The 129,568-nt window shown below is 40.8% G+C and overlaps 2 protein-coding genes and 2 long non-coding RNA genes across 5 annotated transcripts; 2 read left to right on the forward strand and 2 right to left on the reverse strand.

Annotated features, from left to right (window-relative positions):
- The first annotated feature begins 3,349 nt into the window (after positions 1–3,349).
- On the forward strand, positions 3,350–5,220 carry LOC101481879 (uncharacterized). Its single transcript, XM_004563777.3, has one exon. The coding sequence runs from the start codon at positions 3,401–3,403 to the stop codon at positions 4,400–4,402; it is 1,002 nt and encodes a 333-aa protein (XP_004563834.2). The 5' UTR covers positions 3,350–3,400; the 3' UTR covers positions 4,403–5,220.
- A 16,706-nt stretch (positions 5,221–21,926) lies between these two features.
- LOC101482360 (A disintegrin and metalloproteinase with thrombospondin motifs 20) lies at positions 21,927–100,213 on the reverse strand. The gene is made up of 39 exons (XM_004563778.5): positions 99,800–100,213; positions 99,231–99,592; positions 93,793–93,961; positions 84,389–84,642; positions 79,367–79,450; positions 78,695–78,819; positions 78,544–78,584; positions 78,103–78,208; positions 74,872–75,018; positions 70,826–70,967; positions 69,560–69,664; positions 59,868–60,013; positions 59,526–59,707; positions 58,537–58,673; positions 58,263–58,380; positions 55,680–55,775; positions 53,831–53,997; positions 53,414–53,543; positions 52,593–52,719; positions 52,300–52,510; positions 52,041–52,205; positions 51,492–51,662; positions 50,541–50,660; positions 49,115–49,222; positions 47,539–47,703; positions 45,757–46,026; positions 44,518–44,679; positions 44,134–44,310; positions 33,673–33,840; positions 29,572–29,745; positions 28,569–28,739; positions 27,821–28,021; positions 27,520–27,649; positions 26,794–26,888; positions 26,594–26,688; positions 26,358–26,491; positions 25,030–25,121; positions 24,808–24,912; positions 21,927–24,540 (listed from the first exon to the last, which is right to left on the reverse strand). The coding sequence occupies exons 1-39, from the start codon at positions 99,888–99,890 to the stop codon at positions 24,451–24,453; spliced, it is 5,733 nt and encodes a 1,910-aa protein (XP_004563835.2). The 5' UTR covers positions 99,891–100,213; the 3' UTR covers positions 21,927–24,450.
- Positions 35,041–39,893, forward strand: LOC105941205 (uncharacterized). 2 transcript variants are annotated; one of them, XR_013099363.1, is made up of 5 exons: positions 35,041–35,488; positions 36,351–36,404; positions 37,370–37,425; positions 37,741–37,818; positions 38,448–39,893. It is a non-coding gene; the product is annotated as an uncharacterized LOC105941205 (long non-coding RNA). The 2 variants fall into 2 exon arrangements; XR_001167829.2 differs by having other exon boundaries at positions 35,043–35,488; positions 37,741–39,893.
- A 16,279-nt stretch (positions 100,214–116,492) lies between the features above and the next one.
- LOC143419653 (uncharacterized) lies at positions 116,493–118,303 on the reverse strand. Its single transcript, XR_013099665.1, has 3 exons — positions 117,484–118,303; positions 117,063–117,188; positions 116,493–116,752 (listed from the first exon to the last, which is right to left on the reverse strand). It is a non-coding gene; the product is annotated as an uncharacterized LOC143419653 (long non-coding RNA).
- Between the last annotated feature and the right edge of the window lie 11,265 nt (positions 118,304–129,568).

The raw sequence follows: 129,568 nt of genomic DNA on the forward strand, positions 1-129,568 counted from the left end.
ATGTCACAACGTCATCAAATACTACTTTGTCTTCTTTTCTACATACTATGAAGAAATACTTCTGCAGATGACACAAGGACATGAAACACAACAAAGAGAAGGGCAGAAGTGAAAAGAAATCAGGAAGTCTTTTTTGCCTTTGCAACAGATGGAAATGATCACAGTTGTGGCCCAGTGTAACCTAGCTTATTAGACTGTGACATGGAAAATCATTTGCAATGTAACAGGATGCAGGCAAAGTTTGATTTAGCTTTCACTTCACTGAGTGGTGCCGTTAAACATTTCGAATAATATGTCCAGGATTTATCATTACACAGAGCAGTGTCTAAGTATAAGAACTAATATGTTTTTCATTGTTTGGCTCTACTCCAGCACACTGAAATAGAAATGAAACACATGCTATGTGGTCAAGGTGCTGACATTCAGCTTTGAGTGTGTTTGGGAGTGTTCATAATGATATGGACCATATGACCAGTGTAGTAGGGGCCTATAAAACTTAAATTTCCACCCCAGACACTGAAAAGGGACAGCTTGTGTGGGGGTCCTGATGACCTTTTCTTAGAAAAGCAATTGCTGTCTTCCTCTTTGAATCCATCCATCCATCCATCCATCCATCCATCTTCTTAAATGATTAACGTCTCCTTAACAAATTTCAAAGCCTAAAAACACAAGTGTATACATAATACTAAAATTACAATCAGATAAAGTTCTAATTGAATCATATCTGTTATTAACCTCTGTCTCTCTTCCACAGCATGTCTTTTATCCTGTCTTCCTTCTCTCACCCCAACCGGTCGCAGCAGATGGCCCCGCCCCTCCCTGAGCCTGGTTCTGCCGGAGGTTTCTTCCTGTTAAAAGGGAGTTTTTCCTTCCCACTGTCGCCAAAGTGCTTGCTCATAGGGGGTCATATGATTGTTGGGTTTTTCTCTGTATCTATGAAGCGCCTTGAGGCGACTTTTGTTGTGATTTGGCGCTATATAAATAAAATTGAATTGAATTGAATTGAATTAATATATCACTAAATCTCCTCCCTCTCAAATACTTCACTAAGGTTTGGTGACTCCTTTACTTTAAACAAGGAAAGGATATGTTCATTGTTCATTTCTTTTACCACTCAATAGAAAAAAAATGTTCTTAAAGATTTTGTTAGCACCATTACCTCTGGGTTGAATGCTGTGCTTCAGAGCAACTGCCGAAATGTTACAGAGCAACCTCATCTTGAATTTGGTGACGTTTCAGCCAGTTCTCAGTTGATTTGCTATTTATTGCTGAGCATCCTGTTTTAAAAGAAAATCCTGAAAACACCCTTGCAGTGGGGCTTACCTTCTGGGAAAGGGAAGAAAAAGGAGTTATAGTTTTTATTTGGGAAAGCCTAAAAAACCTTTATGGTCAGAAACACAAGAAGTCTCAGCTGAAACATTTTCACAACTGGATTTTGATGATCTTACTGACACAATTGCTGCCACGCCTGTCAATGCAGCGAAGCTGGGCTATGAAACTCCTCCAGCCGACAGCTTTATTAAATACATCTCTGCGTAAGTGTTTGTTGCCAGGTACTGTATTAAAGACACTAATCAAAAAAGTGGAAAATTTGAAATAAGCACGTTCTTTGCTTCATGTCAGCTATGATATAAAACACAAGGACACCATATGTTTCTTTGACTGTTTTCCCCCGTGTCTGTGAACCTGCTGCTTTCAATTCATTGCACAAACAAGCACGTGTAATCTTTACAACATTTGTAACTAGGAATTTATTGCACTCAGCCCCCTGCACACACTCAGTTGAATAGCTAATATTTTACATCAATCTGTTCCCTCAGGGTAGGAAAAAGTGTAATGACGGTGAAACTAGAAGAAACAGGTGTTCTTCTCGCCAAGCGTTTCTTTGAAGGTGCTGAGAGTTACAGAAAGATTGTGAATCACCGCTAATGGCATGAAATTATAGTTGTGGGGTGCAAAATGAACTCATGCCAGTGCAGCATAAGCCACGGCAGTAATTGCAGTACCTTGAAGGGTTATAGATGGCACGAATTGTGGAATGACAGAGGTGTGTTGTGCGTTAAATGAACAATGAACAGTGTTTACCGGGAATGCTGTGGGGAGGATTTACAGAGCGCTCCCTCGAATGTGATGACTGAAGTGCATTTCAAAGGCAAATAGTATATTTAATGGCATAAAGAAAAAAAAAGCCAGCTCGTTTTCACATCTACCAAATTAAAAAACCTAAAGACCGTGAAAGTAGCTGAAGCTGTGTGCCACCTGGACACTTGTTGAACTAAAACTAATCAGGCTAATAAGGTCAGACTGTTACTGTTCAAAGGAAAATACTGTTGTGTGACTTTCTGCAGAAGAGGTCTACTCTCAAAGGAAAGTGTCTGGAAAAGATTTATAGTTTCAAGGGGCACCATTTATAATTACAAAATACACAAGCTGAGCAGTTTAACTGAAGCCACTGAAACAAAGGCATTTGTAACAAATATTAACATGAGGCAGTGGTCTCATTACTCATTTGCTTTATCAGAAAAGGCGGCCATGACTAAACCAATTTAGACTCCACAAATAAAAGTCATTTGTATTCTTCGACAGGCAAAAACCAATAACCAGAATATATAAAGCAAAGGCCAGCAGGGAAATATCTTACTGGTGATTTTTCATGTTATTTTCAGTAATCTAATATAGCATGCATATTACATTTTTGAAATATTATACTATTGCTGGATGTGTTCTTTTTACAGAGCACAGATCAAGTCATTTATTATGATGTTGTTGCTCTTTGAATGTCTTCTAATCTCTTCCAGTATGGTGACGTTTCTGCATCTACAAATTAAAAAAAGCTTTCAAATAAGCACAGATGATAAGTTTAACATGTTGAGCATTGATTTTTGGCATCTTCATTGTGATTACTGGTACTACTACTCGGTACTTGTTTGTATCTATTTTTTGTATTTTCGTCTTAAAGAGAGATCCTCAGTTGCTTTATCTTGGGGTTTTGGTGTGGATCTGTTCCTCATTGGAGAGCTATGGTTAGAGGGAGTTATGTGATGCCAACTGTGAATCCCCTGTGGCTTTTATAAATAACATTTAAAAGGTATTACTTTTTGTAATGGTTTATTAAGTGATATTTTGACGAAAAATTCTTTCTCCACCACGTCACATCACGTCATGTCACATGAAGGAAAACGGGTAAATGCCAGTTACCACATGACTCTGACAGCGCTTTTAGTCAGCTTTACAGAACTGAAAGTAGACTTTTATGAAGTGGTTTCCACACTACTGAAGATTCACTTCCCAAATAAAGTCAGATAAATTCTGAGCTGCGAATGTATCACTCCCATTTTGGTAGAACGGGTCCTGGAGCGAGGCTTGGAAATCATCTTGACTTCTAAAACTTCTGGATCTCATGGCATATTTTACAGCCATGTTTGGTGCTGCAATTCTTTTGGGATTCATCAACCTTTTAATGGCAAAAGAAGATACGTGTGATCTCTATGCCACTCCTGGGCAGAGTCTGACTCTGCCGCTTGCATATGAACGACTGACAAACTCTCATATCCTGAGATGGGTTCATAACAATACAGTCATTTTCTACAGGCAAGGGAAAGTGTCAACTGGAAAACCAGAGGACATTACTTCAAATGGATCACTCGTGCTTAAGAAAATTCTGTTTTCAAGTCAAGGGATTTACAAAGGACATGTACTGCATCCCAATAATGCATCTGCTAAAACATGGACTGGGCGCCTCTGCGTGCTGGACAAAGTATCAAAACCTCAGCTCAGTTATTCTTGTGACTTCAGCTCTATGGCTGTTAATCTTAATTGCCATGTTACTAAACCTGAGGGTTTGGTGTTTTCATGGACGCTTGATAAGGAGACATTAAAAAGTGAAACAAAACAAACACTGAGCATATCTTTTATCGATCTGAAAGCTGAGAGAAGTTTCACGTGTGATGTGGCAAACAAAATCAGCAAGGCGAGTAGCGACAAGGTTCGGCCGACTTGTCCACCTTTACTTTCTTTTAAACGTCAAACTGTAATGGCAGTGCTAGCAGGAGGAGGAGGTCTGATTCTTTTTCTGCTCTTCGTTATCGTTGGATTGTGCTGTTTACTCAGACGCAACAAAAGCCAAACGAGTCCCAGGGATAAAGGCGAACTGAGGATGCTTTCTCTACAGAAGCAGGAGACTCACTCTGTAAGCCCAGAACACAAGAATAACCACCCAACAGAGGTTGTCACTCCACCGCTGATACCTCAGCCTTCACCAAGAACATATTACCAGAATGTTCCTCAGCTTGAAGTTCAGACTGAAAACAGCCCTTCACTCATGTATGACGTTCCTGACAGACCACAGCCTTCACCTGTACCGAAACCAAGGACCAGGAACCTCCAACAAGTAAACACCTGACATCACAATGAGTTTTTGGAGTGGTGACCAAAAATAGTGTTTGTGGAAAATGTCCTTATTATCTTTGCCCACCCTCGTTCTTACTATTTGGTTTTGCAGGTCTTTAAGCTAAAACTTAAAATAACAAAATATTTATTTCCTTTTCAATTCAATGTTATGTGATTAAATCAACGTGTCATTACTGACAGTCTTAGCTGTTATATCACGAATGATCTAATTCCAGAGGTAATTCAGTCTGACGATGTAAGCAACTAGTCATAATTGATATCATAGAAATGATGCATAATGCTTGTAATATTCTGTAATTCTCCTGCTGTTAGGCACTCTCACGAAAAGGTACTTCAAGCTTACTAAATCATTTTAGAATTTTTTTTTTTAGATTTATCAAACAGAAGTGAACTGTTGGGACTTACACGGTATTTATGTATGTATTTTTCTTTAGCAACGCAGGAATAGCAACTGTTCTATTAATAGATCTAGGACAAAAGTGGTTTATATCAGCATTAGGCTACACAGACAGTAACTACTAGCATAAATTCATCCACTGGTTTTATCTTTGAAATGAGGAGAACATTGCCAAAAGCTGTGGCATGAGATTTATTATTATTAGGCTTTCAACAAGAGGAATGACCTCTTCTGTCAAAGAAATGACCAGTCACCATTTGACCTACTTCTGAAATCGTTTAAAAAAATAAAAAGGATACCCCACTTGCACAACACTATTACATGAAAGCAGATGGATTTTCTGTTACATGTAAACATAATGTGCGCTTACAAACTGTATGTGTTGTTTGAAATAAATAAAGTTGTCAAAATGATCTTTGCATGGAAAACTACACTAAACAGCTTATCTGTGTCAAACACAGCCCTTTGTCCCAGCTTCTTACATGTCAGCATTCTTGCACTTATTAAAATTTGCTTGCTTGCAAGAAGTTATTAAAGGGAGAAAAAAATCAATAGAGAAATGGATTAGCTAAGGCAAATATCTATTATCTCCAACGGGTAAATGGTAATCCACACATGAAAGTGTTTGCTGTCTCGCCTAATGCTGTGTGACAGCCACATAATGGAATCCCCCTGAGCGTCACTGCCTAAAACTTACAAACCAATGTCATCTTTTGTCAGGTCCCGCTCCACTCCTGCTTTCTATACATGGCAAAAAAATTTCAGTCCAGCTGAATTTGCTCGTAAAGCTGGTATCTGCTCCTAGAACAATGCCCCTTTTTTCTCCATTTCCCAAGAAACACTGAGTCTTGGCTGGCAACTCGCCACATTCAGTCACCAGCTTAAACCGTGCACAACATACATAGATGGAGATGAACATCTCATACAGTGGGGCAAAAAAGTATTTAGTCAGCCACCGATTGTGCAAGTTCCCCCACCTAAAATGATGACAGAGGTCAGTAATTTGCACCAGAGGTACACTTCAACTGTGAGAGACAGAATGTGAAAAAAAAATCCATGAATCCACATGGTAGGATTTGTAAAGAATTTATTCGTAAATCAGGGTGGAAAATAAGTATTTGGTCAATAACAAAAATACAACTCAATACTTTGTAACATAACCTTTGTTGGCAATAACAGAGGTCAAACATTTACTATAGGTCTTTACCAGGTTTGCACACACAGTAGCTGGTATTTTGGCCCATTCCTCCATGCAGATCTTCTCGAGAGCAGTGATGTTTTGGGGCTGTCGCCGAGCAACACGGACTTTCAACTCCCGCCACAGATTTTCTATGGGGTTGAGGTCTGGAGACTGGCTAGGCCACTCCAGGACTTTCAAATGCTTCTTACGGAGCCACTCCTTTGTTGCCCGGGCGGTGTGTTTTGGATCATTGTCATGTTGGAAGACCCAGCCTCGTTTCATCTTCAAAGTTCTCACTGATGGAAGGAGGTTTTGGCTCAAAATCTCACGATACATGGCCCCATTCATTCTGTCCTTAACACGGATCAGTCGTCCTGTCCCCTTGGCAGAAAAACAGCCCCATAGCATGATGTTTCCACCCCCATGCTTCACAGTAGGTATGGTGTTCTTGGGATGCAACTCAGTATTCTTCTTCCTCCAAACACGACGAGTTGAGTTTATACCAAAAAGTTCTACTTTGGTTTCATCTGACCACATGACATTCTCCCAACCCTCTGCTGTATCATCCATGTGCTCTCTGGCAAACTTCAGACGGGCCTGGACATGCACTGGCTTCAGCAGCGGAACACGTCTGGCACTGCGGGATTTGATTCCCTGCCGTTGTAGTGTGTTACTGATGGTGACCTTTGTTACTTTGGTCCCAGCTCTCTGCAGGTCATTCACCAGGTCCCCCCGTGTGGTTCTGGGATCTTTGCTCACCGTTCTCATGATCATTTTGACCCCACGGGATGAGATCTTGCGTGGAGCCCCAGATCGAGGGAGATTATCAGTGGTCTTGTATGTCTTCCATTTTCTGATGATTGCTCCCACAGTTGATTTTTTCACACCAAGCTGCTTGCCTATTGTAGATTCACTCTTCCCAGTCTGGTGCAGGTCTACAATACTTTTCCTGGTGTCCTTCGAAAGCTCTTTGGTCTTGGCCATGGCGGAGTTTGGAGTCTGACTGTTTGAGGCTGTGGACAGGTGTCTTTTATACAGATGATGAGTTCAAACAGGTGCCGTTCATACAGGTAACGAGTGGGGGACAGAAAAGCTTCTCACAGAAGACGTTACAGGTCTGTGAGAGCCAGAGATTTTCCTTGTTTGAGGTGACCAAATACTTATTTTCCACCCTAATTTACGAATAAATTCTTTACAAATCCTACCATGTGAATTCATGGATTTTTTTTTCACATTCTGTCTCTCACAGTTGAAGTGTACCTCTGGTGCAAATTACTGACCTCTGTCATCATTTTAAGTGGGGGAACTTGCACAATCGGTGGCTGACTAAATACTTTTTCGCCCCACTGTATGTCTATTCCAGGTCTACCCTAGAAGTGGAAGGGAAATACGTCTACTGTAAATTATGCTTAATCAGTGGTTCTTGGAGTCTAGAGGATACACTGTTTTGATCTTGGTGTGTGTGTGTCCAGGAAAAGGGTCAATTACCCTTGGAAAGTATCGTGTCAAATCATTTCTCTTGTTATCGGGGGCTGCCAAGTCTAAGGAAATCAGAACATCAAAAGTCAGCCAGTGCAATGGCGTTTTTCATCAGATTTTTCTGAAAACACAAACATTAGCCTTCTGTTACCATTTTCTCTCACTTTGACCTCCGTCCATTACTGACACGTAAAGTATACAACACATCGAGCGAGCTGAAATCACAGTCTTTCAAATCAAGCTCCAATTTATTGAAAAGGAAACATGGCCAATTACTCTTAGAAAAAAAACCCTCAAAGTTGCTCACTGCCTTTAAAAATCATTCATCGTGTAAAGTAAGTAGAAACTGTAGTTCGTGGTCTTGCTGTATACATAAGAGAAAAGTGCTGTTAAATTCTTTATTCGAATGTCTCATTAAAAATCAGATTTACAGAATCTGTCAGCGCACCAGTCCTATTGATGTTATTCTTCTCCATCTGTGCACCTCACACTTTCGCTCCCCCACGCAGCACATGCAGTCTGCTGGCTGTCTCTGCACAGTCTGTGGGTGAGTGCAACACAATCTTACAAACTTGCTGAGAGATCTGGCAGAACTGATTTTATTTTTCTATGAAAGTAGAATACTTTCCAGACTTCAGCAAGCTCAAATACACTGCATGTCAAAGAACTACTCAGTGTGCACTGTGTTTCTAACCAGCTCTGACATTTCTCGCTAAAAGATTATGTCTTTAAAGGGAAATTAACCTTTTCATCTGAATATGATGTTGGCTGCATTAAGCAATAATCCTTCACTGGTTTGCACCAGGTGGTGTGTGGCTCCTTGCAACATTCTTGTAAAAACTAGTTAGAAAAACGTGTCTTAATCATTTTGGTTACCTGAAAACTAAAGAATGTTTTAAGAAGAAAGACTTCTGCAAGTTTCAGGAGGCTGTCTAATCAAAGGCAATTCACAAATCACTGTAGCATGACAAAATTCCAAAAACAACTTGTCATTGGACGCAAAATAGTTCACAGACACGCATAAAGGTCTAGTTTTTTTTTCTTTTTGGTGAATTTGGGCTATAGGTTAGATAAAACAAAATAAAACACTGGCACTAGCACTGCATAGCATCCCCTTGTCTTTTAACAACAGTCCTTAACACCTGAGTTTGGAGTTCAGGTGTTTGATTTCGTTGGAGAGGAATGTTGTCCCATTCTTGTCTGCAGTGTTGGTCAAGTTACTTGAAAAAAGTAATCAGTAACTAATTACTGATTACTTCCCCCCAAAAGTAATCCTGTTACTTTACTGATTACTTATTTTCAAAAGTAATTAATTACTTAGTTACTTTTTAAAAACACGATTTACAACCTGAATAGGTGATAAAGCGATAGATCTTTCAGCCCAATTCTACTTTTTCTGCATAATCCATCATACAAAATGTAATCAAATGGAAAAGTCTCTTTTTAAAACTTGTTTTATCAGTTTTAATCTTTTAACTTTATGCATCAAGCAAAAATTAAATTATATGCAACATTCTCTGACTGGAAGAAATTTGTTTAACATTTAAACCTATTTTCTGCACATTCCAGCACATAAAATAAAAACATTTTTGTGTTTACACTCACTCTTTCAAATAAATGCAAGTGAAACACAGCAGAAAATAAATAAAATCAAAGACTCAGCGGTCCTGTTGCTCTATTTTCACCTGTATAGCAGGCGGAGGTTTGCCCTGGTGCAGGTGTGCCGCAGCGGTCAGTTGAAGAATCCGCGAGTTTGTCTGTGAATTTCCCATTACGTGGTAGCGCACTCTGCAGTCTGCGTACTCGGTGCTTGCTCGGAAGTTAAGGGTTTTTTCGCTGCAAAAAGAAGTTTTCTTCCCACGCAGTGAACAGCAGACGCTAATCAGTACTTCCACGCTTTAACGCTGCACGCTCATACTCTCTGCCGCACTCGATATATTATCCGTTGTTGATCTGCACACAGCTGTTGCCACGAACGTCGCACTCGCTTACGTCATTGTCATGAAAAAAAAATCACGGTTTTAGTAACGCAGTAATGCATCGTGCTTACAGGAAAGTAACAGTAATCTAATTACCTTTTTTGCAATAGTAATCCCTTACTTTACTCGTTGCTTTAAAAAAGTAATCGGATTACGTGTTACTGCCCATCTCTGCTTGTCTGATATAGGATTCTCACTGTTTTGGGTCTTCTTTGTTGTAATTTTCACTTCATGCAGCCGTGCTGTTGTAATAGTTGCAGTATGGTGTTTAGCATTGTCTTGCTGAAATAAGCAAGGTCATCACCGAAAAAGATCTGGATGAGAACATTTTGGTCTAAAATTTGCACAAACCTTTCAGCGTTGATAATTTCATAGTCACTAATGCACCACCATACTGTACAATCAGAGATGCAGGCTTTTGAGATGAGCGCTGACAACATGGCAAATGGTCCTTGTCCTTTTTAATGATTTCTGGAAGATTTCCTGAGCCTGAGGATCATTATTCTAAAACTGTCACACAATTTTTGTAGACTGGTGAATCATGTTTACTTCTGAGAAACTCTGCCTCTCTAAGATGTTCTTGTTATTCCCGGTCATGTTACTGACCTGTTGCCAGTTAATCTAATTAGTTGCAGAATGTTCCTCCAGCTGTTTCCTTTTAGTACCACTTATTTTTTGTTACCCCATCTGAATTTTTTGAGACATGTTGCTGCATTCCAACTTTTTTGGGTACAGGGTTGTACTTGTAACATATTAGTCATTGTGCAATATCTATAATCGTTATACCTTCACAGGTTAGTGTTTCTGTCACAAATAGGAGTCCCAGACCTCTTGCGCCTTAACAAGAAACTAAGGTTAATACGTAGGTAACGTTTGATTGTTATCAGACTTTCCCAACAGATGTCTACTGAGTCATTACTAGATAAGTCAAAAATATTAATTTGCTGTGGTTAGGAATGCATGTATAAATTACTTGATACCGTAAGAGTCCAGGAAATGAGGAACAGAGGTCACACAGGAGGAAGGAAAGAAGAACAGAATCAATGTTACAACCACATCAGCAGTGAGCAGAAAACAAAATATTCCCTTAATTTTATTCTAATGCCTCAGCAGCTGTTCTGAGCCAGAGAAGCTGGCGTGTGAAAAGAGAAAAAGCTGGGAAAACAACAGCCCTTTGTCAGACACAGACCTAGAAAGGATCTCTACAAGCATTAGTACTCAGGAAGGAATGTGAAAGAAAACATGTTCATTGCATCCTGTCCGCAGGAAAAAGTTTACAAGTAGTTCAGTAAAGCAAAGAAATTTCAGAATTTAAAAAATGATTAAGAATTCTATATTTAATATTTCCAAGTACAAATATTGTTTTCTTTTCATCTGCCTCATATCTGAATGCATATCAACATGTGAATCTTCACAGGTGAAAAGCTTAGGACATAATATTTTTATTTTGGAGGGGAGTGCGTGCAAAGCTAGCTAAATCAATCAATCAGTCACTGAATACTCTGAAGCTACATGTGCAAATGAATTAATACCCTGAGGCTACAGTATGTGTGAAAGGAACTAGTCTGTTAAATTACATTTGTTTTGATACCTACCTAAACCCTGGTTGTGCTTTTTACAATTGTTCCTCATTATGAGTAACAATTTTAAATGCTTTACAGTACAAAACCCTGTTTTGGCTTCTCTGATCATGTTTATTTTAGTCCAAGAATCATGCACTGACTGGAAATTGTCTTTAATCATTAAGTGAGTGTTGTTTTGTACAAATTTAAAATGGGTTTAAATGAACAGTGATCCACGAATCAAACAGTAAATACAAATGGCAGTTGAAAAAGAACTTTAAATGCTGACTTCAGACCTTGTTTTAAAATGACAACCTTTATTTTTTTGACTTTTACTTTATGAGTTTTCTCTATTTGGCATCTTTATTGCTTACTTTACTTTCAGTTCGACTGCGATTGGATCATGCGAGAGATGTCATCCGTGGTTAAAAGATGCCTTACAGGATGGTTAATCTCATCTCTTTGTTGTCCCTCACCAGGTGTATCTCAGAGCTCGTCTTCATCTAGGGCACTACTACAAACTCCAGGTGACGTTCCCATACAGGGGATGATTCTAAACAAACATTCCAGGATAATCAGTCCTAGACAAAAGAATAAGGGGGGTAAGCTGGAGTCTGCAAATGCTGTAAAGTAGACCTATCATTTCCACTACAACTAGAACTCTATAATAAAAATATTTCTATCAGCGAAAATTACCCTTCCATGGTCTTGCACCTGATGTAAATCAGATGGAGGAAAAATTCCGCTTTCTGCTCTAATAAGCATCTTGTGCACACAGATTCAGCGTTCATGCAAAGATCAAACATTTCTCTAACATTCTTGGAGATACAGTGTTATGTATTTGCCAACATGAAATTACAAGAATAAGGACATCAACACATGTACTTATGATGTACATTTTGTACAGTAAGACGTTCTGCTTTGACATGCAGGGCATGAACATCTAAGATGAGTCTGCCAAATAGCTATACCTACTGAGGAACACCCAGAAGAGAGGATTTTGGGTAGTTTGTAGCCCTTGTCTTGGTCTATGAGCCTAGCTCCTCTCAAGAAAAGGATCCCTTTAGCCTTATTGTCAGTGTTCTTTCATGCGGGAATAATAGCATGTCAGTGATGGCCCGTGCAACAATAGTTCAAGATGAGAAAGGTGTAAGGGTCCAAAAGAGAACTAACAACACAAGGTTTTGCTTTGGCTGTGGCGCGACTATCTAACAAAGCATCAGCAAAACACCCCAATGGCCTCGCTGTGTGGCCTCAGTTTCTTCAAACACTTTCGAAAGGCGGCATTACTGGAAAATTTTCTTGAAAAGTATTTTATCACCACAACAGATAAGCGCTTTAAAAAAAGGTACGTTTTGCAGCGTGTGTGTGGGTTATTAATTGCTGCTATGGAAACCATCTGGTTGAGAGAAATGTACAGAAAAATAAACACAAGAGCAGGATCAAATATATATCTACAACACATCTGTCATTCAGTCATCTCTACATGTGATTGTCTTTAAGAAAAACAGCAATAATAAGCCCTATTTTTGTGTCCTTTTTATCTATCGGGGAGGTCACAGAGGACAAAGAAGCAGATAATATCTAGGTTTATGATCTACTGTACTGTGATAAATGCTTTTTATGAGGAAAGAACTGCAAATTAGTATGTAAAATCTTACAATGAAGCATGACTGTCTAATTAGAAGACATCTAATTATGTGTCTAACAAGTCTTTTTGGCCTTCTTCTCAGTCAAGCCTTGTCCTTATGGCAGCTGACAGACAGTCTGATCAAAGTGGCCTCTGATGCTGCACTCTGTGCCAGCAAAATGTGTCACAAGCAGCTGGGTGGGGTATGCCGTTGAGCTACAATAGCCAACCATATGGAGTGTTAAAACTGAATAAATCCTGCTGCTACCAAGACATGTGAAACACTGTTAATTCTTTCTTATACTGCATGACACGTTATAGCTCACTCAACACTGCCCATGTGCATAATGCCAACATGAGGTTCTTTTAAAATGAATACAATAAAGCTTTGGAATTGTAGGTAGGTAACAATCATTAATTTTAGAGTGGTAGCAGTAAGGTTCACCTGAAGCATCAGAGAGAAATGACTGGTGGGTAGTTTGCTTGGTTCAGAAGGGCCATAAATTTCATGTACTCCACCTTTACAAAACATACCAAAACCTAGTCTTTTCGTTAGCTGAAAATTTTTAAGGTAAAAAATATGGCAAATATCTCAATAAAAGCAGTTTTAACAAAAGCTGAATGAGAGCTGATCCATGTTTGCTGTGTCATTTTACATCCATGCATCAATACTGAGATATTCAAAGTCCTTTTTGTACCCCCTTTTCCTATGAAGACAATTGCTGTTCTCCTCTTTGCATCACTGTAGATATATCATCCATCCATGCATCCATCCATCCACCAAAACTGCAAATAAAAAAAATTCTTTCTCTCACAGCTACTAAATTTGAAATTTGCTTCTCATCTTCCTTCTCTCGCATTCCCTTCTGCTCTCACTCTTTCCTCTCTGCCTCTCATATTATTTCCATCCACTGCTGGTTTCAACCCTCAAATCACCCCTGCTGCCTCCGCACTCAACCAAATCTTTAACGAGCAGTGTGAACAACTTTGCGTTGTTGTGTGCAAACAATTGCATCTGCGCTGTAATTTTGTTTCAGTGAGTAAATGAAAGTAATGACGAATGTGTTTCTTAATAAACACGTAAGCTTTTCCCAAACAGTACATGAAAAGTGCAAACTGTGTCTCAGTGAGCTATTTACTGTCTTACAAAAGACTCATTTAATGAACAGGTTTAGCATTTAGTTCAGAATTTTAATGTTCTTGCAGTTTTGAAAAAAAAAAAAGCCAAAAAAAAGCCATCTGTTACACATCTCACACCCAAAACAGGAGTTTAATTACTTGAAAAACACATCCCTACTTAAAATTATGGGTTTTGGTGCCGTGGGTTTTGTTTTTTTAAGCCAACCGATTTGTTCACAAAAAAAAGAAAGAAAGAAAGAAACTTGGATCTGTTTAAGTGATGCTTTCCCCTGTTTTTCAGACAATAAAATAGCTGCTGATTTGCAGCCTTTTGGATTGTAAGTACAAGCAGTGACACTGAGTGCACTCCCCAGAAGGATCTTTTCCATGGCTAATATATATTGCCAAGCAATCATTTACAGTCATACAATTCACGCTCGTAATTTGGGATTTTAGAGTCCCAAAACAGGCAATTTGTCTGCATGTTTTGGACTGTGAAAGTAAAGCAGAAATTCCAGAGGAAACCCTAACAGACAAAATACTTATAATGCACCGTTCTTCAAAACCCAGTTTAATAGAGACAATTTTGGAGGCCAGCTTTCCCATTAAACAATCATTTTTCCTGCTTCCCAAAGCAAAGTGTCATGAGCACTGTGTATACTACTGCAGACATACTTTAAAATAATATCAATGGGCTACAACTGAAGGTACTTATTTATTATTGTAAAAAATAAAGATTTTCACATGGCAAAATGAGGCTGGAGAGCTTAAAAGCTTGTCATTGGCTATTATGCCGGTGTACTGAAGTGGTTTTCTGTGTTTGAGCAGCTCGAGAGAGAGAGAGCATCGAGTAAAACTGGAATAAGTGCCCCTCTTACTAAGCTAATAGATTAGATGTGTGTGTGTGTGTGTGTGTGTGTCCGAGAAAGAGACTGTGGTCGTATTTAAATGTGTGTGAAGCACATGCACATTATCAAACACAAAGACTTCCCCAGACACGTACAGTCTGTGGTCTGTAGTCCAGACAGAACAACATGTTCAGAACAAGACAGCATCACTTGGAGTGACTCTCAATTAGAGCAGGTACACAAAAGGGATGGAGATGTTTTGGGGGGAGGGACATGGCTGAGGTTTTGAGGGCCTTTTAAAGGATGAATAGTGCAGTGATAGTGGTGCTTTTTTTGTGGGTTAAACATGGTCACACTCTTTTCCAAAGACAGAATGAATAATAATTACAACAGAAGTGATTTCTTTATTTACATTTCTTTTATTCTTTTCCCCCTCATTTCCTCCTGTCCACAGATTGTATCTTACTTAGTTTATGGGTTAGTTTATGTCTCTCAGGTACAAGAAAGTAGAACATATTACTTAGTTGAGCACAAAAAAAAGAAGTTCTGGTTCCAAATTCAGAATGAACTGATTTGAGTTTACTTGTCAGATGCAAGGTTATGGATCAATCCACCAACAGCGATAGATCCGTTCCAAATGGTCTTACCTACCACTGTTAGAGCAGAGTGATACACTCTTTGCTTTCCCTTTATAGTAGCAAGGAGCTACAGTTCAGTGCATGTTTGCTGAAGGCAACAGTGCCATCATTAGCTCATACTATGCCTTGACACAGTATCGATTTTTCTAAGAATATCCTAATAAAAAAAAAAACGAATCAAACATGCTGCTGACGATATAACCAAGAAATGTTTTAGGTATGAAACTTACTGTGCACAAGTCTTGAGTCGCCCCTCGTGTTTTTAATATTCTTTCCTTCTAAGGAGCCTGACTTTCCTCTAAAAGTTTTGTAAAACTTATTTTTAAAGTTTGAACAGTATTTTTCAAATGCTTTCAAATGCTGTCCTTGACTTATATACTGTAATTCCATGCATGTTTGCATGTAAATCTGTCATGAATCGCTGTGCGGCAGGCAGGAGAAGGACCCAGGATGCAGACTCACAGACACGGGGATAAACTTAAAGAACACAGCTTTAATGCTGGCACGGCAGAATACAGGAAATACAGAACTAACTGGGAAAAAGTAAACTAACATTCGCAGGAAGGCACAGGAAGATCCACACAACATGAGGGACGACGTCACGCTGAACAGAGGGAGACGCAGACAGAAATACACAGAGGGTTAACGAGGAAAGTGGGAACACACGGGGAACACAGGTGACACTGATAATCATAACGAGACAGGGCGGGGTGAACTGAACATGACATGTACGGGCGTGAGAGTCACAAAGTAAACAGGAAGTGCACAGAGGTTCAGACAGGAGGAGAGAGAGCACGGGGAAAACACAGACATAATGGGCAGGGGAAACATGGAATAAAACATAAGGAGAGACGAGGGCTCACAGATACACAGAGGGGCACACAGGGGGTAAAAGCCATGAAGGGAAAACACTTAGGGAACAACACAACAGGGCAACTCAGAAAACATGGCCTAAGCAAGGAACAAAATACAAACATACAAGAAAACTAAGAACACTGGGCCAACATGGCCCAGGACCATGACAAAATCACCTTTTCCCCATTTTTCTTTCTGTCTTTTTTTTGTTAACAAAAACAGGTGATTACTCTGTAACAAAAAGTTACTTTAACTGAGTAAAGTAGCTTACTCTGCTACTGATTTGTGAAGAAAGCGCTGGTCCTCTATAGAATACAGAGGAAAACAGCTGGAATTGGAAAAATGCCCCTCATCTATTCTGATCTACCTGGAAAGTAATTCCCCCATGACCTCCAAAATCGTTTTTCATTACCTTTGCAAACATTTCCATTGAAGACACATAAATTTCACCCTTCTCCCCTTCATATAGCATTAAACCCATAAGATGCTGAAGTCACAATAATCTGAAAGCATTTCAGCTGCTTGAACTGTGCGCTCTCTGTGTCATCACATGACACGGTATATGTGGGTTGTACTGTATATGCAGTTCTCACTGACTTTTGTGAAATGCATAAACAAAGGAGACATTCTGTTTAGAGGTCTGATATTCCCTGGTGACATGAGCCACAACAGTGTGTAAAAAGTCTCCGGATTAATTGGAGTGTAAAGCTGTTAAAAATAATTGGCTTCCCCCCCTCCCACCTCTTATCGTGAGTAGTTTCAATCACAAAAGACTGCCCACAGCTCACAGCTATAGTCGTGTCTGGCCTTTGCCTCAAGTCATTGTAAGTATGCTGACATGGGGCAACATTTTCCAGGCTTCTTAACAGCCCAAGTTTTACAATGGGAAAGTATTTTCTATAATAAAAACACTACCACTGGCCATAATGTGCGCATTTATTAAATGACTTTCAGCAGGTTTTTATAATTCCTTCACTGTGAGAACTTTGAGCTTCAAATGAGGGGTAAAAAAACAAACAACAACAATATGAGCTACAAAATAAAAGCTGTCAAAGAAAGCCTTGCTGTATTGTATGCCACGAAGATCCCTAAGCCGAAGTGGAAATCCTTCAGGGAGTGTGTTCTGTTCACTGCTAGCCCTAATGTGTGAGTCACGCTGGGGTCTCACATTCATGGATCAAACAATGCAAGTCCATTTTTCACCACACCACATGTGCACATAGGCTATTGGCACATACTTGCAGGACCCCAGGGCCCCAACGCTAAGCAACCACCCCCTCCATACCCCCCTCCCCTCGCTTGCACTATGCCTGTTTCTGACAACATACCACCCAGCATACCAGTGAATAGGTGGTCAATGCTGGACGAAGGATGCAATCCCCCACACATCGCATGCAGCTGTTACAAAGTGGACACTTTAGACATGTAACACAATACCTAAAAATGACCTCATTCAGCTTTAACCTGTTAAAGTCAAAGCTGGCACAATTTCTTTAAAAAAGAGCTGACAGAGAGCCTGACAGTAGTGTCTATAATGCCCAGACGGCAACGTGCCAACAGCTTCTACCCCTCAACAACCAATGGCCCAGTTGGCAGTGTAGAGTACTTCAAAATTGTGCATGGGTTTGTTAGATTTTGACACAGACATGGTGCATCAAAAGATGAAACTGATACTGTTCAAGGCCAACTGTTCCACTGCAGGATGTGTGTGAGGAGTGGAAAAGGGGTTTATGTGTGAGGTTTACGGGATTTGAGCTTGCTTAAACAACCTCGTACTCCTCCTGCAAAAGCTTTTACTGGAAACAACTGCTGGGCTTGAAGATTGGATGTTTGTGCTCACGACTCTTTATCCAGTATATGTGCATACTTGCATTTGCCCAGATATTTAAAACAAAATAAATAAATGCTGGAGTACATGAACATTTGAAACCTCGCACAACAAAGACTTTGCATAATCAAAAACAAGACTTCACAAATATGTGACTTATATTTTTTCTTTGTATTATTGTAGGGTCTTTACCTTACAGTGCAAGGCACCTTGAGAAAACTCCTGTTGTGATGTTGTTGTGTAAGTAAACTGAAATTGAACGTATACGATACACTGAACTGTGCACTGTATGTCTAGAATACACTGTTCTTGCTTCTTTACTTACAGTTAATCTTTCACATGTTAGCCATAATGAGGTAAGCCAGTGGCTTTTCTAATGCTTTAGCACCATCTACTGGCCGGCAGTAAAGGTGCAGTATAGGCTTTGCACCAACCCAGTCCATCTCAGGTGAAAGTCTTAATACCACAGTTTAAACCTACAATAAATATGAAAAGCCGCAATAATATTTAACATCAAAGCACTTGATTAAAAGATTTCTCTGCCCATTTTCAATCATTTAATATTTGTCATATATTTATATTCAAGCCTCATTTATGTTCTTCATGAAGATCCCCCTTTTACTGATAAGGAAACCCGTGTTCGCCTTATTGAAGAAGACCACTGAAGCAAAGCTGTAAATAATAAAATCACTGATGTCGTTAGTAATACTTGTCTTTTCCTACAATGATGAGTCTTAACGGATGAAACCTGAACTCCAAGGCATTTTAATCAAAAGTTTAGCAAAACATTTTGTATACATAAAGAAACAATAACAACAACAACAACAACAATAATAGGAAAGGGGTTTCGCATTGTTTTTACTGTTTTTGTCCAGCACTTTCTCGTAGGCTACATTAATAAACTGACGACAAGCAGAAATGTTCCAGTTGTGCAATGTAGTTGGGCCTATTTTATGCTCAGTAACTTAAACCCACTTTGCATAAAAAAGCAAAAAAAAAAAGCAATCGAATATGACAGTAATCGATTATTCATAGTCCTCGTAATTATGGACATAATGATTCATGTATGTAGTTCTATGTTGCGGACGGTAGGGGTCACTGTTCTCTCAGTTTGGGAAATGTTTGTTTCTCAGGCCAGAAAATGATCCCTTCTTAGATTTCAGTGCAGATTCTCATAGCTGAAACGTAATTTTAAGTGGCAAAAATGCAGTAGCTCTTCCACTGCTAAATTTAAAGTTTTTTCTTTGCCTCAGTAGTAAACTTGTAAACTAACTTTTTTAATGTTTCACACACTCATCAACCACTTGGTTAAGTTGGTAAGTTACATCTTCCTAGTACTGGGTTGTAACTTCTTTGGCTTTCATGATAGCATCACAAAGTTGGTAACACATCCATAATGCACATTTTGAGTTCCACCGCATCCCAGAGGTGCTCTATTGGATTGAGTTCAGGTGACTGTAGAGACCATTTGAGCACAATTCAGTTCAATTCAGTTTTATTTATACAACAGTTGCTTCAATACACTTTGCATTGCAAAGTAGACCCTACAATAAAACATTGAGAGATAAACCCAACAATCATATGACCCCCTATGAGCAAGCACTTTGGCAACAGTGGGAAGGAAAAACTCCCTTTTAACAGGAAGAAACCTCCAGCAGAACCAGGCTCAGGGAGGGGCGGCGATCTGCCACGACTGGTTGGGGTGAGAGGAGGAAGACAGGATAAAGACATGCTGTGGAAGAGAGACAGAGATTAATAACAAGTATGAATCAGTGCAGAAAAGGTCTTTTAACACATATTGAGTGAGAAAGGTGACTGAAGAAGAAACACTCAATGCATCATGGGATCCCCCAGCAGCCTACACTTATTGGAGCATAACTAAGGCCCTAATTATATGCTTTAGCAAAAAGGAAAATTTTAAGCCTAATCTTAAAAGTAAAAATAATCTCTGTCTCCTGAATCCAAACTGGAAGCTGGTTCAGTGTACAGTGAACTCATGTTCAAGAAACCAGTTTGAGATTTTTTCTCCTTTGTAACATAATGCCATCAGAAGATGGGTGAAATGTTGTGGTCATAAAGCGGTGGATGTGATCAACAGCAGCAGCACTCAAGTACACTGTGACATTTAAACAACCATGCTGCAGCAGAAACCAACACTCATGAGACCAGGCATTGATTTTCTATTAAACTGTTCAATTTTGGTGAACCCGTTTGAATTGCAGCATCAGTTTCCTGTTCTTAGCTGGCAGGACTGTCACTCCTTATAATAATAACAAGTATTATAAGGACCATATAAGTTATATTATGATTTATTCAACAATGGGGTTATTGTACCAATAACTATTTCATCTTTAATGTTTACTTAATCAGTATGAGAGTAATGCAAAAGTACTCACTTTTATGAGCAAAATGTACTATGAGACATACAGTACACATAAAACAAACATTTGACATTAAGTTTTTATTACAGATTTATTCTTATTTTTCATAGTTACTTCTGCCCCTTAGAGCAGGTTGCAGCTGTAGATTGTACCAGAATGTCTGTGCCGTTACCTCAAAGCAGACTGTGCGCCGTGGTCAACATCAATCATTAGCACTTTTATGAGGATTCTCTGCACAGGTTTGTGTTTTTCAGCTCCATCATTAGCAATATCTGGTTTATGAAAACATTAAGGCAAGAGGAGTTTTTTCCCAACGTCCACAGCCTGGGAAGTCTGAAAGGACCTCATCACAGCTTGATTTCACTGGAAAACTGCTCTTGAAGGGAGTTGTTGTTGTGCTTCAGGACTATTCCAAATCCTTAGATTAGATTTTAGGAACCAAAGCAGGCTTTTGGCAAGTAATCAAAGCAGCTCTTGAGGCACTACAGTATCTGTTTTCATTTAATGTACAAAGCTATCTTGGTGCAATGAGCCCTAGAAAAGTGGCTTATATATAAGCACTCCACTTTTTCCTGAAGTACCTGCACCTTTATTACCAAGGGAATTTGGTGACATAATTCCCTGAAAAGGAACTTTTCCACTTCTTTCTGGGGTTTACATGAAACTTACCTCATTCCTGGATTTTGACACAACTTTGATGATTCGCTCTGTAGTTGACAGCTTAAGGTGTTTCTAGATCTCAAGAATACATATATATATTAGTGAGGACTGGTTTTAAAAGGTATTTGCTCTGTTTATATGTCTCTTAAGTGGAACTGAACTCTTGAAAGTCATGTTGTGGAAAAGCAGTCTGCATCACTAAGTGAATCCACATGGAGCCACAATGTGGTGAGCAAAGCACCCAGCCAGAGCTGACCTGCTGCCCTTCTTTAGAATCCAGCTGACTCTGTGGCCGACAGAAACTGCTGTAGTGATAAGAAGGACCCGTGCTTTAAGTGACTTCATACAGCCATGTAATATTTCATTTAATATATTTACTTTGCTGCATACAGAATGTATATGGAGTTTGACCTTAGATTTTGAGTTTAAATCTATGTGCACATGATTATATTAGAAAACAGGGCAATGACTTGATCTGTTTGAAGGATTATTTATATAAATTATGTTGCATATTGTTTTAGTTCACTAAAATAAAAATTAAAAGTAGACTTTGCAAAAATGAAGACCAATTGAAATGATTTTGTCAACTTAGTTTGGTTAAAAATTGTTTTGCAACTTGCATGATTAGAAATTCATGGATAAAAAGTCCCAAAGAAATAGATAAACAAAACACAAAACTAGTATTTAGTATTTTAGTTTTAACTAGTAATAGTGTTAGAGTATAGATATTTATAGATTGTGATTTGGGATTTTATACTTTTTAAAATCAATATTTTTAAACTGCATTGAGCCTTGATGTGAGAGACCCAGATCCGACCCTCCTAGCAGTTTAACGTCACGTGTCTTAACGTAAAGGGAGTTGGTATCCAACTTTTCTAAAAACAGCAAGAAAATAGCAAAGTATAAAAACTGAAAATTGCAAATATAAAGAACCACACCATCACTTTGTTCATCAACGAGTCTGTTGGAAAGCAAGTTTTATTCTTACTTATTCTTTAACATTAGTGTAGTAGCAAGACATACAAGTAATAGTACAATTAGTATAGCACCAAAATCATTTGTTTCTTTTATACAGGCTGCGTACATACTGTAGGTACATAGGATTCTTTTAAACATCTTTGGATAAAGCATGGCAAACAAGCACACCGTTTCTCTACTCAGTACCAATGCCCATTCAATATTTTAGCACACAGTTTGCAATTCAAGTATGAATATTACAAATACACATATATCATAAGTTACAAATCTTAATGGTTATTACAAAAAAACAAAAACAGGATTACATTTCTACAAAACTGACAGCACACAGTGCATCAAGTATTCTTTAAATTTCTGATACAGACCTCATAGCACAATTGACCATCATAAAATGAACGACAGCCAAAGGTTTTCTAGCTGCTCACTGACTTTTATTATTTTCAGCCATTCTTTAAATCAAAAGAAGCGGCATTGTCTGAGAGGGAAAAAAAAACAGTCTGCATCTACTGCCTAACTTTGGTTAAAGCTTAACATTAGCGAATCCGCGTGTTCAGTTGGTTGATAGTGGTATTTGCGGTCATGGCAAAAGCTGGATATGATGCGTTACAGTAAGTATTGCTCAATGGGAGAGTCCTTCGCACAGTCGCTGGTCTGTTTTATCGGGCAATCTTGCATCTAAAACATTAGCTCTGTTCATAAAAGGACCACAACAGGCTATAAGGAGATCCTAGGGAGTCTGCTAGAAAGAGTTGAATCTCTGCCCTATCGAGTGTTATTCCCAAAGCCAGTTTTCCTTCTCAACATTAGAGGTAATTCCAGTTCAAAAGCACCTTTTAAAAGATCCTCATTCAAGATTAGTGGTTATATGCTACAAATAGTAGGATAATACCTATTTTAGCAGACAACGGACAAAACATATCAGACAATGGCTTCTCTGTTGGTAGTAGTCATTGTACCGTCATACAGAACATATCTACAAGTCAATGCAGAATAAATATGTTCAAACATAAATATATTACAACACATATCTCAACCGAGTATGGATGTCTATGAGAGGTAGGGTTTTGCAGGCACCTACAGTAGGCCCAACGGAGGGTGTGAGGTGAGACGCGCACGCATACACACACCTGATACTGTGTCAAGGTGTAACAGATGAGAACTCGTGTGACAAAGAGAAACACCAATAACAATCTAACTATGAAACACACATGCACGCACACGCACAAAACAGACAAAATTGTACTTCAACACCAGGAAATATGGAAATAGTTCAGCTATTTCCTCACAGCACTAGTGTTTACTCTGACAGTCGTGCCTCAGTGTCAGTCGGTGGACTGTCTATGTGGGTTTCAGTAGTTTTGTTAAAAATACCTGACAACAGATGACAGCAGACAGACTCACAAAGTACACGACAACTAAAACAAAACGTTATCTGTAGTTATTCTAAAGGCTCCTGATGTTCTCCTAACGTTTGACCTCTGACATGAGACAGGTGTGGAAGGACATCAGTACTTAGTTGCATGCTGATACGTTTCAGAGTCTTGAGCCGCAAAAACAAAAAAAGCATAAGAATTTCTCATTCCACCGACCGTAAATGTTTGTACGTCTCAAACTATGTCATTACTCATGCAAGTGGCCCCTTTCACATTTTTCAGGTTAAAAAATAATGGTTATTTGATTTATACGTTATTCTCATTATTGTGTTGCAAGTGAAAACGCAAATGGGAAAAGGGGTCACCTCCTGAGTAAATCCCAGGATGAGACATACGTTTAAACAGGAACCTGAACTACTTTTGTTCCATTTCTTTTCCATATGGGAATCATTCCTGCTCATCTGTTGCTGAGAACAAGATTTGTAATGCCCTCATATATATACCAAAGCAGCTAGTTCCTGTAGCCATCATTTTTCTTAATCTGTCACAATGTAGAAAAATAACACAACTATCCCTTATATACTCTTCCATAGTCTGCGTATAGACCTTTTTTTTGAACCACAGTAGGATTGCAAGGACAGCATGTCTCCTTTTATACTATCTTGCTGACCACCATATCAGTTGGATCAGAGCCCAAGTGTTTTGTGTCTTTCTAAGTTTGGAAAAGTTCCTTATCAGCCGGGAGGATATTTCTTTTCCTCCTGTCTTTGTATTTGTTTTCCCAGTGTTTTCAGTCCTGTATCCTGTGTTATGATACAAAAAAATCAATTTGCGTCATGCAAAATAATTTAGTCTCCAAAGCACATGAGTGCATGACAACGTCTGCACAACTGCTGACTCCTCTTAAGTGTTAGTAGTTTGGGTGAAGTACCTGATGGTGGCTCTGTAGCACTGCACTATATATAGCGTCCTGTCTGTTCAAGCTGCTGTTTGGGGATTGAGGATATTACTGTGGGATAATAATTGTTAAATGGTCCCCCTCTGACACTCACGGATGACTGCAGGATCAAATCTCTCTTATTGCCAGTATCTTATTCCAGACAGATTTAGGTGGTTTGGTCTCTGCACAGCTCTCAGTGGACTTGAAGAAGTAGGCCGTTGTGAGCCTGGGGAATGCACTTCCCACAGAAACCACCACAGCGGCCGTAGATTCTTGTCCCATCCTACAGACAGAGACAAATGAGAGAGGAAAAGTGGGCAAAGGGCAGAGAATGAAATCTTCATAAATGTCATGAAGGGATTCCTGCTCAGTGAATCACATTGATGACATTTCAGCACTACAGGCTCACACCACAACTGGAGTGATCCAGCATGAGGCTCAGTCCACCCCAGCAAAATGAAAACAGTGATCCATTACTTGAAATCTGCCCGGCATGACCCACACTAAAGGCAAGCATTATAGGAGTTCACTTGGAACGTTTTGTTTTTACCTCCGATCTGTGGACTTTGACTGAAACATAGTTGCCCTGAGATGTCCACTTGGTGGCCTGAGCCACTTTGAAGCCAGTGCCAATTAGATTGATGCTGAACTGGCCCTGAAAACACAAAAGAGACGGATTTATTTCATAGAAGTTCTCTAACAGGTAAGGTAAAAGAATATAAAACACACAACCAAAAAAAGCAAAACTGTCTTTCTTTTTTTTTTCACAAACCTGTGGACATTTGGCTGCACTATAACAATCCCCCGCTGTAGCAAAGGGCACTGGCTGACCAAGAGGTGTCTGGGAAAACCGGAGGTCTGTGACTGGTAAACAGATACCAAAGACACTGATTTAAAGTCACAGTGACCACAAGCAGAAAAAATTGACTGAAACCACATGGCTGTAGAGTATCAACAACTAAGATTTTACTTTCTGGAAGAAGATATTTTTCAACATCTTTTCTCCTATAGTGAATTTGCTTAAATCTAAAGCAAAATTAGCAAAATCCTACTTTTTAAAACATATTTACCTATAGGAAATCTTTATGTTACACTTTCTAATTGTTTACTGAAATTCAAATACTGTTTGACTGCATGCAAGTAACATTTGCAATATTGCAAAAGGCACACCACATTAGCACCTCTTCATATTCTGCCCCTCATCTTTAACTCATTATTTCTCCTCGGCTCTCTTTAAGCCACCTGAAAACTAAATGAGTGTTGCGCAGACTGGGTGTGGGAACATGTGCTGTAAGGACCCAGATCAGATGAAGGAGACGGGAGGATGATAGCGTAGGTACTAATCCAGCATGCAAACTCATGCAGACACATCTTGTGTTTACCTATTTTTATGGCCATAACGCCTTTCCTTAGATATTCCTAAAGCTACTTAAAAGCGGAACATCTAATCCTACCCATTACCTTTATTCTCACCATAACCTAATTTTAAACTTAACCTGGTAGCTAAGGTTTAGCGATGAAAAAGCCTCTCAAACTTGCACAGTCCTGCAATTTGGTTCCAACAAATCTGCCTGAAGCCACAAGTATAATTGTGTCTCAGCTTTTGGGCCCTGAGAATATAATAAACACACACTAACACACACCCACACACATCAAAGACAAAAGAATAACAAAAAAAACAGCACAGTAATCTACATTGTTTTATGTAATCAAAAGCATACTTGGACAAAATAGGGCAGGTGGAGCTGAGTGGAATAATGAGCAGAGGAATATGGCCTGAAGATGTGCATGTGTGCACATTGTAATTGTATGATTGCTTGCATGCAAGCGTGAGGACATGTTTTATTTCTGATGCAAAAGGATGGATGAGTGCTGACGGGCACGGTTTCAAGTCCTCTCCAGGGACACGAACACACAGCGCTGAAATCTCATTATTTTGATTTGGGAGGAGAGAGCGTGGAGTAAGGCTTACTTTCATTTGGACTGGGCTCTGGATGTGGCATTAGCGCTTTGGAGCGAGGCGTGTGAGGGTTAAAAAAACACCCATGTGTGGTCTCGATACAGTGCACGGCGTAAGGCAATCATGAAGTAATTACTCACTCGTTATCCTCAGGGAGTTTAGGTCCAGACGAACTTTGTGGAAGAGTGTGTATCCCGCTGCTGAGTAGTCGTTCCTACACTCACAGTCCTGTTTTCGGCTGCCGTTATACGGGCATTGAAATGGGTTCAGCAACCTGTGCGTTTAAAGAAATATGGGAACTGAGTGCAAACAGCACAATAACCATATTTCACACATTGCATAACCATACAGCGAGTCATCTCCACATCATACGCACCTGTGGCCATACACCTCGGAGTAGTTATCGGTCTGACCGCTGCGCAATGTCACATACTCCTTGGGGAAATCAGTCTGCATCTCAGCACAGTAAATCTAAGAGCAAACATATTGAGGTAAAGGATGAGATCCCACAAGTTTGCTGCTGCTGCTGCTTGAATCATGACGTGTGCCGGAGTAATTCTGGCAGAACATACAAACCTGTAGGATCCGGGATTTGACTTTGAGATAGTATTCGCCATCTATCCTCACGCCCTGTCTCATCTGGACCTCTCGGCACGTACTGAACAACTGGCCTGGGAGAGGGAGTGAGGAAGAAGAGCTTTCAGTGCAACAGTGGGAGCTGTCGACAGCTTTTAAAAGCTGGAGTATTTAGCCATCTCATTTTAAAAGTTAGTACATAAATCTTTTGTCAGCAAATAGCATAAAAATGTTGAAAGCTAAAAAAACTAAGCACTTCTCCCTAAAGCGGATAGTGACTTGGATCTAATCTTCCCAAGCTTGAGGTGTTGTAATTGTCTTGTTTGTGTTGCAGAGCTCATATTGAGCTGATTAGCTAGTCAAGATTAATACTTGACCAGAGAACTGACTGTCCAGTATATCCTTTCAATTTCATTAGTGCCTGACTTGGCAGAATCTAAGTCAGGAATGATTAACCCTGCGAACTTTGGCTTGCTGTTTTACAGCACTTTCCAAATCCACAATAATGCCTGGCTCAGCTGAAGCCCTTGAGGCATTCTGACAGACTGCACAATTTGCAGAAAACTGCTGACTGTCTGTTTATTGTTCCACTAAGTGATCACTCCAAGAGCCTTTAAGTAGTTTATTGTGTAAAAACAAAGCAAAACACAGAGTTTTTAGAATCAGATATGGTTGTTTCCACAGAAAGCACCGACAGTGACCATTACATTACATTTTACCACTCACATTCTCTTTCCTGACATGCAGCCTGAGACTCAGGTCTCTCTGACAGACGACAGTGTTTGGACGTTTGGCCTTTTGAGGTCACGCACTCCACTCTGCGCTCCATCACTCCTGCTCCACAGGTCTGCGAGCACTGGTAAAAACACGCACATACACAAACTCATTCCCTCTAAAAGTGAAAAAGGCTCCAGTCCAAATCCACAAATGAGATTTATTAAAATCCACAAGTCATCAAAATGTATTGTTAAAACTGTGATTAGCTGAGGAGGATTTCTTGCTGTCTAGCAAGCCTTTTCTAACTCACCTTGCTCCACGGGCCAACTTTCCAGTAGGACATGTGAGGGCATTCCGTGAGGAGGCACGGCCGGCTGCCAGGAGGGCGAGGCTCAGGACAATTCGTGCTGGCAAAGGAGGACTGAGTGTACACACCCTGAGCGGGAGAGGTGGGCATCAGGGAGCAGGAGACAATACGCTGCTGGTAGCCAACACCACAGCTGGCAGAGCACTAAGCCACACGAAAATACACACAGTGGGTTAAAAGCTTTGGCTTTAGAAGAAGCTGTTGTGCAGTAGAACGGGGCCTCATTGGTACTGCTGATGAGAATTGATGACCTTGCTCATTTTAAAGCCTTCTCCATTTGAATGAGCCTGATTCTACTGAAATGCAGATGTTTTGAAGTAATTAGTTGATTACGATGACAATTAAATTAGCAGAAGATGTCAAACGTTTTTGTGTTTTATTTAATGAACATTTTGAAATAAATGCCACATTTTCATCTTGTCAGCTGTTTTAGTACATACACAGCAGATCTCCCTATGACTATTCGAATATTTGTATGTGAGAAACAAGAAGACAGCTCTAAATAGACACAGTTTCTCCTTTTTATCTCATTTTTAAGTTAACACCTTTTGGGTTCAGACAGTTGTTTGAAAAAAGAAAAAGATGAAACAAAGTTCCTTCAGTCTTAAATTATTTCTTTCCATTTTAGAGAAATTATGAATTATTTGATACCAATACTGAAACTTATTACTTATATTTCTCATGTTCTTACCATTGACCAGTCTCCTGTTATCCACATGTAGTGACAAGGAGCTTCTTTGCAGGGCTGGAGCAATGGAGGTCGGGCTAATGGATCACAGTAATCACCCTGAGCAGGTGTCATTCCTGGATCCATGCACACCACTTTCCTGCTTCTCACGCCTTCTCCGCATGTTGCATTACACTGATAAAAAAAAAATCACACACAGGGTTGTGAGATGGATTGTGGTTTCAGCAACTAAATCAACTTCTAAGACTCCTGGACATCCCTTTAGCACAATAAATGCACATCCCTATTAAACCTTTACACAAATGGAGGAAAGTGAGTGTTGTGTAACAACTGGAACAGTAACACAATGCCAAACATGTGCTCTTGACAATGTCAGTGTTAAAGATAAAAGTTAAAACAGATTTCCCTTCAGTAATGGCTTAAAAGTCATAAAATGGATCAGGATTTGAAAATTTGTGTGTTTTTCTTTTCACTTTCTTTATATTTCATAAGAACAGAGAGGATTTCAGCGGCAAACTGTGAGAGAAAGAAGGTTCAAAGTTTTTGCGGCAGCACAGACAGAGATCTAAACACTGCAAAGATTCAAGCAGTGCTATGTCCCTACAGGATGTCCCTTTTTTTAATGCCTCGCTTTGAGGACAAAGCACATCGCATTAAAGAAAGATGAGCCAGGAAGAAAACAGTCTGCTAGTGTGACACAGAGCAGTGCCGTTCAGTAGCACAGAAGGGGCGATGGCCATCAGTACTCTCAAGTTTGGATATCATTGATTTGTATCATATTTAGTTGCGATGGTTAACACTAAAGCCCTCACGACAGATAAAGGGTGTATGCAGGACGCCCATCTAATGGTGCAGAGAGAGAGAGTTAGCGACAAAGTGGAGATTGCAGCCAATAAAAGCTTTAATAAGATGCTTAAACATCTGAACATCTGTTTCACACTTGGAGAGTGAGCAAAGGAAATACGTCGTCACAGATAGGAAGAAAGAGAATAAACAAGTTACTTACTTCTTTCCATTCATCAGCGACCCAAGTGTAGTGTGTGCACTCTGCAGTTTGGCACGGCCGCGCAGTAGGAGGACGCGCGCGAGCGTCACACAGGTCCTCGAGGACTCGTCCCGTACCTTTTAGCCTGCAGTAGACATCGCGGTTCTGAACTCCGACCCCACAGGTGACAGAACACTAGTAAAACACACACAAAACACACATCTCATTTCGAAAACATGGCAAGAAGTGGGAAATGACTCTAAAGGAAGCTTATTTTTCTCCAGCAGCAATAAGGCTATAAATACAAAGTATTCGTTTTTGTGGCTTTTTAAACTCATTTCTGTTGTAGAGCTGACCTTAAAGGGGCACTAAGCTGATGACACAGTCTTAAAAGCTTAAAAAAGAAGGCGACTGAACTTCTTTAAGTCCGTAAAGATGTTTCGCCTCTCATCCAAGAGGCTTCTTTGGTTCTTAAAACAAATGGTGGAGAGTTCCAAGCATTTAACCTCTAGTGGGAGCTGACCACTTCGGAGGTGGTGCTGAGGGTCGCTGACCCACTATTGATCCTGTGTATCATCAGATGAGCCAAAGTCTGATAAAAGGGGTCATTACCATCACAGGGGGTTACGGATGAATCCACTGTGTGACCTTGCCCCACCCTCACGCGATCTGTTGAGGTCATCTGAGGCAAGATGTGAGTGGAGGGTAAAGATTTCAAAGATTTCTCTGATTTGATGAAAGTCCAGTTGGGTCAACCGTATGTTCTAAGAGATTTCTTTACATGTGTGTGCTCCTTTTCTTGATTTTTCAAACTCTTAAGACTACCATGGCCTGGATGAGGGCCTACACAGACACACTGATTTTACACATTAAATCCAATTTCCTTGACATGAGAAAAATGCTGTACAACATATTTTGTTATTAACCTTGACTTTGTCATTGGAGGTATGTTGCCCTGGAGTTTAGACTTAAAATTGTGCATGAGTACGGTTTAGAACAAGTCACTATTTAGGAGTAGTGGGGGTCAGTAGTAAGAACTGACAGCTGAGTTGCATTTTAGGACCATGTGCTTATGATGCTTCATAAATCTCTAAATCACAGACTCACCAATTTAAACTAAGACTATATAATGTCTGCTCAGCAGCAGCCACTACAAGGGGCAGTTACAAGATAATGGTTTATTGAATTTGCCCTTATTTTCTGAGATGCTTACGTATTGCATACTACCATTCTAACAAATATGCTAAGAAAATATGTGTTAACAGAGTAATTTAAGTGAGACAGCAAAATCCATCTTATAATTCTGTTGGTTTTCCTCTCCTAAGTTTCACAGGCGATATTTTTATAACGTTTGTTTGGTCTGCCGAGTTAAGATATGCTGCTTTGATGCTCCGGTTCAATGCACTTCATGAATCCAGAAATGGGTTTGTTCCTATTCTGTGAGCTGTATATCTGGGATCACACAAAGATCTATCTCAGACATCTCTTTGATGTTCTTTGAGAAGCATGCCTGCATACTAAGGTAGCGCTCTGTAAGATTTCTGTCAGTGCGCCCCACGGCAGCTGTGGCTACAATGTAGCTTGCCATCGCCAGTGTGTGAATGTGTGTGTGAATGGGTGAATGACTGAATGTAGTGTAAAGCGCTTTGGGGTCCTTAGGGACTAGAAAAAGCGCTATACAAATGCAGGCCATTTACCACGATTTCAGCTGACCACGCTGATTTCTCAGCTTGCCCGCCACACATTACACATTCATAAAAATCAGTGTACGACCCAGAAGTTGCTGCAACTTCTGTTATCGTTGCAGAGTTTATCCTTAGATGTGAAGGTTCAACTCTTTGAGTTTGGAGAAAGAACAAAAAGCACTGCAGGAAATCTGACCTTCAGATCAAAATATGCCTTTAAAAAGCAAAAACAACAGCAAAAAAAACTTGCGTCAAGCATGAAAATAGAACCTGCTGTTCAAGTGATTCTAGAAGTGATACAGCATAACCCAGCTTTAAAAAGTGTGCGCTCTTTAATCACAGTGTTTAGTAAGCAGTTTAAAGGGTCAGCTCATTTCATTTAAAAGGGCATTTTTTCCTGTACTTTCAAGCTTCGTATAGTGGAATTAAACAAAACTTGTTCTTTATCATTTTTTAAAGCAAACATAGATTTGACCATATAAACAAAATCATTCACCTTCATTTTATTAAAACAAAATAATTCAATAATTTGTGAGAAACATGCAACTAAAATCCAAACTCAAAATAAGATAACCAAATCAATAAGACACTGAATCGTCCTTTCAACTTCACTTTACAATAAACATGTGTAACATGGTATTTCGAATAGCAAGTGGAGAGAATTTTGTCCTTGAAAACCAAACTGATTCCCAATGGGAAGCACCCCCTCCTCCCCCCCAGCTCCTCTAATATATTGTCTATTACATTCGCAGTCAGAGGTGACTGAGAGTGCTGGGTAGCTTCGGAATAACTCAGGCACTGGGTGCTGAGGTTTCAAAGTTGTCACATGCACGGACATTAAGATATAAAACATGTCTTTATGCTCTAGTTGAGGATTTCATGGTTGCTGGTGGTATGTGGAGGAAGATGATTGCTTCCAGACACCAGCGAGAGAAAAAGTGAGAGGGGAGGAGGAAAGGCTCAAAGAGTGGGGAGTGGCAGGAGTCTTGTGAAGGGGGAGCAAATGTAAGCCTTGCAGGACCTTTGGGGATTTTACATTTACATTTTATACTTTCCAAGCAGGCATGAGAGGCTTTTCATGAACTGCTATGAAAGTATTCAGTGTCCAAGTCACCAATTAGTACAGAAACCTCCTGTAATTCAGATATTTATCCCCTTCCCACCCTGTTTGCATGTGCATGCATCACAAACTTGGCTGCATCAGCTGCCACGTTTATCACTTTTCATTTTGACAGATTCACATTCACATGGTCAGTGTGTGGTCTGACAAAAAGCTTTCATAGAAGAACTGTACTCTAAGATAGGATTTTAAAAAGTTCCCTGAATATTTGAAACCACAAACACAAATGTTACACTAAGTGTGCTATAGTAGTGCACAAAAGTCTCGTGTCACTCCTCATTTCTTTACATTTTGCTTCCAAGAAGCCAGACTTTCTTGTCATTTTTAAAGTGGTCTTGAGCAAGAGTTCTTCAGGCTCTCTGAATGTCGTTCAAAGGTTTTCTATTGACATTAACCGCTTTTTGCACTTTAGTCCAGTCCTTGTACCTGACCATTTATAGAGTATTTCTTTTTTTGTTTATTGAACCATTTAACACTGACCTATGAAAAGATCAAGAATAAAAAGGCACCTAACTCAAGGGATGAACCACTTTTGTGTCTACACATAGCAGAAACTTAACCTAAGAACCAATTTGAAATTGCATCTTTAGAGCTATTAACTCAAACTTTGACATATCTTGGTATGCTGTCCAATGTGTCTTAAAGAAAACTGAGGAAAGTTGACAAGTGGAGGGCAAAAGATGACATATCGGGCATAAATAAAAACAACGCCATGTGCAAAGCATCCAGTAGTACTGCACTGGCTTCATTTCTCAGTATCACAATGATCCCAATCACATTGCCAGCGCAGTACAAGCACACTTGGAATGCTATCGGTTATAGATTGGCCTCCCCACATTCTGGACCTCAACATTATTCAAGCAGTGTGGGATAATCTTGACAGAAAATGGAACCAAATCCAGCCAACATCCAAAAAAGAGCTTTGAATGTCATTAAAGAAGCCTGAGAACTATTCCTGAAGATTTCTTTAACAAATTACAAGAAAGCTGCCTAAGAGAGTTCAGGCTGTGTTGAGGAATGAAGGTGGTCATCACACAATTATTGACTCTGAAGCTTGTTAGAATTTTGCACAGTACTGTACATAAACAGTCTTGGCCTTTAGAGTTTAGTTTACACTTTTGGGAATGACACATAAATCTTCAAAAAGAGCAAACTGAGCGGTGATTGGACAGGTGCTCTGTGTGTACATGTCCTACATCTGCAATCTCTAGAAAGAGTTTGTGTTTGTGCCTCAGCTGCAGTTACTCACAGCATGGCCTCTCTGAGACTTTTGGTTATTATCTAATCCCCAGAAGATAGCAAGAAGAACAAACATACCTCCCTCCATCTGTTAGCTTTCCAACTGGGGCATACTCGAGCCCGACAGGCCTTCTGTGTCCGAGGCCGGGGCAGATGACTGCAGTGCTTCTCTTCTATTTTGGTTTGGTTCTGATATACACAGACTACATCCCGCTGTTTGGTCCCTCTGCCACAGCTTACTGAACACTGGGGAGGAAATTGCAGGGAAGGGGGATGGGTGTTGGATAGAGAACAACACAAAGTTTAGTGAAACACAGTAAAGTCCAACTCATAGCTCGATTAGCGCTCACGCTTATGATTGCTCGAAAAGTAAGTCAACTGAAAATAAAGTTGTTAAGCACAAGTTACCACACTGAAAACCAGAAGAGATTGATTTTTTTAAGGCAACCACATTCTGTTAACCAGAAATCTCATTCATAGGCTCTCTTGTAAAGCCTCAGATCAATATGCATAAACAATCGCATTTAATGCAGAACTTAAGGCCTCAACAGAAGAACACCCCTTTGACCCAACACCTAAAGGCCGACTGAACACACACTCCAAAGCAAATTTAAATAAAAAACCCAAAATAGTGACGAAAAACCTTTATGTTAAACAGCCATGCTGATGGAATACAGTGAAACAACTGAACCTGTAAACACAGGGATTGCTTTTAGAGCAGCAGAGGCACAGGAAGCGGGGACAAGGGATGCAATGCAAAACACACCGTAGATGCACACGCAAGACATTCATCTGGCACCAATAAGGAACTTAGATACACTTCAGGAAATCTAGACAATGAGGCAAGAGGACACAAAAAAAGGCATGAAGAATAAAAACCAGACACACCAATAAAAAGATCTGAAACGGCCTTTGCCTGAGATGTTACAGACAGCAATTAAGGTGCCTATTTCTGCTTGCTGAGTGAGTGCCTGTATACAAGGCCACTCTGAATAAATGAGATGCTAGAATCGAACACACCAGATGAGATTTTGCCTGAGCATTTTTTCCAGTCCAGATAATGAACATTATATTCTACTGTCCTCTAATTATGATCTCAGATTATTGCATAACTCAGAGGTGGTGACCTATGGGCTTTGCAGATGTGGAGTTTGTGTTTTTCTTCACATTCTGGGAGGTAGAGGAATGGTTTCCTGTTTAAACAATCTAATAATCATATGCTCCATTCAAAGCCTTTCAACAAAGCCACCTCATCCTGCCTTTTCTTGGTAAGTATGGTGCGGGTAGCGGTTGACACTGCACACACACGCATCATACACATTGTAATTATCAAGGCATTTTAAACACAGGGCCCGCTCAGCTGACAGATGACATCAAAGCCAAGGGCCAGAGCCTGAGTGACTAGTCCCCAAGCACGGCAGATTCACATACCTGCTGCACGCTCACTCAAAAAGCAAAACAGGACTCTCCTTTACCTCAGACAAGAGCAGAGAGAGGCAAACAAGTTGGAGGGGGGGGGAGATGAGGAGTGGGGATGGCCCCTCCTCATTCTTGTAAAAGAAGCAGGAAGAAAGAGAAAGGCAAAAAAAAAAAGGGGTAGGGAAAAAAAGGAAATCACAGCCATACGAGCTACGCTCCCCCAGCTGAACTGTATCTGCGTTTTAACAGTGGAAGAAAAGACATTATATGGCATCGCGCTCCTCCCGCAACCCTGCCAGCCTCATCTGTCAGCCATTACTTAATCATGGCCGATAACACAGAGCACAGAGAGCTGGCACAGCGCGTGGGACCAGAAGACAGTTTCACCTCTGAGAGCAAGAGGAGGGCAAGGACTCAGGGACCTCTGATTCAGCGATCTACAGCTGGGTTGCTTCACTCACCAGCACCCACTCAGGTAAGACCATTTTCCCTATCAATCAGCCTGCTGCTTGTCTTTTTTGTCCTGCATTTGTACAGTGTCAAACTTAAAATATGTCTGTTTTTTTATTTTCTTGGTGGAAAATTGATCAACACACATACTTATGTTAGTTTTTAGTGTATTTTACTAATGAAAAATTGCTTCATCTGAACCTCCACGTATGTACTGTATGTTTTATTAGTTGTGTTGAACTTCTAGTACTATTCAGGTGTGCTAAGGTGTAGCAGTTTTGAATACAGGTTCACAGTTCCTTGGGAGAAACGTATAAATCAACAGGTCACACGGGAGGGAAATTAAACCCTCTTGAGACAGATTTGCCCTCCCACGTTGTCCCAGCAATTAATTTCAGATGATTTGGCGGGCTAAGCCCACTGTAATCCAGTGAGGTTCATTTAGGCACGATGTGGATTACTCTAAAATGGAACGACTCAACAGCTTTAGATTTGGCAGCTGGAAATCAGCCAAATAAAACAGCTTTTGTCAAACAAGTTTTCTTTTTTTTTTCCCCATGCAGAACAAAACTTCTCCAGAGGAAGACATAATTAATATTTACAGCCACATGTAACAAAGAGGCAGCTTTTCATTATTTTGCTTAGTGGCTCTAAAGCAGCCTTTTTGAGTTGATCAAGATTCACAGTTCTACCACAAATCGCACAATTGAGTGCTAAACCAAACCCAGCTAATTCATGCCATTTTTCTCCTTTTTTGCATGCTACAAAACTACAAAATACAGACCTCTGATTTTGATTAAGTGAACACTATGATCTCATATGGATGCTCCAACTGGATAATCAAACTGATATCAGATACCTTTTTGTGCATCAATGCCTTTGTCTAGGACTGGCAGGCAGAAACCTCGAGATGACCCAACCCACTGCTTTAATCTAAACAGGTAAGCCAACAGAACACATGGAAATTGTTAAAACGCCCCAGGGAACCTTGACTGTAGTTTAAAAATGTGTCACACTGCTAATAAATGGATATGACCTTGCAGTACCTTGTGGAGAGGAAAGAATATTCCACAAAACCAAGTAACCACCTCGTTCAGACAGACTAGTTTGTCATCATGGCCTTAAGCAGCAAACATTTACTGCTGCTTGAACTATAATTATGGGATGAAGAGGTTTTGTTTGGCAATAAAAGCAGAATTCAGGTTTGTTTTATGTTGGAACTGAAAAATATTATGTACCTCCTCCTAAATCCATCTGCATGCTGGTTTATCCCAGAATTTCATCTTTTTTCTTAGTGTAATATATCATCATAGTAGCTTTTTTTTTTAATTAAAACAAACTGGATCATAGGACAAAAAAGTATATCTTTCGCGTTTAAAATAGCTTTGTAGATATAAATCCTAATAGAGGGACAGGGACAATTATGGTGTTGTATATTGACTACAGTAAGTGGTTCTAACTGAGTACACATCTTAAAATGTGAGGACCATGGTTGCATTCCAATCACATTGCAGCATGCTCGCAATGCAAGGGGATGGTAATACCAAGCATATGGCAAACTGTAGTTGCATACAGTCTTCAAAGGAGCTCAGTGCTGACCTGGAGGAAGAACAGCGTGTGGAATCATACTCTCAAGCACATGTTGTCAAGGCTGAGTGATAAAATATCACTCAGTTGAGCAAAGTTGACTTGTCCTCATTAACCATGCTAACCCAGCAGAGTCTTAATCTGGTAGGAGTTTAATAGGTGGGAACTAACCAAACGCTGACATAGTTGACATAGCGACATGTCTTGAGTAACTATGTTCTTGGCATGCAGCTGAACACATCAAGTTCAGATAAGGAGAAGAGGAAGACGTGGTGTCACAGAACATTCAGGCTTTTCTGTCCATGGTCTTGTTTTGCAGGGAGGTTTCAGAGACAGAAGCCAAAACAACACATGTTATCAACATGGGAACAGCTGGTAAGAGTGGCGTCATGGGGCAAAGGAATGTCAAGAGTCATAGATCTTTTCTATCCAACAGGCTAAAACACCCAATCAGACTTCTTCATCCTAGTTTCATTGATTTATACTGAATATCCAACTCCAACCAAGTTTATAAGATTCTTTGAAATAAGAACAATGACAATGCACATACAGTATATGAAGATCAGGATGCAGTTCAATATATTGACCTAACAAGTGATGAATTTGAAATGATGGAAGTTGATTTTGTCATATTATTCATTTATGGATGTAGTTGACTTTATAATGTGGAAATAATTTCTGTCTATCCAGTTTTTCACAGACGTTTTAACACAAGATCCACATTGAACTTCCAAATGGCTAAAACTAAGCACATTCTGACCTAAACGTGTAAGTATGAACTTGCCATAAAGTGTTAAATAAACAGCAGGTTGAGCGGCATGTACAACAGTCTCCAACACAGTTTGCTTTTCAAGTCAACACCACTCAGAAAGAATATAACAAGTGACATAAGGAAAAAAATGGACTATCCAGTCAATTTTTCCAACTCTAAAGATTCCACCGAGACATTTCTCAATGAGCTTGTTAAACATCCTGCAATGAGCGCTATAATGAACACAGCCAAAAATGAAGAGTAGTCATATAAACATAAGAATAAAGCAAATTCTTGATGGCACAACTTGGAAAAACACAAACAGCAGATCAGTTAGTCATAAAGTAGTGACCTGTGACACGGGGCAGCCAAGTCAAACTTCCTCTTCCTGCTAAATGTTACGCAGCTGCTTTTCTTTTTACAAACAGCAACGTATGGAAAAGCTCAGAGAAGAGAAAGATCTGAACCTTTCAATTTTTTCTAGGAAAAAGAAATGTACAAGGAACTGATGCAAAGGAATCTTACACTTAATGCATATTTTCAAAGTGGTATTCAGTTTTGTTTTTAGCCTTTGTGTGGAGATTGCCTTGTTTACCTTATAAATTGTTTTCCTCTCTTTCACCATCATTTTCTTTTTGTTTTGTAGCTCTCCAACACTGTACCTCATTTTAGTCCAAGTCCAAGGACGGTATCAATTCTTAGCAAAGGAAAATTTTTCCACCAGAGGAAAAATACAATAGGAATCAAGGCAGAAAGTAAATAACAACAATGACGGAGAACAGATAATAGTCAGGTCTCAGAGTTCCTCCGTCAATCCAAATGCATCATGCAGGGGTCATGTGGTGAGGTGGAATTAACATCCTTTATAACTTCAAAAAGAAACAGAACTACCAGGTGGTGATATATTAAGGTTTTTATTTTAGCTAAAAGTTGAAACAAAGCGCTATTTGCTCTGTTACTGAAACTGACCTAGAAGACAGTGTCAATCATTATCGCACCCACAAGAGGGGAAACAGTCCATTTCACTTCATCACTTGATAGCATCGACATGCCCAAACATGAACAGGCCCCATTAAGTCTGTGGTGGTAGCCTCATGTGAGAGGACTTTTCATGTAAGTGGAGTCTATGAAGTAACTCCTGTGGGTTTAAAAACACTTCACAGTGCTTCACTTAAAGGAATGCGAAAAAGCAGATGTTTTGTACCTGTGTGAAAACACGATCATGTTCTCTGCCATTCAGCCAGCCCGGAGAAGACCAAATCAAATGCTTCCAGAGACCTTCAATCCCTGTCTCCTCTCTGTTCATCTCACTGCATCAGCTCCCAAGCTGGATCACCCACAACAGCTACGCTCACTAAATGGGCACTTTATTTTCTTTCAGTAGCTTTCACACACTCACTGTGCTTCAGCAGGAGCAGGAACGGCATTAATAGACTTCTCCTAACTATCATTAAACTAAACTAGATCATGACGATACTTGTGCAGCAACCTGCAAAGATAGCTTCTGATATCATCTCACGGCATCAGTGCCACCTAAATCTTAGCGGTTTGCCAAAATGTGTAAGCCCCAGGGATTGATCCTTTATGTTAAAGTCTTTTACCAATTTAGCACACACAGCAATGATTGTTCTAGTGAGAAGCACCAGGAAGCCGCTGCTCTAATAACCTAAACTCAACTAGCACACGGGCAGCATAAGGAATCACAAGGCTGATGATGTCACAAACAACTGCCCCCAAAGTGACAGGTTTGATGTTTCCCCCCCTGTTGCCCTCAAACTGGAGTCAAGTATGTCAAAGCTCTACATGTGGATTTCATTTGAAGCAGCATGATTAGCGTGCAGACGCTTTACTGTGATCCCCCCTCCATGGGAAACCCACACTCGACGGGAAGTGGTATGTTTTTGTTAACAACAAACAGGCATAAATCACATAAGTGGTGCAACACAGCCGTATCACTGGTCCTTACACCCAGCTGACATCAAGATTGCTTTTAAGGTAATTACCATTAGCTAATGATATTTATGTTCCTAAAAGTTTATGTTGAACTGTGTGCCTATAATCCGGAACCTGTGCAATAAATGTGGTAATTGTTTTGTGTCTTTTTCTCTTTTTAAAATACTCTCTGATGGCGTGTATTGGGAAAATGAATATGACTTTAACAGTAACTGATCAGTCAGACCTTTCTGGTTACTTACAACAGATTGATGGAAAGACACTTAAGTCAGTCAATCAGTCAGTGAAGAAGCAAGTAAACAGTTGAATTTATCAAGATATGTTTTTTAATATGTAGAAGGTGCCAAAAAGGAAAACAAAAATGAAATCAAGGGCACAACAAGCAAGATTAGTGTCTAAGATTAAGTCTCAATCTGAAAAGGTGAGTTTTGAAAAGTCAGTTTAAGGGTGTAAACATTTTATAAATCGAGAGGCAGAGAGCGAGAGAGGCAGAGCTCATTTATGAATATTTCCAAGATGGTAGTATGTACTCAGGTTTATTTCCAGGATTGTTGTTGTTGGTTTAAATATATTGAGAGGGCTTGATTAGAATGGATGGCATTTAAGGGTGTCTCTGCAAGATTACAAGGATTTTAATAATACAGTCTCTTATGAAATGTTTTGACAGAAAAAAAGGCGGGATACGTTTGAATATATTTGATTTATGTAACATATAACAACTAACATATACACTACTGCTGATGGTTCAAAATTATAAAAAAAAAAGAAGATTTGGTATATACTACAAAGGTAAGATGCTTTTACATAAGGTAAGATAAATCCAAAGCCATGAGCAATATTGGAAATGTTAATTAAAACAACTGCCTGCCCCCCACCTCCCCACCATGCTGCTTGATCTCTATCTGGCCTCTAAGCATCTCCTATTTCACCTGAACAAAAAAGGTTTGTTTGTATGAACAATAAGTGCGTTTTGAGCCTCTCAAATCATTGTGAATTCCTAAATTATATGAGAGTTTATGCATTACAGAAGATGAATAGGTAATTGTAATTTTGAATAGAAAAAGACTCAATGATTATTGTGTTGTGTACATTGGTGCTTTGTAGGTCAATAGTTAAAATAATCGTTTACTTTTAAAGAAAGAAGTAAATAAGTAATTCTGGCATATTGTGGGTTATTTGAAGCATTTGTTGAAATACTAATTTAAATATAGAGTTTGACAGTACTTCAAAGATTATAATTGCCTGCATTTTGCAAACAGTGTTTGGTTTTTTTTTTCAGAATTTCTACTCCTTTCTCCAAAAACTAAACAAGACTTGCCAGAAAAAATTAATACCAATTATTGTTGCGGTTTAAAAAAAGAAAAAAGATAACATTACACTGTCTCCAGCCAAATGCATTACAGAGAGCACTATTAATACAATGGTAAACAGATGTGCCACCCAGCGCTAAGGTTTAATTTGGACTCTGCATGTTTTTCTCCAAAGAGATTAGAGAAGAAAATGTTAAAACACATAAAAGGAAAAGGGCCTGGAGTGTTATTACACTGCAATGTGCCATGGTATGTGAAACACTATAGATACTATAGAATCAGAGTTTAAGTTTTCCCCCCAAAGATTAAATTATTTAAAGTATTACTGAAAAACAAAACAGTAAAGTCAAATTGAGGGTCAAATACCAAAATACCCCTAATGGCCCACAGATCACATCTTTTCTATGGGGTGCTGTACGTTAACTTTGTACATAAACTGTATGTGTATTGCATGTACACAGTATGTAGAGCATATAAATGTACTGTATATAAAAAGTCAGTGCACATGAAAACAAACTCTTTTTAAAGTCAGTTGTTATTTACCTTACCCCTTGCAAAGCAACGTGTTTTTTTCTGTCTTGCTGTTCCTCGTGCAACATTTTGGCTTTATGACATTCACTAAAGTCCAGTGTTATTTTTTTGTTGTTGTTTGTTTGTCAATAAAACATTACAGTGAGAAACAACACAAATTTCACAGTTATGTTTCTTTAATGTTCTTTACAGTTGGAAACAGCTAATTTAACATATTTATATATTTCGCATGTGAATGAAATAAATAGCAACAAGCACAACAACGTACCAAAATATGCAAAATAAAGCAGAGTTGGCCCTTTGGGTTTGTGCAACTTTGCACCACAGACTTTAATAAAACGACTGGGAGTGAAACTGCCATGGGTGAGGAGTCTCGGTTGTAGTGGAAAGTCGTCACACAAATACGCAGGGAGAGAAGCAAAAAAATAAAAGAACCCACAAAAAGAGGCAGACTGCGATCCTCCTCCACTGGGAAGGATACCAACATAAACAGAGACCAAGCTGCAACACTTCACCTGAAATATTTGTCATGATAATTTTTTGGCTTAATCCAAATGTAACTCGGAGGATTTACACATGTCACAGTGTATAACTGGTAATTAAGCATTAGTGGAAGCCTGACTCTGCAAATATAGATTCAATCCCTGCACGGTGTGTAAGTCCAACGCATACTCAGACTGTATATGGCAAATGCTCTGTGTTTACCTGGATAAGTTACAAAGTGTTCACAGTTTACGTTACTAATACTTGACTGAAGAGCTGTCTTTTACTGAGTTAAACATTTCAAGTCTTTCATCCATATTAAGGTTGAATGTGTGCCTAGTTGCACCTGTAATGACACAAACACGCCTTCACTTCAACATTACTAACGAAAGATGAAATGTTAAAGAAAAAATGGCTTCAAGGTTCGGGTGTTTAGTTGCTCTTTAAAGATTAGAACAATAAGAGCAGCAAACATATTTCTGAAATAATATTTAGTCTTCATGCTAATATAGAACATACTTTTCACCTGACAGCCGAATTTGGAAATGATGTGGCTCTTTGAACATGTTGCCTCTCAGTGTAGCAGAGTGAATGCAAAGACCAAAGCAGAATTTGGTCTTTGCATACTTCGCTTACTTTTTTTGTACGTAAAAAAAAAGACATTAATAACCCTCCAAATGCAGAATTATTTGGCGGACGTGTGAAAAATGTCAAATAATTCAAGTGAAGCATTACACAAGTCTAAACTGCAACAAAATATTAAAGCTGCAACAATTAATAATACACTGTAAACAAATAAATATGATTCATTTGAACGAAATCCTTCAGAAATAAAACTGGCCAAAGGATGAAAGAGAAACAACAATCGACTGTAATTTTACACAAAGGAGGTATCTGCGTGCTTTCTTTGATCAACAATAATAATGAACTTCTCAATGGTTTTGATTTACTGCACACTGACTAAGCTGAACTGATGCTATCAACCAGAAACAGAATAAATAAATTATTTCTAAGCCTGGAAATATGATAAAAATTCAATCTTCACAATACCGCTAAGTCATCAATATTTAAAATTAAGTTATTAGCACCTTATTATGATGACGTATCCCCTTCTAACTGGAAGATGAAGTATACACAGTGAGAACTGGGACACGTCTTTGAAAGCTGTTGGAAAGTATGGAATTCTCCCGTGTGACATACATTACATCATATATTAAACAACCTTTACTATAATGCCTCTTGTTGAAAAACTTTGCATTTTTTTTTTTAGGTTTTAAATATAATTTCAAAACGACTTTTTACGTCTTTTGTGAAATTCTCTCTTTTCCCTTAAACGTTACTGCATATATTTTCAGTTTAACCCAACAGAGATGCATTAAAATGTAAGTCAAAACAAATGATGGAAAATATTTTCCTCTGTACAAAATGTCATTATTCATTGAGAGACAAGAGAAGTTTGACCAAGAGCACCAGCGAAATATTAAATATAACCAGCTCCTTGCAAAATATCATCATACTGTACAAAAAAACATCTACAAAATGCACTGAAAGTCGTTGTTGTTGCTGTTCAATAAAGGTCATAATATTAACTCTTATACACAAATATACACTTGTGTACTTTGGGCACAGGGTGAAGACAGCAATAACAACATCATTTACTTCACGCCTCATGTATAAAATAAATATTTTCTGGAGTTAGAAATATATGGCATTGTTAGACAGCACTGTCCTGATTTATATGTTTTAATTTGGAGCCTTGGCTCATAAATGGGATCCATGTGTTTTTAATGATTCCCTAAGTGGAGCAGCATTGTTTTGGGTATGTTTTTCCTCTTTTTTTTAACTTGTAATCAGCCCCATGCCACTGCAGGGCCCATCTGGGTGGGCTCGAGCTGGGTAGGCAACAGTGGTGCGAGATAACCCAGCTCTTGCTTCAGAACCTTTGATAGTTTCAGGCTGAAAACACACTAAGAATGCAGATCTGAAGTAAATGCAGCACACACCTTTCTTGAGGAAGAATAACCACTGAAGTTAAATTAGTTAGTACTATCATACCGGCTTCCATGGGTCACGGTGCCAGGAGGCAGAGCCTGGGCAGGACTGCAAGTTGCACTGCTCCATGTCAGGTGGCTTGTCTAGGATGTCACAATTGTAGTCATTGAGCCTCTGTCCATTGGGCCTTTGACATACCACCAGGCGAGTTCTCCTCCCTCCACCACAAGTTTGGGTGCACTGAGGGGAACAGCAAACAAAATGTTCTGTTTTTCCGATTCCAGATCAGTTTGCTTTGACTTACAGAGACATGACTACCAGATTTTTAGACCAAGTCCCTGTTTGTGTGATAAAAAATACACAAACAAAAATGGGGATCGCATAAATGGTCGATGGAAAACAAAAGAGATGAGCGAACTGCACTTCTAACTATAAATATGGTCTCACCTCTCCCCAAACACCGTAGTTCCACAGAGGACAGGGCCCAGAATCACAGTTCTTGGACTCAGCAGGTTTAACCCTCTCATCACAGTAGTTGTTGCTGCGTCCATCAGCATCCTGACAAACAACCACCCGCCTCTGGAAGCCTCCTGCGCAGGTGCTGGAACACTGGAGAGCACACAAAATATGCAATTATATTCAGACAATGATTATGATTAATTCAAAATGATTGGACTACCAAGCTCTTGAATTGACATCTAACATAAAACAAATGTAAAATCTCTTTATAGAATCTATTTGCAGCAGTATCATGTTTACATGAGTCTAAAGAAGAACTTTCAGTCTCCACCGCACCCATTATTTATGAAGTGTAAGAGTACATACATAATGCCACTAGGGACAATCTGAGTAAAAGTGACCCATATGTAACACTGCATTTGGTTTCACACTGATAACTGGTTGGAAACACATGAGCAATTTCATGCCAAATGCATGTAAAAAGCTCTTTTTATATAACATTAACAATAACACTACTACCAACAGGGACAACCACACCTACACTGACCTTCCTCCACACATGCAAACACTATGCAGACGTAAAACTACCAAACAAGGTTAAAAGGATTAAAAGAAGAAATGAAACATGGCATTCTATCTGAATTTGGGCCAACGCGATTCAAAGCCAAGTATATTAAGAGCCTCAACTGCCTCAAACTATTTGGATTTGTTAATGCTGAACTAATTTCAGCCAAGGAATCAAGGCACTACCTTTTGAATCTGTTAATAGGACCATCAAAAACAACACTTTTGATACCATATTGTTTTTTTGGTATTGCTAAATACCAGTCACTGACACTGACATGAAATATAACATTTGCTATGTATACACTGCAGCCTTCAGTATTCCTTTTAAGCTGTCCATAAAGTCCTTTACCATGTATGGCCTTCTGCCCTGGGAAATGAAAACATCTGCTACCTCACTCCTACTAGATGTGTTCGCAAGAATGTGTTTACACACACACACACACACACACACACACACACACACACACACACAGGTCTCTCAACAACATGTTATATAGGCATGGCCTGTATATACACTGCTGGTTCTACATTAATATGAAAGCTTACTTTTGCTGTATGTAAAAAAAAAGACATTAATAACCCTCCAAGTGCATTAAAAGGAACCTTGACAAAATATATTTGAACCCTGCTATTTCTTCAACTATCTCATGCTGAACATACTGCGCCCCAAGGTCCGGTCCTCCATTGGTTGTCTGCTGAAGGCACATTCCAGCTGCTGTGCCCTGGGTGACGTCCTGGATCCTGAGGATATTCGTAGGGCTGGTCATTAATGCGTTGGCGGTGGTAAACAGAAGGACAGGGTGCAGCAGTACACTCCTGTTCTGTCACGGGCCTCTCATCCGGGTCACAGAAAGACTGGTCCACTGGCTGGGGGTAGTTGGAGCAAACCACTTGTCTGGTGGCTCTTCCTACACCACAAGTCACTGAACACTGTGGGAAGGTGTGGGAAGAGAGCCAAAGAGTTTTAAAAACAAAGGTGAAATAGAAGAGCTGTGATTTTTAATGAGAAAAAAATGCTTGGAAAAAAGAAAATCTACTGCATGTTCTGCAAAGCTCTGAGAACTATATTATGTTTTTATAAGACAGAAAAATGTGGGCTTTTGGATACCTTAAGTAAGAATCAATGTTTCAAACCTCGCTACGTGTTGCACCATGAGAAGCGCCGTCTTGTGTGACCAATTGCGGAAGCTCCACTACCACCACCACTACTAGTCTGACCAAGACAGACCAATCACCAATCACACAGGTTCCCAGAACCCCCTTTATAATAGCCCCCAGCCCCAAACCAAGCATACCTGCTTTCTTCCCTACAAAGATCACTAGAACTCCTCAGCGGTCCTGAGCCAAAATGATCCATCTTATGCTGATGCAACCATCAAGGTTAGACCATCAATGTGGGTATTTCTAGTTTAAGGATTAACTACTAAGTTATATTTGATGTACATATTTACATCAAGAGATATTCTTCTAGTAGTGGTTGTTGCATAACTGTAACACATCAAGTAGCTTGAGTTTTATGTTTGTTTAGCTATTGCTAGCTGAGCATTAGTGATTACTGCTACCACTGAATATTGTCAGGTAACCATTGGTGGCGTCTTGCCCTTGCCCAGCTGCTTGTGAGTTGACCCATCCCCTCAGGCATCACCTGGGTATCAACCACACAGAGGAATCTCTGGGATGCCTGCACTTCCACGAGCACTGTGGAATATTGCTTAGCAGAGAACCGTGGTTACACTAGTAACCAAACATTTTCTATATACTCCTAAAGTCTGGATAGTGAATGACTGCTTACCCTTTTTTTAAATTTTGCTTTTGATCAATTTCAAGATTTTTTTTTTTAAATTTATCTCTCTCATGACATTTTTGTTGGATGTTTTCCATTTTCTGAATTACATTTGAGCAATGTTATTTTCACTGATGTTCCCATGAACAGATTTGCAGTATTTCGTGGTGAGTTCTTTTGATGGGAAGCCCCCATGAGACTAAAAACATGAATACAACAAGAGTAGAAATCAACATTATGTGACATTAAAATGTAATCTAATTAGGGGGGGGGACAATGGGAAACTCCCTTTTAACAAGAAAAGTCCTCCCACAAAACTATGCACAGAGAAGGCAGCCGTCTGCCTCGACCAGCTGTGGTACGTAGAGAGCAAAGAGGAAAAACACGATGAGTGAGAAATCAACAGACAATATAGAGTTGGCAGGTTGGTCCCACCATAAACTGTAAATCAAAGAAATCTCACTTGGGTTCAAATAGTATAAGGAATTTGTTTTTCACTCAAGCAAATTCATGCAAAAACTACAGCTCATCACTGACTCCATGCAAATGCTGGTTTAGTGACGTCACGAACAGTGTTTACAGCTCATTGTGTTTCAACACGATTTGAAAATTGTTGGAAACATCTGTTTCTATTCGACACAGCTGGATGTTTTACTTACAGGTGACCATTCTCCGGCATGCCATTGCCCACAGGGGCTGAAGCAGGTGGCAAACTCAGCGGGGCGGGGCAGGTGGGCGCAGTAGGATTCGTCTGCCACTCCTCCGTGGACATCTCGGCAGCTGACATAACGAGCCCGCTTTCCCTTGCCACAGGACACGGAGCACTGGAGGACATGCACATACAAGCAGAGCTCTCTCACGTGTTCTCCATTCTTTAACTTCTTTGCTTCTATTTAGTACATGGGGATCTGCCAGGCCCGGGAGCCATCGACAGTCCCCTTTGAGGCCTTCCCCAAACCGCAGCTCAATTTATGCCAAAGCATTCACTTTTACCTACTAAAACGCTGTCAAACCTAAAATGAGGACGTGGGCCCAGCTAGTGAAATGGTTTTGTAAAGAAGGAAGGGCAAGCTTTATTGTGATATTTGGTAGCACGAAGCATTCAAAAGGTACTGCTGTCTGAACACAGGCAGAAAAATCAGCTCTAGATTTGTGTGCTTCACTTTACTGTAACCCCTCGACCATTTTGGGCTAGAGAGAAAATTCTAATGGTTCCCAAGAGATGAGAATTACAATATAAAATACATCCAGGAGTGCTGTATGACATGATGCTTATGATAAAGGGTTCAACTTTACCTCATCTAATTCAAGTCACTGATCTGGATCTTTTGGCCATGTTCAAAGTATTGGTGCCTAATTTCATTACAGTAATAACCTGGCTTTTTTATGCAGGAAAGGAGCAACTTCATTATGTTTTTTAAACGTATATACTGTGACTTCTTCACCTTACAAATGAATTCATTGTCACTGGTATCCTAACATAACTCCCTCAGCGCTCATAATTATGCTCTGAAGGTTTACTCCTGCCATCTCAGCGCGACACCATGGAAACATTTCTGAAGAGATGAATATCTAATGCAATCAAGCAGCTCTAGCTCAAACAGAAACATTAATATCGCTTTCATATCAATGTCACACTGAGGATGGCAATGCTGCTCCTTGGGGAATGCATGCATGTATATATGTGCATGTGGAGCATGTGTGTCTGAAAGACCGTACTGGCGCTGGCCTCTGACATGTGAGCTCACACCGGTTTTTCAGATTGACAGATGGGGTTCAATCTCAGAAACCGAAGACTCGTGTTTAGATGAAATCTGGTTTCCATTTGCTCCGAATAACAATGCAAAGTATTAGAAAGGCGGAGGGACCTCTTTGCCAAGACACTGGAGCCTGCACGTGTCTGCATATTGTATGTCTGTGTGAGTGTGTAGTTACAGCAGGGGGTAAAACAGAGGATTGTAGTTATGTGCAGTATGTACTTTCTAGAGGAATGTTGGGATATACAGTGATGTTGAATATGTCAACCTAATATTCGTAAACACATAACATGACTTGAGTGTGGTTGAGACACACACGCACAAACCGCACACAAATTGCTCCATCAATATTCTTATTTTTCATTCTTTGTCAGAGGCCTACAGTCCTACTTTCACTCGATCTACACACACAGTGATGAACAAAACAGTACAAAGATTATGCTCTAACAGATCCACCAACCTCAAGTTATTTCCTTACCGCAGTCCAAGAGCCATATCTCCACTGAGTCAGGAACTGCGCAGAGTTGTCTGGACGAGGAGTGCTTTGTGCTGGAGAGGCTCGTGAGCATGATGGCATCTCACAGTCCTTCAATGACAAACATTGTAACAAACTGCCCTGTGATGAGCTAATAAGCAAATATGCAAGGATCTTAAGTTGTCTTAAAGGAATAGGGTAAATTAAACAAATTGGGGCAAAATATGGTTATTAATATACCCCAAAAATATATCATTGCACCTTTCTAAGCCCTAGAACCCTAAAACGTAGTACTGTTGAAGACAACCTGAAATCAAACACCTAGAAACGATCACTTATCTATAAACTTTAAGATCAGTCAAATGCCTTGAGTGTCCATCATTGTCAATGGACATCAAAAAGATTTTTTAAGTCAGTGTTACCTGTATGTTTCCCCTTCATTCTGCAGAACTATGCATGTTCCAAGATTGACACTAAAAGGCTCTACCTAAATTCTAGTTTCTTTATATGCATCTAAAATCTGAGTAAAGGGAGGGTACCTTTGAGCAGAATTTATGACCTCAGCTTGTTTGGAAGCCAAACAAAACACCATTAGATTAGTTTTCAAGCTAAATCCAGTAAGATTTAAAGCAGCACTTGTCCATGTCTATATCTTAAAAAAATAATCTGCCATATCGAGCCTTACCACAACTTTTAGCTCACTGTTGACCCACAGCTGCAGTGTTTAGATCAGTTCCATCACTCTTGCCAACCTTCTTTCCAGCCACAGCAGGCAGCTGTTTTCACTCAAAAGGCTCTGATAAACCCACTTTACACTTGTGTTACCTGACCAGCACCAAACCACAATCAGCTGGCAAGTAGATGGGGAACATAATAAAGCGTTTAGCAATTTAAAGTGCTAGTCTCCCCATTGGGAGCTGGTAAAGCCAAAACAGGAAGGTTAATGTTGGACTTAATGCTGATATATTAACATTCATTTGTAGCTCTGACAAGAGTGTTGCTGGCACTGCTTCATTTCTGGTGGTTGTTCAGATAGAAGAAGTGTTTTAAAGGTGATAAAATACAGATGCTTTTAGTGCTTTTTCCACTTCCTCTGAAGTAATCAGAAATTACTTAATGCTGTTTTAAAGTGACTTAGGAACATAAACTCATCAGTAATCTAAATTGTGCGTGCCACTTGCCGGATTTACAGTAGTAATGAGCGTTGTGTGTGTGTGTGTGTGGGCGGGCGGGGGGATGCATTTTGGATTCATATATTTGAAGGTCACATTACAATATATTTTCAGGGAGTAGTCCCATAAAAAACTTAACTGTTTGTGAAATATTTCGCATTATGGTGAAATTACGGTAAAATCCACTTAAAACCTATTAATTAAGACTCTGTATGGTTGACTCTTGACTCGATGCACGATCTTAGGTTTCTTATTACCTGACTGTCTCTGGGCATCGCTGCAGCATTGCACTCTCTGTCATCTACTGTGTCGCCGTAATCCCCCGACACACACCTTACAGCTCTCATCTGGTAGCCATGGTCACAGGTCACTGAACACTAAAAGAAAAAAAACAAGTTACACACATGCGCACCTATGCCAACTCTGCTGAAGTTGGAGGTTGAAGGTTGATATCTTAGACAGGGCCTCAGTCAAGGTCCTGCTCAGCAGAGGCCCTGACACGTACACACAGACATCCATTCACATACACACCCGGAGCCTCAACTCGACCCTTTACCCAGTTCTTAATTCACATACAAGGCTCTCCCATCATGTTTAGGTACCACACGAGAGCACAGAAAATGCCACAAGATAGATTTATTTGATCTGCAAATTATAATTACCCAGGCAGTAATGAGTCAATATATTCCAGCTCTGTAAATACTACTATCTGACTTAATACAAACATGTCTGGGAGCGTATTATTAGTTACAAAACTACACTATGAATGGTGAAAAACGCCCATTCATGCCTGTTTTATTTAGTTTGTTCTTTACTAAAATGTAGTTAAATCTACCCAGAGACAGTGGGAAATTTGTATATTTGAATGTGTATGTGTGTCTCTAATAGTGTGGGTCAGGTTTAGTCTTACAGGATATGAGGGCAAAGTGAAAGTAGCATAAAGGAAATGGGAGCTGGTGTCACAGTAAGCACACTTTGCTGTAACTTGCAGGTATATCAGGTTACACACACGCACTACAAATCTACACTGAGTCTCCTACTGCCACATTCTCTCTCTTTGACCACACACATATCCACAACCACATACACAGAGTAAATCCTAGGCACTCACACATGCAACCCATTTCCTCAGTCAAACACTGAATGGAGTCACCTCGCCCCGCTGTGTCAGTGTGTGTGTCTTACTCGTGTGTGTGCGCAGAACTCACCGCTCCCCAGACGCCAACTTGCCAAGATGCACACTCGGGCAGCTCGCAGCTTCCCACGGCAGGGGGTTTACTTGTCATGTCGCAGAGGTGCTCGCTCAGCTTCTCCTCCCTGGCTCCCATGCTGCAGGACACTTGTCTGTGCCTCATCCCTTTCCCACAAGTCACCAGGCACTGATGGTAGAAGAGTTGTAGGTTGAGGTTTGTTTGTTTTTTATGAAGTTACTGAAAATCTACGAAACAGTCGATGGTGAGTACACATTTTTATGCTAATTGTCCTGTCCTATTTATGCCATTGGTGTGAACACTATAAGAGAAAGCAGTTATACTTCAAGCTGCAGGTTCAGGGTATCCCCTGTATTACATCACATATACACTATATATAGTACGCCAGTAATTTGATTGTTTATTATTTGCATGTGGCTTTGCAGAAGCTTACTTTTATGAGGTGTGTTGAACTCATCCTCTCATTCTGAGGAATAAATCATTTCTATTCTGGGATATCTGTTTCTGTGTGGTCATATCTGCATGTCTAAGAGCATCCAGGCTCACCTCACTCCACTCACTGATGATCCACTTCGGACACGGGTGGTCGTTGCAGGTTTCAGTTACCACCCTCTGGTATTCATTGCATTCTCTGTCCACGAGCCGGCGGCCCAAATTGTTCATGCAGTAAGACTCCCTGCTACGGCTGCCACGTCCACATGTCTTAGAACACTGCATATGGAAAAGTCATGCAGGTTGGATGGCTTTAAAGTCCTTAACCGGGCTAGGCCCTCACAATGTACAATGTAATTTCCTCCGACTGTACCTGTGACCAGGCGCTGTACTGCCAGCTCTTCAGCAGACAGTCACCGTGGCAGGGCTCTCTGGTCGTTGGTTTGGGGATGTCGGCACAGGCACTGGTCTCCATTCTCTCGCTCTGTCTTTTCATCCGGTTGTACTTCATACACTGAACATCCAGGTTGCGATAGCCTGGGCCACATTTAGCTGAACATTCACTTTTTCCAGCAACGTGCCACCTGCGAGACAGAGAAGGGTTGTCATGAAGTGTCTGACTGTGGGCGTGCACGGGAAGTGGGACCGTGGGACATTAATACACACCTGACTTCACAGTCTATGTTGCATGGCTCGTTGACGGCTTCGGGATGAGGTAAATGTTCACAGCGTTGGTCCGACACCTCAAGGTGATCGCTCCTACGCACACACACTCTCTTCCGTCTTCGCTCACCTACACACACACACACACACACGCACAAACAGTGAAATAAAGCAACGTTCAGATCGTTCAACATCTGGTAGTCACTTTACTTAAAAATATCACATTTCATCGCCTTTAACAAGTCTTGCTAGCTTTCTAACATTCAATCCTCCAGCCTTAGGGGTGTGCAGGTCTCACACCCCTCAAACACACGCTGTGCACTCTGATCCACTGGGAAACCGAGTAGCTTGCTACTAAAACGGAAATTTGTGGGGTGTAGTAAAACCAGGCGAAGGTGAAGGTGTCAGGTAATGCGATTACCTGGGATCAGAATGGGGTTGCAAAGAAGGGGCTCTTTAGAAACCAGAGGCCGATTGAGTAAGTTTTTAAAATCTAGAGGTGTGAGTAACATGATGGAGAAGAAATCAAAATATTAATAATATTAATTAATAATAATATTTGCACTGAAGCTCACACTATACATTTTGATCCTGTATACTTCACACTTTTGGAGTGTTTGGCCATTGACTCTTCACAAAGACAAATGCTGCACATTTTGAACAACAGTGAGCTTAAAAAATATTCATTTCTGTATTTATGAAGGCATCCCAGCAGCTCAAAAGGTCCCTTCCCCCCATTTCTGAAGTGATTTTAAATTCACAGAAGCCAATGAAAAATGATCGTGTTCTTCATGTGTGGAGATTTGGAAGCCAAGAGATCTTACCCTGGCAGATGCGGTTGCACTCAAGCCAGGAGCCTGAGGGATCCCAGACAAACTGCTCCCTGTGTTCCTCAATGGGTATGTTAAAGGAGTAACGAACATCTGGGTTGTAGAGGTTTCCCACACACAGGACCTGTGGGAATAACGTTGGAAAAGGCGAGGTCAAAGGTCTGACATGCTTATTATTTTGTCCACACAGAGTTCTCACCTCTTTAACAGAGGGATTAAGATCAGTGTGTCACTAGGTGAGAACGAAAGCAAACTTTTGCAGAAAAGAGACGCAGAGGTGAAAACTGAAGCGGTGTGGGGAGAAACATTAACAGAAGAACACACAGTATGCAAATAATCAAAGCAGAACTGATACAGTAATAACATAAAGTTGACTTAAGCATTAAAAGAAAACAAACTTCCTATTAATACCTGCAGAATGAGCTCCTCCTCAATACGGTCAGTGCAGTTAATGCGCTCAACTTTTGTGTCTGAGCCGCTGTAATCAATGACGGTTCCCTTGAAGTCGATTTCCCTTTTGAACATGGCCACCACAAAGTTTCCATTCAGGAGGAAATTGGAATGGCTATCGGATAATGCTGGAATGACATTCGAATAAGAACGACACATTTCACCACAAGAGACAGAAGAAGGAAAGCTTTGCCCTCGCAATTTGAAGTTTGGGGAATGCGCGAGACGGCATTTGTCACTTTCAGCCTACATTTAAAGTAAACAGTCTGGCAGACAGCTGCCAACCTATTGTTCTGCCGTCCGAGGAGGTACCGTATGTTGAAACAGCGGTGACACCAAATTGCATTTATTTGGAGTCAGACTCCGGGACTCTCTTCGGTGATTGACACTGGAGTGGAAACAAAGGATCTTCACTGACTGCAAATACACACAAATACCTAAACAACCACCTCTGAATTACAGTCTGTGAGTACATGCCAAAACAATGCATCTAATCAAGCCTAGTAAAAACTTTTGTTGTTTTGCATTTAAATCTGCAAGTTGTGCAATGCCAAATAATCAGAGAGAATTGACAATGATGCACGCAGATAACTTATGGCAACATATCACATATTTCTTATGCCTGCAGAAGAATTTGTGCACTGTCCAGAATCGTGTACGCATAAATGAAGAACAATGAAGAAAAGACATTAATGTGCAATTTTCATTACACAAGGAAAAAGAAAAGAGCGAAGAAAAAGGGAGAAAGATTGATAGCACCCATGGGAGTAGCCAAATGAGAAAGCAATTATGTTTATTTACTGAATTCAAAGTAGCACTCATTCAGAGCATACTCGGAGTACTGGCGACAGAGACGTCTGATGTTTCACCAGCTCTGAAAGGCTGTTCTTGACTCACGGCACAGCGCAAACGCTGTATTTACATGATTTTTGTTTTTCAACCTGTTTCGTTGGAGTATTTTGAAATATTGTCACAATATACACGTAATAAATGGAGAAAAATGGCGCCTGAACTTCTAAGCCACTGACACCCATTTATGTCACCCTGATCTTCTCTAAACAAATTCCTCCATATTGCACCAGCTGAAGTGGCAAAACTGAAAGGGTGTTGCAAACATTGACCATATTTAATGCAGACAGCACTCCCAGAATTGGCGGGGCAAAAGGGGTCCACCAGAAATTTCTTCTGACAATTGGAATTAAAACATCTTGAACACAACTTGATCCATCTGAAACATGGATGCCTGTACACTTTACAAAGGGGGCAAAAGAGCTTCTCTCTTCTCTTTTGCTTGTCTTTTTTCTTTTCCTGTGTCCTCCTCTTGCTCACATGCAAGCACAGAATAGGTCCATCTGACCCTAAAACCCTTATTTCTACTTCCATGCAGCTCAAGCTCCACATGCATCTAATTAGCACTTATTGCTGCCTCATTTATCTTTCCGAGTGGTTGACACTCCATTTGCTTACCCTCAACCAACGCTCCTCACATTTCCTCGATATACGTGCTCAGTAAAAAAAGAGAAAAAAAAGTCCTTTTCCTTTCATTTTTGAAAACAGTTTGACAGTAACTTGGCTCGTTTCTCGAGTTCAACCCCTTTTTCATTAACATCTGCCTTTACTGCTCTGGGTCACCGAGTCAGCGCGGTTTATGGTCATGTTCGGGGTAATGGCATTGACCTATGAGATGAGAACCGAAGAAATGTAATGTATACATCTGACTGGTTTGGACTGCCACCGCATTCAGACTGAATGCTTTTAAATTTGACCTGGTGTTGCTTTAAAAACCACACCTTCTTACTGGTACACTCACCGAGGTAGTTGTCATCTTCTGGTTTTCCAGAGTAGCTGACCTGTTTGATATCAATGTTCATGGCTCCAGCTGGAATCCGAACCACTGTGTTGTAACCTAAAGAAGAAGAAAGAAACAAAACCAGGCAAACAAGAGACTGAGACCGTTTTTAAGAACTTTCAAGAGGGAAAAACGTAGCTACGATAACACCAATGCACTGAACACTCCCCACTGTGATTTCCATAATAGCTTCACTATGCTACACCAAATTCCTCTTAGGGAAGTTCCAACCACTAGGGATTTAAATGTCACACTTGGAAAAATACAAAAAAAAAAAGTCTAGTCATCTCAAATAACCTGCAGGAGGCCCTGTTATAGTCTCAGAGGCCTGACCGTTAAATTATATGTAATTATTCCCTGGACTTACCTTTGGCCTGTAATTACTACACCAGGCCTGTTGTCCCATGATAAACTAACAGAGAAGGCGACTGAGCATGAGCAAGAGAAAGAGCCTGTGAAGACCAAAATATGATAACCGAGATGCAGGTATGAAGGTTTAACAACAAATTAAGCAAAACACAGAACCAGCGAGACCAAACTGGGACCAGAATTTGCATGAACTGCATTCATAATGAGCAGCTGTTTGGTGCAACCATTGTCTTGCACTTTTGGTCTCTCTAATAGACTGCCTTTAGTCTAATGTTTGCAACAGGTGGTGGAAAGGTAAACTAGGAGTCGATTTATTATTTACTCATTTCCTTTTTCATATAGGCTCAGCTTGAGAGTCACAAGTGAGAAGTGAAAGGAATAAAATACAAGAGGTGGGTTTGAAGCGATCTGACAATTAGCCTGACACCTTAAGCCACTCGGGGGCAGCACTTGTTTTACATATCTTCTTCTCATCAGCCTTGTAGATCTCACACATGTAGGTCTTTCTCTTTCTGTCTGTTAGTCTTGATTTGAAATGAGCTGCACCAAACAGAGATGACAGACAGTAAGGTTTTTTTTTCGTCTTGACACTTTTCACTCATAAAGATTTGCGTGAAACAAAACAAAAACCTTGCCAAAGTTGCCTTTTGAGTTCACTGTTACTGCTTTTAAGTGCTATGTCACATTCACTACCTAGAGCCACTTGGGTAACGATAAGCTCACAGGCCCACAGAAATACATCAGGAACAGCCAACACTAGACCCTCCCTGAGGCTACGTGGTATCTCCTAGCTTAGCGACTGACCGCACACACAATCAGCCCTCACCACAGAGTGACCCAGAAAAGAATAGTAAATACAACACCCCGAGGTTAAAACAAACAAACAAAAAAAAACTTGCACTTGTGGAATGATTTGGTTTACCTTGTACAGACTACTTTCTGACACTAGCGAGAAGGAATACTATATAGTATTTGCTTTGCTAAAGAAAATTAGCTTGTGTTTTTAATCCCTTAAGTATTTTGTGTACAGATTATTTTCATTTTAAGTGAAGAACATTGAGGAAACTTCAGTAAAAGGCGGATGGTGTGGGAGTTCTTGATTCACAATAACTATCAACAGTTAATGTAAGTGAGTCACCAATTCCTGTGTTTTAACACAGTTTTTTAAAGAATAATAATGTATTTGTGCTATTTGAAGTATTATCGGGCCTTGGTGTTAGCTACAAAAGCATGTTTAATACAAATTGTATTGCGAACATAAAGATATTTGTTTACAAGTAAAAGGAACCAGACTTATGGTTGACAGTTCATCATTTTGTGTCGGCTGGTGAAGAAGGATTAAGGGGAAAACTAAGTAAACACAATGAATGAAACGCGGACAAAAAAAGGAATAAATCAAGAGACATGAAAAGAAAAAGAATAAAAGGTTCAATGGCAAGAAGACAGGCTCAGACTCAAGACAGGAGCAGAGGGATATCCTGCCTGGGCTACACTCCCACTCCTTCTTTTTTCTTTTTGTCGTTCTTATGGTTAAGCCAGATTTCCAGGGCTGAGGTCAGTGCCTGATTTGGTTGAATACAGTCCTCAAACACTTTGCCACCCCTGAGCCAAAGGAGCGCAGAAAAAGGAAGATGGATAGAGATGCTAAAGTTGAGTGCCAAACTAGCACAGTACAAATGACAGAGGCCACACCCATAGCTTTTTATGCTAATGCTGGTCCTGTTTTACTGCCCAGACTTAAAAAGGATTGGATGCAATCAGCAGTTGGCCCACAGTGAGGCACTGCTTTAAGCACCACAGCTGAAAGGGGATGATGTCAGGTTTGTGTTTGCTATCAAAAGACCAGACTGAGTGACATGAACAAAGTTTGTAAAGCTTTAGAGCAAACTGCTTTCATGTATTTTTTCCCCCAAAATTTGTCCAAAGCATACATTGTTCTTCACATCAAGCTTAACATGTTAACCATAACCATACATGACATCAGTGCCTAATATGAACATATTGAATGTCAGTGTTGTAGCCTCATATAACTAAAAGTCTTTCTAAGCTCGTCTATGTTTGCTGCATATACAATTTATAACAGCCTGTTTATTTGCAGAATGTGCTGACATATGTTTTGTGGAACAGTCAGTTATTAATGGACAGAGCGTGCAATCTGAGCTGAGAGGGACTTACCATACTGAGCATCATTGAAGGTTCCTTCCAGAGTTTTGCACGATGAGTTGTCGCCGCCACACACGCCGCACTTGTCGTTCCTGGCCTTTGAGTTCAGCACGTGATCGCAGCCCGCTTGCTGCAGAAGTGCAGAAGATAGAAAAGACAGAAATGTGTGCTTTAGAGTGAAGCTCCTGACAGCGCGCAACTAAGCTGAAGCTGACGGCGTCGGAGGGTATGTGAGCAAGTATTGCTTTGAGTGTAATCGGGAAAAACAAGGAGCACGCAGACATACCCTGCAGAGGCCCTGCACACAGATGTCGTAAGTGTCTGGCCCGCACGGTGTGCCGTCGATGACACGGTCCTTCAGTTGATAGTATGCCGTAGTCCCAGCAACCCGGCAAAAGAGCTTGCACCGATCCTTCATTAATACTTAAAGGATACAAAGAAAACAATTAAATTAAAATTCTGAGCAATAAAGATACATTTTCAGTGAAATCCTGCGAATCCTTAGGAAACAAACTTTTTAACTTAAACCTATTTACTTCTTTGTGACCCTCAGCAGACTCTTGCTTTATCTCTAATATTTAGACTCTAGAATATCTAGAATATTTATTCTCTGCATTTCGTTGCCCTGTACCTGTGCATGTGCAATGACAATAAAGTTGAATTCTATTCTATTCTATTCTAGATGGTATCTGACAGTGTACCCAGACCGGGGCTTGGCTTCTTCGCTTCAGCATCAATTAACTAAAAGAATCACTTGCAGCAACTTTGCCAGATGGTAATCTCATGGGGCAGACTATCTAGGCAGGGCCTGACATACATCTGTAAGAGAAAGCTGCCAGGAAGTTCATATGGAAAGACTTTATGTTGCCCTTGATTAGTGTCAATTAAAAGTTTACTTAAGGACACCTTAAAAAAAATACAGCTGTAGATTTTTATCATACATTCATCAATTTCTCAACAAAAATTGCCTGTCTTCCCCTGCCATGTATTAAAATTCAGGCACATTAGATTCAAATGCAATGGCTGTGGAGGCGTCGCAACTTTGTAGGTCTTGGTCCTTGCTTCTCTCTTACACACACTTGTGGATTTACAGATAAGTTTACTGACGTATTTGTGCAAACTGTGAGTAACTGGATGCAAACAAAAAATCACTTTAAAAATGTGGGATGTGGTGTTTAAGGTGAACGTTTACGTAAAGTTAAAGCTACATGCTCAGTTGCATTTAAATAGTGTGTATTGCTGATGGTGTGGCTTGAATGGTTTGGGTATACTCACTGCCACTGTACTTGGGGACCCAGCGGACGGTGGGAGGTAGACCATTGATGTTGAAGTGTTTGCCGTCAAACTGAGAGCACTGCTCTTCCCGGAAATCCTTCTGTCCTCGTGGGCATGGCTCAGTGTTGCAGGAGCGGAACTTCATTCTGCGACCCACACAGAACTTACCGCCGTTTCTGGGCCTACAACAACGGGAAAATTAACGATTACAGAGGCACTACGCAAAGTTTGAATTTAAAGATCACATTAAGTGATCTTTAAACATGTTGTTCACATCCAAATCACAGTTATCGCACACATATTTGCACTCTGACCGTCAATAACGATCTCATTATTTCTTACTCAGGCTTGTTGCAGTCTCTAGTGGTGCTTCTCGTTCCTCCACCACAGGACCTGGAGCAAACACTGTAGGGCCCCCAGGGACCCCACTCGCCATGGACTGGTTGCAGATCCAAATCTTTATTTACACACATCCCATGTCTGCAATACTGAAATGGAACACACACAAGCAAGAAGAGAGCATGTTAAAATGTATAAAAGCAACCCCTGCATTACTGAAGGCAACATAATCTAGTACAGCACACCTGGGCACAGTGTTCTTCTTCGCCATCTCAGTCATCGGCTTATTAGATCTTTAGTCCCACATGAGAAAATTGCATTTCCACAACACAATCGATAGTAAGAGGAAATTTAATGAACACAATGACAATCTGACACTCACAAAAGTGGTTTAGTGTATCTCTAACCCGACCCCTGTATTCCAAACTTTATATTTTATAAGCCATCTTCGGAATTAAAAAACAAAATACAGGAACACAGAGCTTTCATGCAACAGACCCAATTATCCCACAAATAAGGCTTCCAGTGTCAAGCAGTGTGTACCCGCTAAGCAACTTTTGCCAAAAAGAACTAATACCGCTTTCATAAGCAAAGCACAGCACGCACATTTCCCTTTGTGTGTAACCAAATCCTCCTCTCAGTGACTAAGATATCAGAGGGTCCTGTTCAGAGAAAGAATGCAGGACAAGACGGCGTCTGTCTGGGTACGTAGCCCGCCGTCCGGGCACACAGGCGAGGGGAGCAGTGGCACCATGATAAGGAAACTCTAGAGTCGTGATAACAAGAGGAAGAAAGTTCATTACTAGCCTGACATCAGAAGCTCCCTTCTCCTGCTCAGTTTTTTTATCCTTTAACCAGAAAAGGAAAACGTTCTTTCTGGACACCTCACAGTGTTTATTTTGACTGCACTCCGTTTGTCGGGAGCTTCATGTCCATCCTGTTACTCCCACCCCCAGCTCCAATCAGCTGAGAAATGAATCTACTATGTCTAATCCTTTTTCCACTACGAGGCATTTGAGCGCCTGCGTCATGTTCTGAAGACTCATGAGAAAATGGAAACAAAACCGTGCCACATTTACTTCACTGGAATTTTATCATTTCAGCTCATTAGCCAGTGAGATCGGTCAATCAATCAGAGGTAGCTCCTGGGCAATGGCTGACCTGGTTAATTTCTGCTTTAATGCAAATTAACAACATGTATTCATTACCTCAGATGTACAAATGCAAAAGGGCATACACAAAACCACATGGAAGCAAGTACTATTTGGCTGCTTCTGCTATCCTGGCTTTGTTTGCATGTGTGTTTTACACACTTGTGGGTCTTTAATGATGGAGTGTAAAGTCTGTACACAATGGCAGGCAGGTGTTAAGAGCTGCAGGGTATGGACTACACAAGCCACAAACATTTTCATAATCCGGGCCTAGTTTGAGGAATTCCCGGGCTCACTCCTCCTGAGTCCGAGTCTAGCGTAAATGCAAACTGAACGCGCCGATAATTCTGTTGGAGCGCAAACAATGAATTAAGAAAAGAATCAAATGGAAAGTGCTGAAAAGAATTTGATAAAGCATGCGCATTATTGGAAATAGTTTCCATGCCACAGAAAAAGGCAAACAGGTGCTGGACTTTGGAGCTCACCGAGTTCATGGAACTGTCAATGAAACACATTTAGGCAGTAAGTCCAAAAGCTTTCCTTTGTTACAGCAAATAGTTTCCCCTCCCCTTGCAGCCCCCCACGCTCAACTTGAGGAGTGTCAGCCCAGACCTGAGCATCCCTTCTATACCTCTTCTCCAGGGCTACCCATCCCCCCTTATCCCCTCACGGTGAATTGCAAAGGCCGAGCGGAGACCACCAGAGTGCAGACAGGCAGCAGGACCCAAGGAGCTGTCAAACACAAGGCTGACTGTCTGTCACAGAGGACCACGGACTGTGTAAGCCTCTGAGGCATTCCACTATCCATGCTGGCACCCTCTGTTTACATCCGTTTTGTTTGGCCTGAAAAGGTGATGTGGTGAAAAAAAAGAAAGGAGGAATGGGGGTGGGGGGGTGGGGGGGTGGAAACCAAAAAAAAAAAAGAAAAAAACACACATAAGTGCGCAAATGTGAATGTGTATTAAGTGTTAAGAATGACTGCTTAGGGTCTGAAGGCACTTGGATCCACACTCACTTCCAATTAGGTTCCTACCAAAGAGCACATACACATTTGGAAAACACTGAAATAAAAAGGCGCATTTAGCAAAGCCCAAGTGCCCATTAAGGACACCAGGCGAGCCTCTTTTTGCTGAAAAGATTGTCAAATTTTGACCTCAGCTGGGAATGTGTTGAAACACTTGGAGGTCCCGTGAGAGAAACCCATCCAGCTGTGACTAGCATGTGTTTCAAATTAGAAATTTCACAAAGGTACAAGCTAACTTACCAGCTCATATGAAAGTATGCATATGTGCATACACCTATATTGCATGCATGTATATATATAGATCATGTAAGCTGAAATATACCCAATACCTTTGCCTCTTGGCTCTTAATGACATACTCAATAAAGATTAAATGAGTAGCCCATGGAGTCACAGAGAGCAGTTACCAGCATGCTAACTCAAACAGTGAAAATAGTAAGGACAGCAGCATCTGCTCTGAGCACCTCAGCTGCTTTGGAAGTTAGCGCCCTGTAATTGCCAGAAAACTGTTGCAGAGAGCGCCTCATTTCTGAACCCAAGCCATACATCACAAGAGGAATGAGAAGGTAGAGGACTGATTTAAAAAGCACTCCGCTCTTTCATTTTAACACGGCCATTTCCAAAAGTCATCACCTTTCATGCGGGTGGTGCCTTTCTCATGCCTCTGGGTTAGGAGTTCACCTCGGATGGTTGGGGGTTTGTGTATTGTCTCCAGCAGCTGGGAGCCCCCTTTCCTCCCAACAATGCAAAATTAAAACAGACTGCAATCTTAGAAATGCTAGAAACATCTGGAGCAACCCCTCAAAATGCGATGGCATGGACCACCGCAGTTAATTTTCAATATGGCGTCATTTTGTTTTACGTGTTTTATCGCTTGTCCTGGAGGTGAGGGAAGCTGTAGAGGCCCAATGACAACATAGGATCATCTGCAGCACTTCCATTTGCTGGCCATGCGACTGGAAATCAGTCACCTTACAGCTGCTTTTACAGAGTGGATACACACAGACTCATTTTTTAGCCCATGCACGTGTTTTCACTGTCAGTTCCTCGAGTCTCCTCTTTGGTCGTGTCTTAAAAGACCATAAGACAAGACAGAGAAATGAGAAGACACATTGGAAGGAGTGTGGCAGACAACAGGAGAAACAACAACCTCTAATTTTATCTCCTCTTTGCTTCCTGTCCTCATTTGTGGTCTCCGTTTTTCCGAGGAGTGTAAGAAACATTTCCGTAATAAAAAAGGATTGATGATTGATGATTTTAGTAAATTGATCACCATTTTTGAGAAAAAAAAACCTTTAAATATAAACCCAATCTGTGATTAGAACTTAACACCAGAACTGAGCAAAGCCACAATGTTACAATGCCACTCAAAGGTATAAAAGTATACAGTACCATTTGCTGTTTGATCCCGACAGACCCTGTGTCCAGGTAACTACCAGTCACACTCGTACAGCTGTTGTGTATATGTGTGTTTTCAAGTGCCATTATGTCAAAATGTGGTCACAGAAAAACTGCAGGTGGATCTACCAGCTAGTGGTCAAATGTTCATCTGTTTCTGCATGTCTCTGACTTTGGACAGGCACTACTAAAACAAAGATCTATGCAAGACACACTTTTGTGTGGTCTTCCATAGTTGGCTGTGATACTGTTCTCAAACTAATGACTAGTAAGTGCTTACCTATATATGTGCTCACCTAGTTTTAGATATACAATTACACAATCTACATACAAATGCAAAAAAGCTTCCTGCAAACAGCTGTAACAAACAAGCTCAACTTCAGACTCTTTTTGCTCAGCAGCATGCATCTGTGTGAGCAAAAATAGATCAGGTAAACTTACCAAACAACAGACAGGCAGAGTCAGCAATTATTTTTTTATTGGTTATTTTTAAGAAAGTTAAGCTCAAACATCCTCAGGAAGTGGTGGAGACTGCAAATACATTCGTTAGGCACATATGTTAACTCTAAATGAATGCTTATGTTGGGTCGTTGTAAGATGTGTAAAGAGACAACTGCTTGCTAACAAGTTAGCCAAATACATTATTGTGTACGTCAGTGTGGTTCAGAGAGAATACTCTCATAAGTGTCTCCCTGAACCATCCTTGTACAAGCCAGGAAGGGTTGACTGGCAAAATGATTGCACACTGACTAATCAACATGTCTCTTCTTATATAGTTACATCCTGGGACTGTGAGGACTCTCATACTTGGAATGTAACATAGAGCATCCATAGGCTTTGAGTCCTGCTCAAGCAAGAAAAGCTTGTTTAAGTTTGATACACATGTGCCCCAGTGCGCTGGGCAGTTCAGTTGTGTGCAAAGTATTTGAGCTATCATGTTTGCAGAAATAACGACACACAAACTCGACCAAAAACATGACCTCCTCTTGAGGTAATAAAGGCTTTCTACGTTAAGTCTGTGCTTGTGCAGGAAGTGGGTTCACTGCTACAGTCGGATGCAGTGTTTTCAGCTTCTTGCTGTTGTCCCATTATCTTGTAACTCTTTCCAAGTTCCACTGAATATATCGCCTTTCACACAGCGACGGGTTTAAATGTCACCACATTATAGCGTAATCAAGCAAATACACATGCAATGAAAGCTCCACTCAGTGGTTTCCGGACACAGAATTTCAATCAGTAAACTGCACGAATGCGAAAACAACAATCCTCTTGTTACCCCAAACCCACAGATATGTGTGCGATGATAGCAAATCAAAGTGGCAACATCCTGCAAATACCCAGAGATTAGCTGAGAGTAACACTGATACTGGCCTCGCGATCCCCATGCAGACGTGCACGCTCGCACAAGACTGCACACAAACGCACTGCCTGTCCCGGCATCGTACAACAAGTCTGTCAAGCTGCCAGCGGAGATCCAGCCAACACTCATCGCCTCCGCCAGCATACTCCATTCTGCCCCGGCTTCACTTTTCAAGACCCCACTATCTCAGCTCTAAATGGCTGAAACCAGAGCGGGTCGTCATTCTTTTCCAAACAAGATTCTGTAAATCAAAAGCAACTTCCTGTTTCTTAATTTACACTAACTGTTCATTTAAGCCATGAACAAGAGTATGTGGAAATCTTTCTTTCAAATATTTCACACACTAAAAACTTGGCTAGCAGCCACCACATTAAATAAATTTAAAAAACTAATTCATTGAATACTTCATCATTTCTTCATCATCCAAAAAAATAAAAAATAAAAAATAGAGCCAGCTTAAGCTCTGTTGCCTCTCTTTTGCCCCTCTGCCACCCGCTGAGCCACAACGTGGTGAGAAGCAGCACTGGGATCTTCAAAGGGTAGGATACTGATACAAGGCCTAGCAGCCCTGCACTTCGGCTTGACACTTATTGACCATGCAGGCTGGCCCCTAATCTATGCACACACAAAGACACATAGTTGCATGCACACATCTACACATGTGCATCTGCTCACACTTAAAAACAGGTACTTCTCCAATAAACGCACACATTGAAGCACACAATTAAAACACACACGCAAACAGTCGCAGCCAGGCGTGAAAGCGGCATCCTTTTGAAGGGTGAGGGGACTGAAACGGGGAAGGGCAAGAAAAGAGAGGATGGAGGGGGAAGGAGGGAGGAAGAGTGGTGGTGGTATTTATAGACAACAAGTGATGGGATGCCCTCGTTAGCGCACGGCCCACTGAGCCAGATGACAGAGGCAGCGGCCACGAGGTCATGTGACCGCATTACTCACTCCGGCACCCAGTGAAAGCAAAAGATGGGGAAGGAGGGTGGGAGGGAGACAAACAGGCAGGATTGGAGATATTCAGAGAAGAAGGGAACAGAGAGAGAGACAGAGAGAAAACTACCCATGAACCCTGCACTGCCCAATGCCCTGATTTAACTGAGCAGTATACAAACAAAGTTTTTCTCCACCTCCCTCTTTCATTTACAGGACATGCTACTCTCCCACTATTTGAGGCACTGCCCTCAATTACCCAATGTGGTCGAAACTTTGTTTCATAACTGGAGAGAGCAAAACTTCTTCCCAAAAAGCACAGAAGCGCAAGAGGGAAAATTAGTTTATGAGATGACATGGAATTGCTCAGAACGACACAGTAAGCAACAAAACACGTATCTGAAAAGAGCTGGGATCCTCAGTCCCCCAAACCCCCCCACCTCGACCCCTATCCCAGAGACATAGCTGCAATCCTACGAATCTGACAGCTAAAAGCCAAGAAGCCATGAGGGTCTGAGGCCCGTGCAGAGCCTAACACTTGAACCTAACCACGGACCAACGCAAAAGCAGAACCAAGACATGTAAAGAAGGAACAACGCAATTCTGGCACAAAAGAATGAAGAGGAGTCATCTGGGCATGCAGATTATCAGACTTTAAACATGCTCAAAGACACACAAGCACACCCCACTCAGACACCACATTAAAGAGCACTTGTGTGGGCAGGTGAGCGTTGGTGTAGGGTCCCCTGCTCTTTCAACTAACGCCACTTCAAAGAGCACCCTGCATGAAGATGAATCTGGGCCTCGGCACCACAAACAAAGGTGGTGCCACTGCTGACGCACACACAGGCAGAAATGAAAGAACATTTTTCTCTCATCTGTTATTCCAGAAAAAAAGAAAAGGAGAAAACATTCAGTGAGCAGCAGTTCTCTTGGTGAAAGTGCCTTGTTTGATACCAGAGGTCAGAGGAGAATGGCCAAGCTGCTTCGAGCTGACAGGAAGGCGACAGTAACTCTGACAGGAAGGCGACAGTAACTCAACCACTCATTACGTCCAATGTATGCAGAAGAGCATCACTGAACAGAAAACATGTGGAACCCTTGAAACAGATGGGCTACAACTAGAGTTGGATGTCTCAAGACCGGTCTTGGTCTCTTTTACGTGGTCTTGGTCTTGCCTTGGTCTCAACGGACTTTGGTCTTGGTCTCGCTGTCTCAGATCGACATAGTGGTCGGGAGATTTGGAGTCAACAGTATCCCTGACACACATTGTAACGTTCGATAATGTGTCCTGCGCAAAAGCATCAGCTCTAAGAGCCGTGCTTACAGAGTGCTTTGTAGTGAATCAGAAGAGTCGACTCCCATTGGGCGAGAGCCGGCTCCTCACTTAATTTCCTTTCACTGCTCAGCTCTCACACAGTGGCTCAGCTATGCTCTAATCCCTCCATATTGTGGCCAATCACATGCGAGGATATAGGATAATATCATTATGTGAAAAACAGAGAGGGTGAGAGACGCGGCAGTCAAGTGGAGCGTGCTTCTGTCCTCTCGGTAAGTGAGTGCATCGCAAAAACACATATATATGCCTGACACCTGTAAACGAAGCAGCATCTGGCTGCAGTTTAAAGACTTTTTTGTCTCATCTCGACTTTGTCTTGGTCTTGACTCGGTCTGTCTTGGTCTTGGTCTTGTCTTGGTCTCGATACCCTCTGGTCTTGGTATTGTCTTGGTCTTAGTTTAGGCGATCTTGACTAAAAGTCTAGCTACAACAACAGAAGACCACAGCGGGACCTGTAAGGCTCAGATTAGGAAACTGGACTTTGCACAGTTTCATCAAAATGGAACAATAGATGATTGGAAAAACCTGGGTTATTTGTTGCTGACCATAATCGTCCCTTTATGACCACAATGTACCCAGTATATCACTGAGTTCACTGTACTCAAATAGTCTCCACAGTCACCTGATCTCGGCCCAATAGAGCACCACTGGGATGTAATGGAACAGGAGATTTGCTTTATGTGTGTGATGCTGTCATGTCAACATCAATCAAATAGTTTCCAGTGGTTTCCAGTACTTAATACCTACAAAAGTGGCCTGAAAGAGCATGCGTCTAGATTTATTACCTATGACAATGTAGGCAAGGTGGTATCTTAAACATTTAGCTCAAGGCAGTATATGCCTACATAGTGATTCATAAAGTGGCAAGTGGACAGAGTAATCAAAGAAATTTTGAATTTGAAATAGAAATTAGTTGTGGAAGGTTAGATTAAACTGCAGCTAAATCTGGTTAAAACTATATATGATATGCATACAGTATATTTCACTGTGAAGTAGTTTCTTGTAAAATGCTGTTATGCATAACTGTTAAGAATAAAAACCTGACTTGATATAAGATTGTATGCTAGTCTCTTTAAACCTTAAATTAATTCTGATATAGACTAGTCTCCACTAAAGATCAGGCATCAGTGGTAATCTAGCTAAATCAGCTCCAGTGGGATTAAGGGGTTGAATCTTAATAAAGCAAACCTGTGTGCGATTGAACTCTATGTGTTTCTCCCACATTCAGGTCGAGAGCAGTATGGGAGCTACAATCCCAGGACCATTACTGTTTAGTCTGGTTGTTGTAGTTGGATTAAGATGTTAGCCATCCCCTGTTAACCTTTCTTCGCTAGACTGGGCTGATCCAGAACCTAACATGGTGAGGAGGGAGATAGAGCAAGATGAAAGGATACAAGGGATACGAGATTTACATGGGTCCACACTACAAGACTGCTGGAGGGCATAAGGTTAAGGAGAAAAAGAGAGCCCTCCTTCTCTCGCTCCCTCTCTTTCCTCCTCTCCAGCATGTTTTGAATGCTAAACACCAGCCCACCATAACAGCCTCCTTCACCTCCTCCTTGCTTTCCTCAGCCCTCTCCTCCCCACCTCCTGCCCAGCAGAATCACTGATGTGAGGTCTTTTGTGAGAGCGCTGGCTGGCCTCAGACTGGCTCTGTTACGGTCTGACCACTGACCCAATCACCCGCCTTTTAAAGAGGTTTTGGGGTCGTGGGTTCACAACAAGGTGACTCAACTGTGAACGGCGGTCGGCATCCTTTTTCAAAGGGCCCATGTATTTACCTTTCCCTATCAGGGCTCTCTCTCTCCCTCTTTTCTTTACATTTTTGTTTCTTCTTTTTCACCCCTTTCTCCACATATCTTAAGTAACTGACCCGTCTCAGGCCTAATTAGCATAGCATCCCAGAGCGAGGGGAACACTAAGGCTAATGGGGGGGGTTGGGTCTCCGTAAAACACTTAGAGTACAGCTTCAAGTTTCTAACAAGGACCATCACCTGAACCCACTCGAGCAGGTTTCTACAATCAATGTGGCGACAGCATAGTAATATATGATAAATTATTCCTTTTTCTTGGCAGAGGAAATGAACTAGCAGGGAAAGGCATCATGATTCAAAACAGAACTCCATTAGAGGTTTGGCTTGTGTCATTAATTTAAATGCACTGACAGAAATATCACATTGTTAGCCTTTACTGCATCACAATAATTATTCATGTCCATTTACTAGATGAGAGACATGTGTTTTCCTTCCGCTGTGCAAGAAGGTGGAAAAAATCCTATGGAAACTCAGTGCTCAACGACTGTTTTTTGTGCGGTACCTTTAACCTACACTAGAGGTTCAGCGGCGGCATTATCTACACCTACATTCTCAAATGGGCAATTCTTGAATATCAGCTGGGACACCCTAAGTGTGTTCCTTAAAATTGTTAGCATTTTTGGTGTAGATGATTTCCCATAATCTATACATGGAGAGACTGAGACTTACCATTCCATGTCCACAGTCAGTGCCATCAGCGAGTGGCATGTGCTGTGTACGGCACCCTTTGTGGTCCCCCTCCGCACTCGTACACCACAGCCTCTTGCACTGTTTCTGTGGGGGAAAAGAAACAAACGCGAGCAGTAAATCATTTGGGAATTAACAGGAAAAGAGCTTTTCTGTGATGTGAATATCCTGCAAGGTGTTAAAGCATGTACAAAACCCCTCTTATGCCAAAATATTTTTTTCAACAACACTGAATAACACAAGAAATAATTGCTCCAGCCATTTTGGTCTTACATAAGAGGGATAAAGCATGTGGTTGTAGTCCCAGTATATTAACGGAATTCTACAAACATTTCAATCCAAGCAGCTGGTAGTCGACTTTTTCTGATTCCCCGTTTGGTCAGTTTAAAGAAGTTTGACCCCATAATGGCAAGTCTATCATATTTGATACATGAGTTTTTAAGACCTCTACATCAACAGTGTGATTCATTTTCTCCTGAAATACCTGATATATACTATGAGACAGTAGCAGTATGCTACTATGAGCAATTAAATCACACTAAAATGAAGAATGTAGCAAAAATGATATGAATTAAAACTCAATTATGCAAAGTGATATTTAGTTTCCTTGTTTTCTTTTATCAGGAGGTTCAATTAACACTACAGTTTTCGCCTGATTACTTCATGGTTCAGGCTTTAAGGGGTTAAGTACTCAATGAATGCCTCAGATATCTTAATATAAGAACGAAGATGTGCAATTTTAACAGTTTTTCTACATGATAAATAAATGCTGTTGTAGTAAATGGAAGATATATGACAGTAAGAAAGAATCATAAGAAATAAGTGTGTAAAATTACAGAAAAAATATGTGGTAGCGCCTTAAAACACTGTAACAAAGTTTTGTTCATTCACAGAAAAGTCCTTGTTTACCTTTTTCCTCTTTTTTTAACTATACTACTACAAAACTATAATAGTGAGAAAACAGGAAGTTTTTACGTCTTACTTAGGTTTGAGTAATAAGAATGGCCATGTCGGAGTTTCAGTAACAAAAGCTAGAAATTCAAATAAATTCAGTTAATAGTCCAAAAATTAAGCCCTGCTTCACATGTTTTGGCCCAGGTGTCCAGTGGGTCAGATTGGAGCCTTCGGTGGGTCAGTTTTGGATCCTTGGCCTTATTTTTGTCCCCTCAAATGTTTCAGGTAAAGAAATGTTTCACTTTCATTTTTTACCGTGGCTTTTTAATCTATTTTGATAGCAAGACAACGTACCAAGTAAGGACAAATTTGGGAACCGGGACCAAACATCAGTTCACACTGTCTGTTGGCATTGTAGAGCTGACCAGGGAGGAGAGTGGGCATGTCATATGTTCTGCCCACAGGCTCATCAAGGAGGCACTCCCCATAGCCGGTGCTAAAAAATTAAATAAATAAATTCAAAACAAATCATGTACACATTCAACAGGCAGACTTTCACAGTACAGAATTCTTCATAACAATGTAGTAATTCCAACCCTAAAATGTATCAGCACACTTCATCTCTTTCATAAAAGCAAGGTAAACATCTCTGTGTCACTGTCTGTGATCATCCACAGATGTGTTTTCCTTGTGGGTGGTCTGTAACGTTACAGAGGAGAGAGACTGATACCGCTTCCCCCTTAAAAGCCTAATAGCAAACGCTGTCACTGTGAAACTGGAGTTAGGCGCCACAGACTGAATAAAACAGTATTTTGATGGAGACAAAAAAAGGGATCTGCTTACTGATCACATTTGTATTAGATGTATTTTCCTCTGCTGAAGGCAAACAAGAACATTTAGAATGCTAAAGCACCATGATTAAGTTAAATAAATCTGCACCAGCCCCAGCGCTGCAGTATAATGACAGATTGTGCCGTATATGAGCCACACCCTGAGCCATGACACAATAAAAGAGACAACAAAAGCACAGCTGGACTTACTGCGTCTATCCACCAGCAGTCTGCGTATAAAATCATCCGCATTTACGGCCGTGAATGGGCACAAATGAAACATGTTAGCAGAGCAAGGCGAGCCACAAAGGATCTTCTCTCGCTTTGTTTACTTTGGGAAAAGGAAACTTTCAGATGAGACAGGTCTAGATGTGTAATTAGACAACATGTCTGCACTGCTCTGACAAATTTCATCCTGGATCGAGCCGCTAAAACACCTGCTCAACAAAGCACCAGCTGATGTGACAGGCCAATAATTACACAGGATTATCCTCCGTTACCATTACTTTGTTTCTTTACCCTTTCATTTCCAGCCATAATGTAAGAAATTGTTGCAAATGCTGGCTTGTGGCAAGAGGAGGGGATGATTGCACTAGAAGAAAGCAACAGCAGTGGAAGACACTGAATGCAAACCACATAGCAGCCTGTCGAGGAATCATTCGGACAGTCCCATATTACAGTGTCTTTCAGCAGTTGGTCATCTGTCTAATCGGTGCACTGGAACTTAATGGAATTATTATTAAGACCGAGACAGACCGAGGCAGAAGGGGTCATTGTGGTCATATTTTAAATGAAACATCTATGTTCTGGGGAAGGGGGACAAAAAATCAGCTGTGTGGATTCAAGACGGTGAGCCAATTCCCATCTGGAAACAAGAGCTGTCACACCTGGAAGCCTTTGGCAGACTTGGAAGTGTGTTTATTTACAAGGTGACTCGGTTATTGTGTTCTTGTCACATGAGACTAAACAATAACAGTTTTCACGTACACCATAAAGGCAAGATGTCAAGAGGTCAGCTCATGACAGATTGGAGGCTTCTACAAAGAGCTAAACGACATGTGCAGTGTTCGATCAAACAGTAGTAAGTCTGTCATGTCAGCGTTTTGCCTCTGACAAGATGAATTATTGTTGTCCTTTTTTTTTTTTACTGCTGTGCAAAGATGTGCTTTTACTTTGTAGTGCTTAAAACGTAAAACTTAAGGTTCTCTTCCAATTAAGTGTTAAAAACTTCAGTAAGGTTTTAAGCTGTCACTTCAGAAAGAATCATGCCAAAAACAACAGAGATCCGTTTAGATGATGCTCACAAAGCAGGAGATGGATTTACAAATTTATGACAGCGTTGTGTCAAGATCTATAGTGAGAAGTAGCATCAAGAAATTCAAAGAGTCACACAGTAAAGAACAAGCCTGGCAGAGATGTGTCTAAAAACCCCAGAACAACTGCCAAAATGCTAGTTAACGATTTAGTCAAGTCAGGGATAGTGGTCTCAAGGAAGTTAATCACTAGAACTTTGTGCAGGAATGCACTGTGAGTTCACAGACCAAGAAAAACTTCTCTTCACTGCAGAAGAAACAACTTCAAGTCAGACCTAAATATACCAGGAACAACCTGGAGAAAGATACTAGAAGTGGGTCCTTGGATCAAATAAGACTAAACTGCTTGTTTGACTAAAGAGACAGTGTTTATGTTTGGATTACGACGAGAGAGGCGTGAAACACAGAAGTGGTGGTATTGTGTTGTAGGGACGTTTAAGTGCATCTCAAAGTGGAAGGAATCATAAAGAAAGAATATGTGACTACTCTCATGGAGGGAGGCTGATAATTCTGTCTTCAACTGTATGAAGATTGTCTTCAACTTCCTCATCCACAACCAGATGGCTGTCCCTCCGTGAGCCTGGTCCCGCCTGAGGTTTCTTCCTGTTAAAAGGGAGTTTTTCCTTCCCACTGTCACCAAGTGCTTGCTCAAATGGGGTCATCTGATTGTTGAGGTTTTTGCTGTATGTCTTTACTTTAACATAAAAGTGCTATATAAAAAATTGAATTGAACTGAATTACAGTTATATATGAATAAACACAAAGTAGATGTAGTAGCTCCTAGTTTTCGTCAAGAAAATAGATGCTGATGGATTATTTATAATAATTTCACATTACACTTTATAAGAGTTGTTGCTGCTTTGGCAAAATTTGAGATGTACATAGGAAATTGATAGGGTTTCCCCAAAATGAACAAGAACTAGAGCGTAGGAATAGTCAAAGAGTTGCATTTAAATTTTATATTTGGATGTTGTGGGTTAAATCAAATTGCACAGTGCCAGAGTAGGAATGAATAGTGTCTTTGTGCAGCAGATGGGACACAATGACACTGCACTACAACAGTACAGTTTTCATCAGCTTTCAGGTACGGGACTTGAGTGCACATTATTACAACAATATTCAGACAAGAGGGACTGCATTGGGGAATCTGTTGCTGTTTGAAAAGGGATGTTTGAGAGGTGGCACGGCCTTTCGTTTTGTAAACTGTTACAGGTTGAATTTACTCTACGGGAAGAATGGGCAGTCAAAACACTGATATACTTGACCAGGTCGGTCCACTCAGCAGGAGTGGTGCTGCAGAAGTGCTACTTTCAATCAATGCTCCTCATTGTTGGCTTGCAAAAAACTTCAAAAGCACTTGGACTGCACTCTCAAGAGCCTTTCCCACCACCGCGGCTCCCACACCGAAGCCAGTGCTTCGTTCTCGATACCTGCACTGTGTGTTACATCCAAAGTGACTAACAAATGTTACAGTTTAACATGAATGCGACTGACGTTCACGTCATGCTCTTCCTGTTTTTTTGTGTAGTAATTAGATACAAACAGAAGAGCAACACAACTTTATCCAAACAATAAAGAGACAGATGGACATTCTTTTCAACTTTGGCAGCAAGTTCCAACCACTGGATGCTGAGGTCCGGGCTAGCTGGAAACTATGCAAAGAGCATGGCCTTAAAACTCCATATGAGGCCATCGCCTAATTCTCGAGACGCATCTGGTTAACAAGGCTGTCCTTTGTGAAGGCCTCTACAATTAACAGAGGAAAGGAGGCAAAGATTAAAGGGTCATGTTCAGGGAAGATGTAATTATAACTGACATTTCCCATTTTGAATCGAAGTCAGGATGAGCGTCCGTGGGTGCGGGTTTGGAGTAGCTGAATCAGCCACCTCCCCATGCACAAGGTTGTGGTGATGAAATGGGATTAGTGACTAGATTACTGTTTGGCCAGCTTCTTTACAAAATAGCTCTGTCTGAGCAGGGAGACAGATGAAGGACTTCAGGAGATCCATCGCTCAGGTCAGCTGAGGAAGACCCCCAAATTCAAACAGGAAATACTCTTTCAACACAAGGCAATAACAACTCCACACAGTTTACATTACACTGACCTGTCTGCAGAGTTCTGTGGGAGACTGGAAGCAGTTACATGTAAAACCTGGAAAAAACATCACTTTCTCTCCCGTGAGAAGAGCTCATAATGAGTCACGTGTTTTGATTACGAAGCAATTTAGAACCAGATAGGAGAGCTGCAGATACCTACTCAAGAAAGTCGGTGATGTACTTGCGACTGCACTTGGACCACGACCAAGGGTTGGTATCGTAGTTAAGTGTAGGAGCCATGACGTGATACTGGTGCTTTATCCCTGCCTCCCGGCACTTGGGGTTGTCATCATGAGGCATGTTGAACCTGGTGCAGAACAAAAAAAAGGGGGGAATTTAGAGATTGTGAGGGTTATCATCCGATTATTAGATATGCCATAGTAAAAAGGATAAATGTCTAAGATCGACTCTCAGTCATTTGTAGCAGGGGTTCACAACCAGCCCACAGATCCGGTAATATCTTTGAGTTATTCCTCACACTTTGCACTTTTCCTCTACTGGTCTGTTTGTTTTCCACTTCCAAATACATGCACATCCTTATTTGTATTATTTGCTAAATATTTAGAGAGTAAAATCCTTTCAAGAGTTTCAAGAAAACTCCAACTGGCCAGTAGGTGGTGCAACATTGTCTTAAAAAAATGTCACACCCCATCTATCATTATCTATTGGCTTCAACATCGAGAACAACATGCTAGTGAGATCTACCTCCAGCTTAGAGGTCAAAGCTCACCATCTCACATTCTCAAAGGGCTTAATGCTTAGAAAAAGCTGGGGGTAATAGCACCTCACACATCAGTTGCTCTCACAGACAGGAGAACAAGACTGATGTGTACACAATCTTACCAATAAAGCTGCAATAACATTATCACAAACATTTGCTGAGATAATACTATTTCCTGTATTTTCTGCAAGTCCAAAAATCAGTTAACCAGCTAATTGTTTGAGCATTTGTCTTTAGCGATCAAGCAGTGAGACGGGAGTCTTTGCAAAAGAATAACTGTACGTAATGAGGCATGGAAGCTGCAAACTAATGAATTCATCCAGGCTGTCTGTAGCTGGCAGTCTCATAGAGCAGGTTTTCTTGATCATGTCCAGAACAGTGCAGCCCAGCATAGATGTCCTGTTTTGTACTGCGGTTTGGCGCATTACCCATAAATACATGCACGCATGAGTACACATGTATTTATACACACAGGATCCCATGCAGCTGTATGATGTCTTGAGATGTTTACGCCAGGATGTGGGGCAGTGCTGTGCTCTGGGCTGGAGCTGAGGGTCAATCCATACCACCACACAAACAAGATCTAGCATGGCTGGCATGAAGCCCACCCTACGGGAGACGGAGGGCCCGAGGGCAAACACCCAGGAAATAATTAAGCCTCTGGCACAGTAATAAGCTCTGCACACAAACCAAGCCGTTGGATAATACTCACAACATCAAAACTGAATCAACTGGTACTATGCAAAAGATTTTTTGTCACTTATGATGTAAAAAAAAAAGTAAATAGAATTGAGTTTCACAAAAAAAAGGAGAGAAAACATAAAACTGGATATGTTGCGTCAAATAAGTCAGATCAGAAGGATACAAATGAGAATACAACCTTAAAATCCTGAGATGAGAGCCTTTTAGTGTAATGAGGTTATAAATCAGGCAGTTTTGTGGCTAGATCAATGGAGGAACCAATTTCAGTGATTTACATGCATCCGAAACCACTCACTTCAAGCTCTTAACAAAATAACTGCATCACTCTGTGCACATCACTGTCCCCGTGCCACTCTGCCACCCTATTTGATGGATCTTCAGCACTGAAAAAAGTATTTCTTTGATTAAAATCTTTTGAAAAGCACTTCAAGATAGGCAGGGCTCACTGTCTGTGAACTACACATCTTAGCTGCTCTGAATGTACTTGTCCACGAGAAGAAACCATCTTTAACAATCCCAGAGATTTTATCCCATTGGCTTTCTGATTTGTTTTGTTTTTTGTGTGCAATTTACACACTTGATATACTTTTTTTGCAAAATGTCAGGAAGATTTATTTTTGATCTGGGACATGTGAAGACAGACAAATGTTTTAAGTCCTCATACATGTCACCTTTGAGGAGCTATCAAGTGACGCCACGCCACCTAAAAATCCCTGTGCTGCCTAGTAGTGATCGCACATTCTCGCAGTTATCTGAGAAAGGCCTCCCAGCCATTAGTATAAGTCTCTGATTAATCTGCAGTGCTCTTGAGTGGGTCCCATTACCTGACACTGGCTTTCTCAGAGCGCCAAACACTCATGAGAGCTCACGCCTGCAAACACAGTGATTCGCCATGCCAAGAGACAGAGCCAAGTGGGCTTCCAGCTGCTTGAACTTTAGCATAAACAGATCCACATGAGACTCGAAGTAAAAAGGGCAGGGTGTAAGCTTGGTCCATCTGCTGCTCCTCTGGTCCAGTCTCTCCACTGGAAAAATGTGTGACCGTGGCAGAGGAACTAGAAAAAAATATCTCTCATTCTTAACTATTACCTCACAGGCTCACACTGACAGTGCGCCTTTTTACTACCCAGATGGAGAGAAGCAGAAGAGAAAAAAAAACCAAAGACAGAGGCCTTGTCTTTATCCAAAAGTAAGCTCTCTGTTTTAAATCACCTGGAGCGTTTGTAAGAATGAGAAGGTAATGACTTATTTATCATAATTTCGCCACAAATGGATGTTTGGAATAAACATCGCTTCATACGAGAGATAAAGTCATGTGTTTTGATTCAGTCATTTGAAGACAGATTATGCGTACGAGTCTTTCTTCACTCCACACATGTGGCAGTATTTGCTTGTTGTGAAAACACTCTCTGGCGCAAAGGCATGTTGTGATAACCCCGCTATTACCCGCTAGAAGGCGAGCCGCACATGATGGCGATGTGACATCTCCAGTTTGTTTTACCTGTCTTTGGCGCTGAGGAGTCGGGGGTGGGGGGTGGGGGGTGGAAGGCTTTCCAGGTACTAAATACAATATTTAGCTTTGTACTTGCTCCTTGTACCATTTCCAAGAAAATCTTTGTTGTTGTTCATCAATGCCAGGTCCAATTATTATTAGGATTTTTGAGGGTTTTTTCTGGCATTCACATAAAGTTGTGTCTTTGAGCTTATAGCTATCGAGGTAAAGCTCGGACACATGGAGGGTTGACGTCCTGAGCTCTATAGTAAGGCATTGTAGGCTGGCATGTTATTAAAAGTCAAGGTTTTTTTTCTTTATTATGTTTTGCACCTGTGTCTGCTGCACTCTGTGTCTCTTGATAAGAGGGCTTTTGTAGTCGAGCTTGGCTTTGAGTGGTGACATACGTCCTATGTGTGTGTGTGTGTGAGTTATGGGGGTGGTGGTGGGGCAACAGGTTTAGAACTGCAACTTACACATGGCCCAGCTCATGAGCGATGGTGAAGGATGCACTAATTCCATTTTCCTCACTAATGGAGCAGCTCCGGTACGGGTCGCACATGGTCCCCAGCTCAGCAAGCCCTACAGGGTCAACACACACCAATACGCACACACAGGAAAACACACAGATCCGCATAAACATCTACAAGCCAAGTGTGTCTGGGGGAAAAATAGTTGCTTGAGCGTTTGAGAAGATTAAAGGCATCAAAACTTCTGTTTCCTAAGAGAGATTAGCACTGCCACAGTCTCCCTCCTCCCAGGTCTACCACTCTGTTCTGTCACGATAATATTATTAGCTGACAGCTTGCCATAAACTCATTACAGCACAGTTCATGAGCTGTGGTCAGTGGAGTGGAAAGTTCACTGTAAAAGAACTTAACGTGCAGATATTTTTGCATGAAAAGCCAAAATATTACCTAATGTGTCACATTTGTCTTTAGCGCGGCAGATGTCTTCCCTGTGAAAAAGAAAAAACACCATCCTGTAAATCCCTTCTGAAAAGGGCAGCGTGCTCGAGCGACTTGCTTTCGAAAAGGAGGTGAGGGGTGGGGTGGGAAAGGCAGATACCTGGTTATGAGGAGCGCGGTGTCGTGGTGAGAAGGATGGCTGTCGTCCTGGACGTTGTGGCTCTGCTGCCAGACACAGAAGTTGTGCAGAGTGGTGGCAGCGTTGAAGCTCACAGTGGGACCTTCCTGTTTTGGGTGAAACAGCAGTGGGGTTACGACCAACAAACTGGGCTTACATACAGTAACCTTTTTTAATAATGGTGGTAAAGACATATTAGAACATCAGGTTCTTTAATGTGTGAGTCTTATGTTTGTGTTCATTATGATTATAATGTTTGGACTAAAGATTTAGGTGCTGGATTTTTGGAAAACAAGGACATACATTGGTAATTTTTCAGTGACATCTTGCAACCTACAACGGCCTTATGTTCTTTCCTGTGGTCCTTTCAATAACAGAGGTAGTGAGGAAAATCTCACCGTGACCAAACTAAACAAAGAAAATCCCTAGGCAAATGCCTACTTATTCAAAAACTGATAACAGAGCATTTCATTTGCAGGTGGCTAGCAGCCTTAATACATTATGATTTGTATTCCACATAAGCCCGACAAGAAAGACAGCTTCCTTTCAAAGAGGCCCCACAGAGAAAAAAAAGCCAAGCCAAAGACACCTGCAATGACGTCAACCACGCGCAGATGACCTGCGTACACGTAGCATTCAAGACCCCGTACTCACCTGTTCATTGTGGATGATGACAAGCTTGACAATCTTGATGCTGATGAGGTTTCCTATGCTGGGGTCCCTGTACACTGCTGCTACCTGTAACAAAGACAAAACACACAGACAAAAAAAAATGCAAACTTCCACTAACCTGAGTCAGAGCAGAGCTAGAGTCATGTATTAGTTAAAGTACTTGGAATGGGAACACACAGTCAAGGCTCTTTTAGCTAAGCTCTATTTTGGTTTAATCAAAATAGCAGCAGCTCACCAAAGTCAAAAGAAAGCACAAAGTGCCTCCTCGAGGGTAAGTTTAATCAACAGAGTATTTAAACCAATTACAACCCCCCCACCCAGAAGACCATAGAAAAGGAAAAAGAAAAGAAAGAAACTGGACCTGGCTACAAATGTGAAGCAGCCCCTCTGTGGGGACAGCAAAATATTCCAACTCTTTTCCCCTCTGCTACTCTTGCGTTTCTCGTGCACCCGTGTCACGGTCAGCCAGCGGTGCCCCGAAACAGGGTACGGCCTCATGACAGGAACTTATTAGTTACTATAAACAGCTACCTCATCGTAACATAGAGGGAAGCAAACGTAGCCCAGGCTTGCCCGGGTTGAGTAATAAAACGAGACTGTCTTTGTATGCACGTCATCCAACGGTGACACATGACCCCGCTCATTAGACTCTCACCTCCAGTTTATGCTCTCATGCGATCAGTTTAACGGCCAGAAGCAAGGGGGGACGACACCATAAATTACTGCAAAATGCATTCAGGAGCAAATATTAAACAGTAAAGATTTTTTTAGGACTTCTTAGAATTTATATTTTGCTACATGTGCAACATTTTTTTACATGGTTAAAAGCTACCTTCTTAAAATAACAGTAAGACAGTAAGACATCAGGGGTCATATCTATACAGTTTATCGGCGTGACCAATAGAAAATAATATGGTAAGTTTGGATAAATTTTTGCAAAAGTAGAGCAAATGTAACCATTTGAAAGAGGACAGGGGGAAAAAAAGCATGCATTTGTGTATGGCTGCCCCCTGGTCTGCAGACATAAACATGATTTGCTGTCGAAACTGGCCTATGCAACACTCACTATGCTCCAGCAACCTTTAAGGACACTCCACTGACAATCATTACTCCTCTGCAAGTAAATGAGTGTTTCAAACATTTTGCCTGTGATGGTGTAGAGAGACAGCAGATACTAGACTCAGTTGAATTAATAACCCGTCCTGAGTTGAGATGTTTTACTACCCAGTCCATCACAGTGTCACTGGCTTAATTACCAGCCTTCTTTTTGATTGATTGAATCTTTATTTTGAACATGTTGAAAAAGTATTAAAAAAATAGAATTAAAAGAGACAAATGAACAAAGCAAACAAAAGGAAAACGAGCAACCACAACTCCAAATAACGTCCATGTTCAAAAAGGAGCAGGAAGAAGCATAAGCTTATTTAATCCCACCCCTTTTCCACTATCTAGTATCAATAGACTACAGAAATACCTCCTTGCAATTACATTATATGTTATGTGTAAATTTTTTTTTTAATATATACACATATATGTTTCTATCTACCCATACATACGTATATACACACATATACACATTTTCAATAACCCCATTAACACCTCAAGGATACACAACCTACAATTATATATATATATATATATATATATATATATATATATATATATATATATATATATATATATATATATATATATATATATATACCCATACCAACAAACCCGTGCATGCGCACACACATGAAAATATTAGACAAGAACACCCTATCAAATCTCTACCTTTTCCCTGTACCCTGTAATAACCATATCCTTAAACCGCTTTTTAAACTGCGCCATGCTTGGACATTGCTTCATATCTTTACTTAGTCTGTTCCACAGCTTCACTCCACACACAGAGATGCAAAAACTTTTTAATGTTGTACGGATACGAGGATGTTTTAAATTTAATTCCCCCCTCAAATTGTATCCCCGTTCCCTTTTAGAAAACATTTTTAGAATACTGTCAGGAAGCAGGTTATTTATTGCTTTATATATAATTTGTGCTGTGAGAAAATGAACCAGATCTGTGAATTTTAGAATTTTTGATTTTAAGAATAGTGGATTTGTATGATCTCTGTAACCAGTTTTATGGATTATCCTTATGGCCCTTTTTTGTAATATAAAGATTGATGATAGCGAACATTTGTAAGTATTGCCCCAAACCTCTGCACAGTAATTCAAATACGGTGCAATCAGGGAACAATAGAGAATGTGGAGTGATTTGTGGTCCAGAATGTGTTTTACTTTACTCAAGATTGAGACACTTCTTGAAATTTTGTTATGTATATGATTTATATGAGACTTCCAGTTTAATTTATCATCTATAATCACACCAAGAAACTTATGTTCAAGTACTCTTTCAATTTCCACACCATCTACATGAATCTGCACTTGTGCATTTCTAAGGGAATTCCCAAATAAGATAATTTTAGTTTTACTTAGATTTAGCGATAGTTTGTTCCTGTTAAACCATTTTTTAATTTTGCACATTTCTGAAGTAATTGTATCCAGCAGCTCCTTTAGATTCCCCCCAGAACAAAAAATATTTGTGTCATCTGCAAATAATACAAATTTTAATATATCAGATGCCTTACAAATATCATTTATATAAATAATAAATAATTTTGGACCCAGTACAGAGCCTTGTGGAACACCACAAGCAATGTCCAAGCATGATGAGGAATGGACACCCAGCTTCACAAATTGTTTCCGGTCACTTAAATAATTTTTCACCCATTGCAGTACAACCCCCCTAATCCCATACCGTTCCAGTTTATTAATTAATATGTCATGATTGATTGTGTCGAATGCTTTCTTGAGATCCAGAAATACTCCAGCTGCATACTGTTTCTGATCTATAGCATTCGTAATCTCCTCAATTGATTCGATTAATGCCAGAGATGTTGATCTTTTTTGATCTGAATCCATATTGACTGTCAGAGAGTAATTTATATTTATCTAAGAATTTGTCTAATCGTTTATTAAACAGGTTTTCTAGGATTTTGGAGAATTGTGGTAGTAAAGAAACAGGCCTGTAATTTGTGAAGTGGCGTCTATCCCCGGTTTTATACAGCGGCACAACTTTAGCTATTTTCATTTTGTTTGGCACTTTTCCCGTCTGAAATGATAAGTTGCAAATATATATTAGAGGTCCTACAATTCCTTCAATGACCTTCTTGACGATTTTCATGTCAATATCATTACAATCAGTAGATGTTTTATATTTACACATGTGTACAATGTCAATTATTTCTTTTTCCTCCACTGATGTGAGGAACATTGAGTTAGGGTTCCTATCAATCAGGTTTTCACTACAGTCTACTGATGGCAGTGACTCAGGAATTTGTTCTGCCAGTTTTGGTCCAATATTTACAAAATAATGATTAAAGCTGTTGACCTTATCAGCAGTGTTTTCCATAATATTGCCATTATCGATAAAGTATTGTGGATAACTTTGTTGTCCAGAATTATTTTTAATGATACCGTTTAAAACATCCCATATTCCTTTCATATTATGTTTATTGTTGTTCAATATTTTACTATAATACTCCTTTCTACATACACGTATAATATTGGTCAACTTATTTTTGTATTTTTTATATTTATTTTCAGCATCTTTTGTTCTTTGTTTTAGGTATTCCCTATAGAGTGTATTTTTCTTTTTACATGCATTTTGTAAACCCTTAGTGAGCCATGGTCTATCTGAATATTTGTGCTTTCTGTTGTATTTTATTGTTGGACAGTTTTTATCGTACAACTCCATGAATATTCTTAAAATGAATATTCTTCTTTCACAGTCAAAAGTAGGACTTATAAAGTGGTCAAGGTGCTGGACAGGCTAACAGGGTTTGTTTGGCATATGCAGAAGCATGCTGAGGTTACATCGGAGTTAATGACCAAAAATGCCAAACAGTAAAATCTAAGACTAGAAAAACACAGCCCTGGACTTGACTGCAGTTTCCACTGGGCAATTGCTTTAATAGTGGAAAGAAATATATCACAGAGTACGTGGTGTATATATCAGAACTTAAATTTTTTAAAGTGTTGTCATATGTGGCGTATTCACTGAAAAAGCTTCTGAATACTACTGTGACCAAAATGTCAGATTGCTCTTTATTTCTGTTGCATTCATTTCAGCAGAGTTTATCATTTTAAAAAAGGTTCAATAGCACGAGTGTCATTGATTTAATGTTAAAATCTGACCCTCATGATGGAGACGATCATCATAAGAAGTTTCTTATCTGAAGTTGTTTATTTTTTGCTGTAAAGTTTTGGTCATTTTCTAGAGATCTTTCACAATTAAAAAAAGACGATGCATGTTTTCAATGTAAATGTCCACAAAACCACATTAAATTCAATACAGCTCTGCTGTAGATTTGGCATCTATTAAATTAGATCCATCTAGTGGAAAGGTTAATGTTTGTAAGTGTATTCCATCAAGCCTAATTTTGATCTAGTTTGAGACGCTTATTTACACATGGGGAAACAACACGCTGAGCATACAGCCAAAGAACATGGCCACATAGAGTTAAACATTGCTTGGAAAAAAATATGCATTTAGCTCGTCTCTAGCAACCGAGCAACCTACATTTCATTCAAGTTTAACTGACTATTCTATAAGTCTACAAGTCTCAAGTTTAAACAATTCAATGACTTGTGAAATCTGCTGTGAACAACAGCATGGCTAACACTGAGACGTTTGTCATGTTCTTTCACTAAGTTTTTGCTACTTTTCAGTATTTTAAATGAACCTCTAAATCGTTCAGTTATTGATGTTTGGTTAAATTGGTTTAACAGCTGATTTTAAAACCCTTCTCCTCACATACAAGGTCTTGAGTAACTAACCCCATCATATGTTAAAGACCTTTTAGTAGCATGTAATCCCAACAGGAAGGCAATGCCAGCAAACAATACTGAGCAAAAACACATTTAAACACTGAAAAAAATGAGAAACATTATTTTACTTACTACTGACATGATTGTTAGAATGTAGTGCTCTAGGTTGCGTCCATGGTGACGCACCATTTTGGCATCTGCTGTCACCATCAGCTCAACGTAGCGAGGATAGGACAGGAAACGCTTGCGCCTGCGTGGCGATCTCGGGTGTGGGCCGGTGGAGTTGTTCTCGAGCACGCGTTGGTGCTCTACTGTGGCTCTGAGAGATTCTAGCTCCTCTCTCATGGTCCCTCTCATCTCTGAAGAGGCTGGCTTCTTCAAGTTCTCTGTTTAAGAAAGAAAATAATTTTAATGTGGCAATTAGCCTTTTTTTTAATGGACTACTTAACGTCATAAAGGTGTTTCATAAGAGAGCAAGCTACATCTACAGTTCAGTGCATGTTCTGGCGCAGCTTAGTTCCAATCACATAACTAGGCTTCTGTTGCAGACACCTGCCATAAACCGTCTCATTCAAGTGTTCAGGAAAGCAGTTGAACCCAGAGACACAGAGTCACTGGTGAGTTTTGAGCCTGTGTTTTATCTCAGGCAATCTGGATTCTCCTGTCTCAAACGAAGCCACACAAACTAAGAAATCCCTTAACAGCACTTTACTGAGTCACAGAGACTAGGCTCAGTTTACGCCATGCAGAGGCGTAAAAATCCTATATTCCGCTCTGGATACCCCAGTCATTGTATTATTTTGGTAAATTGTTACAATCGTGGTGAAAGGAACACATTAACACTCAAACAGTTCCATTCATACGCCGCCTCCAACAGCAGCCTCAGACCCAGAATGACAGCCATACACAGTGCACACTCAAATGGCTCACTTCTCTCAGCTGAAGCGCACGTGTTGTGCTGGCTACAAACGGTAGATTCCATCATCATGACAGAGTGAAGTTAAAAGAGGAACACAGAGGCAGAGACACAGACCGATTGCCTATATTATTAGAGGCAAGGTAAGAAAAACTTGCTGTACTTAAAAATGAAGTAGCGTTGATTGCACATTAATAAGAACCCTGGAGTTCTGAATAAAAACAGAGTGGAAAAAACAGCAAGAGGTTTCCCAGTCACACCACAGGAATAATCCAAATCACAAAAAAGGGTTGAGTTTGTTTTCTGCAATATCCCCAGATTCTCCTGACTGAAAATGACAACCAATGGAGGGCCAGATAAACTGCACGTATCAGCTATGAACATCAAAATGCTTAAGCAGTCAATCAGCACTGTATAACTTTACACTGCATTTTGTGAGAAGTCCAGGACCGAAGCGTGCAGGTCGATCATTGTGCTCTTCTGATTTCCACTGTTGCTTTGGCGCACATCCGTGATATAGTGTAAGAAAGCTTGCTTAAAGCAGTTTCACCTGTCGCCCTGACGAGGAAAGATTGATTTAACGTATGCCAGGCGGGCGGAAAAGAACGATCAAAGAGAAGATTCATGAATGTAGTGCAGGAGGACATGCAGAGGGTTGGTGTGACAGAAGAAGTGGGATTGGGTGAGATGGAAATAAATGATCTGCTGTGGCCACCTCTAAAAGGACCAGCTGAAAGAAGAAAAAGAAGAAAAATATCAGGAGCCACTGATGAAATAGCTAAGAATTGACAATGAAAGATTTCACGGTCAATTTCCTATTTTGTCAAAACTCAAATTGCTGTAATTTTTAATAAATGTTTGTACATATAGGTGTAGTATTTTTCTTTTGCCTCCATTAAACCAAGCCGCAAAAGGGACACAATGTAGCAAAAGTTGCTAAAAAAAAATTACACCAACTATGTAATTACTTTAAGTAAGACCACTAGTGCTTACGATCCAAGCATAGTTTGGAATCCGTCATCCTCCTCAACTTTGGATAACCCGATTACAGTGAAGACTTCCATTGTGTTTTGTAAACTCAATCTTTCCAGACAGTCACACAGAGACAGATTGTGTGTAACTGTTAGATTAGGGAAAAAAAGAGAAAGGAAAACTCATTCAGTGCTCCGTGAGTATTCAAGCGATGCCCCCAGTGGGCACACGAGGCGAAGCGTGACTCCCTGGCACAATGGCCCACAGCTCTTGCCGCCGTGAGGCCCAACCCCATGCCAGAACCAGCATCCAAGCCAGCGCCAAGCCAGTCTGTGCCTGTGCACGCAGCCCGGGCAGCTGGGCCAGCACGGAGCTTTGTATTTTCCAGGGAAAGAAAAGTCTCAAAGGCCAAAACCCACCGCACTAAACCCCTTAAACAGACTCATCGCTGCAGACAGTCCGACATCAAAGGGATTATCAAAGCACAGAGGAGTATCTCTCCATCCTCAGAAATTGGTGTTAAGACTCAGAGTAAGCAAGTGTGTGATGGAAAAAAAAGAGGAGGAGGTGAAAATATTGCCTTCTGCTATAATAGCCTTTGAATCAGTGCAGATTAGCCACACACAACCTTCCCAAATCGCCTTAGGTTGAAATCCCCCTCTCGCTAGGTAGTGAGCTGCTACTTACACCATGAGAAGACAGGGGTGACTGACCCACTGTATGCACAGAGGCATTACATCACTCACTGGGCACTGGAAAAATCAGCCACAGAAGGTCTTTATATCTCTGTGCTCTGCATGTTGGAATTTACTATCAACAAAAAGAACCTGATAGATATTATTTCTTTTCAAACTTGGAATATAAACTCGAACTTCAGAGGTTTCTCATGATCGGGAGCATTATTAAAAAGGGGCCCTGCATGGCATGAGTGTAGGCATTTCCAACTTATAATCTAGTCGATTCCAATGTACACACAGCTAAATTGTACCAACAGAACACACTCACTTCTATGTTCCAACACCTAATTGACTCGGGATGTGTAAATCTTTATATCACTGTGCCAAAACACAATCAAAACAATGAACATTACCCTGTTTGTGTATTCACTCAATGCCATGAATAATTGCAGACAAAATATCCCATACACACAATGACTGAACTCTTTTAAACATATCTAGACATTTTGATTGGGTTTGAACTGCCACATATGTTAACAGTTAAGCATTTATTTACATTAATCCATAAACATTAAAGTGTGGAAATATTTTACTGTTACATATACTTTTAGTCTGAGTCCATCTATGTATGCCAGCCTGTCCAAAAGGATCTCAATGGGATTTTAACATAGAGCTGCTCTTTCATGACAAATGCCAAGAACCAACAAATACGTAGTTGAACTAATAACCATTGTTTTACAGTGTTTTGCTGGCCTTCTGAGAGTTGTCATCTTAGGCTACACATTAAACCAGGGGTGGGCAATTCCAGGCCCTGAGGGCCGGTGTCCTGCAGGTTTTAGAGCTCACCTTGGGTCAACACACCTGAATCACATGATTAGTTCATTACCAGGCCTCTGGAGAACTGCAGGAGCTAATTTAGCCATTTAAATCAGCTGTGTTGGTTCAAGGACACATTTAAAGTACACTTTCCAATCAGTACAGGTAGTGCCTGCTACTTAAAACAATCAGACAGCGTGGTTATTGGAATACAAGTTAAGAGGGGAAAAACTTTGAAACCACCGCAGACAGGGGCACAATTAAGTGTAATTCTGCGGCTAGACAGTGGAGAAGTAAGGCAGCTAATTGCTTCTGCTGAAGAAGGCTTTTAAAAGTGAAGTGGCGTGGCTGTCGACATCACTGGAAGTATGGTCTTTGTACACTTGCAGTCCACTCGGTTGATATTTTCAGTTCAGAGATAACAACAGCATAGTGGTCGGCTGCAGACCTCCTCAAATGACGAAACACTACTTGTGAATCAGAACTGTGACGGGTAGTAGCCTGGAGTGTTATCTTAGCCAAACCAAGATGTCTAGTTTAAAGGGGTTCATCCAAATATACTAAAGATTAAATCATTATGGATACCATTTGAATTCAATTGAAAATGTTTGGATTGGGATACGCAAGAAGCAACCCTTCCTCTTTGTTGAATACACATGTCTTCAAATCTTAGAGTAATTTGGTTACATCTGGAAGGCCCAGTCAATAGTTTATAGGACAGATGTTGGCGTTTTACAAGGAAGTGCCGATAAAGAGCAAATACATCATTTTCTAAAGCTCTTCAAAATGTGTCAAAGATTTGATGAAAAGTCTCTAATAATATTATTTTTTATTTATCCAAATAAAAGTTCCATTGAGATTAAAAAAATCCTTTTTCAAAAGTGATTTGGTCAAGACAGAGGCAAAGATTTAGTCATTCTAAACAGAAATAAATAGTTTCTGCTTGTACTGACATACAAAACAAGCGAGTGAATACAACATATACATGATACATGATGTTGTATATACAATAACACAGAACTAGTGCCACTTCAAGAGCAAAGACATTAACAATGAGCACTATGTTCTCGATCCTTTGAAACTCCCCGACAGGAACTATTCTGGACAGTTTCCTGTCCTTCTATAGATTATTCTAATGACAAAAAGGGGCAGCATATTTTAACGTCTTTTTTTGCAGGGATAAATACTGCTAACGTTTTGCTTGAGTGAAAGCCATAGTTCACAGGTATACAAAACCAGCCCAATCGGAGATTTGCACACACAGGATGCTAATAAAATGCAAAGCAGCAAATTAAACAGGATCTTCAGGTTTTGTTAAATGCATCACTAAAGAGCATCAACCTCAACACTGCAATTTATGCAATCACACGTTTATACGTAATGTTAAAATCCTATCTGATAAGCACATATACAAGGCCTCATTTTTCTTTTCCTCGAAGACGACCATTTGTGACTCAACAATGACTACAGATCTGTTCAAGGAACCATTTAAATATCAAGATGTTGATTTTACTCCAAGACAATCAGTATGGATGACTTAATCACGTCTACCATATTTTAAAAGAAACCCCTACTTTAGATACTGAACTATAAATCATCTTTACATTAAAAATGTAGCTCTGTGTTTTTGAAGGATGTCTGGCCTCTATGATAGTAAACAGCCCGAGACCCTGGCCAAGTCACTGATGATTTCCGGTCATCTCTTGGGTTTACCCTTAGTGGGAAACTGTTGCTCTTCCAGCATCCATGCCACCATGCAGTTAATCACTGTCACTCAAGTTGTTTGAATAAGCTCAAGTCTGTTAAGAATGCCCAGACAGTATTCAGTGGCAGAAAATAGCTCAAGTTGGAATCTGAGCAACACACCCAACACACTGGGTTCAATAGGGCTGTGGCCTCAGGGTAGGCACATGGCAGCTATTAAAGTTACAGACTGTGTGTGTACCCAGCCCTACTCAGCCCTGTCCGGAGTATCTGTTATCCTAAACTCAGCGAGTGCAATGGACCAAATTATTAGCTGCTTGCATTATCTGTCATGGAGTGTTATGAAATTTGAGGCACTAACTCAACAGAGCATCCTACCTGAAGGGAAAACTCACTCATTACACACAAATAGCACATGTGGTGGCTCAAACTCGCAATCAATGCATGAAAAATCAGATTTTTTTAGACTCATCTGACACATTTTAAGGCTAGCGTTCAGATCACAGTGATTCAAAAGACAAAAATATTCAACTGGCATTCAAAAAGACAAGAGAAATGAGTCTTTTTCAAATGAGGGCCAACAGCAATGCAGTGAGTAAGAAAAGTTACTTTATAGAAGCAGGTGTAAAAGAAGAAAAGCAGGCAGTGGGAGCTCGAGAAAAGGCAAGGGCCACTGCCAAGCTCTGAAGCAAGACAGACAGGCACATGCAGTGCAAGCCAGAATTGCTCAAACTCACAAAGAAAGAAGTTCGTTTCCCCATTCCTCTCCGCTCTTGCTCAGCAATTCTCAGCACTCAGTGGGACACTTCATCCACTGACAGGCCAAGGAGATGACATGCACTTTCACAAACACACATTCACAAGCAAACCACATTTACACACGGACACAAAAGCCCCAAAACAAACTCTGTTTTTATTCTTTGCCACAATAGGTACTTCCTGGAATGCAGGAGGTTGAGTCAGTGCAAGGGCCATAAGGCCACAGAATAAGCCTAAGCCCTTTGGAGCCATGTGACACCCAGAAGTTCCACACAATCTAAAGAAAGATGGTGAAGATGACAGAGTAATTGCTGTTCGCCCATCACACCCTAGCTGACCACATTTCCTGACCCCTGTCAAGAGCCGTGCTTCAGAGGAAAACAAAGGGTTTAATGCATACATAGTTCCAAGTGAGGCCCGGCAAACAAGCCGCCAAGCCCAGAATCCACGCACCTCTAGGAGGGAAAAGTTCAAGGTCACATCAACTCATCCAGTGAGTGACTCCAAACAAAGAGGGAAGTGAGGTCACAATCAACAAGTGCCTCCATTCACATACATGAAAGCGCAAAGGGAGGGCAGGCACCGATTCAAGTCGGCTAGTTCAAACCGCAGGCGGGGAGGACATTTTTCCATGTAAATGAACCCATTGACCAAAAACCTGATGCTAGCATTTGAGCTACCATGTATACACAGTGGGCACCGAGAGGGGAATCGTATACGATGATTGTGTTAAGGGTCAGGGGGCACAGATGCCATCTGTGCCAAGTATTGCCGCATCAACGCCAGGCAATTCGGTCTCCAAGCTGGCCTCGGTTACCCATCAAGAAATCAGGCAAGCTGCTTGAGAGCTGACGCTGGAACAGGACTTTGGGTAGTTGGATTTCAGTTTGGTGTCAAGCTGTCTTTTAGTCTTTTCACTGTTTCTAATTCAGACAAAATATGACACCCCACAGTTCTGGACTTGCAGCCAGTGGCTTGGTGAAAGAGATTCTTTGCAATTCCCGCTTCCCTTTGCCTTTTGCTTGTCTTCACATGGATTTTTAAAAAGCAAAGGGAGCAGAGCGACAGAAGAATCTACCCCTACCTGCAGCCGCCCTCATTTCTGCGCTTATCTCTATCAAAGGATGACACGGGGATTCACATGCAAGCCGACAGACTGATACCCTGTAGAATGTGTCATTAGGGGTCGGAGCCGTGTTGTGGTTTGAGCCTGTTAAGCTTTATTGCCTCTATGCTTTCAAAATTCAGAGCGAGGCACAACAAGGCACTCTGTGACTTTAAAACATTAATCACCCACTCAACAGCTATCTACTCCAGTAAAGGTATTCTAAACAGAAGGAAAACCACCCAGGTTGGCTGACAGAGAAAGGAAACTGATACAGCTGCAATGTCCATCAAAGACACTGGCATCAGTGGTTCAGTAGGATGAATTTACATTTAAAAATGTCATATAAACTTCCATCCATTCAACACAGCATTACAATAACAGCCTCTCGCTTTATCAACAGACCATGAACACATGTCGTGAAGAAAAGCAGCTGAAGACAGCCGTGACCTGACAGTTAAAATAGAATTTTCCATCAAGGTAACACTTCAGTCTTATCAGTCCACTTCTACATCTGACATCTCACAAGCAGTGACAGCACAAGTATGAATAAGTCAACTATTTGTACGTGTCGGAGATGACAAGCTCAAAGCTCAAAACAGAGCGTCATCTTTGTGAAATGTTTCTATGTGGAAACATCGCTTTCCTCTCCTTTCAGCATTTTTTTCTTTCAGAGATCTTGGAAACTCTTACTTGTCTTAGGACAGCAGATACAGAAGTCTCCGTTGTTCTGGCGCACTGCGCAGTGCACGAGGGAGGTATTCTGAGCCAGCATTTCTAAAGGAAGCTCTTATCTTACCATTCTGCTGATACACATGCTGTTTCCTGAAGGTGTGTTTGATAAAGCGCAGTTTGTTTCATCTTTATCGTTTTCAAAAATATGTTTTGCTTCAGGAAACAGCAAAAAAAGGGGGATGGATAAGGAATAAAATCACCGTATGTCTTGCAAAAACTTTTTTTTTTACAAATCAGAGTGGCTGCTTGGAAGGTCATCAGCACTTCTCTGTGTGGCTCAAACGTTCTCTCCACACGAAAACACGAATATGGAAGAGAAAGCGACAAAGAGAAAAACAGAGTCATAAGATCGCGTTGACCTTGACAGAGAGTCCTTTTAGAGCCAGTCAAAAAAAAAGGAGATTGGAATCGGCTCTCTTGCTAACATCACAGGTTTTGGGTGGGTAATCTATGTGCTTCTTGCTTAAAATGTGGTCTTGTGTGATGCTTATGCGCTCCTCTAATCCATTAATAAAGCTTTCCAGTTTTTCAAACACAATGACAAGCTGACAGCCTGAGTGTGTTGACATTTATTTTAGAAGTCAGTTTAGTCTAATGAAGAAAATTAAGTGGACAATTTTCCTTCTGAGACATCAATGTGCAGACATACTGCAAAGCCAGGAGGAAAATGCCCAAAGACCAGGAGAAAAAACTGCAAGTGTTCAGGAAGCAGGACGACACGCGTCAAGTTAGCGTTTATATGTAACCTGCACTGCGCTGTGTGTCATAAAAAGACAGGACAAGCCTATTAGTCTGTGCTCAGTGAAGCCTTCAAAGAACCAATTTTTCACAACATGTGGAGATTGCCCTTTCTGATAATGGCACAGTCTGGGGACACCTCACAGTCCTAACCCAGGCCCACTGCTTCTTTTAATCCCTTGTTCATTGTTTACTTGCTATCCTTTGATGAGGCCCCGCAGGTGTCTCTAACACTTTAAACACCTACATCCCAGCTACCTCCTGCTGTACACTGAACAAAAGGATTTCATTTCACAGTAAAGGTCATGAGAAGCTATTTCAGGATGCTTCTCATTTCATGTTAACTAGACATTAAACTGGTTTACACACTTAAACTGAATGGTGGAAATGGATGTTCTTAAAACATTAAAAGTCAGGGGGTTAATAGATATATATACACAAAGCTTTCAGCGAATGCTGGGTCTCTGTTTGCCTCACACAGATTGAGCGAGTGAAAGGGTTGAGCATATTGAGGCAGCGTTGGCCTATCCAAGTTTTTTTAACCCACCGCCACACACAAAGGCCACCACTGGGCGACAATGGCTGCGTTCAGACAACAAACAAATCAAGCAGTCGGCATATAAAAGATTTATCGCGTCACTCGACAAAGGCCCCCCTTGGAGGACAACTTTAAGGTCTTCCATCGAGGTGAACTTCACTCAGTCACCCTGCTTTTCTCTTGAGGGCCTCTCCACCACCCGCAGGGCCTCAACCATAAAAATTCAAATGAAATTGGGGGAACTTTCCAGCAGCCTCCCAAGTGGAAAACCCCCCCAGTTCTTTTCAGCTGCAAACTAAAAAGTTATCACACCTACCCTCTGAGCTCCTGCTACAAACCTGGGACTCAATGTTCCAGCAGAGGAGGCATGAAACCACCACGCAGTGCACAAGTAACAGCCACTAATCAAGGCTGAAATCTGCAAGCCAAAGATCGTGACTGAGTATAATTTACATTTTAGGGCAGTGTTTATTGCCACGGTTCAGAAAGAAAATACAGGAGATAAGGAGGTAAGTGTTTGTGGGTGAAAGTCAGACAGACTGTGGTTACAGGTAGAATACTTAGGCAGTCTATTACCTGAGGCAGCACAGGGATCTGCATTGTTGTCAGATTTGGAGATGTTTCTTTTCCTCTCATGTCGATAGACGAGATGAGGTTTGTCGTGTTCTTCATCGTATTCCTCCCCAGCAGCGTTTAAAAGGGGTTCCAAGAAGAATTCGCCATGTTGTGTTGTAAAAGTTCCAATCTATAAGGGGGGGAAAAGCCAGGAGATGTCACTGGTACAAAGCATGCACGTGCATGTGTGCATATTCTACTGTACGCGTGTCTGTTTATTTCACAGTTTCATTTACACAGGTTGTGGTCTCTTTGCAGTCACTCGGTCCTAGCCTCTGGCACCAGGGTTCACATTATTTCCATGCTTTTAAATAAGCTCTTTTGACAGGTGTGTATGGAAAGAACATGCTGATTGAAAAGGCAACAGAATATCCGTAACTGCTTTCATGTCAGTTATTGTTGAAGTTTAAGCCCTGAGAATTTCATTCCGTGACAATGAAGGCGAGTTTTGAAACATTTTAAGTCTTTTGCATGATACATTTATCAGGGCGCTGTTGCAATTCAGTAAACCGTTTCACACATTTATGCACAGGTTATTAGGTAAGCTGTAAGTGTCAAAATGCATTTTTCCCCGAAAACCCTGACACTGGGAAGAGTGACATCATCATACGCGGACCAAGCTGCTGACAGAGGAATGCTAATATTGATTTGGCAGCTCGGTCCCTCACAAAGCTTCTTAGCTCACTCAGCCATGAGGCGCACTGGTGTTTTCATGGTAATTTCATGCGCACACTTAAACAGGATATTGGAGGCTGGAATGTTATCTTTAAGGCAGCATTACGCCATAAACATCCCCGAGTGATGGACATTTGACAATGGAAAAGATACAACTCGGACGTGGAAAACAAGTACAAACTGGAACTGCACTTTTCCTCCCTACTTTTCAAAAAGTGAGGGATTAGATCCCCTGCAGGTTTACACTATAGCTCCTGAAAAAGGTTAAAGGCACTCAGTTCTACAGTTAGGTATTTGGAAAGTGGCACAATTTGTGTAATTTTTGCCTTTGTATGACATTCAATTCAAATCAAGATGTGAAGGCGGTTTCACGGCCAAGTGGGACCTGTTTCCTCGTCGTTCCACGACAAATTTAGCAGATAAAAATTCTGGAGTTGATTCCAAGTGTTGCACTTTCATTACTTAGGTGTTAACTGGAACTATGTGAAGGTCAAAGAGATATCAGTTTAGGTGAATGAGGCCCTCATTAGGCTGAAAAAAAACCTATTAAAGAGATAACAAAAACTTTAAGAGAGGTTAAATCAACACTCTGCTACATTCTTTTAAAAAAAGGGAATGCACCAGCCAGCTCAGCAACACCAGAAGGACTAGAAGACAAGGCTATGTTATGGTATGGGCAACTATCACTGTCAACAGAACAAGTTTGCCGGTGTTTATTGATAACGTGACTTATTCCACCAGTGTATGAATGTGAGAGTGAATGAATAGTGGTATTGTAAAGCGCTTTGGGTGCCTAGAAAAGCGCTATATAAATCCAATCCATTATTATTATTATTATTATTATTATTATTGAGATAATCAGCAGGATAAATTGTGAAGTGTACATGTGCTATACTTTCTGCTCAGGTTCAGCCAAACACTTCAAAACAGATCAGACAGTGCTAATAGTTAAATGAACCAAAGCATACTGCTAAGATAACTTTGTCAACTCAACTTTCTGAAGACAAAGCTGAAGGCAAAGAGACACACAAGCAAGCAGCAATCTAAGGTGGCTTACAGTAAAGGCCTAACAGAGATTTCAGGCAGTCTAGAACCCATCAAAGTATGAAAAACAGTCCTGATATTTAAAATTATCCAAATCAGTGTGAGCCTCTGAAAATAAGGAAGGGGTGTATAAAAGTGGCTGTAATTCCTGAAAAGTTAATGCAATAATTTTGCTTAATCGCTTAAATAAAAGCTGAGAGTCTGGACTTCAATCACATATTAATTCTTTTATTTAGAATAACTATGCCATGTTCCAAAAACATATGGATGTGGGTTCAGTGCAAAAGTGTCAAAACTTTCATAAACAATGCACAGGATAGAAACGCCTTCACTTGTTGAAGCACCCCCCCCTCTGCCCTGGATCAGTACTGGTTCTTCAGTTCTGAGAAGCCAGTGAAACGAAATAGAAGTAGTTTTCAAATCCAGCGGGGAACTTTGAGAGAAGACAGCATGAACGGATGCATTTGTATGAATGATTTCGAGATGATGTGACTCTTTTTTTTAAGTCCTAAAGTCCACCAATCACTCATCATAGACACAAAACATGCTGTGACAACAACTCGCCAGAGAAGCTGATACTGAATAAACAGTGTTCATGAAATGGTCTTTGCAGTCAAAATAAGATTCAATCCACTCAAGCATACACGACTACATTTTCTTACATTTACACGGTCGAGTAAAAAACAAATTTATGTGGCTAAAATGCATCAGGAATTATCCACTGCAGAGAACGTTTCCCTTTGTGTTTCAAAAAAATGATTACTGAATAACAGTCAGATATTACTTCATTCTTGACCTTGGAACTACAAAAAAAGCACAAGGTTCATTTGGTACATGCTCTGGTTCATTTCGGTGCACATCTTGAGCAGATGGAGATTACTCTGTTGTCATCAAACTGTCGATGTAATGTCCTCTTTGTTCACAGCAGGCTCAAAACATTCGCTTTCGTCTCATCTGGTTGTGAAAATAAAACTCTGTTTAAATATGCCTGATCAACATAGAAGTACTGCAGCCTTTTTCAAACCATTGCAGTCATAATCTAAATATAATGAATGATTTATACAATGCAAAAATTGGTAGATGTTTGCCGGTGTCTTGTAAATCACTGTCTATGGTGATTTAACTTCAATTAGGTAATTACGGGTGATCCAGTCTAAAGTTTCGTGTAGTGTTAACAGAAAGCTGAACAGATAAATGCTCCCTTTAGTCAGCGGAGAGGAAGAGATTCAGGGTTTCCCAGCATTAGCTCAGCAGCAAATCTGACAAAGGTTTGGGCAGACACAATGGCTGCTGTTCAGTACTGGGTGCTGAACTGGACCTTACAACTGAGAGACCCCTTTTTGAAGCGAGGTCACATTCATGACATGAGTGGACCGACTGCTGGCACACAGCTCTATTATGAAATCTCTCAAAGACACTATGATTTTCTGTGGCTGCAGACACCTGCAGTCAGTCTCTGTTAAATATCTTACGGCATAAAGGTGCCGTGAACCTGATCTTTGTGCAGAGCTGCTTCATTCTGTGCTGGAAGTAAAACAGATGCATTTGTCAGAACAGCCTGACTTAACCTACACTTCTATTATGTGAGTGGACTGAAAGACCCAGCTTCTCAAGGAACCCAAATTTCCCACGGTGTGAGCAATCTTTAAGTCTCCTCCGCAACCTTCATTGGCAGCTGTCTTCTCTTCGGGGCATTTCTCCTCTTTTCTGCCCTTCATGACTCCCTTTGAAAAGGCCAAAAGCTCCTCAACCCTGCCTCCCCCAAGCTCTCCTCAATTGCCCCCCGGTGATATTGGACGAAAGGGGAAACTGCTTTTTCCAGAATGACCCCTTTGTTTTAGGGCCTAATTATTCCTTAATGACCTCATCTCACCAAAATGTGCCCGGGCCATTAAGCCCCAGTGATCAGACACGGAAACATTTATGACCCAATAGCCTCTGGTGGTGTGTCCATTGTCCTGTCATTCTCAATGAGTGATGTTGCAAGGAAACAAGACGGTTTGTTGAAAAAAAGGATGCACACATGTTTGTATAAGTGAGTCATATATCAGAGAGGGCAATTAAAGGCTGCCCTGATAAATGGAGAACACCTTTTGTCTTAAATTGGTGAATAACAAGAAAAACACTCTATTTGACCTTATTTTATTTTTGATAGCTACACTGCTGTGAGTCAATTCTTGCAAAGTGATAATACAAAGATTTATGTTTTTTAACTGAATGTGCAAATAACTATATGACATGCTATTCTCCTGCTGTACATCTAAAATAAGGATAACCATCACTGATAATGGCCTAGAGCAGGAGGAAGGCTTTTGAGGCTATGGTCAGTCTATCTGTCCACTCTAACAACCCCTGCTCTCCCACCCTGCCCCATCCCCAGGCACAGTCTATGCCAGAATCCGCCTGGCGCGACTAAGGTCAACCCCCTGCCCCTGTACCAGTAACCTTATGTGACCCATGAAGTCATCGCTGTCAACAGTTATCAGATTCCCTCACATAGGAGTCAGCAAACTAAATGACTCTGGCATCAGGCGTCCGATATTACACATAAGTCCTATAAACCCCCTTATTACCCACTTATTCCATTACACCCCTATAAAGTTGGCAGGGGAAAAAATGTGATACATTTTCATCAATGAGCATCTTCTTTCTTCTGTCAATTAATGAACATGCCTCTTTAGGCTATGAAGAGTGACCACAAGAGAAGCGAGTTCCAGGAACTACATGGTGGCATCTTCAAAAGACCTATTTGTCTATGGGTCAAACTTATGATGATTTGAGTATCATATTATAAACATTAAAGAAGCTGGAACAAGGAAATGTTCTGCATTTTTATTCATAAAATTAAAAACTGGACTGCTTCAAAATTGGGTTGTCAAACATAAGGCCTGGGCCAAAAATCGGCCCAAAGAATGTAAATAGATTTTGAACTTTTAACTGTATTTTTATAACTTTTACAGCTTTTCCAGTTGATTAAGTCCCCCCTCCTCCCCACTGCCATTCATACTAAAACAAAGTAATTAACTATTAGTTAATTGACAGAAAAGCGCTTCCTTTTCCACTATCTACTACAAAGTTGCCGGGGGGGGGGGTTTACATCTATAGTAAAAAACAAACAAACAAACACCTAATATTTTTTGTCAATGAACAAAAATATAACATTTTATGAATACAGGACATTCTGGGCAATGAACTACCAGAACTTTTGACACGTTTATCATGTCATTTCATTGGTCCAGTGCACTTAAAATCAGTGTGGGCTGTATATGGCCTGTAAAATGAGTTTGGCATCTCTGTTTCACAAGCACGAGCATGACACCAAATAACTAATAATCCATTTCTGTGTGAAAATCCTCTATGACCACATCAGGGTTTTAGTGTGTTTGCTGACGGACACTTCAACAGAGTGGCTTGTTGTCAAATCAGCCCCAATCCCAACCATAACAACCAGCCCTCACATCCATCCCACCCCACCATCCCCACAGGCACAAAGGTGCAGGGCTTCCCATTGTCACTAGTCCAGTAACACTTGCTCTCGATCCACACTTACACACATGACTTGAGCTGTGGGCTGTGCGTGCGTGGATGGAATTCGTTTAAATGGAAGAAAGCATGTCAGAGTGATTAAAGCTTCCCAAAAAAGAAGCTTGAAGATAGCGGAGTGGAAACCAAGTACTCACCAGACCAGTGCACAGGCTGAAGACGGCAGGGTACTCGCGCTTGGCGTTGACGTGTCCACGGAAAAAGCAGTGGCGCATATCGCCGGGGTCAGTGGACTGGGAGTCCGTGTCGTTGCTCTGCTCCTCTCCCAAGTGTGTCACCGTGTAAGAGGGCGCGATAAAGCTGGAGTCTGCGGTTAGATTGAGATGAAAGCGTTCCCCGAAAGCATCAATCCTGTAGTGAAGCCGTAAACCGGACAGGTCATTGCTTAAACTCCGCCGTCTCCTTCTGTAGTGCAGTTTGTGGGGGAACGACTCTCCGAAGTCATTCACACGTAGCGGCTTGACGATTTCATACGATGACAGCTGCTTGATGAAGCTTTCTGCTCAAAAAAAAGTCAGAGAAAGTTGGAAGTGAGAGACAAAGCAATGGTAACAAACAGCCTAGAGCCTGTGTAACAGACTAAATGCAGATGCAGGGTGACAAGCCTACCGCACGCCGGGAATCATGCTCAATCACCGTTAATAATGTTGAAACACATTTCAGCAGTATCACTTCATCGTACTCGCAAGCCAAAAGAAAACACTACCTTGTTTCGGATGCAACTGGTATTGCAGAGTCTCCCGGACAAAAGCTGACAGATGACACATTAGTCCAACCAGCCAGATTGCAAACTGCATGATTCCCTCCGCAAAGAAACCCGGGCTGTCGTCTCCAAGGCAGTACCCTCAATCTCTCTCCGAGCGGCTCCCCCTCTGCCTCTCCTTTCCCCCCGGCTTGTCAGCAGCAGGTCGTGGGATCCGTGGACGCTCTCTGCAGCGCAAGTCTTGCAAAGTGCACTGGCCTCATCGCATTGCTCAACATGCATCCACTACCCTCTATAAAGGCGAACTATTTATGACACATTCATCCCCCCCCCCCAACTCGGAAAAAAGTGCTGCCTAATGTTAATTGCAGTCTATACTGAAAGGAGGGATCAGTGCCAAGTAAGCTTTCCCTTAGCCATCCCTAGAACACCCCGTGCACCCTAAGCACTCACCAACTGCGAAGCAACGCCCCTACAATCTCGAGCCAATAGTGAGTGTGCCTCGGCCACCACACAAGGTACATGTCATGTTGCACAAAATCAGCCAAAACAGTAAAACGAAGTGAAAGTCCGGTGATTTCTGTTTGTTTTCAGCCGTGATTCTTGCTATGATTCTAGCTTTGTCACTCTCACACACACAAAGGCACACTCTGAGGAAAGCCACACTTTGAAGCTGTGCCATGCAGCACTAAATTTCCTTGATTCTATATTAGGCTGTTATTAAAAAGAGTCGTGATGTAACTGAGATGCCAAACAATGAAGTCATATTGGATTTACAGAATAGGCTTCAAACCTAGACTGTTATACTGGCTAGGTCAGCATGGTAGCAGATAATAATATATAGATTTTATGGCACACACACATAGGAAGAAGCATATAAAGGCTGGTCTTAATGCATTCACAAACCATTTTTGCATTAAAAAATGCTTTAAGGAATAGTTTATATCAATCTGTATTGCGCTGTTCAATGAACTCCAAGCCCCCTGCATGTAGCTATGTGGAAAAGAATGAGGTAAGAAAACCCCGGCACACTGCAGAGCAGGTATCAGGGGCAACAGATATTCAACAAAATAAGTCAGATACAGCATGAACAGACGACCAGATGTGGGTTGCAAAGTGGCTGTGTGCAGGCTAAAGCACCCTGAACAGTAGGCCCCATATGAAATGAGCTGGACCGTTAGCTGATGAGGACTGGCATTGAGATCAGCTGATATGCAAGGACTGGCAGAGCTCGACTTGAACGCCTGCCTGAACTAACTTCATGCTTCATATTGTTGTTTCTCAGCTGCCAAATGTCAGCGAGTACTGAGAAACACCCAGCAGTCAGCTGGTTTTCCTGGGAGTTCAAGAGTTTGTGTTGCTGCTGATCAGAAAAAATCAACCATTAAAGAGAAACCTCATCCTGGCTGCTGGTTAAAACTGAAATATCTTATTTTATCTAATGATATGCAAAGAATGTGATATATGTGTGTTTAACAGAGCCTTGACTGAATTAGATCCAACAACAAAAGTAATTAGTTAGTAATAAAAAAAGCTTAGCAAGTTTAAAGTAAAAAAGTAAATAGTTATATTTTAATTAACTTGCAAAAAATAACACTTTTTAAAGAGTACTTATTAGGGGAAAATGTCAATATTAACACATATTGGACAATACGTGAGATATTGTAACTTACACATTGATATTATTAGCATCTAAAACGATTTAGTCTCAGGTGGAATAAAATAGACTATACTGTGTTGACTGACACTTTCAACATTACTAACCTTTGCTTAAACTGCCAGAGATGGTCAGTGACTCGTTGTACCTATTAGCATCATTTGTCTATGGGGAGAACAAAATATTCAAATGAGAACAGTCAGAACTTACTGTGGATAATTATGAATAGACAAACAAATTACAGTATGAGTCAGATCATTAAGTTATTATTGTTGCTGACAGGTAAGAGAAATCAAGTGAAAGTAATGTGATATCTGATGTAATGAATTTAATGAAGTTAAATTTTAGTTGACTGAACAGCACGTTATGGAGCTGCAAACTCATCCTGATAAACTAGGAACTTAGTGTGTACAGCTTCTTACATGTTCCATGGTATCAGCAGCACTGTCTGCACCAGTAAAAATGTGTAATACTACCATTTTAGTACCAACTTCAAGATATGTTGAGGAGGTAATTTAGCCTTTAAATCAGCTGTGCTGGATCAAGGACACATCTAAAACCTGCAGGACACCGCCCTCGAGGCCTGGCCTTGGACACCCCTGATGTAGGACAATCAGTCAATCAATTATACATACTCTTGATCTTAACTCGTTATGTGTATAAAGCACATCTGTCCACAGAATCAATTTCTTTTATTCCAAGCTCTTCACCACCATGGCCAAGACCAAAGACACCAGGGACAAGATTAAAGACCTATTAGGGTAACTGTTGCTATTATTATTTGAAAATGAAAGACAAATAAAATGACCAGCTATTGACCAGGAGCTCCGTGTAAGATCTTACCTCATGATCATGAGAAAGGTGGTGGCGGCCTGTTACGATCCGGCTCAAAAGCCGCAACATAAATATGGAGACGGCCTAGAGGTTAGCGACCGTAACACAGCCCAAAACTATGGATTGTCGTGGGAGCTTTTAATGTTCTGTTGGAACCACAGTCACCACCATTTGTCAGCGATCTGTTGAGGGCCGTGTGTCACTCTCAGCCAGATCACTGAAGATAGGTTGTGGATGGATCCAGGGGATTTAGGGGTGGTTGTAGCTCAGGAAGCAGAGCAGGTCACTAATTAGAAGCTTGTCAGTTTGATGCCAAACATCCCTGGGCAAAATATTAACCCCAAGTTAAGTCCCATAACAGTGTGAACGTGTGTGTGAATGTTAGATAGAAAGTACTTAAACTCAGAAAAAGATGCTTGTTTGAACTGGTGTGAATGGGTGAATGGGGCATGTTATATAAAGAACTTTGAGCACTCAGGTAGAGTAGGAAAGCGCCATATAAGAACCAGTCCATTTACCATTTTCCAGGATGACAATGACCAAAAATATACCTACAGTGCTACAAAGGATTAGCTAAAGAAGAAGCACACAAAGGTCATGGAGTGGCTGAGTCACTCTCCAGACCTCAGTGCTATAGAAAATCTGCGTAGGACCGGAAGCTTTAAGTTACCAAGTGACAGCCAGAAACCTAAAGGATTTGGAGAGTTTCTTTAAGAGGAGTGGGCCAAATCCCTCCTGAGATGTTACAAACCTGGTGACCAACTACAAGAAATGTCTTACAATTGCGCTCCCTGCTAGAGTTTCTCCACCAAGTCCTAATTTTGCTTGATGATCAAACATTTATTCATTCAATGATATGTAAATCACTTTACTGTATAATAATTAAGTAACGTGTATGTGTGTTTTTTGTTTTGAATTTTTGGTTGATATTCTGTCTCTCGCCATTAAAATGAAGCTACCATAAAAATTAGAGACTATTTAGTTACAACTGGTGAGAAAAGCACTGAGGAAATCAAAGCACAAAATAATGAGGACAGAAGGCATTAAGAACCATTCTTCACTGTCATCTATTGGAGGAAGTGGATTTCCTTGGCTGTGAAGCGGCCAGCTTCTCGTTAATCATTTGGGCACGTAAAGTGTTCCACAAAGTTGATGGATGTGTGAAAGAAATCTTGTCCTTTGAAGACTGATGTCACAGCATTGTTAGTAATTAGACGCAGTGGTCTCACCGGAAACACTTTCGGATACCAAAAGCTCTTTCTTTGACACAAAACATCTAGTCTTCAAGTCACAGCTATTACTTTTTGAAGTCTCTCTGACTCTTCTCTTTCCCTCTCTTCCAAGAGCTTTTATTTCATCGACACATATCTGCTAACAGAGCAGTGGTGTGGCCGGCGGTAGGCCAAACAGAGGTTTGCCATAGCTTTGCATTGCATAATTTTTCATATATTGCGATAAATGTTAAGTAGAAAGAACTATACGCCTCAGAAATTGCTCTTAACAGTCAGTCCAGGCTTCTGTTAAATATGTAAGCATCTCAGATGATGAAACTTTTTGAAATAAACTTAGACAAAAGAATGAAACAAGACCAAGAATGCATCTGCAAACAGGGTCAAACTTCTCAATAAAAATGCAGGATTCGCACATTCCAGTTCCTAAAAGCTGACAATATTTTAAAAGAATAGTTACTCAGTGTTGAAGTCAGGCTGTCTAATCTGATTATGAATTTCAACCTTCTGGGATGAAGTTATTGTTATTTTCAGTAAAAAAAATCTCCCCACTGTAACTCCTCTGATGCCTCCCTGATGTGTTATTCATTCACTCTTCAAACCTCCTGTGAGGCTTTTCAGTCCTCTTGTCCAGTGTCCCAGCTCTTTCACTGGGTATGTGCAAAAAAGAACAGAGTTTGAGACAAACCGGTTATGGCAAGAAAAGCAGATTTACATAGTGACAGAAGAAACAAATTCTCTTATGAAATATTTGAAATGTTCAGCTTTAAAGCCACATAAAAAAAACCTCATTTGGTGCTTAAATCTTCTATTTTTCCTAATTATATGTTTCAATTTTAGGGGGAAAGAAAAGACTGAGCTTAATTCTATGACGAGAACGATAAGTCCCAGATGTGCAGCTTTCTTATACTGCAACAACCGCTGTATGGCACACAGGTGCCAGTGCCTCTAGCTATCACTTTAACACCTCTTCATCCGCCCATCCACAAACCAGCTTTTATAATCTATGGTGCATTTTAGAGTTAGCCACATGCCTGCACTAAATAGCTTATTTAGGTTTAGTCTAGCTACTCATGTGCTTGTTATTCCAGACAGATGTTTTGGCTAAACATCTGCAATATCTGCGTAGTTTCCCAGATATTGCAGGGTCTGCTCAAAATCTGCACGTGTCAGTTCTCTGTTGTTATCATCTACACATTTGTACATCTATACCATCTTTCATATGTGAATTATTTATTGTGAAGAGTAATTTTCATAAAAATGCATCAAACGAGGTTGGCTCTTGATACCCTGACTGTTGCTTGCAGTGTGAAAAAGTTCTGGTTAGGAGTTTGCTGGTAATTATTTATTGTTTATTATCGGGGGTTTTTTTTAATGTGAATCATTATTATTATAATATGTTTTTTATGGGTTGTATTGCTTGTTTGGTCTCTGGCCTCAGTCTACCTTTTGGAGGTTTATGCATACAGTTAAGTGATTGATAATGACCAAGAATGACCTTGATTTAGGTTATAAAAAAAAATAAGGTAAAAATTGTGTAAGATTCACTGCCATCTAAATATTTCACCCCCTTTCCAAGTGTCTACCCAGTAAAACAAATAGTCATTGAATGATTTGCCTCTTTATACATGTCAATGCTTCTTGTTTCTTCCCTTGGTCATTCATTTTCTGTACCAAGTATTTTGTTCTGACACTGATTTATGTCTTTAATTATTTTGCCCTCGGAGGCCTAAACCTCGTTTCTCTTTTCTCATCTGATCAATTTCTGTAATTTCAGACCTTCCTTTAGAATAAAATGACTTGGTCTACATAATAATTTAGTGATCAGCTTAACAGTATAGGTTCAGGTTCTTGGAAAAACACTGGATCTATGCTAATGGTCATCAAACCAGGTCTTGATTGATATATTCTGAGGTGGCAAAATTCACCATTTGCTACAGGGGAAGTTGTCAAATACTGTTTTTATAGGGAAATGAATGCAGCAGCACGATCCTGTCTTTTTTTCTTCAAAATAATCTAATTTTTATTCAAAGGTACATGTGGGTCAATATACATTGACAAAATAAATGAGTGACACATACAGATGAATACATGGCTAAAACAAAAACATAAAATCTTTCGGTAAACTGAATTAATAATGAAAAAATGACACTGGTGTACTCAGCACATTTGGAGCTCTGCAAGAATCCTTACACCGTACAAAGTACTTCTTAGTTAAAGTGTACACTAAACAAAGAAAGCAGTGGAAGCTCACCAACATGTCAGGTGATTTATCAACCAGTCTGAACTTCCCTCCCCTCTCTGCTGTACCCCAAACTTAAGCAAAGCCTAAGCTCGAAAGCTGAAGCAGTTCCAGAGCTGCTCTCCCTCTCATGGGTCGCTGGTTTTGAACTCTGCAGTCATAACAGTGATCTATACCTCCTGATACACATCGGGGCCTTGCCTTAACCAGCCTCTTCTCGTGGTGTTGCAAAATCTTCTTTATTTGACACATATTTGCACATGTACGTGTGTCAAGTGCAAAGATTGTAACATGACAACAGAGAATCATTCCTCCCAGGGGGGTAATGGATTGTTGACCATAAATTTCTCCATGACCGTCCACAGAATCCTTTATTGTTGTGCAGTGTTGCAATGTCTGCTGTTGCACTGCATGCGTATAATGAACTCTTATCACTGTACTATAATTAATATGGCGATACTCAATCAGCTCAGAGGAAAATTCAATAAAAAAGTCACTGGGAGGTGGATAGGGGAGTTACTGTGTCCCTCAAAGAGTTAGCATAACACACTGACAAAGCAATCCCCGGTCTGCGACCATTCAGGTGGTTCTCATGGTGCATTGATCAAGAAGCTCATCCACCTGACTGCTTGCACTACAGATTAGCGCCCCCACCCCATTTCCTCAACGCAGCTTCATAAGATGCTGAATTCTTAGTTGTTTAAACACAGCAGTCTGTCAACCTTTTCCATACTCCCATTGAGTGAGGCACTGTCTGCCTCAGCTCTGCAGACAGCTATAAAACAATGTTAAAGTACACTCTGTCACCCATCTCCTGAGGGCTGATGAATTATCTTATTATGCCAAAAAAACAAACAAACCCAAAAAGAATTCTTCGTTGCTGAAATAAATCGGACAGCAAAGGCTTTAATTTCACATTATTGCAATGGTTGAAAAGCCAAATGAGTGAAAACATGGTGAATTCTTGCTGTTTTACAAGTACAAATTTTGTATTTAGATGTCCTCTTTTCATGGTTGGGACACTGTGTTTATAACTCTGCTGAGCTCATTACATGACAAGCAAAGGCCTAACAAGGAAGGCTTGGACTGCACTGTACAAGGAAACAATCAGCCTAATTCCAGTTCCAGTCTCTGACTTCTTAACACTCTTTTTCCATTAATAGAAAGTGTCTGCTTCCGCACTCTAGCTCCACTGACTAGTAAAGGGGTTAAGCAAACAGAAGTGAGACAAAGCATGTGTCTTTAAATTAGGAGAAGGTTGCTGTCAAGGTTAAGGTCTGCTGCCATAAAGGCCAAATTTAATTCCTCACATGATTGTATCAATTACGCTAAAATGAGAAGGCAAATCATACAGCTGAGTGAAGCGAGATCATGTTTAATGGCGAAATTGACTTTCAGACACCAGGGATGTGTCACTATACTGCAAAAAGACATCACACTAATAAATGTAATGGAGAACAGATGATGATCTAAACAGAAGGCATTCGACCGTTTCACACCCGTGGTGTCCGGTGTGGCCACGCTCTCAACATGACACTTGCGACACGGGTCATGTGACTGTCTTTCTGATTAAATTTCACCGAGAAATGTATTCCCTTTTTTGCACTTGTCAACAGGCAATCGTGCATCCACACCCATCAATAAAAATAGTGGGTGTTGATTTCTTTTGGCAGCTGGCCACACTAGTGTTGATTTATTTTATTCCTGAAAAATGTCTTTGTCCGCTGTGGCATATGGAAATAGCATGAATGTGTTGATATGATGCGGTCAATTAAATCAAACTCAGCTTTTTAACCCTTGTTGTTTGATTAGTGGGAAAGAACTAGCATTTTAGCATCAACCGCTAACATTTACCGCAGCCATCAATCTGCCATCTGATACCATACCATGACCGAATGCCACACTGTTCACCAGTAACCATCGTGTTTTTCTTAAAATATGACTGGGATGCTAAATCCTGACCATTCCAACTGCAGAGGGTAATTTACAGAGTACAATCCCCATGGGCCACAGACAGGACAACTGCTCTACTATTTGTGACCAGCAACCAAAATAACAGTGAGGTTGGGGTGAAAATAGATAACATGCCAGGCCTGGAGGTTCTCCACTTCCATTATAAACAGTCAAAAGCTGAACCTGCCTTTGGAAAAAAAAACTGTCATGTTAGACAAGAAAAAAATGGGAGGATGAGAGAAGACTGACTGGCAAAATAAATACATTAACATACACTACATTAAGAAGATTGCACGCTTGCTTCAGTGCTCTATTGTCTTAATGACAGGAAACTGGATACTTGCCAAGTCCAGTTTGGATTTGGGAGACAGACACCTTTTCAGCAAAGCTTATAGCCAAGGCCAGATCAAGGAAGCCTTAAACATCCCTTATTTATGCTGCTATAAGCTCAGGCTGTTGGGGGATTTCCCATGTAGTGAGCACATCTCCTCCTCTTTTCTGTGTGTATTTTTCTGTGTTTTTTATGCCACTCTTGCATGACGTGAATTTATGTTTTCTGTCTCCTATATTTTATGAAATTTAAATTAATTTAATAAAGTTGAATTAACAGCACCAATGTGGCAAATAAACTGTTCAGACAGAGCAAAAACTGCTCAGCAACACCAAAAGGCCAAAAAAGATCAAAGAAGACACTAAAGGGTATGATGACAGGATTATTTCCATGGTTAACATCCAAGTCAGGAACAAGCTTGAGAAGGTAGGCGTCATTTTCACAGTCTAGACTCAAGAAACAACTTCATGAAAATACATAGGATTACCACAAAGTGCAAGCATAGCACATCATCTGTCAAAGGGGGTGAAAGAAATGTCATGAATTGGGCATGTATGGCTGCCCGTGGACCTGGGCAACTAGTGTTTATTGATGATGTGACTGCTGACAGAATCAGCAGGTTGAGTTGTGAAGTGTAGAGCGACTGTGCTCTCTGTTCAGATTCACCAAAATGCTGCAAAACTGATCAGGCAGTCCTGCACAGTGCAAATGAATAATGACCCAAAGCACTGCAAAAACAACCCAAGAGTTTCTCAAGACAAAGAAATGGGATATTCTTCATTGATGACCAAACAGAGCATGCTTTCAGTTATTAGATACAAAACATAATGCAGAAAGACCCAAAAATAAGCAGCAATGAAGTCTGATGTAGTAAAGAGAGAAAGCGGATATTCATAGTTGTGGCATTGATTGTCCATAAGTGGTGTTTTAGGGTTTGTCAATGTTAATGCAAAGAAAGCTTTGTTTTTGTCAGATTTGCCTCTGGTCTGCCTCACATTCCCAGTCGTCTTCATTTATGAACAGTAAATGTAATTAATGGGATTTATCATTTATTTATTCAGTGCAAACAAACAGATCTAATATTGTTGCGGTGGTGCTGGAGTTTATCCCAGATGACATGAAGCAAAATTCAGGTACTCCCTGAGAAGACCTACCTATCATACTTTATCATAGATCAAAGTTTTCATTAAATGTGTAATATAATTAAATATCTTCCAACCAGAAAATTTTAGTATTAGGGGATTTGTTGTTAAGCTTTATAAAATGAGAAAATGGAAAAGAAAAATACTCGCGATTAAAATTTAATTTGTACTGTTGGTAAGTCCAATCATTGATTTCAAATCATTTTCTTTCAGAAATAATACCAGTATTACTGAAGGCCACGAGTTGTACGTGAGACATGGCAAATCATTTGTAAGCTTTGACAGTGTCAGTCTGTCTAAAGCAGGGCTCATCCTTTTACACACCCGCTGAGCTCACTGTTATTCGGCACTCACACAAAGAATCACTTTGCTTTTCGCCTCATTTCATTCCCTCACAGAAGGATTAGGGCCTGAAGCATAAAAGTGTTGCACAGACATAAACACACATGCACGCATCTTTTTTTTTTTTAAACCTTCTTTCTCAGAGACCAAAAACTTATTTTAGTTTAGAGTAAGATACTGTTTCATTTAGCTAAATTCTTAAAACAATAGTTGGATGAAAAGAAAGACTAAATAAAAAGCAACAGCCACCAATCCATTGGTTTAGTCCATCATGCAGACTGGAAACATAAGTAAACAGCTCGCCAGGCTGTGTGCAAAAGACCCAAAATCCTACCGGCACCTCATTTATTTTGAAATTTAATCCCAATTTCTATAATCCCAGCTGAATTTCTGTCTCTGACTTAATCTCTAAGCTTAAAATGATATGGCATGAGCAAAGTTCAGAGCCAAACTGTTTATTATAAACATATCTTAACATCTTCTGTACTTCTCCTTATTTAGTTGTGAGGATCCTTTCCTTGAAACGCACACATACACTGTCTGCCTGAGTCGAATCTGTCAAACCGGGCTTTCACTGAGCCAATGTGTCCACTGATGAAGACCTGGTTCGTTCACAGTGAAAGATGGCAGCTTTTCGTGAGCCCGGGAACCTTACAGGCACAGATAGCCTGGTCTCTGAGATATTAGGAGGTCTAAAATTAGTGTTATCAAAATGCTTCACGATAAGAAAGCCTGAGAATTCACACTGCACACTGGTAGTCACTTTGCTCACAACCTTCTGCTGCTCTTTGAGTATCTCACACTGTCAGCGAGCAAGAGATAATGCGTTTTTACAGACAGACTGTTTAAATCTCGCTGAGAGTTCTCCATCAAGGAAGGCACCATATAGCACACAGGTCAACCTTACAGTTATGCACAATATAAGGATGCTATCAAGCTCAATAAAACTTTACCGGCACTAATAGCATTACAACCATGCACTAATATAACCTTGCGAGTGCCAAGTGGTCAAGTGTTTTCAAGCATTCAACACTCCACAGAAGTGAGCTTGAAGTTAAAACCCTCTGCTACCAATGGAGCGCACATTCATCACGTGTATCCAGTGTCTGAGACATTTGGCTATGTACCGACTTTACTATCTTAAATATTAATAGCATTAGATTCCCATTTTTCATTCATTTTATTGATATATTTTATTGAACATTTTTAAACACTGACTAAACTAAAACAAGTAAATCCAGTGAGAAAACCTAATGAACTCAAGCCAAAATTCAGCAACAAATAAGAAAAAACCCCAAAATATAATAACTCTGTCAATCACTTCCTCTCTTTTACACTGAGACTATCTATAGCCAAAAGAGAAAAAAAGGAAATGCCTTCAACACCTGGAAACTGTCCCCTTTTTGTACGTTATCTCGAAACACAAGTAGACAGCCAGTCTCCTTAGCTCATGGAATCATGTAATCTTAATGTGCATGTGCTTGCTTGTCTGTGTGCATGTTCGTGTGTGCGCTTTGTATGTGCCTCACTTCTCGCTACAACAAGGTTAAAATCGGATGTCAGATATTGTTCGCGACCTTCATCATATACACAACTTCAAAGCCCTTGAATCTGCAGATCGAATCTTGATTGCGCACAGCGCTCAGTTCTCCATGCGTTCATTTTAACTTGCAATTGTGTCAAGTATTCCCACGATTTGATGACAGATACATTTGGGCAAAAAACAAAACAAAACCCAGATACAAACGTGAAACTTTTGCAAATGCACAAAAGGACGTGGAACAATTGTTTCATAATGAGAAACTTTATTTTCCCTTTATTGAGCAAACTTAAGAGATCCAACATAATCCAAAACAGATAGCGGTGATTGAGCACATGAACACAAAACAATTTTATGATTACACATCAGTTACCTCCAACAGAACACAATATTCTGTCAGATGTGTGAGCGGTGAGCTTTAGCTTGGTCGTGACATCAGAGACACAAAAGAAAAACGCTCTGCATTCCCTTCTTTCCTTTCGCCACCCTTATCCATACTTCAAGTGGAAGAGAAAAGGTGAAGGGGGGGCAAAAGGGACTGGTTCAAATTCAAAACAGTGTAAATCCTATGGCATGAGTCCATGAAGCAGTCCTCTGGAGGAGGAGGATGGTGTTTGGGGGATTAGCCCCAGTACAGGTGGTCTTCATTTAGTCTTCTACCCCCATCAGGGGGCCTGTGAGCTGCTGTAAGAGCTCAGCACATGGTCATCACAGCTTCCATCCAGTTCTGATCTCCTCTCTACCCACTTCGACTATGTGCTTTATGGTGGTATCTACCTGAGCGTTGCAGCTCATAAAACATGGACCAAATCTGTATTAAGCATGATAGGAACCATGATGGACTGCGTTTTTTGTCATGTAGTCTGTGGTTTTGCAGCTGTGGGGTTAGACTATTACTGCAGAAAAGCAATAAAGGAAATATGAGTGGTACTTTTCATGGTTAATGATATGTTTTAGTAGAAACCTACTGCATTTTTTTTTAATGAAACTATAGACAGTTTCACATAGATTAATAACAAATGAAGTGAAGGAGAAGACGAACACGACAGCAATCAGAATAACAGCAATGTTAACAATGAACTGAAAAAGAGGCCAAACCCAGGTCAGACTTCATTATGAGTAGCCCACTATACCAGGTCTTGAAACCAGTCTTCCAGGTATTATCCCTGTGCTTGTTAGAGTCTGGAGTTGTGTAAACAGGTCTAAATGGCAGGGAAGTTGCTGAAGATCTGAGAGTACCTCTGATCAAAGGAACCTTTACATGCAGCCTGTGTCAGTGTTGTGCATTTCCCAGAGTGAGATGACAGACATAGATGTGTCTGGTGTGGTTCTTTCAGAACCTTCCTGTATTTCAACAGCCTCTGTTTGCTCAACACAAACCATGGAAAGCCCACTCACCTGCACCTATAGCTCATACAATACCTCACGTGAACTCGAGGCCACTACTGTATATGTCCTGAAAGACGCACAAATGCTGATATTTCTAAGAAACACTGTACACAGTTCTATACAATCTGTGAATTTTGAAAATACTCCACGTCAGCTAACTGCACACATGATGTGTTGATGGACAAATTCTCTGTTATAAATTTTTGTGAGTTAAGATGCCTTTTTCCTAGACGCCTCTTAAGCAAACAAAGAAATGGGAATAAAAAAAGAGTAAGGGTGAAAGAGACAGAGCTGATGGGGTTGGGAAGCTCAAGACAGCTTCCATGGTCAGCAAGAGCCTTCTTTTAAAATCCCCTTAACAAAAAATGTCTTTCCAGGAAGTCCAAACTCTGGACTGATTTTGCAGATTATTGTTCGAGGTGACACTGCATGAGAGCTCTTTTGGATCGGCTGCTTGCACGCAGTCCAATCCCGAGGTAAAGGGACCACCCATTAGCAGTGTCTGAAGAAATGCCCATTCAATTTCTGCTCCTATTCATAGACCTGCCTGTCTCTCTGGGCTTGCTCCTACACAGGGATTGTGTGACTGTGGGGTTGGGGGAGTGACAGAGTTTCTAAAAGCAGTGGTCTAGGGAATGAAGTCTGGTTGCTGTGAGCTGCCGAATAGGCCAGAACAAGTCGGAGTCGAGGGGTTTCCTGCTGCGGGAGAGCACAGCTTTGATTCACCATTCAGCGCCACAGTCGTGCCCCGAAACAACCGACAGCCGACACCCCGGGGGCCGGGCTCGGTGAGAGGAAAGGTTAGCGCATGTTGCGCATGGTGATGACAGTGACATTGACAATGATGCGAGGACAATGTGGCAGCAAGCAGCTGTGTGGGAGGTGACAGAGGGGTGAGGAGAGAGGTTGAATTTTGTTCTACTAACAAACTTGTTGGAGTGCTTGAGTGAAAAGAACAGACTTTCTTTAAGAAGTGTGTGTGCATAGAAGCTGTGTTTTTAAATTCTCTGTCTGTGTGTGCACACTGATGTGACTTTTTTGTATCTGTATAAGTATATACCTACCACTTGGTAATTAAAAAGTTCATTCAGTTCATTTGAAAAGGGTGTTTACGTCTGGCTCTGTCATTGTCCTAATAAGTGCTGTTGAGGTTAAAGGGCAGATCTGACACAGGCCTCGTGGCTCCAGCAGATACAATCAAGCCCACCTGAGTTCAGCTTCACACGTCTGCTTCATATTACCGTTGACCGCATCTGACAATGTGGCTCACATTATGGGATGCTCCACGGCGCTGCGGTGAGATCGGAAATTGATTCGGATAATGCGCATTAAAGGGAATGACCTAATTATTTGGCAATTCGTGAGCCACGCCAGCCTCTCAGAGATCACCTTTCGTATAGACCGCACTGATTGTTAGTACATTTTGCTGGGTGTCCCCTAAGAAAAATGAAATTTCCTTTGGGAGATTAACAAGCTTTTGTAAGGTTTCCTTCCCCTTCAACACTTGGCGTGAAGCCTAAATTACCCTGTAGGTTTGTGTTACAGCTCAAGCAGCTGAGCGCATAGCAGGCCAATCCGAACCCACTTTCACAATCAATAAGACATCAAGAAATGGTCTCAGGGAAAGAGAGAGGCTGAATGCTTGTTTATTCTGTCTTCCACCTACAGCACCAAGTGTCCCGTTATAGGAAATCCTCAAATCCTGAGATCAGATCATAAAAGTATCATTGGATATTAAGCTTTCCATTGCTATCGACCTTTTCTTACTTTGACTAAAGATATTTAACTGATCCAGTTCTTTTCATATTCTGCCACACTGTAACTACATGTTTCCTGGACTGCCATTGTAGTTTAAAGTGATGCTTAAATGCCCTGTTGTTTAAACAAAAACAGTTCTCCCACAGGACATGGACACAGTGTTGACAGGGAGGGTGACTGAGATTTTATCAGCAAACAAGTAGAAACAAGCCTCTACACACTGAGCTGACTTTTGCCATTAGAATAAAAAGATAGTAGATGCACAAAAATGCGCAACTGCATGAGCAGTTTGCACAAACACAGTGAATGCAGACAGCCTGTTCTTGCACCGCAGTAACACACTGCATGTAAACTGCATCGAAAAAGATGACCCGCAGCACCTCCACTTTGAGGATGACTTCAGTGAACCGGAGTACCAAAGGTCTGCGTCCAATTAAGTTGGAGGTTTTTTTGTTGTTTTTTTAATGATACGTACAAACTCGGCAGAAAAGTCTTCCCTTAATATTGCCAATCCCATCAGAGAAGAGGCTAAAAAACACAGAACACCGCTCTTCTCCTTGAGCTTGATGGGGCCCAGAGAAGGAGCCCCCAGAATGCTGATAACTCCCCCCACTATTCACCAGTACTCTCGGTTCATATTTTTGTGGAGGTCCATTGACTTTCTCCTTTTCAGTCTCCCTTTAATCCCTGGGTCTGTATCCTCAGTGGCTTTCTACAGAGGGGCTATTATTCGGGGCCTTATTACTACGCCCCTCGCGGCTTATCTCCTTCCTGGTGACAGTCTTTTCAAGCCTCTCCCTAATGACCTGGGGAAGCTCACATGCTCAACTTCCCAGGGCTGCGGGGCCTCGCTGATGTCAGAGGGGGTGGCCCCCATGCAGGGGCTCCTGGTGCTGCTAAAGAAGAAAAGAGAGAGAGAAAGAGAGGCAGGAAACAGTCCTGCCAAAGCCTCCATCACACATCTTTGCACCTACCCTCTACCTTATGTCACGTCACGCAGGTGGCCAAGGCAAACCTTATGTACAGGAGGATTCTCTGAAGTGACCCTCAGCTTCCCAGTCGTAGTGTCAGAGTCCATTCAGACTGTGAAGATGTGGTATCTGTGTTTATGATCCTCATCTTCAGTGTCAGAATCGCTTCATCATGATATGAGAAAAAGTGCTGTGAGGTTAAAGGATCCAGTTTAAAGGATCCAATCCTCCTGTTAATATTCAAAAGTGGTCTGCTGGCACAGACTATGTTACGTTCTGTATTCTCGAGCCTTGATTAAAAGTCCCCTAAAGCCAACCATTCATCTTTGTCACAACAAGCGAGGGGGGTTGAACTGCATGTATATGAGCGAACGTTTTCCATTCTCCCAACATTTTCTTTTCCCAAGTAAACCAAGACTGGAACTCCAGCTGGGACCTCGTGCTAAATTGGCTCGAACGCCATTCAGCATGTTCAAAACATTGCAGTAATATCACGCACGGAGGCTATTGAAGCACAGAAAGCTCCAGCCGTTTGTGGATCAGCTCGTTCATTCACATGTGATTTCAATTCACGCAAGTGCCACAGGACTCAGTGAGGAGGAATGATCCCTCTTTTAGGTGATTGTGAGCGAACATGGTATCCTACTGGTGTACCTTTTAATTATTATCCCCCCCCTGCCTTTTTCCTTGTTAAACCTCATGGTGTCTTTGGAAAGGTTCGAAAAGGACACGGCAGGCGATTAGGCCTAACGCTGAGATTGGCTTTCCCATTAAACAATAAGCTGATTACAATTCGGTCCTCGGGGCAGACACACTGATGTATGGTATAGAAAGAGATGATGGGAAATGTGGCACAGGTGTCTTCCTGCTTCCTCACATGGCAGGCAGGCCTGTCACCCCGAGGCAAAGAGGAAACAACAGTCTTTAGTGTTTGGTTTGCATCTCCGAATCATAAACTGTTTAAGAGTTTGGGAAACATGTTGAGCTGGTCCAATTAAGAAAGTAATGACTTTAGTGAAGCCATTTACAGTGCAAAGGGCTGGAGACATGCAGGGAGCCCTGGAGGAATTAACAGAGTCATCTGCTAAGCTTTGCCTGTGCTGCCCTTCTTTTTTTTTCTTCTTTTTTAAATTCCCATCTGGCCCATCTGAAAGGCTGTAAATAAACATACCTTAGTACTTCTGCTATTCACAGAGTGTGCTAGCCAACGTCTAAATACTAGTATGTAAACCTGGATCCCACTTTGTTGTTGCTGTGTTTCTGTATGTCGACAGAAGCTAGTATATTATTCAGAATTTTACCACACAGATAAAACATTACAAGCATGTAATGTACTTTTTACTTTGACCAAAATACACATTACCCACATGAAACTTTTTCATCCACTCAAACGCACCTATCAAGGGAAGACTGTGGAAACCATTTGAAGCAGCCCATTGCTGCCCTTTAACCCTTTGCTTTGTGTTTTCTTTTAGCTACACCTAACTTACTTTTAATGACGCTAAAGCACTTACCCTCCCCCGTCTCCATCAGCAAGGTAACTGAGGAAACAGGAGAATGTCCAGACACTGAGGAAAAGAAAGAAAGCAAATGCATCAAGTGTCTGAGTGAAAGTAGAGACCAGAATCCTACAACACACCCAGAATTTCAGTAAAGCATCTCTGTACTGGTGCCTGACTGGGATTAAGCTAAAAGATTAAATCCATCAACGTGAAGAGCCATTACAGACTTTAAGAACAAAGTCCTCCATTTGTAAATTATGGTGAATGGATTGGTTCATATACAAGGTTTTTCTACTCTACTTGAGCACTCAAAGCATTTTATACATTCACACAAGCACTTTTCTCTATGTCTAACTGCTTTCTATCTAATATTTACCCATCAGGAGCAACTCAATGTTTAGGATTTTCTCCAAGGACATGGTGGCATTAAGACTGGAACACCCTCCATCTAGTAGATGACCTGCACTACTTCCACAGCCACCCCATCAGTGTTGCTTAAATCCTGGACATAGACAGGATATATGAAATGGAAGCACCAAGTCAGTCACTGTTTAAATTTCATTTTAGGTTTTATAAAAAAAAAAGTTCAGTGCTGTTATTTTCTTTAACAAAAACTAATGACGTGGGCATCTAAAGTGGCTATTAGCTGCCTTCAAATTTAGATTCACGTTAGCAGCATCAAACATTTTGAAATGTGGTTTAATTACGTGAAAAGCCAAAAACAGCACAAAAACACGATCTGTTTTCAGTAAACAGACACAACATCTTTAGACTAGTCCTAAATGAAAGTTACATACAGCATAGTGTTGTCTTAATCCCGACAAGGCATCAGCATATCCTGAGATCACACAGAGTGTTCCTGTCCTCCTGGCAACTCAGTTAAGCCAAAGAAGACCCAAGTACTCTGCTCCTGCATGGTAACAACTGGCATCAAAGGGAAAAAGGGGGTAAAAGGGGCTGTGATGATAATGGAAAGTGTTTTGACATCCAGGTTTAAGTAATTATTGGATTTAGATAAGAGGGGAATTCCATCTGATGTGAGGTAAAACAAACAAAACAGGAGATTGCAAATTATTCCACCAACAGCAGAAGTCCCATTGTAGCCTCAGGGTAGTGTTAAGCACTCACATTACATCATGGATGTAAACACAGGTGAAACAATGGAAAAATGCATGTAGCTACAGTGCTATAAAGCCCAGCGGCCTTCCTGCAGGGTCAGAATTGGGGCAGAAGGGTTTTACCTCAGCACAGAAGTATAATGCTGCAGCGGATTGTCAGCGAATGAATATGTGGCTATGAAATGTTCCTGAAACCAAACCGACTGTGACTCAACTTGTTCCACATCCTCCACTCCTGTGTGTTCTCTAATTAGAAATGTAACAGCAAAATATAACATGTAATCATGGCCTGGGAGGCCCTGGTCTTTTTTTTTTCCAGATGCAAGTGGAGACAAATGTAAATTCTCTTAAAGCAGTTTCTGAGTCTTAACATGTGGATGCATCTTTTTTGAAAGTGCAACTAAGGAAAAAAAACAAAAAAACAAAAATAAAATATATAAATATAATTAAATAAAATTACTCACAGTATTTGACTGCTTATGTCCAGGACTATTACGTATTATGTAAATGTGAAGCTAGATAGGAGATTTTCTATCTATCTAAACTGTTTCCATCTTTTCCCAGCAGATATTTGTTTGCTTTATCTTTTTGGCCTCTAGCAATGGATGAGTCTGGACTAGTCTTCTGCAGAAGGAAACAAAGAGTTGTCCAAGGTCTCTGACCCAGAGTTTACAGCCTGAGAAAATATCAGAAAGTCTTTAGAAATCACAACAAATGACTCCTGTTACCCACGGACATTACCAAGCAGCCCCCAAACTGATTCCGAGCATACATACTAACCCTCTCCTTCCATCACAGTTAAAATAAATGACCCATAAAGGCCCAGTGAGTATCTTTTTGCATCAGTTAACTTTGGCATGTGTCCGAAACACCTCGCTTTGTCTTCTTTATCCCCAAGGACCTCTGTTGTGGTTTAACCTTTACAGACAGAATAGCTTTGCAACTGCTATTAAGCATTTCCAGGCTTTCATGATGCACATTAATCACTTTTGCAAAAATGTGTGGCGTGTGGTACTGTGTGCTGCTGTAGCTCCACATTCTGGATGAGATGTACTTTTACAAACAGCATTAAAACGTCTTTCTCACTGACTGAAGTTTTCCCTTTAACAGTTCTTGGCAAAGGAATTCTAAAGGAGTTAAAGAACGTTTTTATTGCCTCTCCAAAACAGACAATATAGTCGCATATAGAAGTAACAAACTGTTTACTTAAACAACAAGTAAGATGCAAATGTTGATTTTGTTAACCTTAGCATCTTTGCCCTTTTTTTGCAGACAAACTCACAGGGCTATAGCAGTATTATAATGTGACAGTTTTTTATGGGAGTTTTTGAGACTTCTACGTCATCAGTGTGAATTTTTCCCCCTGAAAAACCAAAAAAAGTTGAAAGTGCACTTTTAAGCAATAAGTTGCAAAAAAAAAAAACCAATTCTGAGGTAGTAAGTATTATACAAATTTAAACTCATATGCAAATTAATTATATATTATATTAATTATATATATATTAAATACATTTTTAAAATAGTTTTTTGCTACACAGCTGTTGTCAGTGAAATGAGGCTTGAAAAAGTATCAGTAGTGATGATTGCAGCAGCTGGCTATAATGAAAAATGAGTTCCAAACTGGAAAATTCACATAGACACGTGAGAACAACTTGCTGAAAGATTTCTTGCTGATTAGTTGATGTCAAATATGTAGATGATACAAAACTTTTATTTACAGTGCCAAATGTTTGTTTGTTTTACGTTAAAATTATATAGTGTGTTATATGGAACAATCGCATAGTGACCTATATTACTTCAAATCAAATCAAATCACTTTTATTGTCACATCACATGTGCAGGTACATTGGTACAGCACATGTGAGTGAAATTCTTGTGTGCGAGCTTCACAAGCAACAGAGTTGTGCAAAATACAATAATGTAAACAAGCAAAATACAAGAATGGCTACATCTGAAACTAATAAATATATGTACAATATATAATAGTATATGCATTTCTGGATGTGTATACTAAATATTTTTCTACGTGTGTGTGTGTGTGTGTGTGTGTGTGTGTGTGTGTGTGTGTGTGTGTGTGTGTGTGTGTGTGTGTGTGTACACATATTTAACAAATTAATTGGAGTAAACAATAAATAAAATATATAAAAATATATTAATAGTTTCCTGATGTGTGCTCAGTCACCCAGGTAATGAACTCCCAGAAAGTTGATTGTAGGTCAAGTGTTCATCTGTAGGTCAGATGAACACTTGTGACCAAGTGACTTCTTCAGAGACTGAAGCAATGTAAACAGAGAGGAAAGGCTCAGTTAGGTCAAATTACACAAGAAATAGACTGAAAATCAATGGCAACACATCTGATGGAGGGATGAATCCAAATTTGACATTTTTGGTTCAAATTGTCACCAGGGAGGTCGGGAGATGAAACAACAGTGAGCCGTCTGTAAAACACGGTGGAGGCCCTGTCATTGTTTGGGGCTCCACTCCAGCCAGTGGTGTTGGAGATCTTGTCATAGACACAGAAAAGTATCATCAGATTGTGATGCAAAACCATTCGGAAAGCCACTGATTGGCAACAGCTTCATGTTTCAGCATGACAATGATCCTGTACACACTGTCAATGCAGTAGAAGTCCATCGCCTTGAGAATAGAATAGAATAGAATTCAACTTTATTGTCATTGCACATGCACAGGTACAGGGCAACGAAATGCAGTTGAGGCCACTGATGTTGTGATTTAGTGCTGTATAAATAAAATTGAATTGAAGTGAATTGAATAAAAGCCTACCTGGATAGGAAAAGACACTGTGGAACACTATCAGTCATTGACTGGCCTCCCCAGAGCTTCAAAATGATTGAACCAGTATGAGATCATCTTGACAGACTCTAAGGAAAAGCTTTGGATGTCCTTTAAGAAACCTGGAGAGATATTCTTCAAGACTACTGAAGGAAATTTGACTAAGAGTTCAGACTGTGTTAGAGAATACAGATATTCATACCAAATATTGACATTTACTCCTCGAATTAGAGTTAGAATTGTAAAAAAAAAAACTTTTGTTGCTCTATGTGCTGTATTTTCACGTGTTTGCACATGTTTTAATATGTTCCAGTCAGCCAACATTTCTTACGATCTCAATGAGTTAGTACTAAAAAGCTGATGAAATTTGATCAAATAGTTGATAAAAAAGGATATTTGGAAAAGTTGTACGTCGATCTGCTTATCACTATTACAAGCATTATCACGTCAAGCAAAACAAAACTGCAGAAGTATTAGCAGCAGTGCATATTGTGGCAATAATAAGTGATGACAATTTGTTACCCTGGTGGTGCAGGACATCTAATTAAAATATAGTTATCCAGAGCGCGACCTGTCTCTACTTCCCTGTTTTGCTCCTGCTCTGGTTGTATAACAGATGTGGAGAAAAGTAGGTGGCCAGTGTTTTAAAGAGAGCAAACAGTGTTATCCAGCATGCTGATAACATCTGTATTCCATCAATGACAGAGCGGGTGTGGCTGGTGGTTTCAAGGTTTTGAGATGTATGTAAGTGTTTGTACATATATGTATGCACGATGGGTGTGGGGTACTCACTGGTGGGCTTAAGGTGGACCTGCTGGACAAATACTGAGGGTGATCTGTCAAGAATGGAAAGGAAACAAGTTGGCACAACCTTAATTCACCTACACAGTGAACTTTTGTCCGTGGGATCACGTGACTCCTTTTAGTTTGCGAGCACATGTTGAAACAACGTATGCAAACAACCACAACATCCTGCACTATAATACGACTTTAAAGATTATTCAGTCACACATTTGAACTCACAAATCCAGTTGTTTTAATGTAGTAATACGAGGGTCTATTGGTAAAAAAAAATAAAAGTTGCTCCAACATTATAGCTAGCTATTTGAGTATGTGCCCCAGAATTCCAGATCATATAGAATAAAGCAGATCGTGAGCTTCAATTTGTGCATTCTTTAAGTAATTTGGAAATCAGTCAACTTGCTCCTTACCCAGCAACTATTGTAATGATAAGCTGAAGCCTGTAATCTGTGGGTCTGAGTTTCCACAGAGCGCTGCAGTCGGTATGGATGCACCCTTACACTTGTCTTCAGCGACCACTTCTGCCTTGGCTTTTGATCTACTCTTCAATTATACCATGTAGCAATCATCTCCCCATGGCAGAGATGGTGGGTGAAGTTAAAAGGATTCACACTGATAATTTGCAAACACACTTGGCTATGTTAGGCAACCACAATTTGCCAATGTGTATTTTAAGGGATTTTGCAACTTTTTTTTGTAATTTGTAGATGTTCTTTTCCTGGTTAACACCCACCCTCTACAGTAGTAACTATGCCTGTAAAATCTAAAAAAAAAGATGATGTTGCTATGACTTGTGGGACATTGTGCATGATAACACTGACAGTGGGTTACATGTTAAATATTGCACTCCAGAACATGCAAGTTTTTTACACTTACTGGGTAGTAATGTTCAAGTATTAAAGAAAGCTAAAATAATCATTCAGAACATAGAAGAAGGATTTCTTAAATTATATATTTTTTTAAACTTGTTTAAAGCTGTAACCAACATATTAAAGAAAACTGGTTTGAAATGACTAGAAAGAGAAAGCACATTTCTCCCATATTGGCTTTTCTTCATTGGCTTCCTGTTAATTTTATGTTAAAGAGCTCATAGTACCATATGACCAGAATAGAGCACTTCAGTCTCAGGCTTACTTGTGATTTAGCCTCGTCTTCTCTGAAACCAGCTCCCAGTTTGGATTCTGGAGACAGACACCCTCTCTACTTTTAAGATTCAGCTAAAAACTTTCCTTTTTCATAAAGCATATAATTATGGCTGGATCAGACGACCTTGAATCCTCCCGTAGTTATGCTGCAATAGATCTTGGCTGCTTTTGAGTTCCCATGACGAGTGTTTATTCACCTATTTTCACTGTGTGTTTATACATGTGTTTATCCAACAATTTGTATTTAATAATTTGTTAATTTATGACTCTCCTCCACACTGTGCCTCTTATCTTGTTTATCCCCCTGCCAGAGGTTTCTTCCTATCAAAAGGGAGTTTTTCCTTCCCACTGTCACCAAGTGCTTGTTCATAGAGGATCATCTGATTGTTGGGGTTTTCTCTGAATTATTCGAGGGGCTTTACCTTACAATATAAGGCACCTTGAGGTGACTCTTCTTGTGAATTGGTGCGACATAAATAAGATTTAATTGAATTGGTTTGATTTTTGAAAGATCTAGTCTCTGAACTGAGTCACAGCTAAATAAAATTTTGAAAATCACAAACCCGACTTAGCTTCAGCACACCAGACTTTAATGGACAGCCACATTCATCAAAAGTAATAACAGATACTTAAGTTCTTAAATTAATTTAGAATAAGAGTTATACTACTGGTGCTTCAGGGGGGAAAAGACTTACACAGCCCACGTGATCATGACAGGAGACTGCTTAATCCATAGACTGAGTCTGTGGTGGGTGTGCGCAGTCCAGCATATCATCCACAGCTACCATTATTCTGAGCTGTTCTTATTTACAGTCCACTAAACATTGCCACCAGCTGTTTTCACTGTGGATAAAAGATAAATCTATGGGATTAGCATGACTCAGCATTTTAGGTGTAGGTATAAGAGCTTGTGAGGCGTTAACCCCAAGTGTAGTCAATGCACAAAACAAAAAGCCTTTGGTTTTTTCAGATCGAGAGGGATCAGTCGCATGAGAAACATGCACATCTCTCACTATAATGAATAGAAGCTCAATGTTTGAGCTTGTGAAGGTGATTATGAGATTTACGACTTCACCACGAGGCTGCTGAAGAGTTGTGACCTGGATACTAATAGTTTTTTGTTGTATTTTTTAAATATGATTATTTTTATACACCTATGGCTGATATTCATGGCCTATTTAGTAAATCATTGAGTCAATGTTCAGCACTGTAGCTGTATTATATATTATGTTATATATCATTATCATGCAACAAAGAGCACACGGGCAAACCAAACAGGAAAAAGTTACAGTGTGTGTCAGTGTATCCACCCTTTTATTGCTCTTCTTTGCTCTCCCCACAGCGCAGACCTTAACCTCATCCATCAGCAAGTTCCAACAGGTTTTTAAATAAGGAACAAATAAGGTGCAGCATTGTTTTATAGTTTAAAGAATAAACCACCTGTGGCAGTGTCCTGTCATTTTTTGAGCCGAGACTATTGTCAAGGCCTCAGAGCTGAGGTCTAGACCTGCTTTGAAATTTCAGAGAAGTTTATTGTGGGAGATCAGAGCAAACCGCCCTAGTTTGCCTTGGGTTATTTATTCAGCTACAGAATGGGATTTTCTTTTTTTTTTTTTTTTTTTTAAATGACATCAGAAACAGCAGTATGCGACATTACGTGATGGCAGAGCTTCAGTTCATCCTTTGTCATTTTTTTTTTTTTTTTTTTAATAAATAGGACAGGGGGAATGAATGAGAGAGAGAGGGGGAGAGAAAGAAAGAAAACCAAAGGGGAGAAGAGACGGTGAGAAGGGGGGGGAAGAGAGACAAAAAAAAAAAAAAAAAACTCCTGGGTCACCTGTATGGAGAAAAACAAACAAACAAACAAACAAACAAACAAACAAACAAACAGAGGAGACAGCAAACAACAAAGAGTAACATAATAATAGAGAAAACAAAGCACCATCACAATAAACTAGCTAGTCATAGATATCAGTATTTACTAAGTAATAAACGATATTGTGCAGCACGCAAGATAGACAGCGCACAGTGTGCTTTGAGGCAGCAGCCAGGAAAGCTCTAGTCCGCGTCTGTGAATACCCATGTGTGCATACCTGTGTGGATCAGCATGCTTGCATTCCAAAGGTTTCTCCATGTAATGATCTGCTAGGGAGTGTGGGGGGGCCACAGCCCCGTCCTCCAGGGTGTGAAGCGGGTATGGAGGAAATCAAAACTCCAGACATCCAGAGGCACATCCCCACCGCAGGGAAAAGGGTAACACCACCTGGGTCTGGGTGCAATTCCCCCCTCCAGGGGCAAGGGTACCTAGACCCGGTTTGTAGAGTACGCTTGGGGAGTGTGATTGTGTGTACAGCGTCTCTTTATGTCTGTCTCCACGTTGGTTGAGTGTGGAGTAAGTGCATATGAGAGCATGAGGGTGGGAATGGATGTTTGTGTCTGTGTGTGCCTGTATGTCTGTGTCTATATGTCAGGTTGGGTATCAGACGCCACCTCTCTGGGGACACCTCAGGCCCTCCAAGGTTTGGAGGCCTATCTCCACCCACCACCACTTCCCCTGCCGGTGGCGGACTCCCTCAGGTGTCGGTGTGTTGGTGGTTCTTTGTGTCTGGGGGTGGGCGTCCGGGTACACACCGGCTCACTCCTTGGCAGCCGCTTGTCGGGGCCTGGGGCCTGGGGCCTGGGGCTCGCTCGGGCCCCTTTGGAGGTGGGGTGCCCCCGGCCTCTCGGCCTAGGGCTCGGTCACTCAGGCGCAGCTGGGGGCCGGCGGAGCTCGCGGGCGCGTCACTGCAACTCCCCCTGACTTCTGCTCCGCGGCTGCTGGGCGAGCCCTCATCTGGGACTCTCCTCAGCTCTTACTGGGACAGTGGCGCGGCTGCCCCTCTGTTGGTCTTCCATGGTCTCTTGTGTTCTGACATACCCCCACTCCAAGGCCCTGCATGTGTGGGTGGTTGTGGAGGAGCGGGAAGAGGGAGGCAGCTGGAGATGGGGAGGGAAGGAAGGGAGGGGCAGGTAACCCCTCCCTGGGGCCAGCTCCCCCGCTGACCCCAGTAGGCACTCCCACCCTCCGCGACCCGCCAGGGAAGGGGGGCCCAGGCCCATCAGACCGGGGCCCAGTGCAGTAGCGCCCCCCGGCTCCACAGAGCCCTGGACAGTCCACCCAACCCCACCACAGAGAAAACTGCACCCACCCCACCAACCACACATCTTCCAGGCTACATAAGACGGTAAACGCCCAGGCTGAGATCTTCCTCCACCTCTCCTGTATCTCCCCCTCCTGCAGAGAGTTCCTGAGAGAAGAAAGCTCCTGCCAGATGTGACCATCCCCCCCACCAGTTGAAGAGCCCCCCAGGCGGCTCGATGCACCGGCGGCACCCTGCTCCAGGGCCGGGCCCCCATGCACCCACCCGCCCACAACCCCGGCAACACACCAACCAGGACCCGAGCCCCCGAGGCCCGGCCCGGGCCCCAGCCCAGAGACGGAGCGCCCCCAGAACCCCACGCCCATCCCGGACCCACCCAGGGGCAGCCAGGTTGCCAGGTCAGTAACCCGCGTCCGTCAGCACAGACCCTCCCCTAGCCCCGCTGCACGCAGCCGCGAGGAAACAGTCACCTGAGAGCCAACAGAGCCCTCAACCGGACGTGACCGCTACCCCGGGTTGAGCCCCCCAAGGAAGATGCCTCCGGGGAACCCCCCGACGCCCTAAGCCTGTCCCTACCCCCTCACCAATCACAACAGTGAAGGCGGGACCAAACTATGACCCCCCACCCCCACTAGGTGATGGAGCTGATAAAAGGGGCCCAGAGCAATTGATCTAATGTGGTGGCAGAGGCTGTGTCAAGACTAATGTAATCTAATAGATAATTTCTATATTGGTTAGAATTAAGATTATTTTTATTTTTCCAGTTCATGAGGACTGTTTTCTTGGCTATGCATAGGGCAGTGAAGATCATATGGGCTATATTCTTTTCTGAAGTGACATTATCTAAGCTGCCCAACAAACACACTAAGGGGGAGGTTGGAATGTTACATTTCAGACATTTTGATAAGTCTTCACATATCTCGCGCCAAAACTTTTGCACTGGTGGACAGAACCAAAGAGCGTGGATGTAATTGTCTGGTGTATTGCCTTGACAGTGTGAGCAGTTGTTGGAAGATGTAAAGCCCATCTTGAACATCCGATGACCTGTATAGTGCACTCTATGAAGTATTTTGTATTGTATTAATTGCAGACTGGGATTTTTAATTAATTTAAAAGTTTTTAAGCAAATCTGAGACCAGAAGTTTTGGTCTAGGTTGACTGATAAATCTGCTTCCCACTTTGCAGTAGGAAGGGATATTGATTCATCTAATTTAGAAAGTGTTCTGTATATTTTAGATAATAATTTGGGGGATTTAAGAGTAAGAAAATGTGCCGCACTTAGTGGTGTTTGTAATTCAACTTGACTGAGGTTAAATTTCTTTTTTACTATGGATTTAATTTGTTGATATTCTAAAAACCTTGTCTTGTTGATCCCATATTGTTCAACTAGTCTGTCAAATGGAATAAATTCTGTTCCCTCTAATATATGTTCTAAGTATTTAATTCCTTTACAACTCCATTCTGGGAAATTAATCATATTATTGTTTTGTAATATGTCAGGGTTATTCCAGATAGGTGTACGTTTGCATGGGATTAATGAAGACTCCGTTATTTTTAGAAACTCCCACCATGCTGTTAGAGAAAAGCTGATGTTGATACTTTTAAAGCATTCATGTCTTTTGATGTTTGAGCTAATAAATGGTAGGTCTGAAATCTCTAGATCCTTGCATAGTGCCTGTTCAACATCTAGCCAGGGCTCAACTAAGAAGGTATGTTTTAACCATTCTGAGATGAACTGAAGCCTGTTGGCTAAGAAGTATTGGTGAAAATTAGGCAGATCTAATCCTCCTCTATCCTTGGTTCTTTGTAGCGTTTTTAAGCTAATACGCGAGGGTTTATCTTTCCAAAGGAATTTGGAAATATATGAATCCAGAGATCTGAACCAATCTTGTGATGGTTTGTTAGGGATCATCAAAAATAAGTAATTTATTTTTGGCAAGATCATCATTTTTATAGTGGCGACCCTTCCCATGAGTGATATGGGTAAAGATTTCCATCTAGTCAGATCGCCTTCTACTTTCTTTAGAAGTGGGATGTGGTTTAGTTTAGTTAAGGCTGAAAGCTTAGGAGAGATATTAATACCTAAATATTTAATATTTCCGGATTGCAGTGGGGCAGAGGAAGAATTATGGAAGGAGCAGTTAATGGGGAGAACTGTAGATTTTGGCCAGTTAATTGAATAATCTGAAACTCTTGAAAACCAGTTTATTAAAGTAATTACCTCAGAGAGGTTGGTTTGTGTGTTTTGCAGAAAAAGCAACACATCATCCGCATAGAGACTGATTTTATGTTCTATGTTCTTACATTTTATGCCCTTAATTGTTGTAGCCTGTCTAAATGCTGCTGCTAGAGGTTCGATAAAAATTGCAAAAAGTGAGGGGGAGAGTGGGCATCCCTGTCTGGTGCCCCTCAGGAGACAGAAGCTGGAGGATGTCTGGTCATTTGTTCTGATACGAGCCGTTGGGGAATTGTATAATATTCTTATCCAGTTTATGAAAGAGTTTCCAAAACCAAATTTGTGTAAAGTTGCGAATAAAAATTTCCAATTAACTCTGTCAAATGCTTTTTCTGCATCTAGAGATAATATTATGGCTTCGATGTTTTTATCGTATGAGTAGTCTATTAAATTAAGTAATCTACGAGTGTTTGTTGAGGAGTGCCGACCTTTTATGAAACCAGTTTGTTCAGGATGAATTAAGAGGGGGGTCATTTTCTCTAATCTCTTTGAGAGAGCTTTGCAGATTATTTTAAGGTCTACATTTAAAAGAGAAATTGGACGATAGCTTGAGGGAAATAAAGGGTCTTTGCCTGGTTTTAGCAGGAGACTAATGTTGGCAGAATTCATATTTGGTGGTAGTCTGCCCTTTTCCTCGATTTCCTGCAACATGCTGTGGAATACTGGTGCCAAAATTGTCCAGAATTCTTTGTAGAATTCTGCAGGGAAGCCGTCTGGACCTGGAGCCTTATTATTGGGCATACTTATCAGGGCTTCCTGGAGTTCACTTGGCGTCAGTGGCGAATCCAATTCCATTGCTTGACTGTCTAGTAATTTTGGAAGAGTTACGTTGTCAAGAAACAGATCAATTTCATTTTTAGATGGGTTTATTTGTGGTGAGTATAAAGTTTCATAGAAATCCCTAAAAATGTTGTTTATTCTTCCAGGATCATATATTGTGTTCCCCGATAAATCTTTAGCAGCACATATAGTTGTTTTTTCTTTATTTATTTTTAGCTGGTTAGCTAGAAATCGACCTGATTTGTTACTGTGTTCAAAATTCTGCAAGCGAAGTCTTTGTATAAGGAATTGTGTTTTTTTATTAATAGTTTCATTTAATTCTAGTTTTGTTTTGCATATTTTGTTCAATGTTTCCTGATCTTGGTGGGACGCGTAGGCTTCTTCTAGTGATTTGATGTTTTTTTCTAATTCCTGAATATTTTTGTTTTCTTCTTTCTTTTTGTGTGATGAGAAAGAAATTATTTTACCTCTCATCACAGCTTTCCCTGCTTCCCATAGAACAGAAGCAGATATTCCGGGAGTGTCATTAAAGTCTAAATATGAAGTCCATTCCTTTTTAAAGTATTTAATAAAGTCTTCATCTTTAAGTAGCTGTATTATATATTATGTTATATATCATTATCATGCAACAAAGAGCACACGGGCAAACCAAACAGGAAAAAGTTACAGTCATTTTTTGAGCCGAGACTATTGTCAAGGCCTCAGAGCTGAGGTCTAGACCTGCTTTGAAATTTCAGAGAAGTTTATTGTGGGAGATCAGAGCAAACCGCCCTAGTTTGCCTTGGGTTATTTATTCAGCTACAGAATGGCATTTTCAAGCACATCGCTACGTGACAATACAAGGGAACAGTGTAGAAAAGAGGTCAGAA

This window comes from Maylandia zebra, linkage group LG7 (assembly GCF_041146795.1).
Source record: "Maylandia zebra isolate NMK-2024a linkage group LG7, Mzebra_GT3a, whole genome shotgun sequence".
NCBI classification, from domain to species: domain Eukaryota; kingdom Metazoa; phylum Chordata; class Actinopteri; order Cichliformes; family Cichlidae; genus Maylandia; species Maylandia zebra.

What these genes read in the sequence shown, in the direction of transcription:
- LOC101481879 (XM_004563777.3), top strand. Translation starts at nt 3,401, where the DNA reads ATGGCATATTTTACAGCCATGTTTGGTGCTGCAATTCTTTTGGGATTC.
- LOC101482360 (XM_004563778.5), bottom strand. Translation starts at nt 99,890, where the DNA reads ATGCAGTTTGCAATCTGGCTGGTTGGACTAATGTGTCATCTGTCAGCT. An exon ending in GTGTGCAGGGCCTCTGCAGG is followed by an intron (nt 58,381 to 58,536) that starts GTATGTCTGCGT and finishes GCACTTCTGCAG; the next exon opens with CAAGCGGGCTGCGATCACGT. An exon ending in AGTACAGCGCCTGGTCACAG is followed by an intron (nt 52,206 to 52,299) that starts GTACAGTCGGAG and finishes TTCCATATGCAG; the next exon opens with TGTTCTAAGACATGTGGACG.